This window comes from Protomyctophum bolini (genome assembly GCF_963924005.1).
Source record: "Protomyctophum bolini genome assembly, chromosome: 12".
Lineage (NCBI taxonomy): Eukaryota > Metazoa > Chordata > Actinopteri > Myctophiformes > Myctophidae > Protomyctophum > Protomyctophum bolini.
In genome coordinates this window covers 25,004,880-25,149,058 of record NC_137873.1, presented here as the reverse complement: position 1 = coordinate 25,149,058, position 144,179 = coordinate 25,004,880, and the positions used below count along the sequence as shown (strand labels likewise).

The 144,179-nt window shown below is 43.1% G+C and overlaps 5 protein-coding genes across 6 annotated transcripts in view; 3 read left to right on the top strand and 2 right to left on the bottom strand.

Moving 5' to 3' along the window:
- slc1a7a (solute carrier family 1 member 7a) overlaps positions 1 to 4,840 on the top strand; it is a gene marked incomplete at both ends in the record, with an annotated part of 45,076 nt that extends 40,236 nt beyond the window's left edge. Inside the window, 4 exons of the mRNA XM_080778676.1 lie at positions 1,097 to 1,291; positions 2,739 to 2,873; positions 3,718 to 3,817; positions 4,580 to 4,840. Of these exons, the coding sequence (XP_080634802.1) occupies positions 1,097 to 1,291; positions 2,739 to 2,873; positions 3,718 to 3,817; positions 4,580 to 4,840 (691 nt within the window). The remainder of the gene's footprint in view (positions 1 to 1,096; positions 1,292 to 2,738; positions 2,874 to 3,717; positions 3,818 to 4,579) is intronic.
- A 3,078-nt stretch (positions 4,841 to 7,918) lies between these two features.
- scp2a (sterol carrier protein 2a) lies at positions 7,919 to 31,874 on the bottom strand. Its single transcript, XM_080778817.1, has 16 exons — positions 31,727 to 31,874; positions 30,035 to 30,092; positions 29,781 to 29,852; positions 29,260 to 29,391; positions 28,751 to 28,815; positions 25,218 to 25,344; positions 24,983 to 25,046; positions 24,534 to 24,620; positions 23,792 to 23,942; positions 23,193 to 23,340; positions 22,586 to 22,693; positions 18,294 to 18,447; positions 12,989 to 13,085; positions 12,733 to 12,862; positions 9,390 to 9,469; positions 7,919 to 8,958 (listed from the first exon to the last, which is right to left on the bottom strand). The coding sequence occupies exons 1-16, from the start codon at positions 31,787 to 31,789 to the stop codon at positions 8,863 to 8,865; spliced, it is 1,632 nt and encodes a 543-aa protein (XP_080634943.1). The 5' UTR covers positions 31,790 to 31,874; the 3' UTR covers positions 7,919 to 8,862.
- Positions 31,875 to 32,406: 532 nt separating this feature from the next.
- Positions 32,407 to 33,543, top strand: LOC308325574 (endothelial differentiation-related factor 1 homolog). Its single transcript, XM_080778105.1, has 2 exons — positions 32,407 to 32,501; positions 32,592 to 33,543. Exon 2 carries the CDS (start codon positions 32,630 to 32,632, stop codon positions 33,092 to 33,094), a length of 465 nt encoding a protein of 154 aa, XP_080634231.1. The 5' UTR covers positions 32,407 to 32,501; positions 32,592 to 32,629; the 3' UTR covers positions 33,095 to 33,543.
- A 1,135-nt stretch (positions 33,544 to 34,678) lies between these two features.
- On the bottom strand, positions 34,679 to 39,873 carry czib (CXXC motif containing zinc binding protein). Of its 2 annotated transcripts, XM_080777707.1 has the most exons (9): positions 39,857 to 39,873; positions 39,682 to 39,765; positions 39,077 to 39,115; positions 38,693 to 38,749; positions 38,511 to 38,592; positions 37,691 to 37,722; positions 37,160 to 37,237; positions 36,302 to 36,367; positions 34,679 to 34,960 (listed from the first exon to the last, which is right to left on the bottom strand). In XM_080777707.1, the coding sequence occupies exons 3-9, from the start codon at positions 39,080 to 39,082 to the stop codon at positions 34,883 to 34,885; spliced, it is 399 nt and encodes a 132-aa protein (XP_080633833.1). In that variant the 5' UTR covers positions 39,083 to 39,115; positions 39,682 to 39,765; positions 39,857 to 39,873; the 3' UTR covers positions 34,679 to 34,882. The 2 variants fall into 2 exon arrangements, with proteins under 2 accessions (XP_080633833.1, XP_080633832.1); XM_080777706.1 differs by lacking the exon at positions 39,077 to 39,115 and having other exon boundaries at positions 39,857 to 39,871.
- An 11,538-nt stretch (positions 39,874 to 51,411) lies between these two features.
- Positions 51,412 to 143,659, top strand: LOC308325209 (low-density lipoprotein receptor-related protein 8-like; the record flags this gene model as incomplete). Its single annotated transcript, XM_080777651.1, has 18 exons — positions 51,412 to 51,505; positions 52,242 to 52,364; positions 84,092 to 84,214; positions 99,209 to 99,337; positions 111,678 to 112,067; positions 114,773 to 114,895; positions 115,338 to 115,460; positions 118,421 to 118,540; positions 119,442 to 119,567; positions 125,312 to 125,483; positions 127,222 to 127,449; positions 128,942 to 129,060; positions 130,128 to 130,267; positions 132,382 to 132,523; positions 134,962 to 135,114; positions 135,833 to 136,111; positions 140,630 to 140,698; positions 142,278 to 143,659. The coding sequence occupies 18 exons, from the start codon at positions 51,412 to 51,414 to the stop codon at positions 142,634 to 142,636; spliced, it is 3,012 nt and encodes a 1,003-aa protein (XP_080633777.1). The 3' UTR covers positions 142,637 to 143,659.
- Between the last annotated feature and the right edge of the window lie 520 nt (positions 143,660 to 144,179).

The following is a 144,179-nucleotide window of genomic DNA, read 5'->3' as shown; positions in this document are numbered from 1 at the left end:
ACAGGGCAACATGAGCTTCATTCGCCAAATAACAGATCTACAAATGAAAAATACCTATCAACACGTCCAAAAGATATGCGTATGGTTACCGTTCTGTTCACCACATTCCCTCCAGGACTCAGTTGTAGGAGTAGTGCCTGTGTAGCCCCCAGCCAAGACCCAGCCTGCAACAGCCCTGCCAATCGGGCTCAGCCCTATAGAGCATCTCAGTCCCTCCTTTTAAGCGTCGTACGAAGCCAACTCTTGACGTGACAAATCATGACAACACACAATATTTTGGACCAAACAAATAATTACAAAGAAGAAAAACAACAACAAAAAGTGTTGTAACCTGCCGTTTTTTCCTACTTTCTAATTCTTTGTTTGGCCCGAAAAATTGTGCTTGTTGTCGTGATTGGTCACGACAAGAGTTGGCTTTGTCCGCGGCGTAAACGTCTTTAAATAAATACTTTCTGAAAAGTCTATGGGGAAAATGAACGGGGATTTCTTTTCCGGGTCTCTCGAGGGGGCGGGACTGCGACGCTCTATTGGCACGACAGGTTGCGTGTTTGGTCTGGTGAGTGGGAGGCCCGGGTTCAATCCCCGCTTTCTGCACATTGCTACAATCTGGTAAAGGCCACTTTATGTAGTTTGTAATTTCAAAAAAATGAACTTTTACTAAATATTCTAATTACTTGGGATGTTACAAGGCCACTTATTCCAGCAGATGACTGAAGAACGTTCAGCATGTTGAATAGCGTTGTTACAGTATAGGGCTGACCAAAGGGCTGACCATGCTCCATTCCCCCACACAGCGGTGGAAAGTAACTTTTTTATACTTGGGATATAAAAAAATAGCAGATCTACAAGCACACGTGCCATATTTAACCACTGTATACACATTTGAGTACTTCTACTTTGGCACATTAATTAAGTATTTCTTTAATGCCAATACCTTTGTACTTTTACTCAAGTACATTTTTGAATACAGGACTTTTTCAGTGTGTGGATCGAGTATCTTTTACATTTTGTGGGATCACTACTTTTACTTGAAAGCATGCATGTCAGCTCTGAGAGTATACCACCACAGCACTGACTGTGCCCCCTCCGCCCACAGCTCTGCTACTCTGCCTATAACCTTCAAGTGCCTCCTGGAGAACAACCACATTGACCGACGCATCATCCGCTTCGTGCTGCCTGTGGGGGCCACCATCAACATGGACGGCACCGCGCTTTACGAGGCCGTGGCAGCCATCTTCATAGCCCAGGTCAACAACTACGAGCTGGACTTTGGCCAGATCATCACCATAAGGTGAGCCGAAGGATTTTTTACTGATCTCGTTGGGGCGGCCCACTGGGCCGAGTCTACTATGGGGTTCTGTGTGTGTGTGGCTGTGCCTTTAACATGTCCATTGCAGCGCTGGATTGGAGGGCGGAGCCAGAGATGATTAGTTGAAGGGGAGACACCTGGCCATTGTCTCTCCAAACACTATTTAAGAGACCTGCTCTCACAGCACCACAGATCTGCTTTTGTCCACAGGCTGCAGGGGCGGCCGCAGGAGAGAAGTCTTGTTAATTTCTTTGTTTTGCTTTGAAGTTTTGGGCAGCATGTTTCCCTGCCAATTTCATTTGGAAACTTCAATTCTTTAATTACTATTATTCAACTATGTAAAAAAAGAAAATCTTCGTTATGGCCCCAGAGCCAGCCATAACATCGTGGACACAGAAAACCCTTCCTCCCATCCGTAAACATAGGAAAGAAGACATAGTTGTAAATGTAGAAAAAGGAGAGAAGAAAGAGGGAAAGGAGTGCATGTCTGTTTGGCTGGAGGTTAAAATCCCCAACAAGGTGCTATTTGGTACAAATGTATTTGCAAAAAAGAGTTGAATCCTCAAATATAGGCCTACTGTAGAACATGGGTTTTGTAAGGAAAACCTGAAAGGTAATTCTAAGCTTTCAAACATATATAATATAATACAAGTATAATATTTGCCTCTGAGATGCACTGTAGTGGAGTAGAAGTGAAAAGGTATTTCGAAAAATGGAAATACTCCAAAACGGTTACATTTCAGGATTCAAATTGCAAAAGTAGAAGATCTATACACAAGCTCAAAATGCGTCGCTTCACGCTGTGTTTCCAGCTTGTGGATCTGCTACTTTTGATGTCCGAACGCAACATTATATCTGACAACAACTCTCCATCCCTCCCTGTGATGTGATGTTTGTGTAATAACATTAAGCAGTCCTCATGGTCTGCAGTCTGCCGTACAGTGGCTTATAATCCCTCCTGATGGTAAAACCCATATGACCTGTATTACTCATTTCCCTTATCACGCCAGGATCATAATCATTTCCCTTCCATTGCCGTTCTGGTGCCGTCTGACTGGGAGGAAAAACTCCATCTGTGCTTTAGAAAAAGATTCAGGGTGGGGTTATGGTTAGGATACTGACACCAGGACACTGACAATGACACAGGGATACTGACCATGAAACTGACAGCAGGATACTGACCATGAAACTGACAGCAGGATACTGACCATGAAACTGACACTAGGATACTGATGAGAGTGTAGAAATGGAACCAAATGGACCCATATTTGTTTGAGAATCTCTAGTAATCTATACTAAACAAATATTATACAGCCAGTGCATAGAGCCTATTGCCATGCTGATGCTGGTATGATGATCGCATATTGACTATACTGTAAGTGCCCTGTCTGAACTAACGTTATGCTCCATGTCACTTGATCTCTGCCAGTATCACTGCCACCGCAGCCAGCATCGGTGCTGCTGGGATCCCTCAGGCGGGTCTAGTCACCATGGTGATAGTGCTGACCTCTGTGGGCCTGCCCACCGATGACATCACTCTGATCATTGCGGTCGACTGGGCGCTGTAAGTACTGTAAATCCATCCCACTGATGGAACATTCAATCAAGCAATGGAAATACATTGTTATGCATAGCATGCCTTCAGTGCAGGACATGGCTGTCATGTTGTTGCTGTTGCCAATGCTTATGTATTGCATGATTAATAGTCCACACAAAAATAAGCTGCCCTTGAGGTTATTGGAATGTGTGTGCCAATACTTTTTGTATTTGAGTTCTATGACAGTTATTGTGCTGCATTTAAAGCTGCAATCCATAATCCATCCATGTCTAATGATGAATAGAGCTATTTGGAATGATGTCTGACTCTGAACTACAATTAAAATATCAGCACACCGCCCCGTTTCCACCAGGGTTGAAGTGGTTCAGTATTTCTTCCAGCCATATTGAACCAGTGCAGAGCGTTTCCACTGAAAATGAATTGGTTCAGAACCAGAAAAGAAAAAAATGGCCGCCGGTGCCCGGTTCTATGAAAGCACCAAGGTTCCAAGAATCTAGAACGGAACCAGTTCTAGACCAAAGTTATTTTGGTGGAAAACGGGCCCTAGTGTCCAAACTGGTGCACTGTCTGCTTCAAATAACTTTACTGACATTGTCAACCAGTCAGTGTCGTACCTAACCTACTAAACTGTCTCAATGAAAAATTGGGGAAACCACTTCCAGCCACCATACAGATTGTTTAAAATGAAGTTGTATTTATTAAAATAGGTCTTGAATTGTGGCTTCAAAGGAAACTGGACATTGCAATAATTCAATGAATGCATAATCAATTGCTAAAGGGGCATGGCTGTAATTATATTTATATTTTCATTATTTTGATACAACCAATAACCATAATTTTTTTATTCCAGGGATCGATTCAGAACCATGGTGAATGTGATGGGTGATGCCTTGGCCACAGGGATCATGGCTCATATTTGTAGAAAAGACTTTATCAAGGAAGGAGAACAGGTGAGAGGTGTTGTAAAAATGTGACATCAAGTAGCTGAATGTTGTCTTTTGCACCGTTGAATCCAAATTAACCAGAGGTCATTCCCATGCTGGCTTTTTGTCAAAATTAATTTTTTGCCACAGACATACAAAATGAGTATTACCAGAAACAGAGTTAATTTTGTTTCGTTTTTACACTCTCAGAGTTATGTGGGTCCTTGCAAATAAAACATTTGAGAACCAGTGACCACTAATACTAGTAGTGGACTCATAATGTGCCATAGTGTCGTAGTAAAATCACTGTCATACATATTCTAAAAAGTCAGCTTGTTGACATTCAGTATTTGGGTATTGTGATCAAATTAAGAACATTATAATGGTGAGTGAAACAGAAAATAAAACATTTGCCACAGAGAAGACAAAGTCCTTGACTCCGACACATTTAGTCTGTGTACAGACATATTGATGACCGCTGAAACTAACTCTGATGTACTGTTTGTCTGTGTAAAGACATATTGATGACCGCTGAAACTAACTCTGATGTACTGTTTGTCTGTGTACAGACATATTGATGACCGCTGAAACTAACTCTGATGTACTGTTTGTCTGTGTACAGACATATTGATGACCGCTGAAACTAACTCTGATGTACTGTTTGTCTGTGTACAGACATATTGACGACTGCTGAAACTAACTCTGATGTACTGTTTGTCTGTGTACAGACATATTGATGACCGCTGAAACTAACTCTGATGTACTGTTTGCGTTGCGTCCGCCGTGCAGGTGCCACTTATCTGTGAGACCAAGCCAATGATCAGCATCCAGCAGATGATGAGCTACCAGAACCAGACCAACGGCTGCTATCAGCCGCCTCAACACGGGCTCCACCAGGTGTCCCCGGAAGTGGCTCGCCTGATGCAGCTGGAGGAAGGCGTGCGGCCCGCAGCAAAGAAAAAGCACCACGGGGCCCAGCACAAGAGAGAGCACCGAGAGAACAAGGACCAGTGCAACGTTGACATGAACGGACTGGAGACAAATGTATGAAGTATAAAAGGGTTGGCACATCTGTAGTGGCCGGGCAGGGAGACACAGTGGAGCGTTGCTGTGGTGGAACTGGAAGGTATTAAAACGTGCACACAGACTCACACACAAGCAAGCCTTTTCCTTCAAGATGTACCACCTGCCGGGATGGATAGACAATCCTGGAATGAAACCAACTGAGAAAGACAATTTTCTACAGAATCTAAACAATGACCCACAGTTGTCGTGTGTGTGTGTGTGTGTGTGTGTGTGTGTGTGTGTGTGTGTGTGTGTGTGTGTTTGTGTGTGTGATCCCTGATCGATGGCGTGCCGTAGAGCCAGAGGGAGGGCGCAAATAAGCGCTGGAGCCCTCAGGAAATACGTTTTCCAACAGAGGGTTTACCCAGTGCAGCTGTGAGCCGAAATGGACAATAGGTAATATCAGATGTAATGTCCCTTATTGGACCGTGCGAGAAGAAAGAACATGCTCAATGGCCTGTTATTATATAATTTGTTGTCATAATGTGTGTTGGGGTGTGGGGCTTTCTTCTGGTTTTTTGTTTTATTTTGTTTTGTTTTAAACTTTTGTATAGGCCTATTCTTTATTTATTTTTTATTCACGCATTATCTGCTGAAAGAAAAAGACACTATCAAATGCAAAGTTGCCTCAAACCCCCATAGACTGGGCTTTTCGACACATTTACGCACTTTCTTATGGTTCATTCACTCTTTTTCAGTTGTGCCGCATTTTGGCCAATCTGCACGTTTAATCAATCAATTCTTTCTTTGCCCAAGATCATCATGTCCACCCAGTTTTTGCAAATCCATTGAATAGCTGTTTGACAACAGCCGTTGGTAATTTGCATAGGTAATTAATCGATAATGGGAAGATTAAACAAATGCTCAACTTGTCAGGTGTTCCTTTGGTCAACATTTTAACACACACAGGTTGAAGATATTATTTTTTCAACTGAGATTAAATCACTGGTTCGCAACGTCGGATTCAGGCACCACCAGGGGGTTCAAATGGACTATTATGGGCCTGTGTACAAATGGAATTAACCAAATGGTCCCAAAGGTATAAAGAATAGGTGGGCCCCGGACCCGACTTGAGAAACGGTGTATAATTAAACAGTCTGCGTTACCTTTCCTTGCACTTTTGTGTCTGCCTTGTAATCCCTGAGTCTAAACTGCATGGATACTGTGCTCTGCTTCATATCCCATGTATTCCCTCTTTGCCTTAAACGACCAAAGGAGAAGCATTTGGGACCAGTGTTCTACAGATTTGGAGTGTTCACTCAAGTTGTTCAAACAAGCAACGACAAAGACAATGGGAGACGGAGCCAATGACAGGCCACACTCCATCTTTGTGTATATGATGTATGCTGTACATATATTTACTTTAAAAGTGAAAAGATATAGTTTCTATTACCATGACAGTTTATCATGGCCTGTTTCAAAAGTTGCCATTTCTGTCTACGTAAGAAGAAAATAACTTTTCACTGTAGTCCAATTCTATGAAAATGTAACCCAGCCCCACTCTGTAAAAAGGAAAAAAAATCTAACTATGGATAAAAAATATATATATTGTACAGAAGGGGAAAAATGAGGATAGTTTGCATAGACTTTTTTTTTTTATTATTTATGATTCAGTGCTGTATTCATGTACTGAGATTTTGTTTATTCACTCTCACATAAAGTAGCCTCTTATGTCATGTCAGCCAGAACTACATGCAGTATATCCTAATAATGAGCATAGAATTACTGCCCATACATTTCTGCACATGTTCACAATCACAACCACTCACTCCACCTCACCATCCAAAGGATAAAGTAATACGGAGCCCCGGAGTGGCCATGGTAATAAAAATAATTTATCTCGTCCAGGCGAGATATAACATAACTGGACAAGGTCGACTTAATATCTCATCTGGATATTGGATATTGCAACAAAACACAATAAACTCTTAACCACTTAAGCCCTACACTATACACTTTGTTGTACGATGGATAGCAACGTTGTGAGCTTGTACATCTGCTTTTTAAAATGCCTTCAGGTGGCAAATATATTCAAGTATCTCTGTGAAACTGCACCTGAACTAAATTATTTCCCTTTTTTTTCTCCACTCTTTTTTTTGTCTTTGTCATGTTCACGGTTATTCTTTTTTTGAACCATGGCCCAAAAAATAAATTGTTTGAAAATGTAATTATGTATCAGCTTTATTCTTTGCAGTGCTGCTTTCTCCACAGTGCAATTAAAGGTCACACTCCCAATCTTCCACCTTAGTCTGAAAACCCATCTCTTCAGACTTGAAGGTAACGGGAATAACAAGAATTTATCAGAGCAGCCTTCATTACCAAGGCAACAGCATGAAATTGCTATATGCCCAATTGCCCACCATCTAGAGATAAGGAGAGGGCAGTGCCTTCATCTCCATTAGACGAAGAGTCCAATTTAATTACTTGAGGAAAACCTTGTATTTTACCTCAAGAGATAACCTCTCTGTCCTATTCACAGGCCATTTAATTTATATACATTTACCCTTCACTCTACTTCTCTTTCCACCTATGTATTAATATTATTGCGGAAATTGCGGAAATTGAGGAAATTGCGGAATTGCGGAATTGGAAATTCCGAAATTGCGGAAATTGCGGAAATTATAATTGCGGAAATTGCGGAATTGCCAAAATTGCCGAAATGGTAATTGCGGAAATTGCGGAAATGGTAATTGCCGAAATTGCGGAATTGCGGAAATGGTAATTGCGGAAATTGCGGAAATGGAAATGGTGGAAATGGCGGAAATTGAGGAAATTGAGGAAATTGCGAAAAAACACTCCGCCAATTTTTCCGCAACACTCCGCAATTTGCTAATGTTTCTCATCCTCCGTAACACTCAATTTTTCCGGTAAATACAACACATTGAGCAGGGCACTGCAGGGAGTTGAACCCCGTTCCAGTGTGAGTGCATCTCTGTAATGATGTATTGGAGGGTGACACCATTCACGTCATATTGCGCCAATAGCACACAAGCCTGTCATTCAACAGGCATGCACACAAAATATAAATCTGTTTTTGAATTCTCACAAAGGTTTCCTGGTCAATAGAGGTATTTATTATATTATTTAATCAAAATCAACAAGCATGTTCCATCATTCAGATACATTTTATACAAAATCAGTCATTAATAGGCAAATTACACACCGTCCTTAGACAGAAATATTGTCTAAATGTGACAATAGTTATCATTACAGCAAGGGCTCCACACTTACAGGAATTATGTTACACAATTATTATGGCTCTGAATGGCACAAAAGTCAGTCTACTGTACCACAGCAGCAAAACACGCCCAGGTTCACTGGAAGTACAGTATTAGCAGTAGTCACACCAGATTAGTCCAGATTACAGATGATGTCCCTACTGTAGCTCCAAAGACACGTACCTACAGTCTAAATATTGTGCTCAGAAGCGCCTGGAATGGAAACATCCATGACCCACAGTGTTGTTACGGTACATGTTATATGGTATTCATGAGGATACTGTAACTGTGAGTTACTTAGCATTGTCCTCACAGTGGTTGGATTTGAAAAGAAAAAAATGAAAAAAAACAGACCTGTCTGAACTGAGTGGTGCTGTGTGTACTACACTACAGTACTGTACGAGCCCTCTTCCCTGGCCTTTGTGTGTTTGTGTGTGTGTGTGTGTGTGTGTGTGTGTGTGTGTGTCGCTGCCCAACAGTGCCATCCAGCGGTATTGTCGTGATACTTCTATGCTCATACACAGACAGACAGACAGACATACACACATAGTCACGTATAGGAGTGGCTAGCGCCACAAAATAATAATGAAATGGGTGTAAAAGTGCATGAGAAGTATTCATGTGAGAGGAAGATGTGTGAAGAAAGCTATAGATGAAAAGGAGAAGTCAGACAAAAAGGAAGGTATGATCATAGAGGATTCAGACTCAAAAAAATCCTGAAACACTGAAAGAGGAGATAAGCATCCTAGACACTTCTGGTGGAGGTTGGGTCCAGCCGGGCTCTGAGTTTCACAGCTTGGCCTTGCCTGGTGTCATCTGGAGGCTCTGTAGTTTCATGGCCATGCCCATGTTCCCCGTGATTTTAAGCTTCCCCTGGAAGAACGCCTGAGAGGACAGAGAGAAAGATTGTACAGGTGAGTAATAGTCAAGAACCAAACTAAGAAGAATTCAAATTAAAACATACCCGGTAAGAATGTATAAAGACAGTGAGAAGTATTGGAGTCGTGCAGGCTTTCTTGCTTCAAAGACAGAAATATTGTCTCATTAAACATGTGGCAATAGTTATTACAGCAAGGGCTCCACACTTACAGGAATTATGTTACACAATTATTATGGCTCTGAATGGCACAAAAGTCAGTCTACTGTCTTTATAATGTGTACATAGTGTCTCTCCTCCCTAGTGTTCAACGGAACGGAACGGAGACAATGTGGAGGCCTTGAATTTCACTCTTCTGAGAGATTCATGTGAAAAGGCAACATCTCACGTATCAATGTTATATCATTTATTTTGCAGATAAAGAAAGAAAAAAATGTACCGTCTGTGGATTCATCTTCCCCGTCATCAAAGCCAGAAGGTTCTCGTCGCCCATTGCAATGGTGCAGTCCGCCTTCTTATCTAAAGGATACAGAAGTTAACTTTTGTGAGAATATGCGGTATTGTGCCGATATTGTTTCTGTTCCTTGGTTTCAAACAGAATGGGACAAAACTAAAGTGTGTGGCGCTCCGCGCCTTTAACGCTCTCCTACGCACATGCACGCACGCACATGCCCACGCACGCACGTCACGGCCTACGAAAATGGATGAATGGCACGGGAGCGAGCTAGAGGAAGTGAGCTGGCGACTCTGACAGCTGTCACCTCGGACGCCCGCGGATAGTGTCGGTGTGCAGCCTACCTCTGGCTGGTGAGAGACAAACAGGGCATCGTATGTAGCCAACACACAGTGGGATTAATCAACACCGCACCTGAAGGAAGGATAGTGATTTCCCCGACGGAGCGTGGCTGGTCGTCCGCCGCCCTGTTTGTGCTGGCGTCGCTGATAGCACGGTGTTTCCTGGAACGTATGATGAGGAAACGCTGAACGCGTCATCACCTGTCAGTAAGCGATCTCACACACAGCGCTCTGACCGTGACTCTTTGACGTCGGACTGACTTTGTTTCGTTCCTTTATTTTGTTTGGGGGAGGGAACATTCTCAAACTGTGATACTGATGCTGCGTGCTGGAACATTGAACATTTATTATTTGATTTGGGGTTTGGGTTCACTGTCTACAATACACTGCTCACTTGAATGAAGTCCTCTGTGTGTGCGTCTTTCCTTTATGCTTGTGTATGGTATTCTTGTGTGTCTACTGTTTGTTCAGGGGTTGATATATTATTATTATTATTATTTATCTATCCCTTGTACGGTTGTTGGGGCTGTTATTATTTAACCTTTTTTGTCAGACTGGGTCTCTGACTGGCACCCCAACGCGAGCTCGCCCCAACAAACCGCTACAAGGTATAATCCTGTGCATCACGCCAGCACTCACCGTCACCACCTTTTGTTACAGGTTTTGTTATTGTGACACTGCCACATAAATAAAATGTAAAATGTATTTCCTGTTCTGGTATGAACGTTGAATGAAAATGAAACATAACATGCTGGGTGTTAACAAGGGAATATATTGGTTAAAATATGGTTGAATACCGTATTTAACCCCGAAATGTAGTGTACTCAAAATATGTTTTGTGTAGTTAAACCATGGTCATTAATTTTCTTTTCAAGGTTTAATCATAGGGGGAGCTGTGGGGAAAAAGCATGTGAGCAATAGTTCCAGGAAGTGAGGTACCAGGAACAGCTATAGTACAGGGAGCTCCAGATGAAATGTAATAATTTAGTTAAGTCTATCCCCATCGAGATACATACATGAATTGAATATACAGTACACCGCCATCACCAATGAATGGATATGTACTGTACACTACATAGTATCAAAAATGAATATGAAACTGAATATGTACAGGGGATTCAACAGTGAGTGCCTGGATAATATATAATACAGTATGTGCATTGTCTATCAATAATGAATTTAATGAGTGATTACAGTAAGCAAGTCTTGGGTGTAATGGGTGTCAGTATCTGAATACTTCTTGATTATGTTTTCTTTTTTTATATAAAGTGATTGTGTCTATAGATTAAAAAAATCTATATGGATCAGTCAGAACACAGTTTTTACTACTTCCTGAAAAGGAATGGTTTCTGCCCGATAGCAACAATATGCTTCACAGTTAATTCAGTTTTGCTTCCCATTCCTTGTCGCTGCCAGCGGGGACTTTTTTATTTTATTTTAAATATCTGCAGCCATTCACGCAACTCACACTAGCAACGATCTCCCCCTGGAGAGCCATCTGAATTCAGATTCCTCTACTGTATCCATTTCACAAAGCTGTTCACACAGACACGAGTTGAGCATGGTAATTTGATGCTGTTGATATATTCTGGATTTGTACAATAAAGGCTCTAGGCTCGTCTCGTGTGTCACGTATGTGAGTCGGCAGGACAATTACGCATGGCTATGAATACTTATAGCTCTAATGAAACGCTGAGTGAAGACTATTTATGAATCTCACGTTTCAAGCGGTATGTTTGGTTATCGTACCACCAATTCAATAAGCGACACGCACAGACGGAAAATATGCTTGGCTGAACATTAATGCTTCAATATACCTATTTAAAGATGTTTTGTAGTATTCTGTATCAGGTTTGCTGAGGTCCTATATATGCAAATATTAACATTTGACACCTCGTTGAGATGCTGTACAGACTGGGAGGGGTTGAGGAGGTGCGCACCATGGATTTCAATGAGTTGCCAAAGGTCGACAAAGTGTGAACCCTGTCCTCCAGAAGCTGAGTTACTAAGCACACAGCCCAGGTCATTGAGTGCACCACAACTCTACCAAAGTGTTGTCTATATACTATTACTGGCACACATAGTAACACCGGAATTAAACATATTGGGCTAAATTAATTAATAGTATTGCCTTTAGCTGTGTTTACCAGCTATGACATGTCGACTATGGAAGGGTCCATTTTTCTCCACTAATCAGAATGAAATAAATGGTGTCCAAAATAATTAGTGATTAGTTACACACACACACACTGTGGCAAACCAGGAGAAACAGCCAGGCCTATTCCCCACAGAATGAGGCTGGGGGAGGTGATAGAGGGAGTATATCACCCTGTACAGGTATTGCAGCCAATGGGAGCCTGGACATGGACGCACCTGCAGCCGGTAAGGCTGCAGAAGCTTTTAAAGAGCCGACGCCCAAGCTGTCTGGTGAGTCAGTTTGAACTAATGGAGGAGTGAGGAAGGAGGAATCACTTTGTTCATGAGGAGGCTGGTATGAGGGAGATCTCTCAAGTGAGTACAAGACTTAACTCAAACCTTTGGACCCACTTGGATGTGCTGTGCGTGTATTGTGGCTCACCTGGTCTCGTTCTCTCTCCCTCCCTCCTAGGCCGACTGAACTCCACAAGGGAGAGCCTACAGCACTCTCCCCCAACTAAAGTAGTCACTAGCTCTCTCTCTCTGCTCTACCCACAGGACTGCATGTGAATAGAAGCCCAAGCCCCTGACAAGAGGAACCCTATGTTGACGTTTTGCCCCGTTTTCCCCTTTCCCTAACACTTTAATAAAAGACAACTTAAATTTATGTTGAATCTGACTGAGCCTCTTATTTTGTTGTGAATCTGTGCCTATTCTCCCCTGGGTTGCCACAATACACACACACACACACACACACACACACACACACACACACAGACACAGACACAGACACAGACACAGACACAGACACACACACACACACACACACACACACACACAAAAGAACGCACCTGTGTCATTGGTGACGGAGCCCTTGCCATTTTTGACATCCACTACCCAAACTCCCTCTTTCCCATCAGGTCCATCTTTGACCTTGAACGCAAACACTCCCCCAATCTTCTTGACAAGCTCCTCTCCTTCCTGGAGGGGGAGAGAAAGAGATAAGCATACCCCTTCTTTCTTTGAAGATATGAATTATGTTCATAAGGACAGGTCAAGGCCAGAGCTAAAAGCTTTTGAGCTAATTGTTATAGGATGCCGTTTTACCTCTTGGAGTTTTTTCTCAATCTCCTGGAAAACGCTGTAGGCTTTAAAGTCCTCCAGACCGCTGGCTGCAGCGGTAGCAACAGCAGCGACATGGGGCCTGTGGACAACAGGGTTAATGGACCATTACATAAGGATGTTCCACAGTGTGACCTTGAAATCCATGTTGGTGCCCTGTGTGTGTGTTTTGCCATGGTTTGCGTTGGTAATCGTTTGCTGCAGTCTCTTGAATTGGCAAGAACAATGTTGCTTGTTGAAATTTGAATTATCCGTTTCTCTCCGACTCACTCACTTACCAACACAAACCATGGCAAAACAAGAAATGATCACATAGTGCTATTTGTCAGGTGAAAGAAGCGCTATCTCCGTTGTGTTGTCTCCGTTGTTCTCCCCCCCCATATTGGTATGATTATTTCTTTAGTAACGTGTATGTTTGTGATTGTGTCAACCTCGCAGCCTTTGTTTACGTTCGTTTCCGACATTCTGCACGTGGTTCAATGACTGTTTTGTTGTGCAGCTGTTGTTGCTTCGAGGCTGCGGTCGTAAAGCTTGCTCGCTATGGTGCGGAAATCAGCCCTTTGGCGGTGCGTGTGGCATAGCTTAGGAGGTAGGCAATTACACTACACTCCCATTGGCTTAGGCAGCGTGTGTGGCAGCCAATCAGGCTAGGCCGTCAGTATGACTAGTATGTCGTCTACATTTCATGAGCGATCATTAGTCAGGTTTCACCTGATAAAAACACACTTGAGATAAATATACCCAAAATGCATTCATTCATTTGATAATTTCAATGTATTAAAACCTCCATCACTCCATAACCCACAGGTAGGGTAAAGTGATAGTATTTGGATAAAACAAAAGGTATTTTGTTAAACATTTGAAGCTCTGTATTGTTTTTCATGTAGGTGACAAAATCTCAGCCAAACAGGAGAGTGTACCAGTTATCAGCTTAATTCTTATAGTGTTCTAGTTAAACATTTCTCTGCTCATTTCTTTCCACTTTCATCACTTCCAATTTCACTTGTTTTATGATTTTTAATCAGTATCCTGTTTGAGTTCTGTATCCTGATTGGATAAAATTGGTATCCCGATCTGAAAATGCATTTTTTAATAAAGTGCTGGAGATACATGAAAACACCGGTTAACGGAACAAACACTCTATAGCAATGAGACAATAGAATCAATCAGAATAGAGATATTTTACACTTATTTTAACCAAAGAGAAATGTACATACCCTACATTTAACCACTTAAACCAATACAGTGACTAGGCAATGGTTTGGATTTCATCATTTGAAGATACAATAGGTTTATTGTTAATATGCACAGTAAAACCACAGGTGTCACGCAATTAAATGCTTACTTTTCCTTCACACCTACTGTAATGATATAAGATATCACTAACTATATAACACCTACTGTAATGATATAAGATATCACTAACTATATAACACCTACTGTAATGATATACAGTATAAGATATCACTAACTATATAACAAGCTAAAAAGATTAAATCAGTCAGAAGAATGCACAATACAAAAATTGTTAAGCAGCAGTTCTTGAGTGGCCTATGTACAGTCAATAATTAAAAGTGTGTGTGTGTGTGTGTGTGTGTGTGTGTGTGTGTGTGTGTGCGTGCGAGTCTGAATGTCCATTAAAGCGCAGCTCACAATTCAGTGATGGAGATGGGGGAGGAAGAGGGGTGTTTTGGTGTTTCTGAGAGACATTTGATCATGAGCCTGATGGCCTGTGGGCAGAAATGTTCTTTCAGGCTAGTTGTCCAAAGCTCCTGAAGCGTTTTATCTTTGTTGTGAAAAAGGGACGAATCTTGCAATGTCCCGCACCAAATTTGCATACTGGGCTCTGGTTGGTTATGGCCTGGCTCCAGACGAATCTGGTTGGTCCTTCGGGTCCGCAAAGTCCCCCCACAATTGAGAGGGGCCAGACTTGATTGCAAAGGCAGATCAAGGCGGAGTCAAGACATGGCGACACACTGGACATGTGGCAGACCTTTGGAGCCACGTGGCGATGCACTCTCTGTGGAAAGCGTGCTTACAAGGCAGAGTGGTGTACACCTGCCCTGGGATGTATTCACTACAACACACTGAACAGCAGTCCTCCACACTGTCATGGATGGTGATATGGGGCAGGCAGTTTATGAGATTCTCATTGGCTGGTGGTTGGTCAAACTCAACAACCGGGTTGCTATCCAGATCAGCGTAAGATGATTCTGATTCTGCCTCCACACCCTCGACGGCATGTATGAGTGCCAGCCTCTCCTCCTGTGCCAGCCTCAGCTGCTGTGTCAGCCACATCGCTTGTGCAAGCCTCTCCTCGAACAGCCTCTCCTCCTGTACCCACCTCTCCTCCTGTACCCACCTCTCGTGTACCAGTCTCTCTTCCTGTGCCAGCCTCTCCTCGTGTGCCAACCACTCATCATGTGCCAGTCTCTCCTCCTGTGCCAGGCTCCTCTCCCATGCCCGTCTCTCCTGTACCAGCCTCTCCTCCTGCGCCAGCCTCATCTCCTGTGCCAGTCTCATCACCTTTGCCAGTCTCCTCTCCCATGCCCACCACTCCTGTACCATCCTCTGCTCCTGTGCCAGCCTCTCCTGTGCCAGCCTCATCTCCACTGCCAGCCTCATAACCTGTGCCAGTCTCCTATCCCATGCCCACCTCTCCTGTACCAGCCTCTCCTCCTGTTCCAGCCTCATCTCCTGTACCAGCCTCATCTCCTGTGGCAGCATCTCCCGTACCAGCCTCTCCTCCCGTGCCAGCCTCCTCATCCATGCCCGTCTCTCCAGTGTCTGCCTCTCCTCCCCATCCATGGTCTGTGAAACTATACACTCTGGCTGTCGCTGACGTCACGGAAGTGAAATAAAAATGGAGGTTGATTTGCCTTTTGTGCTGGTGTCATCACGATGATGTCAGTCATGTCAGTCATATCCATATAAGGAGATCTGATGTGTGATGTCAGGCTTTGGCCCTGACCTCTGATGTCACGCTCATGTACCATGACTCAGCCATAACCATTCTAAGGAGTTCTCAATGCAGCTATGCCCAAATATGGAGTCTAACCTCAACTTGTCGTCATGGCACCAGGCGCAAACCAATTGCTCAGCTCCATATATGGGCACAAAAGAGGCATGCCCATATATGGCCATATACTGATGACATCAGTATATCCTGATGACATCAGTATATGACAAGGAATGACAGATACAGAGATCTCCATATATAGGTAGGAGCTTGACAAAGTATTCCACTACATTCCAAAAGGTTTCCATTGACATTGTCGGACCTTTTTGACTTTTGGCACAAACATTGATACTATAAAACAATGATTCAGTTCCTAACAGGGATCTTCTCACGAGACATTTCCTGATGGTATCAGTGTGAAGAGGTGGTGTTGTGTTCCATACCAAAGACAACGCACAGAACACAAAATGTTCTTTAAGATATGCCGATCAAAGTAGGGATGCTCCGATCAGGCTTTTTGGGACCGATCCCGATCACAGATAGTTTTCCTCATGATCGGCCGATACCGATAGGTCCGATACCGATCTTGTGCGTAAGGGGAACATATGAATATTTCCAAAAGTATTATATAAAACCCATGTCAAAACTGTTCCTGTGTGTGGGGAGGAAGGGGAGAATGTTTAGGCCTGTCACAAAAAATGCAAAATGATAATATACTCAGGGCTTAAAGCCAAAAGAAATCCCAAGACTGAAAATGATGTTTTGCAATAGATATCGGAGCATCTCTAGATCAAAGCATTGCCATGAATATAGTTATAAGGGCCCTTATGGAGGGCCCTAAACGGCATGGCCAGTGTATGGAACTCCAACCTCCCCTGTCAAACCAAACTCAGCTTCTTCTACGCAACGGTAGAGTCTGTTCTCCTATACGGCAGTGAATGCTGGACCTTGAAGCCAACCCTGCAGAAGTCTCTCGATGGGTGCTACACCAGAATGTTGCGGGCAGTACTCAACATCAATAAGAGCACACATGTTACCAACACAAATCTGTATGATGGAATGCCAAGGGTGAGCCAGAAAGTAGCAGCCAGGAGAATGAGACTAGCAGGACACTGCCAAAGACACCAAGAGCTGTCAGCCAGCAAACTAGTGCTGTGGGAACCAACACACGGGCACCGGTCACGAGGACGTCCCACGCTAACATACGTGGATGTACTCAAGAACGACGCAGGAGCGCAAAGTACCAACGAACTGGCCAGATGTATGGAGAACCGGGATGACTGGAAACGACGATGGAGGGCTCGTCTGAGGACGACCTAGAGAGCTGGGCCACTGCGTCTCACTAGGATGTAATCAATCAAGTGGCAGTGATTGAAGTGGGGATGCATCTAATTTGTTCTTGTGCTGGAACAACATTCCCTGCTCCCTTATGGTCGCGCTAAGCGGTTATTCCAGTTAATAACCCATACTATTTAGATTTCCCCCTCTTTCCTTCAATATTTCAGTAGCGCAACCAAGGATGCACAATTGGTAGTTACAAGTTATATTCCATTAAACATATATTCCAACAGGAGCTTGAAATGGAACCCGGCAACATTATTAGATTAGAAAAATAGCAAACAAAACGATACATACTGTACGTGGCTTTATATTTCTGGGTTGTTATGAGCTGCTTGTCATGCTGATGAGAATATTGATTTGGAGAGTTAGATTGTGTTCACACTAGAAGCAACAAAGCAACAGGAAGATATAATATATCGACACATGAAGATACAAAATTATGCATAAAACAGAATACTCTAGTTACTAGTATGAACTCTAGCATGGTTGCCTCCACCGTGTGTGTGTGTGTGTGTGTGTGTGTGTGTGTGTGTGTGTGTGTGTGTGTGTGTGTGTGTATGGTTAAGCCCTTTGGATAATTGCGCTAAAGGAATAGAGGCGAGTCATTAAATCCCTGATAAGTAATGGTTTTGAAAATATATATTTTCTACCAGACAGTGAGGATAATAAGCTGCTGTCGTAATAAATCAGACTTATTACAGCAATAATTGCACTTAAATCACAGAGAAATTGCACTTAATCACAGAGCAATTTGTGATGCACTGACTTGTACGTGACTCAGGCCGCACGAGAGAACAAGGTCATGCGTAATCGCACTCATAATTTATCTGACATACTGTAAACGTCTTGGGGAAGAATCCCACACCAAGCTAAAAATGTGACCAGTGTTTGAGAAGAACCAATTAAACAACAGCACCAACATATATCAATTGAGAAATGTCTATTGGCGTCCGCTAACTTGTAATGAGTTGTCATTTAGACCTTGCTCACCTGGCGTCCTGTGGGAATCCCATCTTGTATAAGGCGACGACCACCGCACCTCCTAAGCCAATGTTGTGTTGCAGAGCGACCTTTGCACCCGGGACCTGCCTTCTGTCAGCCAACCCCCGTAGCTGCCAACACAACTCTGCACACTGGGCTAGACCTGAGCAATGACAATGACGCACACAACCTTTTAGGATGGTGATTTTATTAATGCCATTTGGAAGGATTTTTTCTTTTTTTTTTGCCTAATTTAAAGTCAATTTACAAGGTAATAGCCTACAATAATCTACAAGGTCACAACATAATGTGAGCTTGTAGACTCACTATTTCCGACTAAGCAAATCAACCATAACTCAAACCATAACCCCTAAATCTATTTTGTCTAACCCTAACACTAGCCCAAACATGAATCTTTTCCCAATTGTAAGCCCAAGTTTGAAAATACTTTTAAGTTAATTTTAACCATAAAACCACAACTTCTCTAGTGAGGACCAAGGAGATGGTGCTCGGTGCTCACAGTCAATGGTCTATTTCTCAAATTCTACTATGCTTGAGGAGACATACACCACACAGCACCACACAAGTACTGCACATGACCTTCTGTACTGTACACGTCTACAACATGTCCTCCACTACAACATACAGTAAATGAAGCATTTATATAATGCCTTTAAGAATCTACAAGATCTACAGGCTATTTTCATATAGCTGATGTATACAGGGGTTAAAGTGGTTTAAACTGATTTGCTGGAGAACCCCCTCAAGGACCCTAATGAGAACCACTGAATTATGGAACCAGTGGTGTGTATGCCTGAGCATCAGACAGCTATATGTTGTGTCCTACAGCACAGTTTATACACACACACACACACACACACACACGCCCTTTGCCCCACACTCCCTCAGGGTCATTAAACTCATTTCCTCATCAGCACTTGTTGTAAAACTATCCAGTTAAGAACTGACACAGAGAACTAACAGATCATTTAAAGGTTTGACTCAAAATGTTGTAAGGCAGCGGTTCCCATTTTCCCACCCTGTGAGCCGGGGCCCACGTGGGCCTTGATGATATTGCAAGTGCGCCCCCAACTGATTGGCAAAACACTAAACATGTTATAGATCATATAGTATTAATATAAAAATGTTATGTAAAAAAAAAAAAAAAAGAAGAAGAAAAAAAAGAAATCATGGTATTTTTTCTTTAAAAGCTTGAAAATGTTGTTTTCACAGTGATACTGATAAATATGAACTTTTAACACTGCTTTGATGTTATGTGGCCTGAAGCCATTGTAGCACTTTATTATTGCCATGGTAACAAAACATTTACTTTGTCTATTTAATCCATCTGAAATGCATGCAGCCCTGCACCTATCTTCTTCTTTTTTATGATTTATTTCGGCTTTATTGATAGGTTGAAAGTAGTCCGACAGGAAATGGGGAGAGAGATGGGGGGGGGAGACACACTGCAAAGGCTGTCGGGATCGGGAGTCGAACCTGTGGCACACCGTCAGGCTGGCTCAGCAGCCTAGGTTGAGCTAACCATCCGGGCCAGCCCACCTATCTTAAACATGGCAGATGGTTAGGCTGCGAACGCTTTTGAGCTGTTCAAGTGGACCCTGATCCAGAAAATGTTGGGATTTGGGAACCACTATTGCAATGTGTCGTGCACTGATGAAACTTTCTCCAATATCTTTCTTAAACAGAGACGGGCAACCACTTGACAGACTGATGCGACACCTCCCTACCTAATCTTACGAGGGTCCACACAGGGTCAGGGTCCTGTGTTGGCGTTAAAGCTAAGCGTTTCATCTCATTAGGCTTTTACATTACACCATTATCCAAATGAGCTAAAGCACTTAAGGGTAAAGACTTCTGCACAGCACCAATCTGCTCCCACACGGCTTGTGTGTGTGAATGCAGTTTACAGGGCGTAAAGGTCAGTGGGGATAACGGCATCTATGGCTATGTGATCTGATTTTTGTCTGGGATCAGATTGGTTAAATCAAATCTGAACAGTAAAAAGAAATGTATGGAAAGTGATTTTTGATAATCACATTTGAACCGCATTCCTACATGAAATTTATATCTGTATATATGTCTGGACGCTTGGACACAGAAGCCTGATTTATACGTTATCGTATGATGGTGTCCACCACGGAAAATAGACAATGTACAAGTCACAATGGGTTGAATCCGTGACGAGTTGCGAACTTGTAGCTCTGTAATTTTCAGAGACTGACATCAGCGTACTGTATGACAGAGCATTACTCACGCCTACGGCATGTTGGAGATAATAATAATAATAATCACTTGCAAATAAGTGTAGAAAGTCAGTCCTAAAGGTCACATTTGAGGTCGTATTTGCCTGCATTCTCAACAAAGTCTGTGAGACAATTGGAATCAAAGTCAGCACAGAATGCATCTAAAAATGGACAGTGAGAGGCAAGATCAGTAATTAAGCGTATTTTAAAAACTAGACCAGTTAATTATTAACAAACATGCCTGTTGCCCTCCTTCCCCTCCCTCCTGTGCATTACGTGCCACCACTGGTGTGTCAAAGACAGCAGGTCATCAGCATTTCACCACCGGGCAATGACCTGCTGACCATGCTGCCCCTACTGGCCCACTGGGGGCAGTGGCACGGGTCTAGCGAGCATCTATGGGAAATCCCTCCTCACACCATGACCGAGGAGTTAAGGGTCAGAGCATTAGAGTTAAGATTAGGAGCAAGACAGGGGATCAGCAGAATGTCGCACAGAGAGACGCCGTGGCTTAGCAGACCGGGGCACCTGGAGTCCGAGCGAGGATGACCCAGAGAAATCCCAAACCGAGATGGGATGGGAGGAGGGACAGGGACGGGAGAATGATAAAAAGACACACACACGGTATCCGTGGACCCAGTGAGGTTAGTGGATGAGGTGGGGTAAGAGTAATATCCGTGGACCCAGTGAGGTTAGTGGATGAGGTGGGGTAAGAGTAAGGGTTCATAAAATTAAAATAAAACACACACTATATATTATACTGTATCTCTGCTGTCGGGGAAAAAACACACAGCAAATGAAAAAAATCCAGCTGAGCTCAAGTGGAGTTAGGAGGTTTTTGTAGAAGCGCTTTTTAATAGTTTTCATTGGTTAAATATATTTTTTAACCAACACACAGACGTAAATAGCACTGATTTGTGAAAAGAAAGAAGATACTGTCACAGCCCTGTTGGCGACACATTTTTCACCTCGTCCTCCCATGCATCGTCTGTGCATCTATAACTTCTGTGTGTGTGCATGGCATGTGTGCGCATGTGTGTCTGTTGTGTATGTGTGCGTGCGCATGATGGACGAATTAACCTTTAGACACTTATGGACAAGCAAGTAGTGTATACATTCCTGCAGTCAGAGTCATCTCAACGCTCCATGGTTTAATATCCAGAGGGATTAGCCACAGAGAAGCCTCAAAACCGACTGGCCTCTCACATGCAAGCTTATATGGTAGGTCACTTTTACCCAGTTACAATCCTGGAGCCGGCCCTGTGAGAGCACTGCCACCAGGTGGCCGCACATAGCGCTAACACTGTTTATGAAAGGTTCTGTCATTTCCAGATACTGACCAGAGTCCCCAAGGAGCGCTCTATAATTGGTGGCTTCATGCCATGTTGTGAGCTTGTAGATCAGCCATTTTCACTACAATTTATTTTCTAATTTATGGAATTTCTTATATTTTTATTTTTATTTGTTTTTGGAAAATGTTTTGAAATAATAATTAAAAACAAAATGTAGGAAACCAAAAATAAAGAGACCCATAAAATTGTGTCCGCGACACACAAATGGGTCCCGACCCAGTGTTTGGGAACCAGTCCTTCAGAGATGAGCCCTACCTGTGGCACCTGTCCTAGAGGATGTCCTTTAGAGATGAGCCCTACCTGTAGCACCCAGAGGATGTCCTTTAGAGATGAGCCCTACCTGTGGCACCTAGAGGATGTCCTTTAGAGATGAGCCCTACCTGTGGCACCTAGAGGATGTCCTTTAGAGATGAGCCCTACCTGTGGCACCTAGATGATGTCCTTTAGAGATGAGCCCTACCTGTAGCACCTGTCCTAGAGGATGTCCTTTAGAGATGAGCCCTACCTGTAGCACCTGTCCTAGAGGATGACCTTTAGAGATGAGCCCTACCTGTGGCACCTGTCCTAGAGGATGACCTTTAGAGATGAGCCCTACCTGTAGCACCTGTCCTAGAGGATGACCTTTAGAGATGAGCCCTACCTGTAGCACCTGTCCTAGAGGATGACCTTTAGAGATGAGCCCTACCTGTAGCACCCAGAGGATGTCCTTTAGAGATGAGCCCTCCGCTGGGGTTCACCACGAATTTTCCCCCATAGGTGTTGTCCCCTCTGTCAATCAACTCTCCTGCTGTACCTGAAATGATCACATAGATTAAAACAGTGGTTCTTGAACATTTTCACATCAAGGGACCCACAAAGTTATACTGTATGCTTTTGGCCGCGGACAGATACACCTATTCATTACCAGTGGTAACTTTGGTTACTATTTACTTTGTAGATTTTTATTATTATTACGAAACCACTTTACCACCTATATATAAATATATATACTTTGGCCATTTGAAAATAGCCGATCTACAAGCTGTTGTGAGCTTGTTAGATCTGCTATTTTCAAAGGATTTGAGGACCTCCTGCATAATGAGTACTTTTACTTTTAGTACTTTTAAAGAATATTTTCTTGTAAATACTTTTGTACATTTACTCAAGTAAACTTTGAATACCAGACATATACTTGTAACAGAGTATTCCTACAATAGGGTATTGATACTTTTACTTAAGTAAAACATGTGAGTACTTCCTCCATCACTGTTCATTACCACCCAGTACGCCAGAGGTACTGCGGTGAGACTCACCCTCTGGGCACAGCCCCAACGCCTCGTACGTGATCAGCTCATTGGCTGAGAAGCAGTCGTGCAGCTCGACCACGTTGACATCGCTGGGCTGCAAGCCTGCCGCCTCGAAACACCTCTTAGCCGCCAGCTGAGTCATGTCATACCCCACCTGGAAGGAGGCAGAGACGGAAAGAAATGCCATACCGTTGATGTCGGACGGAAACCTCCCATCTCCACAATCTGACTTTTTGCTTAAATGAACGCCCTGCTTGATCTAAACTATACTACGTACAGCGTCACACAAAAGCATCAAAGATAGCAGATCCACAAGCTCGAAACTTCTGAATTTGAATACTGAAATGTAACTGTTTTGGACACTTTCCACCTGACTGAGACGATATATCAAGGGCTTGTATATTGTCACTGTCGGGCAAGAACCATGCATTTCCATATTCTATTAACATAACTTTGTATGTCTTACTCTTTTCATAGAGTAATGCCCTATTTTGTCTTATAAGAGTGTCACGCAAGAGTAGCAAAAATAGCCGATCTACAAGCTCGCTACACGCTGTGAGCTCCGGGCAGAGAGATGGGAAGACAGGACAACCCCTGACTCTCACCATCTTTATGCAGCTGTTTTCTTCAAACGTGGAGGCGAGGTCTGTTACCATCTCCTGGGCCACGATCTCCACAGCCTGGCCCTCCAGACCGTGGCTCCTCACAAAGGCCTCACTGGCCAAGACTGCTGCACCTGCGCCGTCTGAGGTAGGGCTGACAGCAGAGATACAGGGTTAGATCAATGTGGTCCTGGTGGAGCTAAGAGTTAACACAGTAACTAGGACGTGGCTACTGGCTGGCTACACGTCCTACTGCCTCTGATTGGCCGACCTCATCATACATGCTTTAGAATGGAATGCGGTGGATGTTTTTAATGCCGTCATGTCATGGGTCTATTTAATAACTCCTGTTATGGCCCAATCTTTATCTTTGTTAATTTCAAAATAAGAAGAGGGCATTCAAAACATGTGTTTCTAAAATGTCTGAGCCCAGATACAGCAACGTGCAGCTAGCCAATCACAGTGCGGGAGGTGGGACACCGGAAGTCAAGGAAGAGAGAATTTGAGAGAAGCTAAATTTCAAAAATAGATTACAAATACTCAACGGCAATGCAGATTAGCGCCGATTCACACAAGTTTCTGCAGCAGCCTACTGCAACTTTATGCATGTTTGAAAAGTTTCACCTGACCAACACTCAAGCGACTATTACCACTGTCTGTGACCAGACAGTGGTACCGCTACTGCAACCAAGAAACACACTAACCATCATTAGTAGCCTGTGGCTTTGATTTGCGAGGCTCTTACCAGCACTGCAGGAGTGTGAGGAACTCAAACACTTTCTTGGAATTAGAGACCTGCTCCAGACTGTACTCATTCTGGAACTGAGAATACCTGCGCACGCACACACACACACACACACACACACACACACACACGTGTATTAATGGACAACTGTACAAAGCCAAATTATTGTAGTACACAGCATGCTTTTGAATTGCATTCACTGCTTTGAAGAGCAGCAGTGGCTCAGGTGGTAGAGTAGAACATTATTGTAATGGAAATGGTAGATATTTTGATGCAATGTGGTGTGGTGCTAAAGCTGTAGTCGAAATCCAGCTTAGTGTCCAAGTGTCCTTGAGCAATGATTTCATCCATCATCGGGGTGTGTGTGTGCACACACACACGTGAGTGTGTGCAACATGCCTCAGATGCAAGAAAAGCAGGAAAACGCTTAATAACAAACTATGCCTTACGGGTTGTTGGTGGAATGCTTGTGGTTCTTCCACCCGATTTTGGCAAAGTGTTCCGGTTTAGTACCTGGAAGACACAGTAACCGCAGACACAATGCGTTGTACATGAACAAACTGCATACTCGAGATGGTACAAAACACATTAAACAGCCAGTAAGCAGTAAGCAATTCAATCAAAAACATCAGGACATGTGACATGTTTCGTGTGAATGAATGTGGATTCCTTTCTTAAACTTACCATATTTCTCCATATGTTCCTTGCCAGCATTGCCAAACATCTGTGCGGCTGCTGGTGCAGCAACCATGCCATGGCGGTTGATCATCACCTCCATGTGCTTGTCCATGGGGTTGGTCCTATCCATGAACTAACAGGCAGGCATTGAAATTATAGATAGGGTATATGAATTAACCAGTTAAGCACAATTGTATACTTTGTTGTACAATGCTGTCGCGCAAAAATAGCTGTTTTAGCTTTTTCTTTTTATTATCTTTTGAAAAATGTTGAACACTTTCCTCATAATGGCATGCCCAAAATAGGGATACCAAGTTGAAAGTGGTTAAGCCTTAAAGGTATATTCTCGCTCACTTAAAGGGACACTTCATGTTAGTGACGTTTAGAAGATTTAGAACACTTTCTTGGGGGTCTTTATGTGTGTAATACCGGTATGTGGTTTTACATATTTTAGATTTTAGCAGTGAGCCCTGCAGTGTCTCTGATGTGTAACCCAGGTTTATAATTGTATGTCTGTATTTGTATCTATTTGTATGGTCACTGTACCATCTGCATCAGTTCACAGCTCATCACACCGATCACTCACTCACTCACTCACTCAGTCACACCAGTTTCAATCAGCAATCAGCAATCATCACCACACCCTAGTATAAAGCACAGCACTTTTGCCTCAGTCAGTGAGGTGCACAGCACATCACTGGCAGGTCTGTATCCCTTTCCTCTACAAACATTTTACCATTTTTACTCTGCCTTACAATTCATGATATTAACACTGATACTGATGATTGGTTTTAGACCTCCAAATACATACTGATGAACCGAACTGATGAGCTGGATGAGCTGTAGCACTTGAACTGAATTGGTGAGTTTATTGTTTGAATTGTTTAGTTTGGTTTTGGTTATTTTTATTTGAAGTTTGAAACGTAAAAGATTATTTGACTTGACATTTGTAAATGATTGTTTTATTTGTATGCTGTATCAGCTACTTTAATTATTATTTTGGTAAGATATTTAATTTGGCCTTTTTGTGTTCAGGCCAGGTTTTTCCCTTTTAGTTCATGAAACCCTGAACGATGATGAACACAATGGCGAGCTAAGTCCCAGAGCGATCACCTGTTTTCTGTCCTACCTGGACGGTAGGACCTGATCCCCCCCCCCCCCCCCCCCCCCACACACACACTTTGAACAATTGACTTTGACTTTGGACAAACCATGAACAATTGACTGAGGCTGCGTCCGAATTGCTAGGGTTGTTCCCTACTCCCTATCCCCCATACGGGGATCCAGACTCTAGTGGACTCTATAGTGATGATTTCGGACAATACTCCCTGTATGGGGAGCACCGACTCTGACGTCAATATCGATAGAGGGCGCTGTAGTTCCGCGGGTTCATGTACTTTTTATTTGCATGAAATCCCCATTAGATTTTTTCAGATCGCCTCATAAAGAACTGTTTGAAAAATAAACAAATCATCCCGGCAGTTTCACTCATTTGGATATGAAGAATCAACTGACTACAAGAAACCAATCAAAACGCTGCTGCTGAATTTCTGCTAGGAACAGACTGTATCAAATAAGTGACTGCAGGCTGTCACCTCCCTGCAAGGACAGTTTGTAAAGTTATTTTTAAATTCATGAATGAATAAAGAAAAAATAGGTTAATGAAAATATGTTTGCAGGCATTTAGGCCTATATATCTATGATAAAAAGGTTATTTTAAAATCATAGGCCCATAACAATGGGCCTATGATTATTATCAATAAATTAATATTAGGCTATATCCATTATCCAGCAATATGAAAACAGTGCACAACCTTGACAATATATGAAAATATCAGCAGCATGATTGATTAACCACATGAACCCCCGCGGTTAGGGGGGATAGGCCTACCAAAAATAGCCGATCTATAAGCGACGCGCGACGTCCATGTTGTGAGCTTGTATACTTTTACTTGGGTACTTTTGGTAAAGAATTACCAAAAGTAGCCGATCTACAAGCTCTGCTCACAATACGGACGTTTGGTGTTAACAGAAACAGCAGTCCAATAAATGACTGCCTACACAATGAAGTTTTAATGCATTTATCATTTGTGATAAAGAATCTCACAAATATATTCTACAGCAAGCAACTGATTCCTCTCCTAACGTCATGCGCTGGGCCTGGGTGATACAATGAATCAGATTAGTAATACTATTGCAAATGAGTAGATTTATTATAAATAAAATAAAACAATTTCAAATAAATGCACAGATAATTTGTCTCGAGATCTGTAGCTTCGAGATCCGCCAGGGAAGAAAAGAGGGGAAAACGAAAGTTTAAAAAGTACATTTGTGTTGATTTCTTTCGCTGGTTCAACTTCTGCCTCTTCTGAGTTGGAGCGCAATGAGCGCATGCATGCAGAAGCAGCGCACGTGCGCAAACGCGTGCATGTGCGCTCAAGAGCGAGCTTGCACAATGCATTATGGGGCAGATTTGCTTCGCTGTGTTTTTGTAGTGACCATCGGATGCTCCCTACAATTCCCGGTGCATTATGGGATACTTCAGTCCACTACGTTAGGGTGCAAAAATGCTCACTACATATTCGGACACTATAACAAAATGGCGGAACCTCAAAGTAGTGCACTATATGGGGCATAGGGAATGATTTCGGACGCAGCCTGAGTCTATACTTTTGGGTTGAATTACTTTGTTTTATCTGAATTGATTGATGTTTTTTTATTTTACTTTTGTTTCTTCAATAATAATATCATTAAGCATAATTTTCAGTCTCTTGGTTCTTTGTTTTTCAATGCAAACTCCTTTCTACCACACGCCTACTTCTGACAGCAGTACTGGTCCAATCATATTCCTATATCACTAAGTATATGCTACACATGCACACTGGGCTCACTTCCTTCCTGGACTACAATTCCCATAATGCTTTGGTACACTGCTCCTCCTTGTGGATAGGGGGAGGGCTGTCTTACTGAGACAACATGTAGTCCAGGAAGTAAGTGAGCCCAGTGTCCATGACATCAGACACTGGGCTCACTGCTAAAATCTCTAAAATTACATGCATAAAAACCCCCAGGAAAGTGTTCTAAATCTTCTAAACTTCATCAAATATTTTTTTTTTTGCAGTGTCCCTTTAATTCAAATATCACTTATTTTTTTTGTTTTGTTGTGATAATCCTCCCTACTATAGTGTGCCCTCTGCTGAACATATAAGGAGTTCCTCCTTGTCCTCAGTTAACCCCTGGCCCTGGGTGTCAGAAAACCATAGGTTTCGTTTTTGGCTAGGTGGCCCAGCCTTCATCCAATCAGGATGGAGCGGGGGCGGGCCTTGGTGTGTGTGTGTGCTGTTGGCCTGGTCCCTCCACTGTAGTGCGTTCAATCCGTGCATGAGCACATCTTGTTACGGGGCACATGACACCATCATGCGATGGGTTAATAAACTAAGCTTTAGAAGCAATAAGCCTGTCAAAATAACAAAGCAAGGTTGCAGTGTAACATATTGATTTTTTGCGCACACACACACACACAATAGATGGTTCTTTACCTTTGCCGTCAAAGAGCCTCTCTCCATCTTCTCAAATCCAAGGGCAAGAGCACAATCAGTGAGACCTGCAATAAGAGGTGAGGTGTGAGAAATGGGAGGACGGGGGGTGTCAGATCACACACAGATTAGTGCGTGTGTAATCGATAAAGTGTAGGATACAGTTGAATTGCTCTTCACTTGACGTCAGCTTTTCGATGAAAAAACACCTACATACTGTAGTATAATGGGACAGTCACATTGAGCAACCCTGTCCACCAAATAAATTAGCCACTCAATGAGAGATGATTGCACAGATTATATGTTCCTCACGGGTGGGAGAGAGACAGTGAGTCGGTCAGTGCGTGAGCAGTGAGAGTGGGTGTGAGTGGAAGAGCTGCCGTTTTAAAAGATTTAAAACGTTTTTAACTCATGTAATCATGACATGACATGTTGCAGCCATGAATCATTTGACCATTACAACCCTCTTGCCCAAGTCATCTTCTCCCTGGACCAGACGCCTACTAACTCACCTCCCTGGACCAGCTGTCGGGCCATGAAGAGGGCAGTGGAGCCCGTGGAGCAGTTATTGTTGACGTTGATGATGGGGATCCCAGACAGGCCCAGGCCGTGGTAAATGGCCCTCTGACCACAGGTGGAGTCACCTGAGGGACAACAGCACAGCCTCAGTTTCATATGTTTGCCTTTGTTTGTTATTTGGTAGTGCAGGTCAGGACGGACGATATGACATAAAAGCTATCGCACCAAACCATGGACCAAACGTTAAAAGTTGATGTCAGATGTCTCATTATCGGCACGTTTTGTCTTAACTTTCTTAGACAATTCAACAATGAACTTACATGTTTTCAGAAGGACAAATAAAGACAACACAGCAGACATAGACAGACATTTGGGTATTTTATTTGCCATTACATTATATTGTTTAACCACATACATTACAAATATGTTTTCACATTGTTCATAAAATATCGTTATGACATATCAAAGAACTCCACTTATAACAGTATTATATAGTCAATATCAGCACCCTTACCATATACATATCCTACACATGCTTGTTCAATGGCAGAATATGGGATTCCTGCATCTGCTAAAGCCTTTTGACCTGAATCAGAGAGGAGGTATTAGATAGTTAATCGTGACTAAAAACACCCATTTCACATTAAAGTAATTTGTCTTAACAATGATACATGTAACATGACCACACTATGTCTATAGGCTCTCAAGATAGTATAGTATAGACAGTCTATATATATTGAATATACTACACATAGTGGGGATATGCACCTGCTTCCTTAGCCATATCAGGATAGTCAAAGTCCTCCCGGGCTCCAGGCTTCTCAAACTGGAAGACAAATTCAACGTACAGTATTTTAATATTAACTCGATCTGGACCTATTGCACACCTGTACACCCCTGAGGGCCTCCCTTGAAAGAATGGTTTATTTTGGTCTTAATTTCTCTTAAATCATATTGTAGAGGGTTCATTTCAACAAACCTTACAAAGAATATTTGGACCAAAAAGGTGTAGGCTGAAGCCATAGATTTAGATTATAGTGCCTACCCTTTTTTATCTTAAATTATACTAATACAAGTAATAACAAAACAAACAATAAAACTTTGATACAACAGGCAAAACAAAGGAGGACATTTAGTCGAATCACATGGTGGAGATAAAACATTTTATAGGTTTATAATGTTTTATATCAACTATATTATCTTTAAACATTTTCTTACATGTATAGATTGAATTGCACACTTTTTGGTCATTGTCACAACTATTCCATATTTCTGCTGCCATAACCATCTTTTTTAAATGTTGGTTCTTGCTGTTGTGATTTCAAACATCAGCATACCCCTCAGCTCATAATAGTATTCTTTCATTTGGAGTTTCTGAATGCATGCAGCTTGGAAACAATTTCTGTTGTGCTTTGAGGCCAACAAAAATGTTTACGGAGTATAATATTACTTTCTGTGAGATGCAAGCTGCAATTGTAAAAACAAAAGGCCACAAAAGACCAATTGGACTGTATTTGTAGTTCATGTGAGATGACTTTGTGCTGGATTACGCACATAGCTCATGTTGATGTTATATTCATGTGATTTGAATCCACACAAAAAATAATTCTCCATTTCACTGTTAATGGGCACTACAACACACCAAGATGGTAGTTCTGCCGCACTTGGAGAATGCCCTTTTTGGAATGGGCCTCTGCTCTGGACCCAATCCCACCAGATCAAGTAGTTACCTCACACTCAAGGTGCCCAAGGTTCACTCTGAACTTGGTAAATCTGCATTTAACTTCTATGGCCCTAATAGTACCACATGGAATGCCCTGCAGTGCAAAATACATTGAGATTAACCCTGGAGTACCCTGGAGTCATTTTAGAACCCTGGTGACCGACCAAACGAGTCACGCCACAATGCAATCGGTTTTAGAAATTTGTTTTAAATTTGTCTTGGTCTCAAATTGATGGCGATTGGACTATAATATGGTGAATACAACAACAACAAAAGACACTACTATTTATATAGGCAATATAGCCCAAAGTTGTACTGGCTCTCAAGCTGCAACAAGACAAGTCGACACCTGTTGTGTATGTGTCAACAGTGTCAATGCCTCCCACTGACCATGAATCATGACATGGACTTTGATAAATCATGCAACCAACAACAGATAACACTAAACCAAATTACACTAAACCAGCTAATAACAGCTCTATTTCAATAGTCTGTTTGGATCAGCTTGCAGAGCTGTCAAACCATATGTAGCTAAATAAACTCAACAGTCTGATGTCACAATAATGTTATTTTTTTCCATCAACAAACAGGCTTAAATGCGAGGGGAGTGATTGTGCAAGTCAAGAGAGCGTATAGCTAAATAAGTTATAGCGTCTTCTCTTCTAAATCCAAGTTCAGTTCAGTAAAGCCAAGCTGCTGGCAGTCAGTCAACCTATGTGGCATTTAATTAGTATTACCTTTGTCATTCCAACGCCTATGACAAAGACTCTGTTGCTGTGCCTTAGAGGTGCCATGGTCATGGTGGTGGTTCTTCTATCCAGTGGGGCAGAGGGCAGCAGGCAGCTCAGCAGATCACACAGCAAAAGAAAATAATACACAACCTGAACTGAACCAGCGTCAAATGATACCACCAAATGAAAACAGGGCTTCCTGTTGTTGACTTCAAAGTAAATCCATGTTATATTTTTTATTTGTTAAATATTTATTTAATGTTTTAATAAGCGGGGGGGGGGGGGGCAACACATGTAGATCAAAATAAGAGGGAAGATAATGTTGAAAACAAAATAATAATATAATGGGGTAAATCGGGTGCAATCATAGACTGTAAAAGGGAGCAATGCGGTATGCTGGGTAAAAAAGGGGGGGCTGATCTACAAGCAAAGCAGCGCGTCGCACTGCGACCAACGCGACGCATCGTTTAGCTTGTAGATCGAGAGATCAGTTCTTAACTTCTTTCTGGCGAGCGACACTCTCGCGAGATGATTTGTGGCCCGCCGTACGACGGGGTCGTGCACTGAACAATAGCCGATCTACAAGCTCACAACGCATCGCATCCGCCGCGCGTGATGAACTTATGTATCGGCCATTTATTTGGTGCGCTTCTCGCGCGATCAAACCCCAACGTCATACGTCACCACGCAGATTCTGAATCAGCATGACACTACTACTACAGCACGAGCAGTGACAGACAGTTCGAGAAGAAGCAAGCAGAATTTGTTGTTGTTGTGTTAGGTAAGCGAAGAAATCCCTGCGTTCCTCAAAATAATAACCGATTTAATACTCGCATTTGTACTTAATCATACGTGTATTTCTTGTACACAGTATCTACGGGTATCGAACAACATAACCTGGACAGAAAGATGGCAGAGAGCGACTGGGATACCGTGACCGTGTTGAGGAAGAAGGGGCCGACCGCCGCTCAGTCAAAATCCAAGCAGGCCATTACTGCCGCACAGCGCCGTGGCGAGCAGCTGGAGACCAGCAAGAAATGGTCGGCGGGGCAGAACAAGCAGCATCTGGTGACCAAAAACACGGCCAACCTGGACCGCGAGACGGAAGAGCTGCACCACCAGAGGGTCCCGCTGGAGGTGGGGAAGGTGATCCAGCAGGGCCGACAGGAGCAGGGCCTGACGCAGAAGGACCTGGCCACTAAAATCAATGAGAAGCCGCAGGTCATTTCTGACTATGAGTGTGGGAAAGCGATTCCCAACAACGTGGTCATGGGTAAGATCGAGAGAGTGATCGGGAGGAAACTGCGTGGGAGAGAGATTGGACAACCACTAGAACCCAAAACGACGACGACAACGACAACCAAAAAGAAATGAACACTAAACGATTGATGCTACTCCTCGATCCGCCACCCTCCTCCACCTGCTTGTTTTGATTCTGAACCCAACCACCCAGGTGTTTGCTGCACACTGCACAGTTTGGGCAATATGCTGTTTGCCTTTACATAGAATGTTGTGGTTCTCTGAAGTACCATGATGATACATTTTTGATATGCTGTGCAACCGGATATGGCTACAGTACAGTGTATATATATATGTTATGTTAAAATAAATCAACAATTTTGGCAATATATTGCTTGCCTCTACATTTAATTTGGCAATATATTTCTTTGCCTCTGCATTTAAGTTTGGCAATACTGTTTGCCTCTACATTTAATGTTGTGATTCCAAGTACCTTCAGTTTTGATATGCTGTACCCACCAATTTCTTTCTGTTGCATAAAAAAATAAATCAACTGCAACAATTTTGGCAATATGTTTGCCTTTACATTTAATGTTGTGGTTTCCTAAGTACCCAATACATGTTTTTATATGCTGTACATCAGTGGTTGTAGTTCTCAAAGAGGTCATTGAGGTGGGGTGGCCGAACGGTTTGCGGAGCGGTCTTAATATCGGAAGGTCGCTAGTTCGTATCCCTGGACCGGCACGTTAAAATTACCACCGCTGAAGTGCCCTTGAGCAAGGCATTGAACCCCTACCATGAAATGTTCTATAAGCAGGGCATGGCTGTAAACAAGTTCTTGAGCTTAGTCCAGTTACCCTGGGTAAACGTAACTTTGCTTTGCTTCCAGAGCACCCCTAAATTAGTTAAATTTCACTACCTAGAGAAAAGTGATCATAGGTTTAATTGTCCACGGTCATCTCCCCACCTAAATTAGACAGGAAATTCTGTATTTAAATCTAATCGAACAAATCCTCTTATGAGGGACCCTGTATTTCAAATGGGGTCCACTAATCAGTTTAGGGGCCCTTGACCAGTGTTGTTGTGGTACTTTTAGAAGTGGAGGGACGACATTTGCGTGCATGTGGGCAACGCGTGCAGACACTATTAAAACATGCAGATGTGTATATAGCCAATTTAGAAATGGGTTTTACAATGCTTAAACCATATCCATAAAAGTAAACAAGTCAAATATTTTAGACGAGAGAAGGGGGGATGGAGCTCCACTGTGTCCTCCCCACTACACCACTGCCCTTGACATTAAAATAAACGTTTCAGAACTACTGCTGTACACACCCCAATCATGCTTTTATAGGTAATTGGTAAATCAATCTACTTCTGGTTGTTACAAGGGCAGATGTGGTTGACTTGATACATCTCAGTTCCAACCATATTCTGAGAATTGAGCCCCTATTTCCCTTTTACATCAAAAGGTTTTCTTGCCAGGTTAAATCCAAATTAAAATATCTTCAATGATAGATGAGCAATACGAACTTGTTTTAGCTAAAGTATTTTTCCGCCCTGAATTGGATAATTATTTTACAGCATGAAATGCACAAATGTTTTCTTAATTAAGAGCCCCTCATTGTGTACTTTGTTTTTGTTGCAACAAATACAAAAATATACAAATTCTAAGCAAACTTAACTTCTCAGACAGGGAAAAAACTGAAATCACAAACAGCCGTTTTAACTCTTTATTCACAAATCACTAATAAGCACTGGTGGTACATTTTAGCATGACACGATTATTGATATCCAATCCTGTTGGCTGACGCCACTTAAGAGTTCAGTTGAACCACACTGCCTTACGGCCAGTGAGCAAGTCCATGGATGTTTGGTCACTGACTGAAGGTCCTTGTCCAGTAACTGCATTGTAGGAGGCCTTCAGCACTTGATGAACTTGTGTGTAACCTCATATATCCCCACAGACTCTTTGACCTTCTCATCATAATCGTTCCAGTCCTGAAAATGTTGTAAACACAGAAATTGAAAAAACACTGAGTCATACCAGTGTTCTGCAGTGAAAATACAACAAGCACAACATGCCACAATGTGATAACTGAACTTGTAGATTGGCTATTTTGTGTCAATGCACAATTTGATTAGCTGCTGTCAGTGCTGTGTTGCTTACATCAGTGATTTATAAGGTCTGTTTTGCAGCCTGCCTTGTTTTTACCCTGCTGTAGTTTTTAACTTGAAATGGAAAACTACAAAATCAGCATTAGCCCATAAATTTAATATATGGGCTACAGCAGAGAAAACTAAAGCCAAAAAACCTAGACCTACTGGTGCGGAGCAAAAAGAGATCCCCAGCCCTGCCCCCTGCATCATTCATAGGAGACAGTGGGGTTGAGTTCCAGGGCATACTGAACAACAAGCCGAACTGGACTGATAACACGGACGGAGGTCTTCTACAAGAAGAGCCGGGAAAACAGGTTCTTCCTGAGGAGCTCAGGTCCGTTGGCTTGTGTAATAGGATGCTACAGAAAGATGTTCTACCTATCTGTTGTGGCAAGTGTCATCTTGGTGTGGTGGTGAATGTGAGCACAATGAAGAAGCTGTTGGCTATCACGTCTAAACCCTTCCATCAACCTTTCAAACTGATGGACTGGGTCAGTCCTGTGCCAGCAGCCATGAAATAGAACAATGACTAATGCTCAACCCAACATCAGGTCTCCCACCTTGTCCGTGGCCACGGTCGAATGACCAATGTGATTGTTCTTGCAAGCCTTATATCCCGTGGCGTGGACTAATGACTAATGACAAATATAACAATTGTGGAGAAAAAAAAGCGGGTGTATCTGTATCTTCCATTCCTGCTGTGTTCTCATCTGATCTATTTGCCTTTTGTATGACTGCTTTAACTGTCATGGTGACTACATTTCTCTTATGGGATCAATAAATGTCTATCTACTTGAAACACCTGGCAGCGTGACCTGGATGCAGATGTGTCTGGGTATTTTGGGGAGAGCTGTTGAAACGAACACAGGACACAGGACTTGAGCCTATGCTCAAAAGTGGGCATAGGCATAGGCCTGAAACCATCCCAATATGAAGGGCCCTAAATGATTTGCATTAGATCTGTAATGCTGTTATTTTGGTGGAAAGGGAAACTAATTATTTCCACCCAGTTTAAGGCTATTCATTGAGTCACCAGATGTATCGGTAGGCAGAGATCTCTGACCGTCTGGCTGTGCAAGATTATGTAATAGGATGTCGATAAAAACTACTGTATGCAATGATCCAAACGTTAATTTAGGAACGATTGTCCTCTAGTGTCATTCCTGCGGCAGTGGCACTCACTTTCTCCAGCAAGGTGATCTCAGGAAACGACGTCCCAGAATCTGTTCCTTGTGCAGCAAAGCCAGCCTGGTGGATATTTTAAACAATACAAAGTAATCATTACAACGTCGACCATAGCAACATCCTACAGTCAAGTTTACAGAATGTATCACACACAATGTGTCCATGAATGAATGAATGCACTTTGAGCTTTTTCATGATCACCATTCACCACATTTCAGTGTGTGTAGTGAGGGTATACGTGTAGTTTTTTAATGGATAACACTGACCAATTATGCATTATACAGAATCTCTTCATTTCATTCAGTCTCTGCCATAGTTCAAAATGCAGGTGAAGTATTACGGCATGAATGAGTGGTTCTGGCTCCCAAACTGTGGAATGAACTCCCTATTGTAATTAGAACTTTACTTGTGCTAAATGCACGGGCCCACCTGCTGTTCCAGCTTTGACCAGTAGGGCTTCTACTGGGGCCAGCCGTTCTGGGGGCTTGGTGGGACCCGGAAGGTTCCAGGCTCAATCCCCTGAGAAATACACTGAATCCCTAACTGCAGATTGGTGCCTTGCATCATGGTTGCCTCCACAGTCGTTGTGTGAATGTGTGTGAGAATGGGTGAATATAATGCACATTTTATCCAAAGTCCTTTGGACAAAAGATGTTTAGAAATCATTTATGTGATTTAAACAACCTAAATTCTCCCAAATCATCAAACACTACAGCGCAGAGCAGCTCATTTTTAAGCCAAATTATTGACAGTGCACCCTGCTGTGCTGACGTTTCAGCGATATTACTTAATGTTGTACTACTGTATGTAACACTACGCTACACATTCTGTATACATCCTAGTGACAGCTTTCACCTGAGGCTGGAAGTCAACCGGCTCCAGACCTCGACACTCAAACTGCACCATTGTCTTGAACCTCTCGTTGTCCTCCGCCTTCAGGACAGCACACACACAGCACCGAGAGAAATACAGACAACGGTGTAAGTAGCTGAAACAAAGAAGCATTGTGACTCAACATCCCATCATTGTTCGTGAAGCACTGATGATGTTGGAGTCTGTCCTAAAGAGTTTTGAATTGCTCCACTTCACCAAGTGGAGCAATTCAAAACTCTCAGACAAGTTTGGAGTAGTTTGGGTTGTTAATCATGTTAATAGACAATTTAAACATGATATGTTTTATACATAAATGTGTGCACGTGTTGCACACTGAAAATAGCAGATCTACAATCTCACAACGCAATAAATGCCACAAAACCATCAGCTACAGCATTTTTGGTGCGCAACACGATGTGCAACAAAGTATAACTCTGGTTCCAGGTTCCTCAGGTTAAATGTGCCTATGACATATGCAAGAGCAGACCTATTGTAATATGTACTTTTACTTACATTGTAAGGCGTGATAGTATTTCCCAGGATATCTATAAACAAAACAAACAATATAGAGGCCATTATTCTCTATCTATTACAGATTTCACTTCAGACCGTGACAACTTAACTCTGCAGAGTTTGTAGCCCCTTTCGGAACCCTCGGTTACCTTTTCTGAATTTTGGACGGCGGTACCCTAGGGTCCCTTGTAGGTTTTTCCACCCTCCATAGGACGCAGATTTACCCACTGTCTGTTCACGGAGACCTGCTCGGTCGCTTGAGTGTTGGTGTGATGTTTCAAATTGCATACAACAGCTTTAGGAGACCGCAAAACGGCATTATTCGCCGTTGCCGTTAAGTATTTTTTTGAAGTTTTGCTTCGTTGAAATTCTCTCTTCCTCACTTACCATGTCCCGCCTACCAAGACACAACAGCATTTTAAACATCCTGCATGTACGCGGTCAGCCAATCAGAGGCAGAAACTAGGACGTGCAGCTAGCCAGTCGCCGCTCGGGAGGTGTTACAATGGGAAGTCAACAAGGAAGAGAAGTTCGGCGAAGCAAAACTTCAAAAAAATACTTAACGGCAACGGCGAATAATGCCGTTTCGCACCCGTTTCCGCGGTCTCCTAAAGCTGTACAGTATGCATCTTTGAAACATCTCACTAACACTCAAGCGACCGAGCAGGTCTCCGTGAACAGGCAGTGGGTAAATATGCGGGAAAAACCTACGAGGGACCCTAGGGTACCGCCGTCCAAAATTCAGAAAAGGTAACCGAGGGGGGCTACAGATTCTGCACAGTTATGAAGATGCAGACAGAGATACGTTGTGGGCTCTTACCAATAGAATTCTCCCTCGCACAAAGTTTACACTTCTGCACCATGCTGGCACTGCTTCTGCCTCCTTTTAGAGGTGTGCTTTCCTGGGGAAACAAATACATTCAATTCATTTTGGGCATGTGTAGAGTACCATTGTTGCGTTTGCTAGCAACCCATATGGACATAAGATAATCAGGCCCTTACCGCAAGGGTTACATATTGCCATTTTTCTGGAACTTCCCCACAGTTTCCGCATTTTAGCTGAATCAAGAGAAGGAGCCATGATGTTTTGTTAGTTCATACAAAAGCCAACTTGTGCTCTGTGTGAGAGAAAGAGGGACAGTGAGTCATCACAGCAAAACATTACTTTCCCCTTCCTTTGCAATCAATAGGGTTTAGGGAAAATCAGGTGTTATATACTATACTGTCAGAAAAGCTGCATAGGCAGCTGCAAGAAATTTAGATGCTAGCTGCAAAAAAATTTAATGGGTTTTTTAAATCTAGAGTTGCAATACCTTCCATTGACAGCCCATTCATCCAAATAGAAAGGTCTGATCTGCTTGTATTATTAAACAAAGTTAAACTCACCAACATTGCAGCTGTAAGGCAAGCTTATCCTCTTTCAATCTGCAAAGAAAAAATCCCCCGTAGACATGTTATGTGCTACTTTCTGCTAAGAAATTATGTGCTGTGATCAGTTTTTCTAAAGTGGAGTTTGGAAGCACTCGTTTTCATTAACGCATCGTGCTGCTGTGCATGTGCAAATTTGAAAGAGGTGGTACGCAGGGCCATACAGTGACTTCCGACGAGCGCTCCCAAACTTCAAAATAACCAATGTCTTGACAGAAAGTAACATGTGACATGTCTACGGTGGATTTTTATGGGGGGGGGGGGGGGATTTTAGATTGAAAGAGGATAATTCAAGTTTACAGCTGCAATGTCGGTGAGTTTAATGTAATGTAATACAAGCGAATCTGACTTTTCTATTTGGATGAATGGGCTGTCAATGGAAGGTACGTGTCGCAACTCTAGATTCAAGTTTTCAACCCTTAATCCTTATGTTGTGAATTATGATGTGTATATAATATCTATTCGGTTTCATAGATTTCAATGGAACGAGGGGTACATAGCCGGCCTATATCATATTGTTTTGACTGACAGGCTGACAGCAATGACATGACAGGTATCCTTACTTTTAGAAACCAGCGGAAATCCTCGCCCACGGGTCGTACATTTGTGATATTCTCCAGGGTGGCTTTGAACTGCAGCCCGAATTTCTGTTATGGGGGAGAGAAAAACCAGATGTGTGCCGTATAGTTACACAAACTCATTGTTAAAACCTACCATGCAGTTGTTATCAATACATACCACCATTTTGAAGTCTTCCTGTACTGTTAACGAACGTGCGTGCGTGCAAACGTAAAACTAAAACGTACGCTTTCGTCAACGTAGACACAAGAGGTCACTGTTCTGCAAGATTGGAAGTTGTGACATGTTTTCCAAATTCCAATGGTTCAGTTGCAAAAGACTGAGAATGCATTTCTATTGCCTTTTGATGATGGGTGCATATTTTGAAATGTTCCTCAGTCAGAATTAATCAGATAATAAAATCTTGAGAATATGACATGGTACCATGCAGTTTACCCTGAGGCTTGTTTATCCCCAACAATAATTAGAAGCTCACATTCATTATCACCATGACCAAACAACCCCACTATCACTATAAAAATGTCAGACATGTAGGTTTTAGTCTACATATACAGTTACAGTATAGTATGATTCAGGCTGCTCAGGCATATTTCTTCACATTGACACAAGTGTTGTGTGTCAACTCCACCCTCACACCACACAACCCATCCTTGTCGATGAGGAACCACTAAGATTTCACTTATCTGGGAGCCTCATCAGTAAGTAAGTTTGTTAAGTAAGCACTGTTTGTCATTGTTCTCAAAAGTTTTTATTTAAAGGACCCAGATATTCACAATGGCTCTCAACCTTTTTTATGCCAAGGACAATTTGGGTGTCCTGGACACCCACATTTTATTGAACCCCAACTGAAAATGTTGAGTGCCAGCCAGGGAGAATGCCAGAAGAATGGTTAAAAACATTACACAATTATTCTAAATCAAATATTTTCCAGATGTAAGCTGTATATCAGCTGTAGATCTGCTGTTTTTTATAGCCAACGTATACATTGATAAAGTGGTTAAAATGATTGTTATGCTATATTAACCACCGTTAACCCTGGGCCCCACTTCCCCAATTACACTAATACAGAGATTTCACTGTGGAAACAGTAAACACACACTTTCAAATGCAATTGTCAAGATGACTGATGGATATAAAAATAGGATCCATCTTTTATCATGATAACTTTGAAAGGACTGTATAATTAAGAAAACATTGTATAAATATCTACAACTTCAATAGCTCAGCAGGGAGACCAATTAAATACCGTGCTGTATTTACCTTAAAATGAGTGAATAGCCCTTTAAATGACCATCACTGTACCAAAAATAGAAACATACCTTAAAAAGGATTTGGAGGCAGATGAAATAGAGATCGGAGAGAGTTTAAGGTTTAACCATTATTTTAGTAGGCAAATTTACATAGAGAATGTGCTACATGGTTCAGATAATAGTATTTACATCAATATAATTTAGAATAATCAATTGTTGATTCCAAAAGAACCCGAAGCTGAACTGAACTTCCGAACTGAACTCCGGACCTGAACTCCTCTTCACAGTATTTGTTCCAGGCTAAATACTGCAGATCACGTCAGATTTGTTGATATAATGTTCATTGGCTGTAGATGTTTCATGTCCGCCATGTCAGATGACAAGACCAGTGTTGGCGCTCTTTCATTAGTGCAACGCCTAGATGATGAGGATGGCGTAGCGACGCAGAGTTCATCTTCCTTGGTTCAGTCATTGATGCCCATTGAAGCCTGGAGAGCGCCTAGGCAGGCGTTGCCAGGCAACCTGTAGATAACTTTCCCTGCACTAAACTTTCGGCAGAGAAAGAACGCTCCCTGACTCGGTGAGCAGCTATCTCACTCGGCCAAGGTCATATGCATGTAGACTCAAAACCATAATAGACACTTCATTATTGCACGTTTGTGGCTGGTGGCAGACAACATTGAGACTGAATAAGGAGTCAACAAGATATTAAATGGGACAGATGAAAACATATTTTGGCCATAAACCTGAATGACATGACATTTAGGATGATAAGGAACAACGCTGCACAAACAGGCCGTAGGCTAAGAGTAAAATGATGATATGGAGCATAAGGTGACAATATGAATGATCCGGCCTGGGTCAAAGTTCAGGAGAATATGAGAATATGAGACATTGACCACTGGACATTAGTTTGTAAACAGATAAGACCCATTTTATCTATCAATGACCACTGCTTGATTTCTACATATTTGTATAGGCCTACATATTTATTAGTTATTAGTGTGGTTGCCCTAAAAGGGCAACCAGACTCTTGTACTTGTGACACTTTTTATGTATTAGTTGTGTTAACCTGATTCCCTGTTGTAGAAGTTCTATGCATTATTAAGTAACTGAGCGTCTTTGCAAATCATCTGTAATTTATCATCCTTTTATCACACGATTTCATGCTGCAGTTTGCAGTTTACAGGAAACCAAAGATGGTTGAGGAAACCAATATGCCTTGCAATGTCTTAAAATAACCACCTGGTGGCAACAAACAGCTATGATATGTTTACTGAAACTTAACTAAAAATGAAATAACATAATTATAGTACTACTTATTATAATAATAATAATGTATTTAACATGTCTTTATAACAAGCAAATTCATTCATTTCCAATGAATCTGAGGCTAATAATGTGTGCTGCTTTGTTGTACAACATGAAAATGTATCATTAAAGATTCTATTTTGAACAAACAGCTGTTGTTGGACAACCGTGTGAAGTGAGGGGCGCTCTTATCATCATACATAATCATACTGTACATCTTCTCATTCAGGCTAATCACAATTTGCATCTTCAATTTTATGCCCTCACTTAAATCCTCAATGCTCAGCCAATCAAATCATCGCTATGGGGTGATCAGCCAATCAAATCATCGCTGACGCTAAAATTCATACAAACACACAAAGCTGGGCATAGGAGGGGCTCAAAAATGACAAAATAGGCTACTTAAACTTACAAAACTTTAATACTCTCAAGAAAGCATGCAGAAAACAACATTAATAACTCAAAGAACACAAGAAAATAACTTGAGTCCTCCTGCAGTGGCGTTTAGAATTGATCCTGAGAAGAAAAGGAGACCTTACTCTCCAGGGAGGGAGTGTCCAACCAGAACGCTCCTGTTCAGAGAGAGAGAGGGAGAGGAAGAGGGAGAGAGAGGGAGACAACTCAGATATGCCTTTAAGCTACAATGTGGGACTTATTACATGCTTGGGGTTGCCGGGGTGGACTGGTGGTATTCTAACTGTTCCATTGAAAAACATTAGACCCGGCTTAACTTTGGGTATAGACAGTGGCTCTCAAAGTGGGCTCTGGGAAATGTAGATAATATATAAAAATCCCTTTAGCCCTATACACAGTACATTGGCCATTTGAAAATACAAACAAAACTTGTAGATTCTCACTGCTATTTAAAAATAAAGAAAGAAAAAGGTGTCAATATCACAGGATGCAAAATAAATGCACTCATCCTCTGCTCAGTCAAACCTACCTACCTACTGACTTTGCAAATGGTCAGAGGGGTGGTAGGGCGCTGGGTAGGCTGCAGATGGTTGAGTTGAAAAGAACAATCCACTGCCATCCTGAGAGGTAAAACAAAGAGTGAAATAGAGTTCAATAGAGTGAAATGTATACTTGCCATTTAGGGCAATTGTAAGACGTTATTCATTCCAGAGCCATATAAATATCACACAATTTTGTATTTACCAAGGTTTAAAAGTCCTTGGGGAATAGTGCATCAGGTAATATCTGATTTATGATCATGCCGGAAATAGATCTATATAGGCCTGCAGATCTGGATATTTTTGGCATATAACATGAGTATCAATTTGCCTAAACTGACTAACTCTGTCTGTGTAGGTGTATGATATTATACAACTTACAGGGGAAGCAGGTGTGTAGATGTAGAACGGTCCATGTGGGCAAGGGTGGGGCGGCAACCGCGGCATGTTGACCAGGATGCCCGGGCAAGGAGTGCAGCCATTGGGGCATCTGCCCCAAACAACCATGGCCATGGGCATTGCAACAGGACGGAAGGCAACTTCCCTCTGCCCTAACTCACGGAAGTAATTAGGAACCTGTAGGGCTGGAGGGAAATACATTATCTAAATGAATTAATGGATTAATGAAAAAATACTTCTGTATAGCCTACCCGTAAAATATATTGAGGTAGGCTACATGTCTAGTAGTAGGCCTACATGTCTAGTCTAAATTATATTCGCCTGCATATTAAAGCCTGGTCATATATATTAAACTGTCATTATGGGACCCACAGTGCAGTTATTATGCCCCCGCCCCGCCTCCTCCAAGCACGCAACTTTAGTATGAACTTGACACAGAAGTTAGAACAGAAGGAATGACCATAGGCTAATGGGGCAATCTTGCTCAAAAGTGCACACGTGGTGGATGATTTCACAAAACACGTATGATAATTAACTCGTAGCCTATTACTGTGTGAGCTTGAGTTATATTTAAAGCCATATACGCTCGGTAAAGCATACGGTAAAGCCGGTTATCGGGTTATGTACCTTCCACACAGGCCTTGATGATGGCAAATAATTGGCTACTAATGTTTTATTTAAAGAATATAACATTTTCTTAAAATGAAACTGTGCTAAAACATGAATAAGTTGCAACACTCACTCACTTTAAACCGGTAAAGCACAAAGCACGTGGCGTGGCAGTGGCACCCCACCATATAGTATGCTGCAAGAATCGACTAATTAAGTGAATGGTGATCAATAGAATGGCCAATTATTAAAAGAAAACTAAATAAAACGTACCTGTTCTATTCATCATCTCCACAAGACTGTCTTGCTGTTGGGTCCTGATGACACTATATCTTGCTTCCTGATGGTCTCGGTAAGGGTCAGGGTTAGGGCTGACCACATGTGGTGGATTCGGGCTGGCTCCTCTCTGAAGAAAATTAATTCGGCTGCGTCCAGAGAACGTCACCTCTTCGGATGGATCCATCATCATCTCGGGAGGTGGAACGGTGCGGAGCTGTGCATAGGTTTTTTTATCTGCCGTCTCCTCGTCCTCCACCTCCAGGACCTTGATCGTTGCCGAGCTGGACTGGGTCTGGCTGGAGGTGCCCGGGGGATCACCCTCTCCCATCGGTGTCTGTGGGTCGGTCCCACCGGCTCCAGAGTTGATCTTCTCGGAGTTCCTCACCTTCCGTTGAAGGGCCCCGATCTTTGACCTTTCCGTCACCAGTGAACATTTCCAGCACGTACAGTCCAGCAACGGGCATGACCTCATGTGCCCCTTCTGCGGGACGACGTAGCCGTGATGTCTGCATCTGGCACACTTGGGCGTCTTGTCCGCTACGCCGCGCACTTGATGTTTAGAACATGACATCTCAATTGGTTGATTATTATTATTACCGTAACTTGTAATGATACGTAGATAGCTGTTTTGTTTCATAAAACATATGATGTAGTGTAGTGCGTGCGTGGCGCGTCCTTTCCAAATGATGCCTGGTCAAGAAGTGGACCATCGGTCCAAAAAGGCCAACATTTTAAACCACCTCACTCGCAACATTGTATCAATTAGGCGTGAGAAAGTTGATAAACAAGGGTTCCCAGGAGGAGCACCCCTGCCTGTCACCTGCTTAATGGGCGCGTGGCACGTACTGTGCGGTATGTGTGTGCGGTCGTGCATGCGTACGCGTGTGTGCGCGACTGCACGCGCATAAATTTAGGGACTTTCCACTGCAGAGATCAAATGGGGTCAGTGGGGGTGGTGATTGGTGGTGACTGGTGACACACAGGTGAGGTTGGTTTGGACAATTGCTTTAGCCATATATATTTTTAGATGCTTTAAAATGATCATTATTTCCACGTTTACATAAACAGGTTTCTATATTATTTATGTTGGCACATAATAAATAATAAAAACATAAAAAACAAACAAACACCTCATTGGGCTACTTGTGAAGACGGCTATGGCCGTTTTTCGTGCAAAACTCAATTGACTAACTAAATTCTGCTTTCACTAAAACAGCCATTTAAATCACTACTGGAAACTATTATTTGGGAAAATATGGCAAACCTGTGAGCTAAAAATGAAAGATAATTGGATATGTTATTAATATTGAAACACCTTTTTACCCATAATTCTGATGAAAATCCTTTCAATTATCTCACCATCCATAATAAACATTTTATGAACAGCTGCTATAAGTAGGCCTAACGAAATTCAAGTTTCTATATTTTCCCCTGGCCGGAGCACAAAATGGAGCTCATTACCAAGGTTGGCAGTGATTCTATGCCAATGACTCATGTAATTAAATAAGCAAGAAGATCACAGGTGCCCTTGTGTGCTGTGTTTGTGTATGAGTGCATGTGCAAGTCTGTTGTGTAGGGAGAGAGGAAGAGAGGAAGATTTATCATTGTGTCTGTCAGATGTCATTTGCCCATCTGCTTGACTACGCATAAGTGTGCATAAGCTCCTGTGTGTGTGTGTGTGTGTGTGTGTGTGTGTGGGTGTGGGTGTCTGTGCGAGCGAGCGACCGTGCGCATGTGTGCATGTGTGTGTGTGTGTGTGTGTGTGTGTGTTTTCTGTAGGCCTGTTGCTGCGTTCACATGCAGGGCAGATGGAAAAGATGGAAAGCTACACAGAGTATTTGTAGCTGTTGTAGCTTTTGCAGCAGCTACAAGCGTTGGATTTGCTTCGTAGCTTCACGTCACTGACTTTCATTGACAATGAATGGTAGACTGCGTATTTGGGTCTGCCCGTGTGAAAAACCAAAGCCATTTTACTGTTGTTATAGCCTGGCATGGCGATGCTTAACCACTTTCAATGTGGCATCCCTGATTTGGGCATATCCATTATAGGCGGAAATGGTCAAACGCACAACGTGTCGAATGCGACCAGAAACACCCTGATACCACTACAGTGTCAACAGTGTAACCAGTACAAAGTTGATCCAACAGTGTTACTAAGAAAGAAACACCGGTGACATTATGATGCAGCCACCGTTCTAGAATGTCAGAGATGACTGGATAAGTGGACAGTAGTGTAGACACTGCTGAATATTCTTGGCTTCCTCACAAGTTCCAACACCCTGAACCTTAATTCCATTTTGGGAGCACTCCCAAATCCTTATTGATCCAGATGTTTTAGAGCTGTTCCCAGCAGGAGGTGTCCTAAATCCTTGCCACTTTTCCCCCTTACTCATTGGTGACCTCTCCCCACCCCGATATTCTCTGACTCTTATGCTGTATGAAATTGTCAAGGACAGTAATACAGAGATTCTCAACCTTTTTTAATTCAAGGACTCCCAGTTTGACATGCATTATAGTACACCACAGACCCCCATTTTATATAATTTCATCTCTGAAACCCAATCTACACTGAAAAATACTCAGTGTTACTATTTTAAGTCTGAGAGTATACACTCCATATGGCCCAGATTCATTAAAAACAAATAAACATTGCCTCTGAGTTTCCAAAAAATAAAACACATAAATCTAAACATAAAATTCCTCAATACACTCATTTCACTTGCACTTATCTTGGGAGTTTCAGGAAAATTCTAAAAGCATCATTATGCCACCTGAAGGTATTTCATTTTTGCACTTCTATAACAGCATCATAAGTGAGCTGTATAGTGGAGTGCTATACGTTTTAAAAAGTGACATATGTGATATGTGAAAGCACAGAATTACAATCACATTTAGCTGCTTGTACCTGTGTAGTGTGTAGTGACAAATAAACCTCCTTGATTCTTGATAAACACTATAACTGCATTTCCATTAGCATTCAGTGTATCTGTGCTGAAATCACACGCATGGATTTGAACTTTTAATGAAAGTCTCTTCAAAGCTCTCTTTGAATTAAGCTTTCGCTGCTGTATACAGTGCAATTTATATAAATTCTGTTGAACCATTTTGCAGAATCTGCCCTTAAGGAATTCTGCATTTTCTCTCTCTCTCTCTCTCTCTCTCTCTCTCTCTCTCTCTCTCTCTCTCTCTCTCTCTCTCTCTCTCTGTCTATGCCTCTCTCTCTGTGCAGATGTGCTTTTCCTACTGCTTAATCCTTGGTGTGCTAAAAGCGTTTACATTTTGTCATGATTCACTCTTCACAGCAAATTGACTGCAAACTCAATTTAGCTTGTGTTATCTCCCAGATTGATGAGATTCAAATTTTATCCAGTTAATTTCTTTCATTATGTACAGCTCCAAAGGGATTTGAATGCATGCCATGCACAACGTTGCAAATTGCTATCTATTTGAAGTGATTTTTTTTTACTTGGAATTCCCAGTACAAACATGGGGGGTATTTTTCTGTACACTGCACGGGTATCCTCCACCTGATGTTAATTTAACTGTGATCCCTTTTTAGAATCTAAATGTTAAATGACTCTCTGGATTTTACTGTGTATCACTACAATTATAACTATTTATGTTATGCAATGAGCATGTTGTGGGAAGGGGCTGGTGTCTCCCATATGTGCGGTTAACAGGACACATATCTTTTAGATAGAAGACCATTTAATTTGCCATTAGTCCAGGATTGAGGTGCACATGAGTGGAGCATATATATCTTCACCAGGCCGTCACATAAACAACTCCAGAGATCCAGAGATGTATACTCGTACAGTATACCTAAATGTGTGATGATTATGATGTGACACGTTGTGTGAGATGTTGCATGAAAACAGCCAATCTACAGATTGGCTGTTTTCATGCAACACTGCCGCACAATGAAGTATAAATCACGAATAAATTGAGGTCAGAGGGGATTAACTTCAGCATCAGTTTATCCATTACAATGACTGATTAGACTGTCAGCGATGGTATGGCCTATTTGACTGACAGCATTGTTGGGTCTGGCAGAAAGCCACCGTGTCCTGTAAATACCATTGTTGCACTGTTCCCTGCTCTGAGGACTGTAACCCCATTGTGTTAAGCAAGAGCAATAACAGCAGCACCGTGTGGTTAATGATAGAGATGCGAGGGCCACACAGCCACAGAGAAACTATATAGTGTCCACTTCACTTTAACTATTTGCATATGGACATGTGTAACTTTTCATAATTGTAGCAGTTCATATATACAGTACTGTGTGTGTGTGTGTGTGTGTGTGTGTGTGTGTGTGTGGGGAGGGTGGAGGTTGGGGGGCCTCATGGTGCTACAGCCTGGGGCCCAAAGCTACAGTGGACCAGAGCCAACCAACTATACTTTCGGGGGGAAAGTATAGTTGGTTGGCTCTGGTCCGCTGCATCGCGGCATAGAAAGCAATATTCTCTCGTGCCTCGATCTGGGTTTCCAAGGCTACTCGGTACCTGACTCACCTGCTGGTGTGTTCATGCGTCTGCAGCTAAATCTGCATTAATTATCATACATAACACTCCATAGAGGACGATACGCAAGGTAATAGGCTTCAGTGCTCTGTGTCATATGCCACGTATAGGGACGGCAATTGTGAGTATACTTTGGAGCTATGTGCTACAGCAGTTTAAAAATGTCAGCAGGCATTGTTTCTTTGTGGACATCTCATTCCAAAAAGGTAGAAAGAATCAGTAGGTTATCATTGCTGCCTATGTTGTATTGTAGTTTAAATAGACTGGACTGTTAAACGTTAAGACGTTCTGTGCTGAGATATTGTTATTTCCTTCTGAGAGCTGGGGTGTGGAGGACCCGAAGCATGGTCCAAGCCCGGGGCCCCGGAAAGTCTCAACCTGGCCCTGTGTGCATTACTGTGTGTGTGTTTTATGATAAATGTTTCAAAATAGTAAATGTTAACAGTCATGCTGCTAGCTGCACTGTACATACACTGTAGCTTTTTGTAACGGTGTTCGGTTTAATTTGTGTTTCTTGTTCTGTGGCTAAAAAACAGATACATGTCTCAATAGATTGTGCTAAATAAATTTGCTTTCCTCTGTGTGGTGAGGCTGGAGAGTAAAGAATTGGTCCATTGGAGTGAACAGATTTGTCATCGTCCCACCCACATAAGGCCTGCATGTGTGGCAGCCTCCAGTCCAGTGTCATCTTAATTTCTCTGAAGCATACTCTTCAATAACTTATTTTATTTGTGTCTCTCTCACTTTCTTCCTTCCTTCAGCCGTCCAAACCAAATGTGTCCCCACACGCAGGAACCCACAGTTGCACAAAATTGCCTGACCTCCTGATCCCCCTTTTCTATTTGCTGCTGCCAGGCTTTGGCTCTATTAACTGTCTGTGAAGTCAAATTGATCCATGGCCGCCTGGGTGGGTGTGATATAGCTACCAGTGCTGTTTTAATGGCCCCTGTCTTCTTCTCAACATTCCGTCTCTCTCTCTCTCTCTCTCTCTCTCTCTCATCTAGAAAATGATCAACCATTTATTCAATGTCATAACTCATTTAATTGTAGTGGATTGTAGATGGTTTTATTTAATGACCTTATTAATGGGGGGGGGCTTGGGGAGCAGCTAGGGGCTATATCTTGGTCAGGGACACTTTGACATAGACTGGTGTTGGGAGGGGAACAGATAGCCTATCTGTAGGCTACTTTACTTGAGTAATAGTGTTTGGGGGAAACAAATATTCCACTTTTGACTCCACTAATTTCTAGGAAGGGGAAAACAATACATTATGAATTAATAAGCAAGCAGTAGTCTACTGCAGTACTTAAATGTAATTGAGTTGAGTATTATTTGGCCAGGAGTAGTTCCTATCTACATACTCTTTGTCAAATAACCTATGACAGTGAGTCCCCGGGTGAACCCGGACATGTTGAATGAGTACACCAAGGTTTTATGTTAGAAATGTAGAGTATGGGTCCCCAGCATGTAGAAACTGTCGGATGCTAACCTGCATATGTTGAGAAATTTTCATAATTGGCATAATATGTGACCATACATACCATTAAAATTAACAACCTGAAGGCAAGAAATCCACAATTTCATCAAGCTTTATGTAGCATGTGACGTGTCAAACTAGGGTTTTTTATGATGCTGAATCCACTCCAAGCATTAATTTTGCAACAACAAAACACTCCATGAGCTAAAAACGGCCATAGCTTACTTCTTAGCCCAAGGAGTGTTTTTGTGCAAAGAGAGAGAGAGAGAGAGAGAGAGAGAGAGAGAGAGAGAGAGAGAGAGAGAGAGAGAGAGAGAGAGAGAGAGAGAGAGAGAGGCAGGGCAGGAGGGGAGTTGCAACACTCAGTTCACACAGGTGTGATTTTTTTCTTATAGGTTAAGGTATGGTCACATATTATGCCAATTATGAAAATTGCTCAACATGTGCAGGTTAGCATCCGGCAGTTTCTACATGCTACATACTCAACATTTATAACAAAAAGATTTGGTGTACTCAACATGTTCACATTTTGGCAAGTGGACTATATTTATATAGTTCATACCACTGGATAAAATGCTATGGTTGTGTGCTCCTCCAATATTTCATCCAAGTGCATGTGTACACTGACGAAATGAAAATCCTTTTGGCACATAAGCTTGAAATTGAGCTGCTACAACTGAGTAGAATAGGACAGCAGGACATTGGAACATAATATGAAAATATAGACTTTCTTATAGTATAGGCTAATCGTCATCTTGGCACAATCCCCGCCCTCACGGCGTCATCGCCATCACCGGTTCATTTGGCTGCTGAGGCAGAGGGTCTTGTTGGAGGCAGCAGCCAGCAGTACCACCGTCGCATCGCTAGAGGAAAGGCTGCGTGGGTCTCTGACTGCCTTTTGTTTGTGGATGTTGGATGAACACAGCATCACCTCCTCCAGAAATGTGGACGGATATAAGGAAATTACTACTTTTTAATTTGTTAGTCCTGAAGCTCCATTCGTCGGACGGTGAGTTCGGTTTATTTTGTGTTTCTTAATTGTTCTGTGGCTAAAAAACAGATACATGTATCAATAGCTATTAAATAAATTCGCTTTCCTCTGTGCGGTGAGGCTGGAGAGTAGCCCGACTGAACTGACTGCCTGCCTGGAAGCGTTCCTGCTGGCACACACACATGCTAGGATATAATCTTCTACTGAGAGGGAGTCTCTCAGTCTCACACACATTTTAAACCTATTCATAATTTACAGCGATGCATTTTTAATGGCCAGTAGTATAGTTTAGTAAGAGTATTATGATTCAGTCAGTGACAGTGTAAGGTCCATTAAGGGGGAATGCCATCGTCTCATCATGGTACATGTGGCTGACTGTACGAGCATCCATGCTGCAACAGAGGAGGCAGTTGTTGCCTATATGTGGTAAATAGTGCCTATAGTCTGCCTACATTAAATCGAATTTATGCCGGACATTGTTGACAGATAAGATAAGTAGCCTACGCAGCCCACGTTGATTCTAGGAACAAGAAGGAAAAGCATGACAGAATCATTGTAATTGCCCAGAAAAAGTAGACTATTATGTGTAGCACGAAACCAAACGAGCCATGCAGTGAGGCAGCCAGGCTCTCAGTCTCAACGCCCCCGCCTTAATTGACTGCTGAATATCAATTAGGCATTCATTTGCAAATGCAAATGACAGCTGGACGCGTTTGTTGTGGCTGAACCGTTTTGTTTTCCTTTTCTTCGGCAGCAGCAACGACAGAGGAGTGCGAGGATGGACAGTTTCAATGCAATAACACGAGGTGTATACCGACCATCTGGAGGTGTGACGACGATGACGACTGTTCGGACAACAGCGACGAGGAAAACTGTCGTAAGTGTAAAGGAAACAAATCACTAATTTCCTCAATAACGCCTATCTGGAATTCTGGACGAATGAACCACACTGGGTTACTCCACGTTGTGTAAAAAAAATAAATATATAATCTTTTGAATTCCATTGACATGCCATTGACAATGAATGGCCACCTTTGAGTGTTTAAACATTGTGTTTACACAAACCCTCAACGCTGGACATAGGAGGGGCTAGCGCCCCTCAAAAACAGAAAGCTAATCATAACATTCCCATGTTATTTATGTGAGCACTATAGTCATAGGAAACTATTTAAAAATGTAGGAGCATAAAAAGCCAATTCTGAAATGTTATCAACAGACAGACATGACCCATGCACCGACCTGAAATTGCTCCATTTACAGTAAGCTGTATATACACACTGTGTGGGCGTAGAATTTTTTTATTAGAGCTTCCATGCAGACGCGAATGAGTTTAATTTCACTGTGCCTTTAACTCTTATGAGCCAGAAAATGTATGCATTTCCCCGGAAAAAGGCCCTAGGATACACAAATCACCTATTCGCTGTGTCCCTTTTAGCAGTGTTGTGCTTGTATTGTTTTTGTCCTCACTGCACATTTGATATGCAGAAGCATCATTTTGTTTTGACAAACGCAGGCAGGGTTTTCAAGGCAAGTTAACACATAGACTGCTACAGGTTCTAGCGGACCCTGGCTTACTGGTGCTGAAGGCTTAACATGGGCTTTTTGAACTTTTTGGGGGGCCCACAGCGAGGGGCCTCTTATAGCGAGAATCACAATCGCATAAATAAAAAGAAAGCCCAACTTGTCCACTTCAATTTAAAAAAAAAATTATGATTCTACCATCTTCCATTCTGGAGATATTGACCTTTTTCTAACACCTGCTTTTGCCTGCACGCTGCTTGTGAAAAAAAACAACAGAGATATGGAGGCCTGAAGTTGACAGACATTTCAGTTCAGTTTTTTTAGTTCAAAAGACCGATATAAAATTGAGCACAAATAATATCCTATACAAACCATATACCGAATGAAAGCCCTGAATGTCTACTTTTAGGAGGAAAACAGTACACATTGTACACATATACAGTTTGTCACTAATTGGCTATTGAATGCAGCTTGCGCCCACCAGAGAACTTTAGAGAAGGCATGGACCCGAAGAACTATTATTCACAAAATAAGGCCTATAGCGACATGTACATACTATATACCGTATGAAACAGTAGACTCTCTGCTTTCATAAGAAAAATACCACCCAGAAAAATCACACCCCTGTGAAGTGAGCAGTGCAATTGCACTGCTCACTTCACAGGGGTGTGATTTTTATTATTATTACAGTATTAGTATTTTTCTTATGAAAGCAGAGAGTCGACTGTTTCATACGGTATATAGTATGTACATGTCGCTATAGGCCTTATTTTGTGAATAATAGTTATTCAGGCCCATGCCATCTCTAAAGTTCTCTGAAAAAGATAATTTTAGAGAGCATGGACCTAACAACTAAATATTCACAAAATAAGGCCTATAGCGACATGTACATACTATATACCGTATGAAACAGAATACTCTCTGCTTTCATAAGAAAAATACTAATACTGTAATAATAATAGAAATCACACCCCAGTGAAGTGAGCAGTGCAATGTTGCACTGCTCACTTCACAACATTGCACTGCTCACTTCACAGGGGTGTGATTTTTATTATTACGAGTAAGACGCGCGAACGCGGAAGGCGAACGCAGATCGTAAATTGCAATAACAATTAGAATAAATTACAGACATGATCTGCAGGGTGTCATAGTTAGTGCTTGGACCACGCCAGCTCCATATATGGTCACAAAAGACGCCATCACACTCATGTCACCATGACTCAGCCATAACCATATAAGGAGTCCCCAAAGCAGGACCACGCCATCACACTCATGTCACCATGACTCACAAATCACTCAGCTCCATATATGGGCACAAAAGGGCCAGGTCCACATATACAGTAAGCGGGACAGACAGACACACACACACACACACACACACACACACACACACAGACAGACAGACAGACAGACAGACAGACAGACGTGATCTGCTAGGTCTCATAGTAAGTGCTCATTGCATTCGCAATTACAGTATTAGTTTTTTTCTTATGAAAGCAGAGAGTCTTGATGCACATTATCTGATCATAAAACGGACTTGGAAACTTTCTTCAATCGTAGCCCCATATGTGCCCTCTCCCTACGCTCATTGAACTCATTCTGTGATTCGAGCTACAAACAATCGCAGTAACGGGGGGGGGGGGGGGGGCAACTAGGCTTTGAGGAAATGATCTTGCATAATCAACATTATTGTCGATTGTCGTGTGCCGCTCCAAACATGTCCAGACATACCACTAACCTCATCGATCCAGTCTCGCGTATCTATAAGGTGAGACGCGAGACTGGATCGGATTGTGTCTGGACATGTTTGGAAAAAAAAACAACGACGATCGTGGATGGATCACATCCATGATGGATGCGGCAGAAGCAGAAGCAGCACGCAACGTTATTGTCGATTGTCGTGTGCCGCTCCAAACATGTCCAGACATACCACTAACCTCATCGATCCAGTCTCGCGTATCTATAAGGTGAGACGCGAGACTGGATCGGATTGTGTCTGGACATGTTTGGAAAAAAAAACAACGACGATCGTGGATGGATCACATCCATGATGGATGCGGCAGAAGCAGAAGCAGCACGCAACGTGTTTGGAAGAAAAAATACGAGAAAGCACCACCTGTCGTTGCAAGACAAACACCCGTATGTTGCTGATAGACAGATAATAATCGATCCGATTTTGTCCTGCCGTTCATTTTATCACATTAGGTGCAGGGCAGGCTGCTCGACGGTGAGTTTATAATAGCCTGTTGTAACGAGAAAGGGGGGTGGATGGATGGATGCCTTATGATGGATGCGAGCAAAGCAACAGCAGCAGCAGTACGGCTTGCGATCAGCGACCAACGTATCATGGCGGGCCCTCGATAATGATGTGCAATCTGTCCATGACTAACTCCACATGTTATTGGCAAACGTTACGTTATGAAATCAAATGCCGATCGTTGCAGGTTTATATACGGGCAGAGAGCAAATCGCGTTGTATCTTGTTCCGAGAATGAGAGTGAGTGCAAGCCTTGCAGTTGAAAGCAGTGGGGACTCGGGAGTGGGGGGGGAACTGCCAATGCGATCCAAGAGGAAGAGACCCCCCCCCCCACCATTCTCCCTCGGGAGAAACCATGTAGAAACAGGAGGGGAGGGGGAATCGAGTGTATTCACACAAACAAGAGCATTGTCCCATCCATTTTAGATCCCCTGACATCTGCGTTGGTCTATGCCGGACGGCCGTCTCCAATACGTCGTACGTCCTCGCATAGACCAACCAATAGGCGGTGCCAGACGCTTCTCAGACCAACACCTCTTTTCAGCAGGGGGGGGTTTTAACTCTTTTTAGAGCCGATCGGTGTTACATTATGAGTTGTCCGGGCGCAAATATAGTTGAACCATAGTAATCAATAAAAAAACGTTTTTTGGACCATAAAACGTATAAAAACGTCTTGCGCTTCTTGCGCTCGGCTATAATAAAACGTTTAAAAACGCTTTGCGCATTCGATGAGTTAAGGAGCACAGGTGCAAATCCACCTCACTGCCTGCCTGAGAGAGTAAACTTGTAGGTTGGGTTGGCTGCTTTGGGCCACACCATGGGCTGGTGATTCAATGCCATGTGTGTTCATCTTGTTGCTTCTTGTGCTATTTTGGGACTGTATGGGACAGCAGGGTAATCAATGCACTTCACGTATGGTATTGGACGTCGCACACACAGCAACACACGTGACGCACACATGAATATTCTATGTTAGGGTGTAACAACAATCAATAAAGTGAGAACCGAATGACCTTAAATTAAAACAACAGTATAACGTAGTACAGCTAGAGATTACTCGCCTGTGAAAAAAGCCACCATGCATGCCAGTGTGATTGTCAAATTAAATTCCTCCACATATTGAGAACCACACACAGCAGTTTCATAGGAATGTGTGCTTGACTGGTTCTGGTTGTGCACACAGATCTCTCGGTGAGAACCAGTAGCTTGTATTCCAGAAGAATGCTCTGACTGAAACCAATGAGGTTAAGCCAGTACTGAACAAGCTTTGTTCATTTGCCATGTTGGCTATATTCTTTTGTCTTGGTTAATTGTGTCACAGGAGGAATTCCCGTAGCACCAGTAGGCCCATTTCTTCAGGCCTTTTGGGGAAAACGGGTCATTTGGAGCATCTTTCTTCCTGAAACATTCATGTGGGACCAGAAAGACACGCACAATCCGATGTTCCGAACTCTTGTTTGGTTGTCATTGTTTTGTGAGACGTTTCTCTCTCTCTCACTCACACACACACACACACACACACACACACACACACACACACACACACACGCACAGTCTGAGGGTGTTTTTATTTCCATCTGCCAGAGTCTCTTCTGATTGCATTTAAGATCCGAGTGAAAGCATATTTGCGCTGAAAGGCTTTAAAGCTGAGACTGCCATTTGTAGATTACAACAGGACCATGTTGTATACGTATCATTCTATTAAAGGGTCAGCCAGTGCCCCGTGTCCATTTCTTCCAGGTGCAAGCGTGCATGTAACTGCAAGCAGGTGGATATTTAATTTGCTCCATCTCAAGCAGGCACCCTCTTAACAGCTAGACCAATATCACCTGAGCCTCAGCCGTGATTGTCTACTTTTGGACATGACACTGACTCTTTCCCCGTGTTGGGTAATCATGTGTTTCTATTCAAATTATTTCTTAGCGTTTTGTTCACTGAGTTGTTAAGCTGATGAAGGGACGATAAGACACAAGGAGAGGCAGTCTTGGGTAGTGGGCTGTAGGCCGCTGTACTTTTCCTAGATTTTCCTAGATCACATTTTGTTAGTTCAGAGGTTGTTGTTTACTTGTGTTTTCATCACATCAGGCTGTTCTGTTAGTACAGAGTGCTGCCTCTCAAATCGGTAATGAAATCCACACAATATCCTGACAAGTAGGGCTCCACAAAAATGATATTGAAAAATGCAAATGTTGAATTACTTTATATTATGATTTAAACTTGTGGTTGTCCAGCCTGATGTGTGTACCAAATAAGAGTAGCTCTATAATGTGACTGAATGTTAATTTGATATATTGTTCTGCCCTTGATCGGTCAGAACCCACCTGATCTTTGAGATGACAGGTTCTTGTAATTGAGAGGTTTTAATGTCCATAATCTAGTTATTGTGTTATGTACACCAATGTTTATGTTGTTATGCACCCAGATCATCTCCCCTCCCCCTCAATGTCCTCCTCCTGTCACCCCATCCCCCATTAGACACCCCCCCCCCCGAGCGCCCCGCTATCCTTCTATGCGATATGTTCTACCATCCCCCAACATCACATCTAGATTCCCTACTGACCCTGTTCACTTTATTCACACTCATACATGCATAATGACACTTGTAAGCATGCGTGGTCACTACATATTATGGCCAAGACAGTCTCACACACACACACACACACACACACACACACACACACACACACACACACACAGTATATGACATGCACATGTGCGTGCACACATTTCATTGACTACAATCATACACTGGCTTATACACAAAGATGCAAACAGATGCCAAGTCTGCAATGACTCACACGGTTACTCTTCCCAGCTGAATTAAAATGTAAATTCTTGTAGTTATGGTAGATTCCACTCTGTACATTTGCAGCTTCCCAGCTGCAAAAGATATCCAACTAGGATTTTTAATAAGTGGCCATCTTGTCTTTTGGATAGAACAGTAGGAGAAGCAACAAAGGAGATTTTTTTTGTGTTGTGAAGTCAGATGTTGTGCCATCTCTTGACATGGAGATGCCTTCTCTGGTGGTTAGGGAAATATCTCTCTGGATGTCTGTCTGTCGAGTCCTACATTATTATCAGGACCTTTTCCTCCTGTCTTCTTGTCCAGATTTGGATTTGAATCTTTCACATTTGCAAGTAAAAGACTCTACGTTGCCTACTAGTGTAGGCTAGGGTATCCAAAAAGAACGTACCTACAGTAAAGTACATGTTTGCCGTGTGACACTGTCAAACTGGAGTATCAATTAAGCAGTATACAGTATGCACGCCATCCTCACCCCCTGAGCAGCTAGGGTTCCAAAGTCTATGATTAATTGTGCCTTCCTCTGCATTGTCATAAACTCAATCCTGGTTGTCGTCAGATTCTTTATGCATCAGGAAATGTGTGAGATAGAGCAGAGACACCCACAGCCTGTGGTAACTGGAGTTTTTATTAACCCAATCTGGTTTTAACTAAGCATTATGTTATGCTTTAGCTATTGAAAAATAGCAGATCTACAAGCTCATAGCGTGCCACCGAGCGGCACAAATCTTTGAATATATATTCTTTCAGAGCGAACGTCTTTTTTTATTTCGACGTCGGGCCTAAATGGGTTAAGCATATCCTGTCCTTAAACGGCATGTCCTTAAATGGCAGCCACATGAGATATTGGTTGATCCTAATCCTACGTTTAAGATGTGGTTTTGGGGTTTCTGCAGCCACTAGTGCTACCTGTACCTGCTTGCCCAAATGTGGAATAATACTTCATAGTCAGAAACACATGGGAACCACCATGGCATCTTGCTTATGCTGTGAGCCCCGCAACAGCATTCTGGTTGTGTATTTCTAACCCCATTTAGGTTGTTTTGCACCACTACTGGCTTGTTCATACATAGTCACCTTAAACAGCCCCTGTCAGCCCCTGTCCGCGTCAGTGGGCGCCCCTCACTTCACGAGTGATTTTTGTATTGTGAGGACAAAAGGACAAAATTAGATATAACTAGTCCTTACCCGTTCTGAATATATGAACAGCAAATTATGTTCAGTGTGGGTAATGCGATATAATAGATCACATTACTGATAGGGGGGGGGGGGGAATTGATTACAGATGGTCTTGGGAAGTTGGGTTGGGCACAAAAGTAGGCTAATTAAACGTTTCTTGTGCAAGTAAATGCTGTAGTGCAATCATAAGTACACCATTGATGTGTGATGTACATTTTGTGGTGATATTCTGCCTATAAATGGAAGTTATTGAATATTTTCACGTTCGGTGTTGCACTTTGTAGACCGTCCCTAACCGCTCACCGTCTGCTGCCCATGGAGATATAAGCTATGAAGCGGGAGGTTGGCTTTTTGGGCTGCAAAGCAAGTTGTAGTTTGTTCTTTATATAATCAGGTTAAGAATGAGATGTTTTGTGTGATTTAGGGATGTGTCGTTCCTGAGTTTTTGAGCCAGCGTTGGTCATTGCATCTGTTTTGTTGCCAAGGCAATTCCCCGTCCGGGCGGATTTAAACCCTGTTGTTGTTGCGTGCTAACGGTAGGCGGTTAAGAAAAGGTCAAATTAATTTAATTAAGATGATTGTTAGAAGGTTTGGCGTGTGTAATGCAGGGCAGATTGAGGTTGGAGGACAGGGCTGCGCGGCGCTGGGTGCCGTGAGGCTGTTCGTGCGTCGTGGCGACCAAGCAAAATAGACAGCGACCGAGCGGCCGGTAAATGTATAGATAGATAACACTTCCTAAAGCATTGCCACCAGCCTACGCAAAACATAGCGAAACATGCCGTTTTTTATGTGGGCTGGCTGGGCAAGCCGCCGACACAGAGAATGCATTGGGAAGTGTTGTGTCTATTCTCTATTGGCAAGGTTCCGCATAAAAGACTATGGGTATGGGGTCATTAAGCATGAATAAGACAAACATAAAAAACCATATAGACTTGGCTGCCACATGAAGTGAGGGGCACCTTTAATCATAATGTATATGAGGATGAAGAGTTGGCCACACATGACGTCACAGGTGGAACACAGAAAGACAGGCGTTGGAGGGGCTTGCGTGCCCCTAAAAAGTAGCATTCATGTAAAATGCAGGGACAAAGTGAGCTTAATATTATGGGATATTTGGATATTTATTGTTCACCTGTTGCTAGCTTATCCCCTGCATCCAATCTTCCAGCCTCCTTCTCATGTTTCAGAAGCAGGATAAGAGATATTCCTGTTGGAGACACCATTCAGACCTTTTAATGGATATTTAGATCCAGAGCCTATTCTAATTATTCTCTTCTCTTCTCTTCTCTTCTCTTCTCTTCTCTTCTCTTCTCTTCTCTTCTCTTCTCTTCTCTTCTCTTCTCTCCCCCCCTCCTTCCCACCACATCAGTTTGTGTTTTCTTCTGTGCTGCTGTCAGTGCACATCACAACAAGTGTCTTTTGGGCAGTCAGCTGCAAAATGCAGGGATTGCAGATGTGTGTTTGTGTGCAGGGCTATCAGCCACTCCCTAGCCCTTTCCTTTGTGTATAAATGATTCCAGTTCCCCTCTGTATTATCCAGCCCCCCTCTCTATTCTCAGTGTATGTCCACGTCCGACTAGGTGATGTTTTTGACAGTAGGAGCTGTCAAAAAGCTGTTAAGCGTGGAAAAATAAAGACATAGGAGAGACAGTGAAGCTGAATAGAGACAGGGAAATACAACAGCCAGGGGCACAGTTTGTTCACCATTTTTGTTCATAAGTATTGCCATATTTTCGTCCACTATTGAAAGTGGACGTTTAGTTTTCATGTATTATTCGTAAACTGTTTTGAGACCTGTGCTGACAGTTTTGAGACCCAGTGAGGTACTTCAAGCAGCCAATTCATTTCAGACACTCACTGGTTTGGGCAATTCCTCCCAGTGTGTGTCAGATCAACTTCCATTTTTTTGGTGCATTTCTTCTAACATCAAGTGTAGAAAACACCCACAAGCCATTGCTTTGATCCAACCTATGTTCATTATCAAGCGCATCTGTGCGAACCCCTCAGAAGTGTGTTATTGCGACCGCAGGTCATTTTGGTCCGTCAGTCAGTGTATCACGCAAAATCCCCATACATGGGAAAGCCAATATATGGAGATCAATATTGGCCAGCAACTCTACATGAAACTCTGACCTCAAACCCTTAGATCTCCATTAATGGATATATGTGCGAACCTGTCCTGACATTCCATGTTGATCCTTCCCCATCCATCCTTCCTCTTTGATGTCTCCATTTTGACTGATACCTGTCCATGTAAACTCTAGACGGGCCTGCCCCAATGTTATTAAAGGACCACTTCACCACTTTTCAACCTATCTTCATATAATAGGTCCTCACTGGCGGGAGTTGCCAGACATCTTTCAGGGACATGGTTCATTTTGCTAAGCGGGAATGAAAGCATACATGCTCCTCTGCTTTCGATATCCATCTCTGCTTCTGGTCAGACTGTCACTGCATTAAATATGTGCATTTCCTGTTGAGAACTGTAAACTACCTGATATGTTTGATATTTGTTTGATAACAATATCACAATTCTACAAACTAGAACAGTGCCCGTGGGGCCTCTACAGCGGTGCCCGTTGGGCATTCACCTACTTGGAACGATGCAAGTTGGAAATGCATGCCCCACCCAGATATTATGTGTTGGAGCCTCTACAGTGGTGCCTTTTGGGCACTGGCCTACTTGGAACGATGCAAGTTGGAAATGAATGCCCCACCCAGATATTATGTCTGTTTCCCTTTTATGCCCATATATGGAGTGCTGTGAGGTTAGAACAGGCCAGCTCCATATATGGACGATGGGCAGGGGCCTGGTCAGGAGCCCAGGCAGAGGTCATTTTGCGGCGGTTCTGGACAACCAAGGGTCCGACCGACTCGACACTGGGCACTGCACCCCCTGCTGTGGTGTGGAACACGTGTGTCGAATTTGAAGTCGGTGGGGCTAACGGTTCTCGAGTTACGTGGACTACACACACACAGACATACATTCAGACAGAAACTTGGTGCATTGATAGATAGATGGATAGATAGATAGATAGATGTTTCTCAAAAAGCTCTACAAGCTCACAACATGTCGGGATACGTTGCACTTGTTTGTATAGGTTGAAGTGGTTAAATGTGCCCTCTGCAGTTTTTTCACAAATGGAACCATGCTCACGGTCACGGATGCAGGCATGCGCCTCCTGACCCACCTAACTTGCATCATTTACTCCTTGATAGAATTTAATGTCATCATCGCCTTCAGACATCACGTTCACTTTTCATTTTGAGAAGACAAATTAAATAATGTCTCTGGAAACTGCATTAATATGCAGTCATGCCTTATGACAAATACGGCATATTACTTTGGTTATTAGTAATTAATTTGGTTAACCACTTAATAAGCCATGCACTCAGATCTAAGCAGATAAGGGTCACATACTGACGATTTATATTTTCAGATTCCCCCTCCCGCAATTTTGTATAATTGGGTAAATAGTAATTTGATAAAAAGTCTTGGTAAAATGATTATAGACTGCGGTAGTTACTCTCAAATAGGTCTCTATGTAAGGGCATGTTTTGGGGTTTCAGGATCCATGGTCATGCATACAGCATTACAAAACAGAGGCTACTGTGTCATATCAATGGATATTCAGAGACTGTTATCTCTGAGATTGCTATCATTTTGGAAAAATAAATAAATAAAATGTGTCCCCTTCATTTCATTTAATCAAATGACTAACATCAGCATGCAAGGACTCAAATCGACTCCCAGTCTGGGTGCACCCAAGCGGAGAAACTGTGCCTACTGTTGTTCTTTTGAATGAGTTTCAGAAGTGAATTGTTTTCAAAAGAATGGTGGTGGTGTAGTTGTTTTCATTCAATCAGTGCAGCACTTCTACTAGTGATGTGTTAACACCCTGAGCGACAAGGACGGAGTTCTCCGTTCAATCAATTAGTAACGCCCAGTGCTCAGGAAGGAGATTGATAAAAAGGACAGAGATTATTGATATCAAAACCGAATGCATTGCTCCACAGGCTGAGAGCGTCTGACTTGGCTACTTCAGCTACATCCGGGATAGCACCTGGTCCGTCACTAAATGTGCTCCGCTGCTGCTATAAATTGCTGGGCGCAAATTGAGGGAATTTGAAGGGCATGGGGGCTGGAATTCGGAAAGGCACCGTTATTTTTCCCAACCAGTCTGCCCTGTAGCCCAAATTACTGGTTATCAAAGTAAAATGAGCAGTTGCTTGCTTTGCTGTTATTAATATTAAGGATCGCATAATCGCATTCCTGTCAGTCAGAAAGTTTGTGTGGTCGAAAATTGTGAAATGACACTGGACTACTGTATGAAAAACCCAGCGCAGGTCGCTAGAGAGAGAGGTGACGCCGTCCCTCTTTCCTGTGAGTCGTAACAAATTATTTGAATGAACAGTATAACACTTACACACATGTGACATGACATACTATCTGTCTTGGGACGGTTCACTTCACTTGTTTGCCAACCAGAAAAGGCTGTGAAAAATGCAAACTTGTTGCATGTTTTATTTACTACACAGACCATGCTCCTCACCCCACACGTCACGTTATTCTGTGAATAAACGGGTATTCTTCCGAATCTTCGATGGCCACCCTGGGGATGTTACACTTGGCTACACTTGGCTTTTTTTGCTTCACAGAATGATCCATGCGTTCATAATAGGGGAACATTGGCAACGATAGGCGAACATTCAGAAAAAATAGAAGATCTACAAGCTCACAATGCGTCACAAGTCACAACGCTTGTACAGTCTGTTTATTACGGCTCTCACCATTTCTCACATAAACCCAGCCATTATGGGTGCCTGTCCACCAGTGTTGGGGAAGTTACTTTTAAAAAGTAAGGCGTTATAGTTATCGTTACTTATCTAAAAAAGTAATTTGTTACTTTACTTTACATGAAATTATGAAAGTAACTACTTTACTTTACTTTACTTTATTTTAGAAAATAATAATATAAAAAACGGCCGAAACCGAATACCGAATATAGGGATTTTTTTTTTTAAGCTAGATCTTTAAAGAATAGGGTTGGGAGACTTGGGACTTCTAACTTCTAAAAACATCTAATTAATTGGAGGCTTTGTGATGAATTCATCTCAATTAATCACATTTTAATCGCATATCAATAGGCATATTTGACCTGAGCAGTGAGCTTTTTTTCTACATAAGCATAGGCAATAAAACAAGTAGTAATAATTATAGTGATAATATTATTTATATAAAGCTTCTCTAAGTACTTAAAGACACTTTTCAAGGAGAACATGAGAAAACAAATAAAAACAACTTTATTAGAGAAAAACTAAGACTATGGAATAAAATAAATTAAAGTGGAATGAGATAGCAATATTCCAGATGTGGGTTTGAATTTATAGGTGGTGGCATGTCTGTGATTTTTGGGAAGTGCATCGTTTTGACAGGTCTGCTTGCTGTGGACAGTGAAACCCTTAAACACGGGCAGACGCAACGATACAGTCTATCATTCATTGTTAAAGCTCCAAATGATATTCCCATTCGTCTTTGTGTCTGCCCGTGTAACGCAGCAGCGAGTGTGAGGGGTTGGGGAACGGATGCAAAGTACATATAGTGAAACTAACGTTAGCTCCCATGCTAGCTAGTAGCTTCCCTCGTCAACACAACAACACCACAGATCGGGTGGAAGCTGCTGATATCACGTTGCTTGTGCCCGTGGATGGGAAATAAGATTGAAAAGGCTATGGAAGCGTGGATGAAAGGCAAAGCACAGATGTGTGCAAAGTTTTGTCGGATCTGCCTGTGCATTCCGTCTGCTGCAGTGCGTGTGTGTTCTGTCAACTTCTGTGTTACTCTTGTGAGTCTGTCACTGGCTGAGCGTCATAAGCATGCGCCCTTCCTGCGCTGGAAGTAGCAGATCTACAAGTTATCTACCCGTCGCAATGCACAGCACGTTGGGCTTGTACATCTGTGTTTCTCCCGCAGGTTAGTTGAATTGTATCGATTCACAACTTTATTTGCCCCTTCACTTCAGCAGCACAGAGACGCCTGTATGATAGACTCACGGAGCTGCATGGCCAGACTTTTTTCACTGATCACATAACGCCATAACGCGGGCAACGCTCGCAACAATAACTATAGCGCCGTTATGGAATGGGGAAATGTAAAGCGTTAGGTTACAAGTTACTGCAAATAGTAGTTACGTTATGTAACGTAACGCATGTAAGGGCGTTAGTCACAACACTGCTGTCCACATGGGACAATGTGACAGTACAATCCCGACAAATGTTACCTTTTTATTAAAAAAATTGCAATGTCAAGAGAATGAGAAAAAACAACCAGCCAACCTTTTCTAGCTGTGAAGTTGCATTTAATTGGTAAATGGACAGAGCAACAAAAATGGAGACTGAAACACGGACGCCTGATTTATTCATTGGGCTAAACATTTCAAAACTATTAGTATTAAAATAAAATAAATCATAGAAACCTTAAACACGCTTTTCTTTCCCCCCAGTTCGAGAGGCTATTTCTTTTATCAACCCACAACCACATGAATCCCATTCTGCGGAACATAATAATACAATGAAGTGTGGCCAATCCTAACATCCTTGGGGTTGTCAACAAGGATTTGAAAGAATGCCTGTTGATTCAAAGAAACTGGCATTTCTGCATTTTGTTTTTCGTTGATTCACAGAAACAGAAATGTGTTTTCTGTGAATCAACAGAAGGGCTCAAACATGTATGCTATAGAAGGCTATTGTTTGTAGCAGTTTTACTGGTAAGCTGTAATAAAGACAGAAAGCAGAGCAGCAGTATGAAATCCTAACTGGCAGATGGGTTGTCTCACTCTTGTGTCTCTAGTTGTGTCTGACCTCTGTGTACTCAAGGGAAGCATATTGCGATAAAAGCTCAGCAGCTGAGCCCTGCCTAGAGGTAGATGTGTTTTTTAAATGTCTAAATCCAGCCCACGCAAGTATTATGCACACACACACACAAACAGAATCATAACAGACCTTCGTTCTATTATACACACAGAGTAAACACATGCATACACATAGACACTAAAGGTCGGAAACACACAAAGGCAGAGTGATGGCATGTTTTATCGATTGCATTACTCTCTCGGAGTCTCGAACATGTCCGGGCCATCACTGCTGCTGACACTGATCAGACGAGATGGAGGGAGGAGGAGCCTGGCAACAAGAAAATAGAAAAAGGAGTGGAGGAAGTAGAGAGAGAGAGAGAGATCTTCTGGAGTGGAGTGTGTGTGGTAGAGGTAGAGAGCGGTTAAAAAGCCTGCTGCAATGTCATTGATTTTAGAGTGGTTGTTTTTCAGTGTTTCGATGTGATGTGATCGCATGTGTCGGAGAGACGCTACATGGACAGATGGAGATGATCAAACTCATTGTAGAGGGAGAAACATCAAGTAATTTATAGCCTGATTCTAGCCCTGGTCCAATGCTTACAGCGACTGTCTCTCTCTGACGCCTTGTGGAAGTACCTTCCACAGCCCACTGGTCATATTTCCACTCCCGTGCGCTGTTTTTTTAATACCAGCAAATAAACAAAACGACGTAACCACTTACCGAAATAAAGCCTGCTAGACCTTGGTAAAAGTCTATTCTCGAACCTGGGAAGCGTCTCAGGTGCCCAGTTTCTCTCTAAAATGCACTATTTTAAACATTAAATAAAATTAATCCAGCCAGATCGGCGCAGGTAAAACCCGGAAATGCCATAGTAGAAGAAATGACTCTGCCCGGTAAATTCAGGGTACATTGCGTTATTAAAATGACACAAAGTGCATTTTAGAGAGAAACTGGGGACCTGAGACACTTCCCAGGTTCGAGAATAGACTTTTACCAAGGTCTAGCAGGCTTTATTTCGGTAAGTGGTTACGTCGTTATGTTTATTTTCTGGTATTAAAAAAACAGCGCACGGGAGTGGAAATATGACCAGTGGGCTGTGGAAGGTACTTCCACAAGGCGTCAGAGAGAGACACTCGCTGTAAGCATTGGACCAGGGCTAGCCTGATTCATACTTCCTTGTACAACGATATTGCGTGCCAAAAATACTAGACCATCTACAAGCTCACAATGAGTTGCAATTGGTTCGGTTCTAATTGTAGCCTAGTACAGAACTGTTTCTAATTCAGACAGGCCGGAGCATATTTACTTAGGGGAGGATCTATCTTACTGTAGTACATCTGCTTGTCACCGTTGGGAGAACCACACACACACACGCACACGAGTGCGTGCGTGCATACACACACACACACACACACACACACACGCTTGCTGCTCCACTGCTGGTGTTTGAAGGACCCTGTACTGTCCTTTATTGTCAATCAAGACTATGGCTGCAAATTGTGCTTTCAGACTACTTTTCATTGGTGCTTGTATAGGCTGCTAGCATTTATTAGATTTATTTTTTTGCTTTATTTCTTTTTTTCTATTACTGTGAAGTGTGAAGAACTTCAGAAGCCACTCAGAGAGGCACAGTATAAATAAAGATTACCTTTATTTATATAGCAATTTTGGGTCATGCAATTTTGAAAAAGTAGGCCGTCAGAAAAATGGGTTGAAATTTGACTCCGTGGGATAGAATAAAAAACAAGCAGTTGCATAACCTGCATTAGCATACCAAACACAATCTCTCATTTGCCCTACAGTCCAGTCCACCCTTATAATAGCCCATCAAATGGCATATAAAGTCCATAGTTAAACACACAAGCAAACATAAACTCTTACAGCCTTCGGGAAGTTCATTGAGAATGCACACTCAAAAGGCGTAGAAAGTGGGCTGTACTTGGCGATATATGAATCTGTTATCTGAGAAGTGCTTGTGGCTATAGGTTCAAGCTAACACAGGGCTTTCCAAACCTTTTCCATAACGACCCTCAACTAGCCACATCGATTTGCATTGGGCCCTCATTGCAAAATGGCTTTAAAAAAAAAAAAGAAGAAAATAGAACTAGTCAGCACAAGCTCAGAATGCAATGTGATGCATTGTGATGCTATTTTTGTTGACAATGACATGCCCTATATATGTTTCTCGGTGTATATATAATAATGTCATTTATATATGTTTTTTATATATAATATCTATATTGTCCTTTCCAATTAGCCCCCTTGGTGGCCCACCGAGGCACCGTGGCCCGCACTTTAAAACAAGTGTGCTATGACTGTCCTCTCACACTAGTCTTGGTTCCACCCCAACCACGGTGTCTGGTGGTGTTACTTGGATGGCCTTGTTATGTCTACACTCTCTCATCTTTACAGGGTGACCCACACCCCTTGCTAGTAGCTTTGATCAGTGATCCTGTACAGAGCTGTACGTTCCAAAGATCCTTGGTGAAGGCCCAAAATGCTTTAATCCCTTGATATACGTTGTTGTATGATGAATCGTGAAAATTCCCGATCCACAAGGTCTACATGAAAACTATAAGAAATGTCTTTGAAATAGGATTTTGCGCCAGTACATTAGAATAAAACTTCAAGGTATAGTATACGTAGATATTAATTTATGCCTGTCTGGCAGTTTCCTCACAGCAGAACAACTAAGCTTCATATTGGCAGCCAAGAGAGAGTTGCTGCAATGTAACGATAAGCTGCGTAAAATGCTACAAGCTTATAGAAAAATGGTTTGAAATTTGAAAATCACTACTGTAGTATTCCCAAGGTCCATTAAGCTCGTAGTGAGTGCTAGTGCCAACAGGTTCTGAATTACTTCTGTTCGGTGTTCCAGGTCTCAGATGTAAAAAACATGGCAAACTAGTATGCTTTTAACCAAATCACTGTGTAAATAATTGGAAGAAAAACGCACATTGTTTTTTGTTTTAAATCACTCTTGTGTGAAGTCATACATCATCATACATCAATCATCATACATCACATACATCCATGCTCAGCCAATCAAATCATCACAATGGGGTACACACAGACGCACAAAACTGGGCATAGATATGCTCAATCTACAAGCTCACATGTTGCATCGTGAGCTTGAAGATCTGCTATTTCTAAATTGTATGAACATTTCAACATTGTTCAACATAAACACGATTATGACAACTATGCAAATTGCAAACATTATTGCGATTATTTCAAATGATTGCGATTAGGCGATTATGTAACAATTGTGTGGCTAACTGTTTGGAGCAGTGGCTAACTGTTTGGAGCAGTGGCTAACTGTTTGGAGCAGTGGCTAACTGTTTGGAGCAGTGGCTAACTGTTTGGAGCAGTGGCTAACTGTTTGGAGCAGTGGCTGCCATTAAGGGTGCGTTCGGAAATGCACACCGGGAATGTGGCCAGTTTGTTGAGTGTGGTGGGCGGTGACGTCACAGAGTGCGTTCACACCGGACGACCCCAGCTTCAGGGTAGGGTCGCTCAGTGCAGGCACTCGGCACACCCGTGCGCAGCGCACTGGATTTTCGACCGACAACGCACCGAGTGCACTGAATAAACGAACGACAAGAGAGCACACCAGTGCGCTCAGGGCGCATTTCCGAACGCACCCCAAGACAGCACCCAGGGGAGCAGTTAGGGGTCAAGTGTCTTGCTCAGGCACTATTCCACACACAGAATAATGGGCAGACTGGGGAATGAAAAAGTCACCTTCCGATTCCCAGATGGCCTCTCTACCCACTCAGCTAGGGCTGCATGCCTCCGCCAACCTGTCTCAGCTAATTTAATACACTGGTTCCCAAACATTTTCATGTCACGGGCCCCCCAAATTTATTTCAAGATTATTTTGAAAATGGCAGATACACAAACTCACAACCTGTAAGCCGATGTAACTGTGAATAGCTTGTGCTTTTGTGCCTCGTGTCTGACAGCCTGAGCCAGATAAACGTCTGAGGACATGATTGAGGCTTAATCAGATTGAGACAAATTTGAGTCACTCTTTCAATTTCACAAAGCCATAACTCAAACAAATGTGTAAATGAGAGTGAGAAGGACAGTGAGAAAGAAAGAGAAGTAGTGTGTGCCAGCGAACGGTCATGTGAATGTGTGTTTAAGTGTGCTGTGTGTTTACAGTAAAGCCTGTGTTTCACACCGAAAATCGCAGATCTAAAGCTCACAGTGCGACGTATTGTTGTATTGTATGTATCAGGCATAACTGTCTACAGGTGAACAAGCCTAAATTAAAAAAGAAACAGCAGCTGGTTCTAAAAAATCAAAAGTGACTTAATTACGCTGCCTTGTTGCTAGCGCCAGAATTTCTGTTGGAACGTCAAATTTTCCCTGGGGCAGTATCACGGTGAATCAGTGCTGCGGTAAATGTAAAAACATTTTTTTCGATTCCTTGTCACAGTAATCGGGCTTGCCTCAGTCTTCAGGGCAGCGAAGGTCCTTTTGCCCTGCAAAACTCAGTTTGCACAATGCTATTGTTTCTGACCAGTTACTGGAAGAAGCACTTATAGTGAAAGAGAGAGAGCTCTCCAAATGGAACTAAAGGCTGAACTCTCATTTCCCATTGCGGACCTTCAGCTAGTCGACAGATGCTGTAATCCAATGTGGCACACATTACCGAATACAACAGTGAAGGTACTGTCAACCCTGCTAATATGATCTGATGTCTCGACTTGTCTTGACTTAAAGTGGCGAGGTGTGTTTTTAGCATTCGCTCTAAAATCTCAGCCTACACGAACAAGAACTCAGCAGGCATAACGGAACACTAGTGAGTAGTCAAAAGGAACAAGAACAGACGGCCATCTGCATTCCTCTAGCATCTAGCCACTTAACAATCTGTCTCCGTTTGTCTGCGTTTTACTTAGCAATTGGTATGCACTGCAATGTGTACTGTACACACACACACACACACACACACACACACACACACACACACACACACACACACATGTGCTCGCACACACGCGTGCATGCTCGCATGCACGCACACGCACGCTGTGTCTAATGTAGTATCGTACAATATAGCCTTCCACTCTCTTCATCCACAGAAGTAGATGCAACCACCAAAAATGCAGAGCTGTGTTAGAGAGATCTTCATATCAGATCTACAGCATAACCTCATAACACTTTAGATCAGGTATTTTTGCTACTTTCGCCTGACACATGACAAATATTATGCCATAAGACGACATATAAAATAGACGGCATTCATTTGAGATACATATAGGGAGATTGGGCAATTTACAATTTAGGCATTTAGCAGACGCACTTAATCCAGAGCGATTTACAGTAAGTAAGGACAAAAACATGGTAATACATAAAATTAGTCATCATGAATTATACGTAAGCTAAGAACCTAAATTTCTATATAATGAAACTATATGCATATATTAGTGCTGCCAGAATTGGCCATAAATGGCAAAAAAACATGTGGGTTGGGAATGATTCGAACGGCTCGAATGTCGAATTTATATAATTTTAATATAAAATATTGCAGCCTAATAATTTATGCAATAAAACGTTCTCTTTTCTTTCACTATATGCGCCGGTCCTGAATCGGCTGCAGTTGGTGCTGAGAAATGCGCTCTCTTGTGAATGATTCATAATTATCTTAATAGCCTAATTTCTGTATAATGGTTTACTTTAGATACAATTTGGAGAACAGAGACGCATCGCTGATGTGCACATCGTGCGGTGCACTGCTGTGATAGAAGAAGTTCTTACCTCGACATGAAAGGGGAAATAATCAAAGCAATAGCAATGCATTTGTTTTTGGTTTAAATCAAATTAAGGTAGGCTATAAGATAAATGTGTTACAGTCACAGAGGGAGCTTCAGGGAGCTTCATGACCAGATGAATCACCGTTTCAGCTTGACCTGTTAACATTGTGTGATTAAACATGTGTGCTTTATACGGAGCAAGTTAAAGTCAAAACTGCCTAGTGACTAATCCAAGGCTGTGTCACTGTGCCCCATGGTGTTAACAACAGGCAGGCAGAGCGGAGCGGTGCGAGGCAGCTTATTTATTCTTCATTGTATGCCGGTGTCGGCTGTCGCGTGGCAAATATAACTAATCTACAAGCTCACAACGCATTGCATTAACAACGCATTTTAACTTTTAACTCTGGTCTCGTTTACCCACGGCACCGTCGTATGATTAAAAAGCTTAGGGGAGACCTGCTGCAGCTGGGTGCCCCTCTCTGCCTCTGACTGAGGGTTCTGTGATCTCACGAGACAAGCCGCCAATTAACGTTACGTGGCCCAGAGTTTCGTGAGAATTAAAAAACATTCAAACCTTAATTTTATATACAGTATTCAGTTATTAATTAATTTATTTTATTCGAATATGGAATATTCGTTGGCAGCACTAGCATATATACTATATAGTGCTATGTCTACATAAAAATGCTATCCATGTTACATAAGTTGAGCCTTTGCATACGCCTGTAAGGTCGTCAGGGCTAGGAAAAGTGCTACGGCAAGTGCTACGGGCTAAAATGGAGCCTGAAGAGGTGGGTTTTCAGACTATGGCAGAAGATTGGGAGTGAGTCTGCAGTTCTGATTGCAATGGGAAGTGCATTCCATAGTTTTGGAGCCAGAAGGGAGAAGAGTTTGGGATGTGTGGAGCGTTGTCCCAGCGTTTTTAGTGAAGGTACTTCCAGCTTCCCTGCATTGGCTGATCTGATCGATCTGAGGGTTTGTAGGGTTCGATCAGACTTGCAAGATATGGGGGGGCCATACCTTTGGTTGCTTTGAATGCCAGCATCAGAGTTTTGTACTCTGTGCGGGCAGCGACCGGGAGCCAATGGAGGGAGCGAAGACAATACAAGGTTTCTGCCCAACAGCAACAACCTATCCTGATAAGTGGTAACAAATGGGTCCTGTGAATGATGCTATATGAAGTAACGTATTGTATAGTTCCAGTATGCCAGCCTCTCTGTCAGTCTGCAGACAGATAAGCCCATACGAATGCTTCTTCCTAGCCAACTTATTTTTATTTAGTGCAACCACAAGCAGAGCCCGACTGATTTTTGGGTCTAATGCCAATCCCGAATCCGGATTTTGGAGAGTTCTTAGCCATCGATTACTGTCGTTTTGACAGATCTTTGTGAAAAGGCGCAGAATTTTCGAATCAATTAAAAAAACTTGAATTTGATTAATGTTTCAGAACATTAAAGCTATTATGGTTATGCCATTCAGTGAGTGATGATATTTTTGGTCCTGTTATTGCTCACGTGCATGACAAATAGGTAATAATAGTCAACTGTTGTATATATGGAACATAGGCTTTACCTAACTAACTTTGCTACTACAGGAAAAACATGCACATATGTTACTCTTTTTTACTCGTTGTTTGCTCTTTCTTGCACTCTTTATTCTATCCCGTTGTTTGCTGTGCTTGATGTTGATTGATTGATTGATTGAATACTTTATTGTAATCAGTACAGGGTACAGACAAACACACTTCCAAAGGGATCACCAAAATTCAGGTCCTGGGTATTCAATTCATAATCATGACATGAAAAATAACAAAATTCAACAAAGAAGGGGTTTATGAGGAGGTGGGGGTAGTCACTAGACTAAGGGGGGGGGGGGGTAATCATTTCATCTCCCTTTGGCATGCTGAAATTGTGGATTTTCAGGCCTCCCAACACATTCAGACCGTAGGGCGTGTGGGGGCACGGTGGCACAGTCGGTAGTGCTGTCGCCTCACAGCTAGAAGGTCCTAGGTTCGATTCCCGCTGGGGATGCTGGCGGCGTGTTCTCTCCTCCGCGTCATCAGTGCCCATACCCAAGGCGGGGTTGGTGAAAGGGCCTTTCTGTGTGTTTGCATGTTCTCCCTAGGGTAGGTACTCTCACAAAAAACATGCAGTAATCCTGGTCTCTAAACTGCCTCCCCCTGGCCAGCCGGGGCTTTTAAAAAAAAAAAAAACGTCATTTCTAATCCAACCGTAGGTCCCCTTGGACGTGTATACACGTCTTAGAGGCTTTTTATTGATTTTAGATTTTAGATTTATTGATAATTAGTTTTGGCCTCTCCTTCTTCACTATACTCCTTGCTGTTTCGCGCATGTGTGCTGCCGCTCACTTCCTTGTTTTTGGCTTAGAAAGAATGCCTCGTATCTCCTAATCTAGAGAACTCTCCATGGTTTTGACCAGAAGGCAAATGGGTCTTCATTTCTGACTTCAACAAGCCTCTCGTTTGGAATATTAATGCTTCTAGAGACTTTAGCGTGACCAGCGTGAGGTAAGAATGGAACATTATGCCTACCGGTTTTGGTGGTGAACAGAAGGGGGACCTTTCAGAGTATCCCATATCTGCTGGCAATCCCAACACTCGTTCTGTTAAAGGACGCCAGGGATTTGCATTTTTCGAGGGAGGGTGTCGGGGCATTCCACACTTGGGTGGCAGTGCTGTAGAAGGAAAATTTGCCCATGTTTGTTTTGAAAGTGGGTAGGGTACCAGATTGTTGTTCTCGCTTCCTCTTGTATTGTGGCTGTGGGAGTTTTTTTGTTGTTTTTATTTTATATTTTTTATGGAGGAACAGACTGGAGTAGGCTGACAGGAAATCGGGAGAGAGATGGGGGAGTGACATGCAGTAAAGGCCGTCGGGATCGGGAGTTGAACCCGCGGCACACTGCCAGACTGGATTGCTAGCCAAGGTGCCAGGACCGCTGAGCCACGGCCCAGGCCGTCGCTGGTGATGTCCCAATTTCAATTGCTTAACTCTGTTTTCTACCCGGAGCCACCCTACACTATCAAAATGGGCCCCAGACCAAGGAGTAGTCGAATTAGTTTGTTTTGGGAGGTTTGTAGCTTTTTCTTTAACAGTCTTTAGTGACATAGAGATGTTTGAGAACCAATAGGTGCAAGCATAGTCAAAATAGGGCTGAATTAGGGCTCCAGCTAGAGTCTTGAGAGCACTCTTGTTGACAAACGAGGAAATTCTGCCCACAAATCTTGTTCTTTGGTTTACTTTTTTGATTACCCTTGTTGCCATGCTTTCCCTATCAGTTTGTTGTCAAGAATACAGCCAAGATATGTATTCTCTTCTTTGCTGGAGATTACTATGTTGTCAACTCTGACCTTGAAATCATTTACATTTACTTTACTGAGTGCATGTATGCTCCCAAAAAGAATGGATTCTGTTTTTCCAAGATGTAGTGAGAGTTTATCAGTAAGCCAAGTTTAGATTTTGGTGGGTTCTGAACTGAGAGCCTCCTCATCCTGCATTTTGTCCTCCCCCGAGATCAGGAGTGCTGAGTCATCAGCAAACAGAAAACAATTTGCACTTACAGGCAGCATTCATGTCGTTAATGTAAAGTAGGAAAACAGTAACAGCCCTAGAATGCTTCCTTGGGGAACCCCACAGTTCTGTCATGTGATGCTGCTGCATTGTCTGAAGGAAGGCAAACAAAAATAAGTTTTACTCTTGTGTACCTGCACACAAGATGTAACAATAAAGTACAACCTTGAACGTTATGTAGATGATTAATTCATGTGATAACTCGGCAGTGTAGATCAGTGCTTCTCAAACGGTTTCATGTCAAGGACCCCCTAAATGTATTTGGTTCCATATGTTGGAGTTCCAGAGACTCCCAGAAGGGGATTTGTGTTGAATTCAAAATGATTTAAAAGTGTCCAAGCATTTTCTATATATTTTCTTTAAAAATGGAAAAAATAATCTATAATATCCTGTCATGCATAATGTATTTAAAGACTATTTTTGGCCAAACGACATTGACCTGTTTTATTTTTCTGCAATATCAGACTTTAAAATAAGCCTTAGACTCAGGCTCATTTTTCCCCCTGCCTCAGCAAATGCTGGCCTTGTTGTGCAGAGAACTGAGTCAACTGACATTAACCACATTATTATAACCCTGGTGTACCTATTTTGGTTATTATTTTCATAAATAGCCTAGGCCTACATGCTTAATTTTAGACACATAATACACTGGTGTTGTGGAGTGAAAATAGCTGATCTACAAGCTCACTTAATATGCGTTGCGAGCTTGTAGATCAGCAATTTTCATCCGTAGACGGGGTCAGGCTTAAGTAGTTAATAACGATTATTAACTGGTGAATTAAAGTCTTGTGTGGCGCTTGCCTTGTGCTGACTGACACATGCTTTAGTGTGGATTAGCCTACATATTTACCAGGACATCTGGACTCTATCACTCGTCCACATCGTCGAGTCGTCGTGCCAGTCGAGGGTTTCACACTTCCATGTGAAACATGTAGGTTGTATTTACCAGGTATGTAGCCAGGTCTGTGGCTGTGTTGACTTCCATGTGAAAATGTAGGTTGTATTTACCAGGTATGTAGCCAGGTCTGTGGCTGTGTTGACTTCCATGTGAAACATGTAGGTTGTATTTACCAGGTATGTAGCCAGGTCTGTGGCTGTGTTGACTTCCATGTGAAACATGTAGGTTGTATTTACCAGGTATGTAGCCAGGTCTGTGGCTGTGTTGACTTGTGTGTGTCAGCCAGCAGGAATTGTAGCATCTGGATGCTACTTCGAACTGGGTCGATTTTGGTCCCAGTTCCACTGATGTGTGGAGGACAGACTCTGGAGAGGAGAGGAACGGCAGCCGTAGCAGCAACGCTGGCAGCTGTTTGGCTGATGGAGCCACAATTGAAACGTGTGTGTGTGTGTGTGTGTGTGTGTGTGTTGTATAGTATTGTATTGGAGGGGAGCTCCAATATTGTGTGGAGCAGGTGACAGACAGCAGCGACCAGTCTCCTTTCATTTGGAAGGCACCTCAGCTGGAAGGTTCCACACTGCAGCAGATACACACTGTATTGCACTTATTTGACAATGTGCATCCATCACTGCCCCTGTGCCAGTCTGTCAGCTGTGAAGGCTTGTTATTTGTACCACACCTGCTGGTGGAAACATCCCGCACATTTACCTCTTATGGTTTGAGTTGAAGAAAGCAATCCTGACAAAGACCTTCACATAACCTTAATGCTTATTCTTTTTATATATTGTGTGAACTTAATTGCAATGCAGAATCAAACATGTTCTGAACACCACATGAACTATAGCTTCCCTTTTCTGGTCATGTCAGAAAAGCTAAATATTCAGCAAAAATAGGCAAACAAATAGCCGGTCTACAAGCTAGTATATCCGCTTGTTTAGCTTTTTAATCGGGTTTATGTGGTTAAAACTGTCTTAGCTGCATTAGAATTGGGGGGGGGGGGGGGGGGGGGTTGTACAGATTGCTGCAAGCTCCCACAGTCAAACTACACTCTGCCAAAGCACCATCTTCAATTCCAACTGCAGTAGCTTTCCAAATTCCAATCCCATGCAATGCTATATCTCTCAGCCCTTCACCTCTAAGCCCTTCACCTTGATTGTTTGCGCATGTTCACGGGAGACCACGAATCTCACCGAAGAATAATCTAGGTTAGATGCTCCCTCCCTCAAAAATGCTAATTAAATAGGAAGGGATGACAGCGATGTTGCACCTCTGCTGTCTTTTTTTATATACAAGTTAACAAAAGAGATAGAGGATGGCATTGATATGCGTGGCATTATGAATCAGCTGTTTGTCCTTGTCTCTACGAGTTGAACTGCTCTCCAGTATTACCACGCTGCTGGCCACTGCGGTGCCATGGCGATAACCGTAGCCGGGTTCATGAACAATACAATCTCCCTTGGGCCCTCCAGCGTTGTGCCATTGTAGAGCGCACACGCGCACACAGACGGACTACAATAAATGTTTCAACCTCTTCTTGGCTTTTCCAAACTAAGGAGGCCTTAGTGATCGTCATCATATTCACTTCCGTCTTTCACATAATTATGTGGTATGATGGATGGTTGAAGATGCCAGAGGGTAAGCTCAAAATAGCAGAGTATGCCTCTGTGTACCAGTCAGATTTCCACATGAGGTTCAGAATGCAGCAGAAGGTCAGGCACATGCAGGCCGCAGGCGGGGGAAGTGTGTGTGTGTGTGTGTGTGTGTGTGTGTGTGTGTGTGTGTGTGTGTGTGTGTGTGTGTGTGTGTGTGTGTGTGTGTGTGTGTGTGTGTGTGTGTGTGTGTGTGTGTGTGTGTGTGTGTGTGTGTGTGTGTGTGTGTGTGTGTGTGTGTGTGTGTGTGTGTGTGTGTGTGTGTGCGCGCATACGTGTATGTGCCTGTGTGTGTGTGTGTGTGTGGCATGGATGAGGAATGCAATCTTCTTGTAATCGGATGTCAAATTGGTATCCTTCTGAATAATCTCGGAATTATCTGCGTTGGCTGATTTTAGTGTGTCTGTCTAACGGCGGGGCTCCACCGGGCGCGTTGCGTCTCCGTCGCGTGCGTCAAAAAAAAGAACCGGGGCAATTTTAATGCAGTCACGCAACGCAACGCGGGCAGTGGAGCCACCCTTCATTGATTAAAAGGGAACATTCCCTGATGGAGACGGAGACGAGACGCTGACGCACCCGGTGGAGCCCCGGTGTAAGTGTTTGGTCACAAGGGTACCGCTTTCCCTGTACTCTGTGTGTAAGCGTGTGGATAGAGAGGATGAGAGTCTCACTTGACCATAGATTGAAAATGTCAGTTGAAGCTCAAAAGGAGCTCAATGAATCAAATCGTTGTCCTGAATGCCAGTGGTGCTCAGCAGAGTTGTGGGATTTCACCACAGATCTGATCTAGTGTCCAGCGGGCCGTACCACTCTGTGATATTGGCCTGTCATGCTCTATGCATCGTGCTCTCTCTCTCTCTCTCTCTCTCTCTCTCTCTCTCTCTCTCTCAGGGATTCTATTTTAGCAGAGCTGAGCCAGCATCGCCACAAATCAGTTTCAGATTGCCTCATGGGGAGTTTGTAGCTTTGCAGTCGAGTACAGACTACAGAGAGAGAGGTCTTAAGTTTCTGCAAAATTGTGTGAATTCAATAAGAAATATGTCCTTGCACAAAAAGCTTAAAACAGTGTTGAGTTTTTACCTCTTTTGTGCAGACTAAAAATTATATTGAAATGAGCATGCTAACGGCTTCCCTGACCTGACCATGTCCTGATGTGACCCAATCTCTGATTTGCTCAAGCTTTACTTTCCAGTTGATAAAGTGATGCAGCAGTCAGGAGGGAGGGAGGGAGGGGAAGGGAGAGAGAGAGAGAGAGAGAGAGAGAGAGAGAGAGACTGCTCTGCTTGTGTTTCTTAATCAATACTCCATCAGAGTTAAAGCCTCACATAACTGTTTGTCTGTCTCCTGGGGTTCAACACCTTTTGACTGACATCAGACAATAGGGACTGGCCAGCATAACGATCTGGAAGCAAACACCATTAACATTAAACTGTTTCCGTATTGTTTCAATTGGATAAACGTGCAATGGCTTTACAAGGATATTTTGTCCTTGAATGTGGGGAAATCAGCTGACATTTACTCAGAATAGGAAACACCTTCATGTGGTTCAGTCTCTCTCTGCAGGTCTAGAAAATATTATGGTACCCTCAAAGTTGGCCTAATTAAGTGATGCACTCAGTACTAATTGTCCAAGACAAATTTAAGACCAGCCGGAGCTAACCCTCGTTAATGATGTGCTGCGTTTTGTATGTCAACATGACATGCCATTAATGTTTGGATGGGTTCACTCATTTACATGCCGGCATCATACCAGTGGGATGCATTATGTTTCCTGCATCAACAACATTGCCCAACAACTTCACTCTCCACTAATGAGGCCATTTGTCTCCTAATGCCCTGGAGAATGTGCTTATCACTGCATTACCTATTAAGCTTCTTATGGCCCCCGATGAAATGAGCTGTCATTAATATCCGTCATGGCAGGGAACAACTTTCTGTGAGGGGTTAGTTAGGGAAGCGAGTTTCTGAGGGGCGCTGTGTGAAACGTGTCTGTACTTTGGATGTGCTGTAGTGCTGTCGACTTATCCCAGTAGCTGACCATATTCATTTCCTATTGTTATCCTTGTCAGAACATCAGAGTTTTGCACAGATAGCAGTACAAACACGCACACACGGACTACATACGTATACACGCCACACAGTCGATCTACCTACACAGTAATCCTCAGTGTTAATTCCATTTGTACACTCTTAGATTTCAATAAACAAGGATTTTACTAAGATGACACAAAACACTATTGATAGTCCCCCTCCTCCCCAACACACACACACTGTAGACTGGAAGGTCTAAGACTCCAGGTGGGGTAGACAGACCGTGGAGCGTTGTTCCTTCTTCAGGGGACGTGACGTGATGTGGTTGGCTGGGGGAACCGCCGAGGGGCCCTCATTCAGTCTGTGTCACATCTCATCTGTAACTGCTTGGGATAAATGTAGATGGGCTCTCAAGGGCAAGAGAGCGAGAGAGAGAGAGAAAACTCACTTGGCGCCCAGGTGTGTGTGTGTGTGTGTGTGTGTGTGTGTGTGCAACAACAACGTTGCTGTTTCAAATGTTTTCCAAATGGGAGAGGTACGCGTTTGTCTGTGTGACACTGCTGTGCTGTGCCACTGCCTGTCAGTGCCGCTCGTCACATGCAAGTTAACTTTGAGCAGAGCACTGTGGACCCCATCGTCCAAGGGTGTGTGTGTGTGTGTGTGTGTGTGTGTGTGTGTGTGTGTGTGTGTGTGTGTGTGTGTGTGTGTGTGTGTGTGTGTGTGTGTGTGTGTGTGTGTGTGTGTGTGTGTGTGTGTGTGTGTGTGTGTGTGTGTGTGTGTGTGTGTGTGTGTGTGTGTGTGTGTGTGTGTGTGTGTGTGTGTGTGTGTGTGTGTGTGTGTGTGTGTGTGCGCGCGTGTGTTTGCGCACGCTTGCTTGCTTGCTTGCGGAGACTGTCATCTGCTGTAACGTGGCCTCATATTTCATTCCATTCAGTGTCTTGTTTGGCAGCGGTATTCCATGAGTAATATCACTGCTCACGTCACTCTCCATTTCCACGCCTATTGCTCACTTTTCTTGGTTTTCATCCATCCTTCTGTCTGTATATGTCATCTCCTTTGTCTTGCCTCCTTTGCTGTATCTTTCTCTTTTCATCTCACTCGCTCTCTCCCTCCCATTGCTCTCTGTCTCTCTCCACATCCCTCTATTATGCCCCCCCTCTTCATACTGTATGTGCATTAAGATTTAAAACCTCCTCTAATTACGAAAAGAGAAAGTCAGTCCAAACAGATGGTGCAAGGATACCCATGGTAACAGTTAATTATCTCTGAGCGAACCATGATCAGAGGATTGTACATTTCAATGAAACTCTTTGAGGTTTGAACTAAAACTTGAGGAGTAGGAGAAGACAACCAGATGTTTATACTGTATGTGTACGTTTGGCCTACAGAGGCCATATGCTGAGTTACAGCAGACCTGGAGCGTGATGAATGGGATGGTGGAAAGCCCTATAGCCTAGCTCTATCTATGTATGGGACACTTTGATTGGGACGTCACATGCAATGTAATCAAGCTGAGAATTAAACAGCGTTTCCCAAATTCGTACTGTAGTAGCAATGAATCAATAGAGGTGCTCCGATCAGGTGTTTGGGGACAGATCCCGGATCATCGATTGTTTTTCTCACAATCGGCCGATACCGATATTCTGCGCTCTTGCACGGATTATGCATGTATACGATTATAAGATTTGCTCAAGAAGGTCAAATGTTCGACTTGGTCTTTGATAGAGTATTTATTACTGCTACTACCTGTAGTGACAAACAAACCCTCTTTATTAAATTTCTTCTTGAGATGTTTGATACAGTATGCTGTATCAAACCTCTGGGTAACTCTCACTCTCTATCTTTCATCCATTGTCTCACCGTCTCACGCTGGTAGAAATCTGTGTCTGCACACGAGCATGTTGTTCAGAATTCACGGGACTGTGAACACACCACTAATGAGTTTACACACTTAAGGGGAGGTGTGAGACTGTGAGTTAAAAGCATATCACAGTCTTTGTTTCCTCCATAATCGTCTGTCCTCACCTTTAAACAAAAAACTTCTCATAATGTAAACCCAAGCAACATTGCAAGAACAATAATCTGAACCTTGTTTATTATTGCTGGGATGTCAACCTTTTTAACAATATGGTGGAAGAAGCAGAGGTACTGTAGAGAGAAACAGGCCTACGCTTGGAAGGGTGGAGTGAGAGAGAGCGAGAGAGAAAGTATTTGTCTGACAATGTAGTGTAATGGGGTCAATTCATTATGTTTTGAAGCAGAGCACTGCTAATGTGGCTTTATGAAGTGCAATGAAGTAAGAGTTGCTGGTCTCGCCTCTCGCATATCGGCAGCTAACACAATTACAGCTGAACTGCATGCCTGAGCTATTAGAGGCACGGTAATAGACATTCCGTGATTGCTTTTGATAGCGCCAGCCGCCCTGACGACCTGTTATTGGCTTGACATTGAGGTTTCCGTGGGAGGAAACGACTGGAAGCGGGGCAATTAAAAAATCCTGCAGACTGCAGTGTGTCTCTCTCAAGAACCTCAGAGGTTTCATAGTGTGGCAGCAATGTTGGATTCACTCAATCACAGAATAAACTGCACCCATGGATTAAAGTTATCTGTCTTAAAGTTCTCTTAGCTAACTCTTAGCTTTCTCTAAAGGATGATTTATACTTGGTTTGTGTGCTGAAAATGGCTGATCTACAAGCTCACATTTTGTCGCACTCACTGCATTGTGCGCTTATAAAGGTCCTATTTTAAATTTGTTAATTTAAGAGTCAAGTCAAGTCAATTTTATTTAAATTGCACATTTAAAAACAACAGTAGTTGACCCAAAGTGCTTTCTCGATGACCTTGGGATACATCACTGAAGATACGTCCCAGTTGCATCCAGGCGATGTTATTTTCGTTCTGAATTGTTAAAAGTAGCAATAGAACGTTTTCAGAAACATCTTCCATAAACCCTAATGTCGCAGATATTTCATGAAAGCAAAGGTTTAAAGCCACAATCTGGTTGGCTGTATGTAGATCAGCACAAAATCAGGTTTTAGGTTATAATATGGAAATATTATGCAAATAGTTTACGAAAACGTGTGGAGGGCTCCTTTCTAACGGTTTTACAAATTGCAGATTGGGACAAAAGTGTTCAGTGTTTTTTTTTGCTTTAATCCCTGTACACCTGAATGCCTCATGATGATATGCCTGCCTGTGTTGATTTTGAGTGTTATGTCAGCTATTTTGTCCCTAACCATTCACTGCCCAGCTTCACCCAAGTCTTACTTCCATTTGCAAGTAAGAGAGTTGGGCTGGAGTGAGTGCTGAACAGCAGCGCGGTTACTGATTACGCTAAATGTAACATGCAGTATTAGCAGCCAGGGCTGAGACAGCATGGGAACGTACTGTTACTGTTTAACATCGCTGGACAGTTCAGCTGAAAGGCTTTTGAGCAGGAGATTTATTAGACTACTGTACTGCTTGTCCTGTTTGGCGTTAATGCTCTGAGGGAACTGAACGACTCTGACCTCTGTGTGTTTACGTCTCTGTTGCCAAGCTAGCAGACGCGTCACTTAAGGGGGGTGTGTGTGTGTGTGTGTGTGTGTTCAAAAGTGTATAGTGGAGGGGTTACTCAAATAGGCCAGCAAGTTAAAACATCAATGAATGTAGAGTACATCCCAAATGTACGTAAACATTTATTTATGGGAGGGTGCAAAACATATACTGTATATAAAAGACCACTCAAACATAATACAACAACAAATGGCTAGAGCGCTGGCACACACACACACACACACACACAATCTGATAAAGTTGCTGATAGTGAGAAGATAACAGACGGAGAGACTGCTTCATCAGGACAATAGGGGAAGAGAGACTGAATACTTCTAAGGGATGCCGAGGTAGAGAGCTTGAGAACGTTGCAGAGGAATCACGAAGAGCTTGATCTCTCCCCGACGAACAGGATGATACAGCTGGCCTTCAGATAATGTGACCTGTTGCACTACCGATTAGACCCGATTTAGCAATTGACCATGTGCTTATCTCTCTCTCTCTCTCTCTCTCTCTCTCTCTGAGCAGCCAGGAAAACCTGCGCACCAGCAGAGTTTGCCTGCTTAAACGGGCAGTGTGTCCCTGGCCGTTGGCGTTGTGACGGGGAACCAGAATGTCCAGACGGCTCCGACGAGGCAGAGGCCACCTGCAGTAAGTACCCCCAAACCACACCACTCATGCACGTGTGTGACGTCTCATGCACGTCACACAAACACACACACACACACACACACACACACACAATTTCATACGCATCACAATTTCATCTGATCGCGTCACTTATTACTCATTGTCATTATTACTGCATGTTTTAATTCAGTGACCCTGTGACCTCTCATTGCCAATGCAGTTTCTTAATTAATTCTGTCAGATAATAGGACAGTGGATGTAGTTGTAGTTGCCTTTGAATATCACTCTGTATTCAGTTACAGCCTCAGCACTGTCAGGATGAAAGCCATGCTGGCTAATAATCTCTGCCGGTTTCATGCCGTAGGTGAATACGCAGCGCCATGCTCCTCTCAGTCGAGCTAGATAGGGTGTAATTTGTCTCCTCGGGAAGCCCGGTACACAAGTCAGGTCTGTAATTTGACTTGCTGCCTCCACTCAGGCAACGCGGTTCAGCCAGCCGCCTCGCCTCTCCATCCCTCCCCACTGGTACTCTGCTCGCACACCCCACTACCTCCATTGTGTTTGATGGCGTAGACTGAAGGAAGGAAGGATTGTGATTACTGCTGCCGAGCTGTAAGGCATAAGGCAGGCAGGCCTGCCTGCACTGCCTGCCTCTTCTAGCCCGTGTCACTCTTTTTGACCCACACACACAATCCCTGGTGTGGGCTTAAGGCAGGTTGGCATTTTCACCATGGACTAAGGTCCAGGGAGGCCGTTATTGGTTTTCCTCCCCCCCTGGAGTCCCTGCCATGCTTGCTTGTAGCTTTCTCCTTCCCTTGTGTGAAGGAGGCCACACAACACACATTTACTGTCATGATTACGGTGTGGCCAGGCGATACCAGTAGTGCAACCTAGTGACTTTTAGAGAGTTGAAGGTGATTTATACTTTTTTGCAGACCAAAAATCAATCAATTTACAATCTCAATGCTTGTAGATCGGTAGAACGGCATGCTGCTACACGTTGTGAGCTTGTAGAACTTGTAGATCTGCATTTTTTTCCATAAATCAGGCATTCAGGTGCATCTACTCCTTTGGGTAGGCTAAAATACCCCGTCATAATGTCAGACGTAGGACAGGATGATGTCGGTGAGATTACCTAGCAATTCTTGAAATGTTACTTGATCCCATGCGCCAATTTCAGCTTTTGATCTTTAAAGCCATTGTTGAAGCAAGTGTGGGACGGAAATAAGTCGTGCGAAACGGAGCAGAAAATGAATTGGGGAAAGCCAGCTGAGTCTTTGTAAGCCTGTTCGTTGGAGTTTTGGAGCTCTTTATTTGGTTTTGTGGGCCATACAGCTAGACCCTGATGAATAATGTAATAGCCGCTAATGTCACCCCCGGAAAGTCTGGTGTGAGGACGGGAGAGGCACAAAGAGACCTCTGGAGGGTAACAGGTTTGCATTGGAAATCCAATTAAACATAAATGAACGAGGGATTCATTCACTTGGCCGCCGAATGCAAAGATTGGGGCTGAGAAGAAAGTCATTTATATGGAAATCCCTAATGTATTCAGGAGGTGTTTTTAAATGTGATATGTTTCTGAATGGCAACAGCAAAAAATAAAAGTTGGGATTTGTCCTAATCCTTTGGGGTGTCAAAGGCATATCTGTGTATTTTGACTTATGGAGCCTTGCACACTGTTCATTTATCCATTTGTAACTCAGAGAGTGCAGTAACCAAAAGGACCCGTTGTAGGTCCATTTGGTTACATTTGCACACTCTGAGGGCTATATCTTGCGCCACTCCTTAACCCTTATCCCTAAACTAATTTGCCATTTTTTACTATTAAAAAAAAAAAACTTTTAAAATAGTTCAAATAGCCGATCTACAAGCTCACAATGTCTCAATGTATACAGTAGATCGGCTAGTTGAACTATTTTAAAATGTTTTTCAAAAAAGTAAAAAATGGCAAATACGTTTAGGGATAAGTATAAGGGTGGCACAAGATGGAGCCCAGCTAAATGAACACAGAGGATTTTACTGTGTAAGTAAACCTGAGCCTTCTGAATATTTCACCCCTCCTAAGCATCTTTCAGCTGACAACAGATATTCCACTTGGCAGGGGGTAAAAAAAAGTCCCTGTTTTACATATCCACCATGATGGGGCACAGATTTTCAAATGGAGGTCCCAAGGGGGGCCTACAGGAGGGCCAATTGGAAAGGAGAAAACAAAAAGAATATATCATCATCATCAGGTCTCTTGCTCGGTGGTGGGGGTGACGCCACCAATCAGCTTCACCAATCTTCTCCATTTGGGTCGGTCCAGAACTAGAGCCTCAGGCTTTAGCCAGCAATAAGCCCATCACGTGTTCTCTCCTCCACGTCATCAGTGCCCATACCCTAGGTGGGTTTTTGGCACCGGGTGAAAATGGGTTACAAAAATCGTGGGATAAAAATGAAAGAAATAAATTCATAAGATTATTGTGCCAGTTTCCACTGACTTAGTTTCAACCTGCACCTCTGTGCAAATAAAGCGCCCCTTTCCACCATTCATACACTAAAATGACGACGAGGTTCCAGGCATTATCATTGAGATACGGGCCTGTTGTTGTCACTGTGCCGCGCGAGAGCCGGGACCCAAGTGTGTCCCAGCCAGTCAAATGGAAATGATGGAGAAAGTGAGTGGAGGATGCAGATAATTGCACTGTGTTCTCCAGGTGGTACCGTACGTTGCTCAGCGGAAGCCGCTCTGCTCTCTCCACCATGTTGAGCGATCATGCTTCTTAATTACTTTGCATTCTGTTTGTGAGTGACTGAGTGAGTGAGTGAGTGGTGGCCCAGTGCCTGTGTTGTGCCAGCTGCCTGCCTGCTAAATGAGGCAGGGTGAGATTGCAGGCTGCACCGTCACGAGTCTCTGCAAGATGTCAATTACACCGTGTGTTTCATGAGCTGCTTTAACCCAATTTGCGTGGGAACCCCTTTTGGTGTTAGCATTATGCTATGCTTTGGCTATTGAAAAAAAAATAGCAGATCTACAAGCTACGAGCTTGTAGGTCTGCTATTTTTGAAAAACATTTTTAGAATCTGATCTCAGGTCAAAATGGGTTAAGATGTGGACATTAACCTTTTGATCTTTTAATTGAGAAAATTAAACCCTGAAATGCTAACTGTATCTCTATTATAATAATTATAAGTATAACCCTTAACAAAGGCACACATGCAATCACATCTAGCGCTTCACTGAAATGAGTGCTGGTTTTCGGCTGCCATGACAACGCTGCAGGAGGGAATCATCACAAGTCATCAGCAGCACGGCTGTGACTGCGATGCCATTGTCAAAATTGTTATTCGTGTTGTTGCCAATCACCCAAGTTCTATGTTGGAAAATAGTGTAAACTTTACTGTAAAGTGAATATTACTAGCGTTCTATAAAGTTTTTGTTGGGACATAAGGCTACTGATCAGTATGTGCATGCATGCCATGCACGGTGTGTGTTCCCCTTCCTTTTTGAGGCAAATTGGCAAAAGCAGACCAACTCTAAGCTCCTCCTAAGACCTGAGGCTTCCCTCCGACTCCATGAGTTGCTCACAAATCCGTTGAAACACCTTGGCATCTATCCTCACTGTTTACCTGCCTCTCCTGTACCCATGCTTACCACAGTGATGGTTATTCACTTTATTCTGGTTATTCTTGTTGTTGCTAAAAATGGTCTCTTCACTGCCACAATGTGTTTGGCATATGGGAAGAGTGAAGAGGAGAGCTGGCTGGTTATGAGTATGACACACTGCAAAGGGCATTTCCTCTAGTTTACAGCCATATTTACACTTCTTGTACGATAGTGTCTCTCACCAAAATTAGCCAATATACATCGCAGTGTGTCACGTTGTGAGCTTGTCGATCGGCTGCTTTTGGCACGGGACCGCAATGCATTATGGAGTTAACATAGGGCACAGCATACATCTTATTACATCTGTCAATGCATTATGGAGCGTTAACATAGGGCACAGCATACATCTTATTACATCTGTCAATGCATTATGGAGCGTTAACATAGGGCACAGCATACATCTTATTACATCTGTCAATGCATTATGGAGCGTTAACATAGGGCACAGCATACATCTTATTACATCTGTCAATGCATTATGGAGCGTTAACATAGGGCACAGCATACCTCTTATTACATCTGTCAATGCATTATGGAGCGTTAACATAGGGCACAGCATACCTCTTATTACATCTGTCAATGCATTATGGAGCGTTAACATAGGGCACAGCATACCTCTTATTACATCTGTCAATGCATTATGGAGCGTTAACATAGGGCACAGCATACATCTTATTACATCTGTCAATGCATTATGGAGCGTTAACATAGGGCACAGCATACATCTTATTACATCTGTCAATGCATTATGGAGCGTTAACATAGGGCACAGCATACCTCTTATTACATCTGTCAATGCATTATGGAGCGTTAACATAGGGCACAGCATACCTCTTATTACATCTGTCAATGCATTATGGAGCGTTAACATAGGGCACAGCATACCTCTTATTACATCTGTCAATGCATTATGGAGCGTTAACATAGGGCACAGCATACCTCTTATTACATCTGTCAATGCATTATGGAGCGTTAACATAGGGCACAGCATACCTCTTATTACATCTGTCAATGCATTATGGAGCGTTAACATAGGGCACAGCATACCTCTTATTACATCTGTCAATGCATTATGGAGCGTTAACATAGGGCACAGCATACCTCTTATTACATCTGTCAATGCATTATGGAGCGTTAACATAGGGCACAGCATACATCTTATTACATCTGTCAATGCATTATGGAGCGTTAACATAGGGCACAGCATACATCTTATTACATCTGTCAAGGGACACTGAGTTTCTCTCTCGCGCACAAGCTACACATTCTGTTCATTTTATTTCACTGACATCTTTGGCTTTCTCGCACTGCTATTTGCCCTGTCCCATGCACATGCCTGCAAGAAACACTCAGATATTCTGGACCCAGCACAAATGAGACGTATGCCAGAATCATTATTGTTGAGCGAGCATGGTCCCAATTACATGCTGGAGTAGAGCTACACTGGCATATAAAAAAATTATAACTCATTTTGGCTACCGTTTTCTTGCAGATTCGCAGGCACTGAAAAATGAGCGACTCTTTGCGAAGAAACAGTGCTACACTAATGTGTAATCAGAGAGTCATTTGGCTAGCACAGCTTGCTGTACGGTGGCTCTCTGTATGGTTGTTGTGAGCAATGGCATTTTTTCTGTGCAGGAGCCATCAGCCAGTCGGTGCTGGGGCAGGAAATTGCTGAGTTCAGCTTACTTTTTTGCAAGGCATTTTTCTGCCTGTACTTTGAAATAGCTCCCTGGGATCCAGCAGATGGAAGAGAAGTCACTTCACTTCCTCTTCTTCCCCTGAAAAATGCTTATTCGCCTTAAAGCCCCGCTGTAGTTTTTAACCTGAAGTGGAAAAGGGTTTTTTCATGCCCTTTTTAAGTATAGGAACATGCCATCTCTTCAAAAGAAAAAGCCACAAACTGTTGTAACTGTTGTGACAAAGGACTTTATTATTTATCCACCTTTTCATATTGGCCAGAAAATGTCATCGGCATCACAATTGTGTTCTCTCTGTCCATGCACATACTGTAGGGTAGAGGTCACGTGCTCGCATCCACCCATGGGTGACTTCAGACGTCGGACTGCTGGGCGAGCGCTGCCACTTTGGCATGGGGGGTCAGATCAACAACATGGAATTAATTATGTACTGGCGTACTTAGAGTGTCTTGAGTGTACAGGGTTTGATCAACATAAATCAACATATGGAATGTCAGAACAAGTCAGCTCCATATATGGAGGTTTGAGCTCAGATGTAGAGTTGCTGGCCGGCTCCATATACTGTATGCATATCTAGGTGATGATTCAGACTTCTCCATATGGTTATTAAGAGTTAGATGAGGTCAGTGCCGTGATCTTCATATATGGAGATGGCCATAATCATGTCACGAGGCGTGATTTCACGAGTCGTGACCATATATGGAGGCATGATGTCAAGGCATGACCATATATGGAGTTTTTAGTTTATTTCTATTCTATTTATTTCTATTCATTTTTACTTGTGTTGGATTGTGGTGATATTTTATATATGCATACCTGTGCTCGGATATGGTCGACAAAGCTTACCATGCTTCCCTGAAGTTCCTTACAAAATGAAAAGCCTGACTCACTGCTGTTGGTTATATACTTGTGTTTTAGACATTTACATATTTTACACATTCACAAAGCAATTATTGGTATGCTCTCATCCTACCTTTGTGCTAATATCTCATGGAAAAGTACAGTACAGTATGTACTTTATGTATTATCTTTCAGCCTGCAATAGGTTGCAGAGTGTTGCAGAGTGATTTTACTAATTAATTTCATGAAAATCTAAATTGAAAGAATTGGAGGTAAAATCATTAAGCGGTCCTTGCTTTCAATTAGTTTTTTTTTAATTAACATTTTACTCTGCTATGATAAAAATCCTTAGTTGTGTTTTTGGGAAACTATTTGTTTTTATCTGTGTTGCTTATTATCTTGGCCTCCATTGACCAAGCACATAATTATTTCGTGCAAGGTGCCTTGATGAAAATCTGTAGACTTTCTTTTTTACCAGCTGCTAAGCTGGTAAAATAGTTTTTTTCCTCACAATTGCTTGGCTGGTTTTTGGAGGTTGGTTAGCTTATTTCTGTCATGACAGTTTGCAACACTGCCAATCATACTGACGAGTACTTCTGATTGCTGATTGGCTGCCTTGTCTCCAGCAACAACCTATAACATCTCATAGTCTGCACGCCATGAAGAAGAGTCACAACATAATACCGGTACTATCCATGTGGAAATTTGACGGCAGCAAGCAGGCATGTGGAAAATAAACCACACGCAACAACGTGAACGGCATGACGACACGCATTGCAGGCTACTGCGGACCCCCACGCCGACCTCTGCGGGGGTCCGCTGTATTCTGTGTGGGGGTCCGCAGAATTCTTGTTTCTATTCTATTTTGGAGAATGAGTAACGGGGCCTCACCTCCGATTTACTGGCTTAATAGCAGGGAATATTCGCTTTCTAAAGATGTTTGTACTGTACATTTCTCATCGCACTGCATGTTTGTGACTTTACTCTGTAATGTAGGCTGCTTTTCATGAATATAGATGTGTCTAGTGTCTACCCAGAGACTGTGAAATGTACTCTTTCATATTGCAGTCAATCTAGGTATCTAGGAAAAGAAATGTAGCTTATTTTATACTGCACAAACCCTGGTAGTACAGCACTGATGCTAATGTACTTTGCTGATAACGTTTTCCTGTCCCGTGTGTCTGCTGCACCTGATCCATAATTCAGGGAGAGGGACAGGGCCATGCTAGCCTGGCCTAATGAAGCCGTAAATCTGCTTGTGACTCATGTTAGCAGAGCGCTTTGTGTTGTTTCAGCTCGGGGGTAGAGAGTCCAGATTATCTAACCCCGCCGTTCAACATCAGACTAATATTCAAATGAACAAGCATGCACAGTACACCAACATTTTGGCACACACACAGATGCACAATTTGCACAAATGAGATCACTATACTGTAGATACACGATGAGTAGTGATCTAGGCTAGCGTATAGGCTAGTCTAGTAATGGCAGTCTCTTGAAGTGCTTGCAGACGATTTGGACGATTTTGGCCGTCTTATCCATCTTGTCAGACAAGTGCAAGTTTCAGTGTGCAATGGCCTGGCAGAAGAGGACTGCATGGGTTGGCAGTTCTCAAAATGTATATACTGTACTTTCACCAATTGATATCTCGATCCCCCCTTCTCCGCTCCCTCCATTGGCCCCCAGGTTGCTGCCCGCACAGAGTACAAAACGCTGATGCTGGCCTACAAAGCAACCAAAGGTATGGCACCCCCATATCTTGGAGGCTGGCAGAACCTTTAACACCCGGGACAACGCTCTACATGTGCCAGACTCTTCTCCCTTCCTATTGCAATCAGAACTGCAAACTCACTCCCAATCTTCTGCCGTAGTCTGAAAACTCTCCTCTTCAGACTCTATCTCTTAGCCCGTAGCACTTGCACTAGTCTTGACGACCTTACAGGCGTAGACAAAGGCTAAATTTATGTAACTTAGATTTTATGTAGACATAGCACTCTATAGCAGTGATACTCAACGTCCGGCCCGCGGGCCACATCAGGCCCGCGGGACCATTATGACTGGCCCACCAATGAAAATCTAAAAAAAAAAAAGAAAAAAAAATCTGGAAAATTAAATAAAAATAAATAAATCTGAATGAAGTTATCTTTAATTTAGGCCTGTCAAAGTTAACGCGTTATTAACTAGTTAATTTACAATCCTCTTAACGGCACTATTTTTTTTTTGACGCGCGATTAACGCACTGTGAAGTTTGACAGAATGGTTGAGAATGTGAATGCAGGCAGTCAGTGAGCCCCGCCTCTCTCCCCCCCTCTCTCTCTCTCTCTCTCTCTCTCTGTCTCTCTCTCCCGTCAGCCTGTGCGCACTGGGGGAGTTGAGCTGTGAGCAGTGCACTCGTCAGTCGTCAGCTAGGCTGAATGCCTCCTTTGGACTCGTTATTAATTAATTTGCTCCACAATGTGTTAGATCAGAATTGGGCAAAAGCAAAACTCTGGCCGTTTTGGTTGATAAATATAGCAGTCAGTTGTAAAAGCCTGATGCTACACAGACCATGCTAATGCTTAACAAGCTAATGTTGACTGTCAACATTAGCTTTAGCATTAGCATGGTCTGTGTGGCAAACTGACATAGCATGACTGCGTGCGTTCTTGCAGGAGAGAGAGAGAGGCAGGGAAGGGGGCCACTCGTCTGGAAGTGTGTGTGTGTGTGTGTGTGTGTGTGTGTGTGTGTGTGTGTGAGAGAGACTGTGTGTGTGTTGAGTTGAGTTTATGATTTCGTTTCTCTCTTCCATGGCATTTGCAATAAAGCAAGCATTCTCCCATATTGATAAGAGTATTTGAAAACTTGAAAAGCAGTGGTTCTGAACCAGTGGTGCGGGGACCACCAGTGGTCCCTGAGGGGGTTCCAGGTGGCCCCCAGCTAAATGATGAGAGTTGGTAACCAAATGAACCCTTGTAAATCTTTAACTCTTGAGAGTGTAAAATGAAGAGACAGGCAGGCAGTGCCTGTCTATGAGTAGCTGTCTGCCTGCCTGCCTGTCCAATTCTCCATGAGTAGCTGTCTGTCTGCCTGGCAGACAGTAAGACAGCTACTCATAGACAGGCACTGCCTAGCTGTCTGCCTGCCTGCCTGTCCAATTCTCCATGAGTAGCTGTCTGTCTGCCTGGCAGACAGTAAGACAGCTACTCATTGACAGACAGACAAATAACTACTCATGGACAGACAGACAGGCAGGCAGGCAGGCAAAGAGCTACTCATGTTATGTTATTATGTTATCACAGCTACTCATGTTATGTGCAATAATTTGTGCAGTTATGGAAACAGCTCTTTGTGTTTATGCAAGAAAATGTAACACATTTATTTATTTACATATTGTGTGCATGCACATTGTACTTTGATACATTTTGCGAAAATAAAGCAATTGAAAGAGAGAAGTTATCAAGTATCATTAATGTCGTAATTTTATCTACTGGCCCCTGGCCCCTTGCCATTTTTGTAATGCGGCCCACCGGTAAATCTACTTGAGTATCCCTGCTCTATAGTGTATACTCAAGTCATATAGTTTTATTGTACAGATATTCTACTCTTACTAGTCGGATATGTTAGCTCCTTAGCTTGCTTATGATCCTTGATGACTATCTTCATGTATTTCACTAGTACAGACCACACATTCAATCAAACATCGTTTAACATGGTTCAACATTTATTTAGAAGAGAAGTGGAACATGAGAAGGAATGATAGATGCATATGAATGGCATTAGACTGCATGAATGGTATGAGGGGAAGGGGATGAGGATGAAGGCACGGGGTGAGGATGAGTGGGAGGATCCGAGGGGCCGGATGAATGAGTGAGGAGGGGTAGGTGGGGTGGGGGGAGTGAGGATGAGACCTGGAGGGAGTGAGGGGGGAGGATGAAGGTGAAGACTAGGCCCCTGGGGGATAGGTGAAGGATGAAGGTCGAAGCCCTGGGGGGGGGGGGGGGGGGGTAGGATGAAGGGCAGGCTCCAGGGGGTAGGATACCCTGAGTGTTTGGCCTGGGGTCTGAGTAGCGGGGCGTCCTTCTGTTCGAATGAGGACGCGCCGCCAATCCGAGGCCCTTGTCTGGAACCTGAAACTGGAGAACGAGAGTTAGTATGAGAAATGGGAGGGAGGGAGGGGTACGAGATACGATGCACAAGTGGCAGGTGAAACAGACTGGCATATATACTCTTCCCTTGATGGAGCGAGGGCGGAGAGCTTGACAGTTGCCATGGCAGCGAGGCCTCGGCGAGTGGCGAGGGTGGAGCTGAGATCAGTAACCATGGCAGGTAAATGCATGGTGGAGTTAACTGTTGGAGTTGATTGATCTCGATACCTGAGGCAGGCCTAGGAATGGAATTAACATGGAATGTTCTTATCTTGAAAGCGTGGTCTTCCTCCTGAACATACGTTGTACAGTACCAACTCCATTTTATGTATTACCATGTGTTCTTCTTGCGTACTGTAAATCACTCTGGATTAAGCGCATCTGCTAAATGCCTAAATTGTACATGCCATTGTATTGCCAATCTGTATGCGTAGAAGATAGTGACTGACTTCCCATGCTTAAATACACAAAGCTGGTGCATTTTCCCAGTAAGGGGGGTATCAGTTTCTGTTAACACAAACCATGCTCCTTAACAGTCTGCCATTGATTTAGGTATGACCATCATGACCTAAACTAATCTAGTTGATGCTACATTATAGGCCTATGACAACAGCCGGTATCATACAGTGTGGGGTCACCTTTAGGGAAATGGGTCATTAAATCACCTTTTTCAGCTCTCACAAATGTTGGTCCCATTTATTTGTGCCTGTGTATCTACTTTTTAGTCTTTGTATAAATTAATAGATAAAAAGATCTTAACGTCATGATGCGTTGTCCTCATGCAATTTTTGCTAGTTCATAGCTTCATAGTTCATGGTTCATGGTTCATGCAATAAACCATGGGTGGCATTGTGGTGGGTGGCAGTGGCAGTGACAAAGTGCAACAGCATAAAAGAAAGCTACAGTGATGAGACCTTGTCAAGTTGAGGTGAGCACTGACTTGGCTGTTGTAACTGACGATGATGAATTCCAGAACAGGACTCCTGCCAAAGACAAGATAGACAAGACAAGATTGGTTTTTTAAACCCGCCTATATGACCAACACAGGCTCACTCCATCAGTTTGTCTAGACAAGTAATTGGCTTTTATTATATTGCCTTTGTCTTCAAGCTAAAACCCATTAGTCACTTATTCGTTCCAAATGAAAAGAATTAAAAGATGCTAGACGAGTCAATAAATGCCTAGTGGAGCTGTGAAGTAGGTTGGCACACGACTGATATTTGGATCTCTCGTTCGTGACGGCGAGGATGAGTGTGGATTAAGCGCATGCTTCATCAAAAAGCCATCCGATTAAAGGATGCGACAGCTCTCTTTTCCCTGCATGGTGGTTTGTAATTCTCCTCCAGTCTTCGTCCTCTGTTCTTTCTGCTTGGTATAGGCAGCTTTGTTTTGTCTTAAGCATTTGAGTCAAAAAGGTCATTCAGGAGATGCTTTTCATCTATCATTCGCTGTCTCTCTTGTCGACAAGAACTGATTTGAAGCTGATATGTTCAGTAGTTTTATGTAGGATTTTTATGTTGCTCTTAGCATTACTCCCTCGCACGCAGTTGCGCGCGCACACACACACACACACACACACTTTTATTTTTTCCATTTCATACAAAATATCTTTGGACCAATAAATCAGCTTAATTGCATTTGGCGAATGCGTTATTCTCTTTTTCATTGTGGAAAATTTCCATTTTCCTCACCACTTTCATCTTCTGCCTTCATGTCTCCCTGTTCTCTCTTGGTTTAGTGGCGTTTTTATGGTTGACTGTGCTGCCTCTGCCCATCTGCCTTTTTTACTCGCTTCATTTAATCTACTATACTTGTTTTGTCTCCAATTGTTGTCAACATTACCTTTTTATACAAATTGTGCTTTGACCAGAACTGTCATTCGTAAGCCTAATATCAGATGGGTAGATGTTTTCACTCGATAAGCAGAAATTCATCTTTGAATGTCAGCAAGCAGTACGTTGGTCCCAGAGTGGTAGAATCATCCATGCAGCGCTGCAATGCAGTGCTTTGTGGTATTCCGGTCTCAGGGTCAGGACCTGGCTGCATCGGCGCTCCTTGCAGCTCTGTCTTGGCTCTTTTCGACAACAAGAAGTAAGCAAATCATGCCATGTATCGTGTTTCGCAGGTTCAGGATTAATTTCAATACTCTTTGGCTCGGTTTCATATACGGTTCTCGAAACCTACTGTAATTTGGGACATGCTCAGGAGCTAGTAGAGTTCTGGGAACCCATGGGAAGATCAAGCGGTATTCTTGATCTGGATTGGTCAAACTGAGGTGATGACACTGGAACCTGACAGTTTTCAAATATTTTAAAGATAACACAAAAATAGCCGATCTACAGTACAAGCTCACAACACGCTGATTCACGACATATTGTGAGCTTGTACATCTTTGACAGAAAATAATTATTGCTTTTGACCTATTTTTCTCCTCCTTAGTTGTATCCTATTGATTCACCTACGAATGTCCTCCCGCCCAACACTCCATGCTGACTGGTGCCGCCCCAACCCGTAGGATTACGTGCAATGACAATCATCACCCGCCCGGCTTCCTTCCCCCAAACACAGGTCAATTGTGTTCGTGTAGACACTTGACAAAGCTGGATGCACCTCAGTAGATTCGAACACAGAGCGGTTCTTTGTGTGATGTACCTCCCCTTCAGGGGTGGTTCTGATTATAATGGAAACGTAAAAACAAACAAAAAAATCACAGAACTTAATGGGTTTTGGAATGCTTTAGGTTCTGGAAGGTTCTGGATTACCCTTCATAGTCGAAAAGAGCTGTCAGGCACTGGCTTGCCTTTTTCTCCACCCTTTCCTCCCTGCTCTCCTCCTCCCTCCTCCATCACACCTCTATCACACCTCCAGAACACCGAGACACTCAGACATGACGTCCGTGCATGCCTGGGGGCGAGGATTGAAGGTCGCACTGTCAAGCCGCTGTATGTTGATTCTTATTCATGGCTTTGTCTGAGGCCGCCATTTCATAAATGTGGCTATCTACTGTCTTGTGTTGCTGCCCCTGCAAGAAGTTACATTTCCCTAGCGAGATGATTGTAATTGTAGGTTTCTTTCTGCTGCACTATACACACTGCACTACACAGTTCCAGGGGACACGCTACAAAAACAACAACAATGTGTGACTAAATTGTTATACTAAAAGGGATACACATTTAATATAAGTACAGTTGTTTTTAATTATCTCTTTTTTTGGCATACATGCAGCTGTGTTTTTATTTACCCTGGACTAGATGTTTGAGCAGAACATCTCTCCTTCTGGTGCACAAAGCTAATTGCACCTAAAGTTGGCAGCGATTGTGCCAGAGATAAGAGCCCCTTAATGACGATAACCTCGTAAATGATATTCATCAGCAAGCTTTGCTGTCAGCCGTCGTGCCTCAAATTAGCCTCTGTTATTCCATCGCTTGTCAGAATGTAATCGTGTCAATCCAGAGTTCTCACCTGAACATGCAGTAGCACTAGCAGTTAGGGTTAGGGTTAAAACATTAACACAGAGACAAAGATGAATGACTTGTCCATCACACTGACCCATTGATTTAGTTACAGTTTTCTTTTTTACTGGCCTGTAAGCCGAGATGCATAATTATGGGCAGCATGTTCACCACTAAACCCAGACTAATCTGGATCAAACTTACCTTGTGCTAACTACAGCATATTGACCGGAGGAGGAGGAGCCTGGGTTGTTCTTTTGCTCTGTGATCTATTGTGGATTTTAATTGTTGGAAATGGGATATATAAAACCGGATAGCACCCCACTTTAACCCAAGGTTTAGTTGTCTGCTGGGATATATATAACCGAATAGCACCCCACTTTAACCCAGGGTTTAGTATGGGGGGTATATTTTGGGCTATACACCTGTGACAGCTGCCGGATTGATTGAGTAATGGAGTTGTTGTCTGCAGCTATTGGTTATTTTCTTAGGGATTATTCTATTGATTACTTCTATTTTTACATTAACAAATTCACTATTGACACGACTAAATCGATTAGTCCACTTGATCCTCTAAGGGGTGCAGAGGACAATTTTGATCTGATCAGATTTTCAGCTCATTTTGCTATATTACCAACTACAATTTTACAATTTACAATTTAGGCATTTAGCAGACACTCTTAATCCAGAGCGACTTACATTAAACAAGAACAACAAAAGCATGGGAATACATCACATAAAAACATTTATCATGAAACATGCGTAAGCTAAGAAAGTAACAGTTGCAGAGGTTCAGAGGTTGCAGAGGTTCAAAGAGAAAGCTCCAAAGTATGAGTTCTCGTTTACTTTGGGTTTGGACCGGTGGCTTGGTTCCAACCGAAATCGGATTTTTTCTAAAACGGGCCGAATTCAAAATAAGAGCGACTTGTGATTAGTCAACACTGGTTTTATTTTTTAAGTCTACTTACAGAACGTAGATGGAGATTTAGGAGTAGGTAACGTTCCATGACATCTGTGATTCTGGTCATCGGAATTTCGTATTTTTTCTTCTCAAAAGTAGATGGGGACATACCCCCTCCCCCATTTAACTGGGTACATCAGTACCCAGTTTCCTCATCCAAATGTAATTATTTTATTACATTATCGATTATCAATTATTTATAATCAGTGCAGCATTCTTAGGTTGGTTGATGCTGTGTTTATGAGGCCACCACAGAGATCATTATGTCCTCCTTCGTGTGTGCCCCCCACAGGCAAACAGACGTGTCCTCCGGAGAAATTCGACTGTGGGGGCGCCACCAACAAGTGTGTGTCGTTATCATGGAGATGTGATGGAGAGAAGGACTGCGAGAACGGGTCAGACGAGGAGGACTGCGCTGCCGGTGAGTGTGGTCCATTGTCCGTATGTGGTGGATCAGTCTTATTGGGGGAGAGGGGCATTCCTTCTTTTTACACTACTGATAAGAAAAAAATATATATACCGTATTCCAAAAGAGATGTGATTTCTTTTTTTTTATAGTTGTTGGTCTGTAACACATTGTCAAGAAGCAGTTCAGTCAGATAATTCACACATTGATTTAACCAAAATGTATTAGATTCAAGTGTGGATATAATATTTAATCTTGGCGTTCGGCTCTGCTACATTTTTCTCCCTGCTCAGCACAATTAGACAGTCATAATTAAGCATTAAGAGCAGGGAGATGGATAACAAACCCCCCCCCCCCCCCCCTCCCCCCATGGGGAACAGAACTAATAGCAGAGCCCACTGGTGGTGCTGGGGTGCTGCTCCCGTGCTTGCGGTTAGGGTTAGGTTAGGGTTTGAGGTATGTTGTCAGTCTAATGACAATAGTAGCGTCGGAACTAAAGCCTGCACCATCATCTCTCACTCGTGTTCCAGAGGCTAGCGGCTTGAAAGCTCAGCAGGAGGTATACTATCAAATGGAATAGAAAAAAGGGGACATATTAGTTAATGAGTACTTGCACCGGGGAAAACATTGCCTTGCTGTTCAATATTCATTGCAAAAAACGGTGTCAAAATAAAATAGGCCTCCCTCTGTCATCATCAATGACCTCATCTGAACGCTCGGTTCTCAGACGTTGTGCATGTTGACAACGAGCCCCCCCCCCATCCCTCCGTTTCCCCAGAGTGACTTCTCTTGGCCTACTTCTGAGCTGCTGTGAAGAATCGTCTTTTCCATTTCCTTTGCGCTCTCCTCCACGTTGAGGGAGAAATGATGGAGACGACAGGCCCATAGGGGCGTGTGTGTGTGTGTGTGTGTGTGTGTGTGTGTGTGTGTGTGTGTGTGTGTGTGTGTGTGTGTGTGTGTGTGTGTGTGTGTGTGTGTGTGTGTGTGTGTGTGTGTGTGTGTGTGTGTGTGTGTGTGTGTGTGTGTGTGTGTGTGTGTGTGTGTGTGTTTGGACTTTGAAGATTTTGCTCTGCAGCACGTGGCAGGAACGTGACAGGAGAGAAGAAAATATCCATTTCCATATCATATCCTCATGTAGATCATTTTGTATATTTTCTGTTGACATCTGCCCACAATAGGAGGTGTTCCGCCTGTGCTACATCTGTAGCACACATGCACGAGCTGTGCGCTCGTGCATGTGTGCGTGCGAGAGCAGCTCTGGGCAGAGAATATTTAACGAAAACGTTGTGAGGTGCACTTCATCTTGGCCAGACTGCTGCCTTAAATGTCCACGTTAGTGGCAACAAGACATTCCTAATGTGCCCACATCAGCCTGCGTACAAGGACGTCTTTTTTCTGTGTCCTCCGATCTCAGAGTGGCCTCACACAGTGGTTCACAGAAAGTGGGTAGTGATCCCATCGACTTAATACCCTCTTAGCTCGCGGGGCTTTTCACTGCGCCATCCATTGAGACCCACTCTAGCCTGGACTAATCCTTTTTACATTCTAATGTCTGTATTGACGCGGGGTCTAAGCCTTTCAATAGTGAATCAGGGAAGCCTGCCAGCCAGTCTGTTTGGCTGGCTGACCTCCTCCCCACCCCCAAGCTATGTGCTGATAGTATGTACCAGGAGGCAGACTGTGACCATACAGGGCTACAGATAGTTGTTAATTAGTGTTAATTAGTCCTGATCATGACACTTCATCAGACTATTGATTGGTCCTCTTCGTCTGAAAGATGATATCTGTGGGGGAAAAAGAGACGGAGCAAGTGACTTGAGGACAAACAGATGTTGTGGAAATGAAAGCTCTTTAAGGTTGTCTCACTGCTGGCCATTCTCAAGGCTGTGTGTGTGTGTGTGTGTGTGTGTGTGTGTGTGTGTGTGTGTGTGTGTGTGTGTGTGTGTGTGTGTGTGTGTGTGTGTGTGTGTGTGTGTGTGTGTGTGTGTGTGTGTGCGCAACAGAGTTGTTGTGGACGTGGAGACCTTGAGTAGAGGTCACACTTTACAGTATTTTAGCAGGGCTGGGAGGATGATAATTGATTTTCTGCCCTCTTGCAACTTAGAAACGTTAGCACATAGATAGCTCTTAATTACGAGCAGCCAAAGCCTTCACATGTTTAATTTGCAGAAGTCAAAAAGTGACGAGGGAGGATAGCTGGAATTTACTCATCGGAGCGAGCACGTCTCTCTGTATCTGCTACCATGGCTGGCTAGCAGTGGCAGAATTCACTTCAAAGGAGCCTTAACCTTGCTGTATGTTTGTATTTAGAGGCAGACGGTGAAGGAACAATGGTGGAAAGCATAATGTGTGTGTGCGTGCGCGGAATGAGAACACATTATTATGTTTGTAATGCATTGTCCCCACACTGATGTACACTACATGTTGGTGGCAGGTTAGACAGCTCGATGGGTTGCTATGGTTACTATGGTCACGTGGTGTTGGGTGGTACGTCAGACAGGTAGTAAAGTCAGCTGTTCACCGGTGGCATTTCATGAATGGAAGGAGAGCGGGTGAACGACGGGGAAGTCCAACTTTGCTGACCGCTTTACAAACGCTAAGACAACACCATGCTGCTATCTGTATACTATTTGCACTTTGCACAACGCACTTTGGTATGATGTCGCTAAATCAATTGTTTTAATACACCTTGCCTAATAAATGAACAAAACGCAATACACTGGAGAAGTGAGTTCTTGGCATGCAGCGTGTCTGGCAGTACATTTCCCCGCTTTTAGCCTCTCGGTGGCTTAATAAGTTTGTCGCCACACACACACGTTAATAAGCGATATATATATATATATATATATATATATATATATATATATATATATATACCATCTGTTTAACCATTTAAGCTGTATATACCTTGTTGTATATCAAAGTATATAAGGTTGTGATCTAGATGCTCACAACACATTGCAACGTGCCGCATCGTGACCTTGTACATATTTTTGCATAAATGTTAGCCTGTTTTTGCCAAATGTTATTTTCGCTTAGTTTTGCAGGAGGTTTTTGTTCAATGTACGCCTATTATGACATGCCTACAATAGGAATGCTATGGTTAATATGGTTGATGTCTCACAGCTTTGAAGGTGTATTGAGTGTAAATGCACAGAGAGCTATGATCCATAGTTTGTCTTAAACTTTAACCGTATAAACTAGGCTTTAATATTCCAGCCATTAAATATGAACGGAGCATTCCTGTTTAAACTCAGAATGTTTAAACTCAGAAGAAACCATGGCAGCGTTCATATACTATAGTAACTCTCATCATCTGTGTTTGATGGCTAACAGAAGTGTTTTACTCTCATTTGAGTCTATTTATTTCAACCTTTACAATGACAATGACACTTTTATATTAAGCTGCATACTTCTCAGTAGGCTAACGTCAGACACAAAGTAACATTCTGCGTGACATCCAGAGCCAGGTCAATAGGTACATTATGCAAATCTCCCCACCAGATGGGTGTGGATATATTGCACCAGGGTGAGGCATAATAATGTCCGCTCAAAGTTATCAGGCCAGTAGAAAGTACATTGAGGTTTTCAGTCGGCCTTCAAATACCTCCTGTGTGTTAATGGGTATACTATACCTCCTGTGTGTTAATGGGTCTACTATGAATTTAGGCATTTAGCAGACCCACTATACCTCCTGTGTGTTAATGGGTCTACTATACCTCCTGTGTGTTAATGGGTCTACTATACCTCCTGTGTGTTAATGGGTCTACTATACCTCCTGTGTGTTAATGGGTATACTATACCTCCTGTGTGTTAATGGGTCTGCTATACCTCCTGTGTGTTAATGGGTCTGCTATACCTCCTGTGTGTTAATGGGTCTACTATACCTCCTGTGTGTTAATGGGTCTACTATGAATTTAGGCATTTAGCAGACCCACTATACCTCCTGTGTGTTAATGGGTCTACTATACCTCCTGTGTGTTAATGGGTCTGCTATACCTCCTGTGTGTTAATGGGTCTACTATACCTCCTGTGTGTTAATGGGTCTGCTATACCTCCTGTGTGTTAATGGGTCTACTATACCTCCTGTGTGTTAATGGGTCTACTATACCTCCTGTGTGTTAATGGGTATACTATACCTCCTGTGTGTTAATGGGTCTACTATACCTCCTGTGTGTTAATGGGTCTACTATACCTCCTGTGTGTTAATGGGTCTACTATACCTCCTGTGTGTTAATGGGTCTACTATACCTCCTGTGTGTTAATGGGTCTACTTGGTGCAGCTCATTCCTCTAGCACTGTGGTTTCACAGTAAAGTACTTTACATTGTTTAAAGACCTCCTGGAACCTCTTCAAGGAGCCCTGGTGATCCCCTGACCCCACTTTGAGAACACACACGGCTATGTAATAAAAAACAACATTTGTATTCTTTGAGAGTTTTGTAATACATGCGCATGCCCTTCATAAACGCAGAACTTAAGTGCAAGTCACAACTGCAGCACTTAATATACAGTATAGTCTGAACCAGAGATAACGTGAGATCCCAACTCACTGATTTATTTTGTTATCCAATTTTGGGACCCCATGGGCACTGGACAGAGACCACTCCTGGTGAAAGAGAGGATGGGCTACACTCCCGACACTGACAGTCTAGTCACACCGAGCCATTAGCAGAAATTAGTACATTAGCCACCATGGACTTAGGAAAGTAAATCTTGCATAAAGCCATCGTGCTAATTGAGTCATCCTCGTGCTGAATTATGCATTAGGTGGAATCCAGCAAACTCCTCCTGATTTACATGAAGTTGTAGCTACTAGAGGCCCCTGAAGAAAGATTAGCTGGGCGTAGGAAGTCCCTAAGAGAGTAATGTGCATTTACTCATAGGCTAACTCTCTGGAGGATGTGTGTCTGCTGGGATCTGCTGCAAGGAAGACAAAGTGCCATGTTGTAGCATGATGTTGTGTCTTGTGTATTCTCATGTAAAGTAATGGGGCCAATCTACGCCGGGTTGCAGCCATTATGTGCCAGCATTCTGTGTACAATTGTATTTGTGTTTATGTATATTGCATGAAGAGGCTTCTCTTGAATGTCTACATACAGTACATATATCTTATATGTGCTATCTCGAAGATGCACCACAGAAACGTTGTTGTCTGCCATGCTAATGCAATGCATATTTAATGTTATGGTTGATCAAATCAGACATAAAAAGATTCCAGAGTGCTGTATTTTCTATTTTTGTTCTAAATGTTTATCCCACGATTTTCGTAACCCATTGTTTTTTTTTAAACCAGGGTCAATTCACCATTTGACAGCCTTCTGATTGGTCCCTGACTGACTAACCAGCAGGCTCTTGTTCCGCCCTGGTTCCACGTTGTTTATGGTGAAATTGCTAAAACATCATTTTTGGAAAAAACTAAAAACTAACATGATATGCCCAGTCACTATGCTGCACCTGTGATGTTTCTTTTTACTGACATCAAGTTTAAAATAAGAATTGAATGCACAGAATATCAAAATGAAGCAACTAAAAAACACCTTATTTCAATGGTAGTGGGTGGAGAGAAGGAATTTTTGTCCAACCACGAAACGGCAACCAATGGGTGCGAAGAGGGGCAGGACTTGACATAGGGTGAATTGTCTAATGTAATCCTGGGCACTACTCCTTCTGCCAACCTGGGGAGAGCAACGGAGTCCAAGCCGCTTCTCCGGTTTCCCCGGTTGGATGTGGAAGGAACACGTTATTCCAACCAGTTCATTTCCCCTCTATCAGGTGCCCCGGCTGGCCAGGGGGAGGCAGTTTAGAGACCAGGATTACTGCATGTTTTTTTAGGCTACCTACCCTAGGCTAGGGGACACGGGGAGAACACGCAAACTCCCCACAGAAGTGCTGTATTTTCTGTGTCTGTTGAAAACTTCTTTCCCTCCAGTGACACTGTGCTGGTAGATACCGCAACCTCCCCAAACAAGAAGGCCTTCGGAAGAAATATTTCGTCAAGAGCACATCTGCCCGCGGTGGCGTAATCCTTTCCCATTTCATTCTAATCAACATATTGGCATTGCAGCTTTCTATCATAGAAGCACACGCTGTTTCCTTTTAGCCTAATTATGTCTAATTTTTTATACACACCCGGCGCTCATGAACATTGAAAAAAGAAAGAAAAAAAACTATGCTGAACGTCGCATCGATTCAGCGTTCAGCATTCACTGTATCTCCTTCCTTCCCCTCTCCCCTGTGGCCCTGCTGTTCCTCTGTCAATAATGTCAGAGTTCAGGTGATAACTGCAAAACACGCTCATTCCTTCCTTGTCATACTGTACATTACCTGCTCTCTCCATTGTTATTTCACTCGATGGCAGAGAGAGAGGGAGAGAGAGTCGCTTGCTCTATTAAGTCTGTTTGCTTTGTTGAAAGGTCACTGCCACTGTCTAACCGTCTGACTCACGACTGTGTGTGTGTGTGTGTGTGTGTGTGTGTGTGTGTGTGTGTGTGTGTGTGTGTGTGTGTGTGTGTGTGTGTGTGTGTGTGTGTGTGTGTGTGTGTGTGTGTGTGTGTGTGTGTGTGTGTGTGTGTGTGTGTGTGTGTGTGTGTGTGTGGGGGGGGGGGGGGGGGGGGGGGTGTCTTTAGTGGGTCTTTCGCCATCTGTTTGTGGAGGCGGGGGTCTGTGGTGTGTGTACTGTATGTGTGCCCGTTTTGTCCAAAATTCTGCAAATAATTAACACACCGTCCAATTGTGGTGGAACTGTGCACGCATATTCCCACTAGGCTCAGGAAGAATTGCCACTTGATATTTTACCAAAAACGCTCCTATCCTGGTGGCTGCCTGTGGCCAGAGTCCCCGACGGCTACCTTTTCAGACAGACAAGTCGTGTACAAGTTGCAGTCAGTGTTTTACTGAGGCAGAAATCATGTACATATTTGCCAGTTTGTGACACAAAAAAATCTTTTGGAATAAATACATAATTCCAGATTTTTGCTTTTATGGTTAGGTTTCATTTTCAGTTACAGATATCGTGTTCTAACATTGATGACATCTCTTGCAATATATTGGATATGGCAATAACGCAATATATCAAATATCATGATGGGGCCTAATATTGCCACAGATATCGTATTGTGAGGTACCCATATCATTCCACCCATAATGTGTGTGCGTGCGTGTGTGCAAAAGGCTCTAAGAAATTACTCTCGGACATGCTCTCTCTGTTTCTCTCTTCTCTTCACTCTCTGCCTCTCAATCACACATTCTGTGGACCTCTACCTTTCTCTTATCTCTCTAGTCTTCGTGCATCCCTCTTTCTCTCATCTCCTCTCGACTTGCTTTTTCTCCTGCTCGCACTTTTATCTCATTTGTTCAGTCTGAGTCACCACTCTCACACACTCTCTCACACACTCTCTCTCACACACACACACACTCTCACACTCATGCCCGCGCAAAAGCATGCACCTGACCGTAGCAGTACATCTAATATAAGTAGAGAGACCAGTCCACTCTCCTCTCTGTGTGAAACAGTGGTTGCCGCGGGCAACCATCTACTATCATCAAAGTGACTTCTCTCCGGTCCAGATGGGGAGAGTCGGAGAGACAATTCAATTGGGTCACACAGCTAGCTCTTGACTGAATGACTGGACTGCAACTTCTCTATCATCTTTAACATATTTTGACCTGAGATCAGATTATAAAAATGTCTTCTAAATCCTGACAGTTTCCTGAAAAAGCTATGTTTCTATGTCAGTCGTTCTTCGATTTTTCAATAGCTAAAGCATAACATAATGCTAACACCAAAAGGGTTCCTGCCCAAAATGGGTTAACATATAAGTTGTCAAAGATCTTTTTCAGCAAAGAGAAGTATATAAGTGTAAGTGTGTGTGTGTGTGTGTGTGTGTGCGTGTGCGTGCCTGTTCTTTCTTGCATTTATCTATCGTCGATTGACTTTTTAACCATCTTTGGGTTCTGTTCCCAAAATTGGAATATTTTCCTGATATTCAATTATTCATATTCATTCAAATATATCTCATTGGAGTCTGAAATAATATAGTGATTTTGATGGTTCTCTGGGATGAGCGCCAGAAAACTAATTACGTCCTGCTCAATAGGGATGAACAATTTGGGAAAAATATCTCATTGTGATTTTTCAGACCAATATTTATTTGTTTGTTCAGTAACAGGAGTCTCCCCATATCTAGATGTTTTTATAAACAGAAAATACTTTTTCAAATTGGTTTAATGCAATCACGAGAGAGAACCCCACAAAGATAATGTGTGCGCTAGTGATCCAGTTCCAATTTTGTCTGCTAATTCTTTTGTTTGTTTGTTTCATAAGTTCCTGCTTAAAAATGTATTTTCTGTTTACTAAAGAGCTGAAGAGACGACTGTTACTGAACAAACTTTATAGAAGATTACTATGGGAATATATAGAGCTATTTAACAGTTATATGTTTTGCACCCCATCCGTCCGTCCGTGTGTGTGTCCGTCCGTCTGTGGACAGCTAATATCTGGCACCGTTTGCTCAATGGCAGCCAAACTCTGCACACACACTCCCTGGATGCCAGAGCTGAACCTCTGCTCCAAAGTTTTCACATTGGCCTGTTACAGTGCCACCAAGGGGGCACTTTTTGCAAAACATTTCTTGACTGCACAACTACAGATTTTGTCCAAACATCACGCAAATTGTCTTTCTATAACCATTCAACATAACAGGTCTTTACATTTTTTCAGACTACATCCTGATTGGCTAAGATTGGCTTCCAAAGTTCACAGTAGTGCTCTGTTTCAGACAAAATGCTGCAAATCATGAACACATTGTGTGATTTCCGTGAAATATAAATATTGCACATTCCCACTAGGCCGAGGAAGAAATGCCACTTGAACATTTTCATCTCAGCCTCATGGTGGCACTATAACTGGCCGATTCATGTTTTTACCTATAACTGCACTGATCTGTGTAAAACCTTGTATGCACACTCCCTAGAGGCCAAGGAAAAACCTTTGCCTGGAATTTTTCACGTCTGCTCTTTATAGCGCCACCAGGAGGCCGACATATGTAAAACACATTTTCTTATATTACACGCAAATCAGTACACATGATCTCCATAGTCATGTGATCAAGACGGGTTTGTTTGATTTCTCATTATTCCATCCTGATTGGCTAAGATTGGCTTTCAAAGTTTTTAGCCCGTTTTGTACCAGTTTTGTACAAAATGCCGCAACTCATCAACGCAGTGTCCAATTGTGGTGAAACTGTGCATGCATATTCCCACTAGGCTGAGGAAGAAATGCCACTTGACAGTTTTCAAATCATCCTCATGGTGGCGCTAGAACAGGCCAAGTCGTGTCTTCACATATAACTGCACCGATCTGCGTAAAACGTCGTATGCACACTCTCTACAGCGGCACCCCAAGGAAAATGATCTGGCCTGCCTTTTTCGAGCACCACCAGGAGGCCCATTTATGTGCAACATTTGTGTGTACCCCATAGCGATGGTTTGATTGGCTGAGCTCCCCATAGCGATTATTTGATTGGCTGAGCAATACACGTACTGAGGACAGAAAAGTGAGGACGCCAATCATGATTGGTCGCTGAGAAGTGAGGACACCAATTGTGATTGGCCGGAATGTGATGATGTTTGATGATAAGAGAGCCCCTCACTTTACATGGGTGTGATTTTTCTTTTTACTGGCTGCATGTTGCATTTTTTTCCTTTTCCCTTATAGTCTCCCTACTGCTACCGTGCTACCTTCTAACACTTACACTACAGGGTTAGAAGGAGTTCCAGGCAATTTCAGATATATAGGTAATCAGATATAGAGAAACTGTATTGCAGCCTTGCAGCTGCTGCACTGCAAAAAAGTTTGACTTTTCAATTCCATATGGGAATGCAAATTAAATGTTAAACTACAATATTGGCATGCATGTATGCATACTAACAGTAGGACTTGTCTTCCCTACACACTGCATGCCATATTGCATCATAAACAGGGATGGCGGTGGATCAGCGGTAGTGTGGCCGAAAGGGAACCGCAGGGTTTCCAGTTCGAACCTGGGCTCCCCCATACGCAATTACGCACCATGCACACTAACTATATCATTCAACTCGTGCCCCAAGAGCCTAGATGGAAAATGTTAAATTAAAGTTATTAAAGTTCGCTACGTAAAATGTTTATTCCCACAATTGAGCCGGCATCTCAACCGAATGTGTTTAACATGGTGCATATGCAGCCTTATCTGACCTTATTATCCCAAGTCTTTTTTAAATTAATTTACCTAGAACCGCGAATGACAGTCTTAGACTGAGCACTCTGTGTTTTACTAATGGCCTTCCCCTTGTGTGATAATATGCATACTGTACGCACGTTTGTTGGATCTCATTAATAATTTAGCACCTTATTAGTATAGAGTGAGGCTAGAAGCATCATGGCATGGAGTGGGATGTCATAATAAAACAGCATTTTCAGATGGAACTCAGTTAATAATATATTGATGATGATATTTTAGCCTTTAGCCGAGCTGAATGTTTGTTTTTTTGCGTTTCTCTTCTGCAATGTTAGAATAGTAAATAATGTGGTTGTGATAAGTCTTGTCTAGTGTCTACTCTATCCTAACCGGAATGAATTAATTCATTAAGCACTGCTGCGTGTAATGAAAAAAAAAAAGGTATAGCGAATTAAACATATGCTGCAATTAAGTAGAATGCTAATCACGACAATCTGTTCTGACATTCACTAGCTGGGGAAGTGTTCACCCAGTTAAGCTCAACGTGTGGTGATATTAATTAGATATTTTGCTGTGCTTCTGGATTCCCCTTTAGCATGCTCTTTGATACGCACGCACACACACACACACACACACACACACACACAGTACACACACATTCTTTTTCTTTTCTTTTTTCCTTTTTTGCTGTCATTGACACGCTACAGTACATTGTGTTCTATATATTATGCCAGGAAAGTATTTCATGAGCTCAGTACGCACTCAAACCACTCAACATTCATTATGAAACGTCGAAAGTACACCAGTTTCTCTTCTTGTTCCTGAGAAGTTGGCTTTGGGGAGATGCAAGGCTTTCGCAGATCATTGCTGATCCGCTTGCCCATTTATGCATGCTGATTCAGCGTGTAAACATCTAAAACGGCAACCACCCCCTTCCTGTAGCTAGCCCTGAGATGCTAAAGACAAGGGCAACGGCGTGCGGTTTGCATGAACTGTATGAATATCTAAGCACTGGTGTCTATCCCAGCTCTGACTTTTATGCTCAGTGAGGCCGGCTTCTTGCCGACTGGCTGATTTTTAAGTTGAGTAATAAACAAAATATATGTAGAGAAGGCTTGTAGAAAGATCCAAAAGCTTGCGAGTTTATACATTACAGATTGCGGGCTTTAGGGTTAGAGTTATACAGTTTTCTGTGCCCTAGTTTTATTATTTTCCTGCTTTTAACTTTGTTCTTGTACTGCTCTTAAACTGTACGGCGACCTTGAGTGCCTTGAAAGGCGCCTTATAAATAAAATGTATTATTATTATTATTATTATTATTATACAGTTTTCGACATTCACAAAATCGCCATCCTAAAATGTTGATTTCCTCACAAGTATGGTAATACAAAATAGTGTGTGGGTGTGACAGAAACTGGGATTTACATCTTGTTTACATCTGCTCAACCGCGAGTGTGGATCCCTTGAAAGGAGAGGATTAAATGGCGTGAAAGTGATGCAGTGCACTCAGTTCCCACCCAGATTAAATATTCATAAAGGTAAGGTGAACCATGTGGTCAAGAGCACATTGTATCATGCCCCTGAAGTGCACAGCGGTGGAAGTGCCACTTGATATGGATAGCCTGCCGGGTCTCCGAGGATCCTTCAAAAGACGTATTAAAAAGTCTTCAAATCATGCTTCAGTGGTTAGAATGCCAGAGACACAAATAAAATTAAGGATTTATTCCTCTTACATTGAATTTGTCCTTTTTTGTCATTGATAAATTGGTCTCACTTGTACTGCAGATAATTCTTTGCAGAGAGAAAAAGGAAAAGCCATTTATGAGAATAGACTGGCAGTCAACAATGCATGACAGCTACAATGAGGGGGCTTTACTGGCTCCTTCGATCTAAAAAAGTTCTGTTTATAAACTTTTTGGCAAACAAACAAACAAACAAACACTAGAACTCATTTTGTGATTTATCTGTGGATTAGTATAATTATTTCAGCTAGAGATTGAATCTTGGCATCAAAAAACCTCATTCATAATTATTCAGCATTGGGAAGATTGTTTAGATTTATTTTCTAGGTCACTGGAGTTATTCTGTTTGTTTCTCTCTCTGTGCTCCCTCCCTCCCTCCCTCATTCCCTCCCTCCAGATGACAAGGCGTGCCCCAGCGGGGAGTTCATGTGTGCCAACCGAAAGTGCCTCGGCTACGTCTACGTGTGCGATGGCGATAACGATTGCGGCGACGGCAGCGACGAGCTCAAGTGCTCCTCCACGGCAACCTGTGGGCCCAACCACTTCCGCTGCAACACCTCCGAGTGCGTGCCCCTCATGTGGAGCTGCGACGGGGACCCCGACTGCGCTGACGGCTCAGACGAGGGGCTGGACCGATGTGGCGGCGATGGAGTCCCGTACCCTCCCCCCCGCCGGGCTAACTGCACCTCGGAGGAGTTCCGCTGTGCCAACGGCGAATGCGTTCGACTGACCTGGAAGTGTGACGGCGACCCTGACTGCAAGGACAAATCGGACGAGGCTGACTGCCGTGAGTTTGACTGATGGCTGTAATATGCTCTTATACGTAGTTAAACAATACCTTGGCCACTGCCAAAACCACCGATCGCCGTTGGCAGGCGACCTTGTCTGCGTCGGTGCACTGCACAGACGCCTTAAGACAAGCGTCTGTTGATGGTTTCGGCTCTGAAAACAACAAAACCATGTGGTGTCTTGTCTCATACCTGTCAGAAGTTTATTTTTATTTATTTTTATCCCACGATTTTGTAACCCATTTTTCACCCCTGGCCTGTGTCAATTATCGAATGTGATCCTGTTCTCTACACACCCTCTGCCAACCTGGGGAGAGCAACAGACTTGAACTCATGCTTCCTTCATGCATGAGTGTCCAAGTTGCTCCTTGGACGTAGTGTGTGGAAGGAATACGTTATTCTAACCAGTTCCTTTCCCCTCCATCAGGCGCCCCGGCTGGCCAGGGGGAGGCAGTTTAGAGACCAGGATTACGGCATGTTTTTTGTGAGGGTACCTACCCTAGAAGTTGTTTTAAGCAAGACGGAGTGTCCTGTCATTGCCCTGACGTGACGAAAAAAGTGTCCATCTTTTTCGTAACAGTTTGACTGCGGAATTAATTCATCACAATGCTCTGTTGACTGCCTAGATTTCACTAACCTTTGAAGAACCACCACGCCGACGTCATCGTTCCTTTTCATGAAAATCCGCTTTAAAATGGTGTGATCCTTTGTCGTACTGTTGAAAAATAATCCAAAGTGGCGATCAACAACACGAGCGGAAGAGGAAGCGCAATTTCCCAGAACCCTTTGCATGCCATACGTCATCCGAACGCATCACCTATCCCTCTCTGTCCGATGGAAACCCCGTCTAAAAATGTGAATGAAACAATGAAAACGTAACTCGTGAATGGGAGGGAAAGTGTTTTACATCAACCCAGCTCTTCACCATGGAGATGACATCTGAGAGCTTGTCTGTTCAAAAGACGTCTCCTGACACTTTTCCACACACTTTTATTCTCTCTCCCCCACAGAAATAAATAGCAGATCTACATGGTCACAATGTGTTGCGATTTATTTAAATGAGGGCATTAAAATATTTATAAAGAAACATAAAAGACTGAGATAGACAAAGATCACACAAATGGCAAACACAGAAGTAATTACGTTGGAGATCAGTTTAATTTCAGAGTATGTCTATATGCACACTCTGACGATGTGTCTCCTCGACAGGGGACCAGATACAGAAACGGCAAACATCATCTACCTCCACCTCTGCTGGGCTGTGTCACTGTGTCACAGCATTTCAAACATCATCTTCCTCCACCTCTGCTGGGCTGTGTCACTGTGTCACAGCATTTCAAACATCATCTTCCTCCACCTCTGCTGGACTGTGCCATAGCATTTCCTCGCCGGAGTCGCCGGCAGACGTTGGGGTGGAAGTGAGAGGGGAATGTTGTTTCTGCTGATGGACAGTTTAGACACCCCTTTAGAAGACTGTGGATAAAACAGGCTTTCCTATTAGTCGGTGAAGGCGCAAGCCCTCTGGCGCATGTGGCTCACAAAAGCCCAGAGTGTGATAGTCCCTCTATTCATTATCGAGATGTGCAGCGCACACATCAAACCCACCCCGCTGCCTCTGCTGTGTCATAAACGCCAGTTACTGGTCGATTGATTGTTGCGATCCTCGGCCAATTCTCTGCCGGCCAAACAAGGGATTGTCGGCGACTCGAGGCGGCATTTGTCCAGAGGTTGCTCGGCAACCCTTTGCTTGTCCTTGAGAGTGCATTTAAAGGCCCTTGAATAATAGCTAATAATATTGGCTCTGACAGCGCGGGTGAGTGTAGGGTGTACAGTAGCTTATTTTTTTGTGGTCATTAGCGAAAAATTTGTTCAGACCTGACTATAAACTCACAACAACATTCATATTACTTTGCTAGATTCGGTCCATGTAACTGTCTCCCTGTACAGAGCTCTAGCTCATTGGCCTAATTACATCTGCAGCTCTCAGATTGATATCCAAGATGAAGGACAAGGCTCTGCTAAGGGAGATAGATAATCACTCTGTCTCTCTGTGTGTGTGTGTGTGTGTGTGTGTGTGTGTGTGTGTGTGTGTGTGTGTGTGTGTGTGTGTGTGTGTGTGTGTGTGTGTGTGTGTGTGTGTGTGTGTGTGTGCGCGCGCGCGTGCCCGTCCGTCCGTACGTACGTACTCGCGTCTGGAGCCCCATTCCCCATTCCTCTGTCCTGTTCGTCTCCTGATAACACTAAATCATATCTCCTCCGCTCCATATATATTGCTTTTTAGTGTGGTTTTTAAGGGGAGTTTCATAAGCATGTGGGGGCCCATTGATCAAAAGCTTGCCTGTGACTGGGATATAAATGCAAACGGAAGGGCGGATGGCTCCGTCCGGCCTCCATCTTGGGGTTAGGATATTGAAAATCATTCATCACAGACCCACAGGTTAACTGCCTATGCTCTAGACTGCCCCCGCTCCTGCGGTGGATTGATTGGTCTTATTATGTTGCCTGAATGTGTGCTGCACGGTGAACCGAAAATGTTGTCACAGCCTCGACCTCAAAAGTCTTCACAAGTCTTCTTGTTAAGGTGACTTATTTTCTTTTTTGTAAAGTCCATTTTGTGTGTGTGTGTGTGTGTGTGTGTGTGTGGGGGGGGGGTGTGGTGTGGTGTGGTGTGTGTGTGTGTGTGTGTGTGTGTGTACACACACAGCCCTAGTGACATGTCGTCCAGATGAGTTCCAGTGCGGTGACGGTTCATGTATTCACGGTACCAAGCAGTGCAACAAGGTGCATGACTGTGTTGACCACAGCGACGAGGCCGGCTGCGTCAACGGTGGGTTCACCTGTCCATCGGTCTGTCTCTGTACTGTACTGTATGCTCGGTTTGTCTTAAACCTGTACAGCTTGTGTTGTTTTTAACATGCTATATAAATAAAGTTTGATTTGATTTGTATGCCTGTAGCCTGGAATCCAGACTCATTCGTCTGTCTGTCTGAATTTGCCTTGACTGATAAAAGGAATAAACCCTAAATTAACTCTAAATTAACTCTTCATAATTAAGGCAGTTGTATTTGTGGCTTTACATTTCTTTTACTTTACATTGTCATGTAGTTTGATTATCGTAATATTGTGACATACTGTAGCTTAAATGCAGTCATTTCCTGGACTTAAAGGCTGCAAAATGCAGGGGTTTTGATTAGAAGTTCAACAATAAGAAACTAAAAGTAGTTTTAACACATCTATATTCAAATTTGTCCTTTTCATTTAAATGACAGCCACCAAATGTGAGGGACCCCTGAAGTTCTTGTGTAAGAATGGAGAGTGCATTGACAGTGCCAAAGTTTGTGACTCCAACAAAGACTGCAAGGACCGCTCGGATGAACCCAAGAAGGAGTGTGGTGAGAACACATGCACACATGCACGCATGCAAAACATACACACGCGCACGTGTGTGATTCATTCACTTGAAAATATTTTTTTGTTTGTGACACAAGGCAGATTTTTCAAATTACTAGTAGACTAGTCTGGACAACAATAGGTTGGGAGTCTTGGGACTAGTCTGGACAACAATAGGTTGGGAGTCTTGGGACTGTAGTCTGCAGGTTGAGAATGTGCTGCGGAAGCAGAAGAGTTAACGCCCACAGGTGCATACCCAGATGCTTAATTACATTCTTAATTTCAGTGGCGGTGGTTCCTGGAAATATAACAGTGGCATGAAGAGCTGCTGGGTGGCACGTCACAGAGTGCCAGCCCACGTCTAGCACCCGCAAGTGTTGGGTTGGACATGGGGCGTTTTGCTGCTCACCGGCACGTTAGTCTCAGCTGCGCTGTGCTGTGCCATTACTTAATGTATACGCAACAGCTACTAATCCTTTGCCACAGTCCTTTGTAGCGTTACGGGGAGAGCGATCATGTTGCGTACCGTAAGAAACATTTAAGCTCTCTGAAAGCAACGCGCTCATGTTCACAATAATCAAATGTGACTGCACCCTCCACCCCCTCTATTAATGTGCATTTCAAAGGGCTGGAGAGGCTGTCAGACATTAAAGGCGGCTTCTGTTGATCAGAGAAACGAAAGCCGCTGTTACTCATCAAAGGACAAGGCAGTGGCACGCTGCTGCATAATGCTTTCTCTCCATCTCTTCCTGATAACATCCTGATTGTTAACTCTGGGAGTACAGATGGAACCAAGTGGTTCTCTCTCTCCCTTTCTCTCTTCCTCTCTCTCTCTTTCTCTCCCCATCTCATTTTCAGCTCTTTAGTACCTCTCCCAGAGAGAGTGCATGCGGGGGGAGTGAGCGAGGAAAGGTTGTTAATACCTGTCTGGAGTATTAACAACCCGTTCAGGCCCATCTGGGTACTTTTTCTTTACACACTCTCTCTAGGTTGTCCTCGGGCAAGCCCTCCTGCAGCATCTCCAGTCATGTCAGGCCGCCAGGACATCTGTATGTGTAGCATGCTGTACGCTCTGAGTTTAATTAACGCTGAGCAGTCGAATACCCCCCCCCCCGCCCAGTGAGGTGGGCGTGCCGTTACACTGAGCCCCAGGCACTATTCACTTAACCTGGTTTTGACGTGGAGCTCTGAGTGTCGCACTTTAGTAACCGAGTTAAATCAAAGCCACAATCCATGACATTTTAATGACGTTTAATGCAATATACAGTAACTGGGCACATCTGAGGTGGACTCGCTTCTCTTTCATTGGGAAGTGTAGACATTGGTGACGGGTAGGACATATACTGGCTGGTAGCCCTGCCCAAAGCTCGTAATCCCATCACATGTCTCCTGGTAGCCCTGCCCAAAGCTCGTAATCCCATCACATGTCTCCTGGCCAAGGGGTGAATCCCTCTCATATATTTAGTTTCCCACCTAACACTTCCCTCTCACACACACTGTGTGTGTGTGTGTGTGTGTGTGTGTGTGTGTGTGTGTGTGTGAGAGAGAGAGAGGTGTTAGGTGGGGTGTCATGTGGGATGGGGGCTGGTGTCTGCTTGCGGTGTAGACTGACCTCGGCCTGACATGAAAATGAAGAGGGGAGCAGGAACCTCCAGGAAAGGCTCCCTTCCTCTCTTTCTCTCTCTCCCTCTCCCCTTTCTTTTCTCCTTGAACGCTGCTCTTCTGATCAGCGCAGAGGTTTTCAGCTCATTAAAAGTGTGTTGAAAGAAACCAGCTCATCGCCACACTCACTCAACCCTGCGCTCGCAAGATGCTCACCGAGCCGAGCAAGCACAGCAAAACACGCACACACGCACGCACACACACACACACACACACACACACACACACACACACACACACGCATATACTGTACTATTCATTTATATGTCCCTTCTCTGACTGTACACTAAAGCATCCTGGATTCAGGATAATGGGATTGCATTTACCGCCTCAGCCTTGCGTCAGGGAAAATCAAGGCACTGTACGCACTGTAGTTATCAGTGCTCTAAGTGTTGACCGAGCATTGCTGTGCTAGCGCGCCCAGCACACTAGCATTCATTTTTTAACAGGCTTCGCTACGGGTGAAAACAGGCGAAACAGGCGATGCGTTAACGGGTGGAAATGGGCGAGATGAACAGAGAGGGCATGAAGGGAACGAGTAGAGGGAAATGTCATGTTCATTTATTTACCCATGAGAGTCAAGACATCACCTCTAAATCATGTCTGCCCTTGGAAGCTGTCTGGAAAGATGTTGTGAGCTTCCACGCAACTGTCTTTCCAGGGGGCTCTCTGTCACCCAAATGACCACTTTGAGGAAATGGGAAGGAGACCTTAAACTAAACAATAGCCTTCCTTGGCCTGCAGTTAATTCTGCCAAAGGCCTTAATGGTGGATCCTGTGATGTTGCTAGCGTGCACGTCGCCTGGCCAGAGTGGAATGGTGGAAGCTAATACAGGGTTAGATATGTCTGGGGTATAGTGGGGAATCCGCCATTCGTTTATACTTCCCAAGGCTCTGGTTTTGTTCCCCTTCATTTTTGCCTCTACACCAAATCTCTTGGCCAAAATAGCTGATCTGAGGAGCTTGTAGATGTTCTATGTTTGCTTATTTTTGCGATTATTGTTATGACATACCCAGAATAGGGATACTAGAAGTAAATATAATAGGATGATTGTTTGATTCATAGATAAGTAAAATAAAATCCAAAACAACTAAAGGCAGGGAGGGGAGTGTTTCATTTAACCCTCTTCTCTCTCTCTCTCTCTCTCTCTCTCTCTCTCTCTCTCTCTCTCTCTCTCTCTGTGTCTCTGTCTGCCTCTCTCCGTCTGCCTCTCTCTCTCTCTCTCTCTCTCTCTCTCTCTCTCTCGCTCTCTCTCTCTCTCTCTCTCTCTCTCTCTCTCTCTCTCTCTCTCTCTGTCAGGGTTGAATGAATGCCTGATCAACAACGGCGGCTGTTCCCACATCTGCATCGACCGACCCATCGGCTTTGAGTGCCAGTGTCCCACCGGCTACCAGCTGCTGGATAAGAAAACATGTGGCGGTGAGTGAACCGATAAACTGTACACACCCATAGTGTTATGCATTTTGTGTGTGTGTGGAGGGGGGGGTGTCCTGCGTGCGTGTCACCAAACAGACAAGAAAGGACATCTTCTGTGTCCATTGTGTCCGCCTGGCACCATGGAGACTGTCGTTCGATTCCTACAAGGTGACATCGCTTACTGCCATTGGCAAACAATACCTCCACCAACCACACACACACACACACACACACACACACACACACAGACAGATTGCCTGACCTTCACAGTGTCTTGTAGAAGGATGCTGTTAAATACTTTAACAAAGAAACGCAAGCAGTGCCAAAGCCTGCTGGGGGGCCTGAGCCTTTTTATTTTTGTCACTCTGAACAGCAACTTTTTAATGACCATTTTGCGGACCAGACTTTTTAATGACCGGCACTGCAGTTGCGGCCCTGGTCATTAAAAATTATCCATATTTAATTCAACCATTATTCTCCTGACAAAATGTCTAAGTCATTTAAAGGTGAAACTGCTTTTGGCACAACTGCCCTGACGGTGAAAGGGTCGGTCGGTCGGTCTGTCTGTCGGAAGACGGACGGACGGAGGGATGGACACTCGGACAGACATTGTTTTTTAATGTATCCTCATTTGTGTGGAGAATATCTGTCCTTCCTTCTGACACACTCTTTTATGTACCGCACAGCGCACACTCTCTGAGTTAACTTAAAACTCTGAATTTACTGTGTGCTAATTGTAATTTGCAATAGCCTAGTGTGCAATTCTCATGTCTCACTCTCAGGGGTATTTTTTTGGTATTGAATGACAGCTAATTCCGTGAGATTATAGAGATTGTGTCTTATCTAGACGCCTTTCTCCTTTCCCCTGCTATATGATATGTGGTCTTCCCTCTGGTGTCTCCAGACATTGATGAGTGCCAGAACCCAGATGCTTGCAGCCAGATCTGCATCAACTACAAGGGAGACTTCAAGTGCGAGTGCTATGAAGGTTATGAAATGGATCCTGTATCCAAGACCTGCAAGGCAGAAGGCAAGTAGCACTATAAACCATCAACAAAATTACAATATCAGCTGATGATGATGATGTTGATCCAACTGTAGAGACACGATGAATATAGGTCACCATTTACTATGGGATGCGATCTAAAAATAGCCCATGTAGTTGTTCAATCTTGATTACAATGGCACATTTCCATAAGAGGAAACAGTAGCTACATGTTTACTACTCTGTGATTAGAATACATATTCATTGAAAATGTCATGTATAACACAAAGTTATGACATAATTACAAATTATAAATTTGGAAAAAAGCTATTCAGTGGATCACTGAATAGGATTTTCACACCAAACACGGTTTGCACTGTGTGTGTGTGTGTGTGTGTGTGTGTGTGTGTGTGTGTGTGTGTGTGTATAAAATATGTAATATTATGTTAATGTACACAGTGGCGCATATAATCAGCTCGCATACTGAGAACACTTCCCAGTTTCCCCGTCAGTCCTCATTTCGTAATCTCAAACAAACTTGTTGTTGTATCTTATCATTGCTTTGCTACTGTTTGTGGACCCAACAAAGTTGCATAATTACAGTACACTACACACCTCGAGAGGTTCACCATGGCAACCAGCACCACCATAACACCCAAGCTTGGTCTCTCATGCTAGGATCTACATCCCATACCCAGGAGGGGCAGTCATGTAGTGATTGGCTACCCCAATCACGGCATGGCTGAAATTAACCCCTGAAATTAATCTGTGAATCTGTTCAGATTCCGACCTGTTCCGAAAAGATTTTCACACAAGAAAACCAAACCCGAATGGACCCGTGACAATTTCTTCTGATTCCGACCTGTTCCAAGAAGGCGTGAAGAGCTCTAGTCCAGTGCAAGCGTACGGCATTTACAATCACATACAGTATGTACTGTATAGGGCTGGGCAATTAACCAAACATCTATCGAAATTCACAACCAATAACTGACCTTATCTGTAGGTTAATCATATAATAATTGAGAAGCTAGATTTTTGCTTGTACACGTAGCCTATATCAAAGGAATCCAAACGGTCGAATATATTTTTATAATCTTCTAAATGTACTGTTGTCTGATTTACCACTTACACTGTATTATACTCTGTTGTACAAAAAACATTTTAATTCCTTTTCTGGGCTTTCATTCGTTTCCACTGCTTGGCACTTGTGTTCCTTAGTAAGCAAATGCACATGCAGTACTTGGTCATTACTCACTCTAAACTGTTTTTTTGATACTTTTAGTTTGCCTTCTAGTTTCCTGCCAAATGTCTGTGTACAGTGCTTATTAGGGAATATCCGTTTCCTATGGGTACTTTTCTTTTTCCCAGTAATTACAATGGATTACCGTTTACTAATTAGGGGGCTGCAAAATAAAAGGTTACCAAATACCAATAAATCATATCTGTAGAATGTATGACGTGGGAAATAATCACCAGGGTTTAACCCATTAAGACCTGAGGCCGATTCTACAAATCAGTAGTCTTCACACTTTCAAGATTTTCATCTGTACAGTACATATACTTCTATGTCTGCTATTTTGAATAGCCAACGCAAATAATCTAAAATTACACAGATGCTTTTCAGGTTTTAATGAGTTAATGAGGAAACTCACTCAGTGTGACTGCCCTTTCGGGATATGGGATTTCGACTCTACCATCTGTCATGGGCGCGAGTGTGTCATGGCATGTGGCGCTCCGTAAACCTAATTTATGATCTGTCTGTAAGAAATAACAGACTTACAAACTCACAACATGTCGCGGATGAGCTTGTAGGTCTGCTCAGTGACTGATAGCGTGACGCACTTGGTCATCCTGAAGGGTGTCCTAATTAGGCCTGTAATTCCTCAGCGTGTACCTGGCTGGCTGGGTCGAGCTAATTGTGTCAATTAATTTTGAACGTCTGCTCGTTCACGACAGTCTACGAATCGGTTGGACAACAAAGTTCACTGCAAAAAGGTCAATTGATTTTCCATCAAATAGCCCTATCATGGAGAGCATTATTGGGAGAGAGGCCAGTTGTCATCTTTAGATTTAATTCTACCCCAGCAAGAAAGTTAATTTCATAATTGGCGCAAAGGCAAGTGTCACGCTTAATGTTTTGCCGGAGGCTGACGACTCACATTTCCCTCAATTAAACTCTGCTAATTTCATCCAACATGGATAATTGTGGATTTGTGTGTGGATGTGGGTGTGTATATAATTGCTGGCAGATAGAAACGTATCTCCATATTCTTTCTGTTTTATTTTATACTTCATCATACGATGCAAAAGTAGCAAAACATAGACGACCTACAAGCTGCTAAATGCCTAAATTGTAAATTGTAAATTGTAAGCTCACAACACATTGGGATATGGCGAGCTTATATAGCTCTTATTTTGGAAACAGAGAAAGAGTATAGTAATATCTTTCTTTTACATTTTGAAAGATTTAGAAAAAAGTTGTGTCAGTTTGAAAGTGGATCGGTCAGTTCTATTTGTACGAATTTAACCAATGGAAATATTAACAAGAGCTTGTGACTAAATAATAACTACATTGGATCTATTGGATCACATTGTTAATGTTATCCCATTTCCTGAAAAATAGCAGTTTTGGTCTGCCATACAGGTTTCTGTCCGACAGTGTCGGTAGCTAACTTGTGTGTCTCTATGTTTTGTGAGTGTGTTTTGGCATGTGTGTGTATCCATACAGTGTGTAATGTATTGCTTGTGTGAATCTTGTCGGTAAAGCTGCTGGCTGCCTCAGTCTCAAGCAGTGAAGCCAGACTCCATGGAGAATGCAGCAGACAAATGGCACTCTTCAGGCCAGATGAAAGCCTGCTGCGGCTGCAGTGACACCCCATAAAACCAGCAGTACAGACTCCGAGTCCTCCCCAGAAATATCATCACTGTGGCAGGCGCTCTCTGAATGCACTTAGTTCTGATAAGCATTGTCATTGTTCACAGGCTGGGCTTGGAGAGCACAGGACACAGGCAAGAGAGAGAGAGAGAGTGTGTGTGTGTGTGTGTGTGTGTGTGTGTGTGTGTGTGTGTGTGTGTGTGTGTGAGAGAGAGAGAGAGAGAAAGCATGAGCAAGTGCAAAACTATCATGAGACTGCAATCGAGGCTGTCTGTCAAAGCAAGGAAAGCGGAGAGGAGTTGAGCGAGGCATTATTAATGAGGGAATTTCATATCTGCTTCGAGCGATAACCGGCAGAGACCTTATTACTGTACCGTTGTGTTAGAGTGAGCTGAGCTCAATATAGATGTTACTGTACTGTACTGTACTGTACTGTACTGTACTGTACTGTACTGTACTGTACTGTACATCACACAACAGAGGGAAAACTGCAACTGCTAGCCAGGATAGGTAAAATAAATCATGTCAGCGGTAGGCAGTAGGCACAGACCGCTAAACCTGTTTATACTCTGTCAGTCACATGACGGGGTCGCCCCCCGAAAGGATGCCTGTCGCATTCTTTACAGTAGCTGTGCTTTTCACTTCATTGAGCGACACTGTCATACAACTACAGTACAATGAATTATGAATAGGCTTTAGTCTTATCTATTTCTGTATCTATCATGTTGTACGCATTTAGCCTTTCTGTCTGAGTCACATGGAAGTATACATGAGTCTGATTCTCATTTGTGTTCCATTAATTTATAGAAGGAGAGGTTGAGACAGAGATTTCAGTTGTTGTCGTAGCTCAGTGGGCATTCAGAGAATTGGGCCAATCTATCTGTTGATGCCGTTTGGCTTGCAGTTTGGCAGGAAAGTAATGGAAGAAGGTTGATGACTTGGCTGTTTTCTTTTTCTTTTTTCTTTCTCATCAACCCTCGGTGGAAATCACTGTAAAGTGATACTAGTGTTTTCTCTGTGATTGCAAATTGAGTCGTGTGTGTGTGTGTGTGTGTGTGTGTGTGTGTGTGTGTGTGTGTGTGAAATGTGGTGTGTAAAAGTGTTAACTGCAGATAGTTTGTATGGCCCTCATTTATCAATGGAGTGTAAAATCTGCCTCAAAATTGGTTTTGGAGTACGCTCACGTAGGCATAGCATTTATGAAGTGATCGCAAACAGCTGATCTTTGCTTAATTTCATTCCTACTATCAGCCGGGGTGATCAAGTCCCGACTTACGCCCCAGTAGCTACCCTCGATCAGTCCCAAGGCCACACAATCCGTTGCTCCGGAACTATTCTGCTAGGACTGGGAGAACCAGATTCTGGCGCGTGGAAGGACTAGGCTCTGTGGGTTGACTCCTGTCTGGGCCCCTCCTACGTCTCACCAGGTCCACTCCTGCTCTCACCAGGCCCAGGACCTGTGCGTTGCACCAGACTCCCAGTACCAGGCACTTCATTCCAGAATTGTGTTTTACAAAAATCCACCTGTTGGTGGCGCTATAACAGGCCAATGTGAAAAGGGTGGGATATATTCCTCAGCCTAGTAGGAAAGTGCGTGAAAGATTTCACGTAAATTGCACACGTTCATGATTTGACTCGTTTTGTTCAAAATGGGCCAATCCTGCAAACTTTGAAAGCCAATTATAGCCAATTAGGATGGAATATGAAATATAGGACAGATCCGTCTTAAGCACATGACTATAGAGATACTGTGTAATGAGTTGCGGGATCTTTGGACAGAATCTGGAGGAGTAAGGGCTCTACTGTACAAGCCCCTGGGCTTCATCGCTGCATCCTCGTAATGTGTCTGGTTGCCTGATTGACGCATGGATTACATGGATTGCCTTGGTGAATTCTAGGTAGCCAACGGCTCTCTGTCTGGCGATGTGATCTCAGATGCCGTTTCAGTGCTGTGTTGATTCCTCTGGCGGTTGTACTCGCTGAAATGGGATGGAGGAAAAAATAAAGTTGAGATGTTGAGACGGATATGTGGTCTTTCACAACAGCAGGAAAGAGTTACGGTAACAACACAAACACAATTAGAATGTATATCACCAGAGCAGAATGCTCTGATGTTGTTGTTGTCTTTCCAGGTATAGATATCCTTCCTCTGCAACCCAGGGATAAAGTTCTAAATGGTTTATTAGACAGAATAAGAAACATCTTTATTGTCACATCACAGATTCATTTTTGAGTGGTGCTGTCCTATAGACAGCAATGTGTGTCCCTGGCTGGGTCCCTGGGTCCGAGCACGGAAATAGCGTTATAGCGTTTGTTCACCACCAAGTGTCACTGTTGCGCAGCCTAACACACACACACAGGCCAGGGAGGAGGGCTTGTACAGTACAGTACAGTACAGTACAGTACAGTACAGTACAGTACAGTACAGTACAGTACAGTACAGTACAGCACCACTCACTTCAGACAGGCTTGATTTTGTTTGCGGCTTGGTTGGCGAGGAGAATCAAGGAATACTGTTCAGTGTTCATTTTCTAGTCTATGATTTATTGTTCACACCAATGTCTGTGGATAATTATGGAGTTTTTGCACACTTCTTACTGTATTACATATTACTATACTACTAGTAGTACCTTACTTGGCTAGTTTGATTACCTTAATTGTAATATATCATGTCAACATTAAGTACACGGTTGACACGACTGAGGAAATGATGTTGAGACGGCCTACTCATCAACATCAGTTTAACCACTATAGCTCTACAGTATATACATTGGCACTTAGAAAATAGCTGATTTACAAGCTCACAGCGTGTTGTGAAATGGACCCACATTTTCAGATGTGGTCAAATAAAGGGGGACCTTGACATGAATAAGTTTGAGAACCACTGCTCAACACCATCAATCTCTCCTCCCAGGGAAGGGCCCCTGCCTGTTCTTCACCAACCGCCATGAGATCCGTGGCATGGACCTGGTGAAGAAAGACTACAGTCAGCTGGTGTCCAACCAGAAGAACGCTGTGGCTCTGGACCTGGACGTGGCTAATAACCGCATCTTCTGGTGTGACCGCTTCCACCGAAAGATCTACAGGTATGATCTACAGAGCTGGATTTATTCCAGTCTAGAAACCTGTCTAAAATGTGTTTACTGTTTATGGGCCATAGGGGGGAGTGAGCTAACAAGTGTACACCTCCTGCCTTCCGTGCCTACCTGAATTATCGCTACACTGGATTTCTCAGTCAGTGGTTTATTTAGTTATTGGCAGTTGAATATGGCCTGTTTTCACCAGAGATAGAAGGATTTTTTTATACTTTATTGGCCTGAATATAAGACTACGTTTTTTCCAATGGAAATACGGGGTTGTATTATAATCGAGGACTAGACTATTTGCCTTTCAATGTTCTTCAATGTACTTTGTTGCTGTCCTCCACTGTGAATAACTGTATGACAGTGAGTGAAGATATGGGAGTCTGCAATATCTCCCCAGAGATATTCCTAATTGGAACGCTGCATTATTTTTATAAAATGGAAAATCTTCAGAGAGAACTGACCCTACCACCCATCCTGTACAGGCTGTGTCTGTGACACAATCAAATAGTTCACTATCACCTCCTAACAACTCTGCCAGGTTACAAGGTCCAGTTCATTAGCTAGTCGGTCAAGCCCTCTGGGCGAGGCCTTGTCTGTTATGACTAAGAGTGATGCTAACCCATGAATGAACCTGCCCTGAGGACGGCTCAAGGCTGCTGACGTCCTCCAGATTTAGCATTGGAATATAACTGCCAGATAATGAGGGTGATCGGATGTCCTGAAGAATTCAGGACAGTCCCAAATTAAGAGCAATTGTCCTCAATTCCGATTAGTTATCACCTACTAAAGCCTGTAGCCTACATGAATTATGTTATAGCTCACTCCCCCCTATGGCCCATAGTTATTTTTTTCTTTGTCGTGTACAGTCGTCCAGTGAATTGATGAACAAAGTTACTACTCACGAAGGTGATGCAGAGCTACAGTTAAACTAAAATGTCCCATCACTGCTGTCATCCAGCAGCCAAAAATGTGGAGGAGTGCGGAGGGAGATATTATTATAAATATTATAAGAGCCGTAACACGTGTGCCTGTTCCCTTTTCGTGTTTGTTCTAGTGTAGATGAAGATAGCGGAAGTTCATGTTGACAATGCTCTATAAATAAAGTGCTTGACTCGAGTCTAAACTATGGTCTTTGGCAAAAGGAACATCTCAGGTGCTGTATAATGACTGGGCAAGTTTAGCAAACTCAGCATAAACAACCACTGCTATGTGGAAGGATTCTGCTGGTTGGTAGACCAACCATTGCTACTGTAGAAGGCTGGCAATAGGTCAATTATTGATCAAATCACATACGTTTCTTTCCAATCATTCTCCTCAGAGCGCCTTTCCTTGAACCCATACTCCTTTTTCCCCACCCTTCTCCTTCATATGTTTATCGTCTTCTTCTAACCAGTTTAACCATTATTTTTTGCAACTTTTGCTGTTGAAAAATAATATAGTGTGACAAGCTTGTAGATCTGCTATTTTAGAAAAATTGAATATGTGGTGCAAATCTTGCAAATATTTGCTTCTGGGGGGTCCCTGGAACAACATATTTCCAGATGGGGGTCCGCAGCTAAATACAGATTATTCTGGATCTCCTTGAAATGAAATACTTTGAGAACCACTGATATAGAAACGTATAGGTTTTCCAGAAAGCTGTCGTGATTTAGAAGACATTTGTAGAATCGGATCCTCAGGTCTTAATGACCTGCCTCTTTCTCACTCCTTCCTTTCTCTTGTCTTTTTTGCCATGCAGTGCCTTCATTGACGAGGCCAGCGATCCATCTCTGCAGGTCCCCCTGGTGGAGAGCTCCCTATGGTCCCCTGAGGGCTTGGCGCTGGACTGGCTCCAACACAACCTGTACTGGACCGACTCTGGGGACAAGTCCATCTCTGTGGCGTCGGTTGACGGCTCTAAGAGACGTGTCCTCATCAGCACGGAGCTCAGCGAGCCCAGAGCCATAGTCCTGGACCCCCACCAAGGGTAAACCAGCATGGGATATATCTGTGTGTGTTGCTTAGTCCAGGCATGTAGGTTTGTTTGTATGTGCATGCCAGTTAGCTTACAGGTTATGTTAGGGGTCAATACATCGTACAATCACAGCTTCGGCAATAATGACTAGACTTTGTCTATGCAAGTACCATAATTATTCTATCAAATAATTGAGAAGCAATTTATTTCTTCTTCTTTTTTGGTTTGTTTTACACTCCTATATCCAACTTTTAGTGTATATTCACAAACTTTGTCCTACACATACTTTAAATTCCCATTGACAATGAATGGAGAATTTTACGTCATAGTGTCTGAGCAAATAGGCAAAGTGTCTATTTTACATCATGATGATGTACATAATTGATAGAATTTTTTTTGGGTGAACTACCGGTAAGTGTGCGTTAGTGGTTAACGGTGTCTTCAAAAATAGCCACATTGCGATGTCAACATATATATATTTTTTATATATTTTTACTATAATGACATGCCCAAAATAGGGCTATATGTATATATAATCGGTTAATTTTATTTTATTTTATAAACACTAGAAAGTGTTGAACTTGTCAGCTAAGACAGATAAAACATACTCCTCTGGGGCAGAGGCTAATAAAAAGCAACCAGAGCTGTAGGACACTTAAGAACTAGGCCTGTGTCCCATTTTGGGTCCATTCATAGTTTCTTAGCTATTATTTTAAGAAATGCTGGCCCAGATCACTGATTCTAAGCTTTATAAATCTGTGCCACAATATGCTGTTGCATGGCTGGACCAAGAGAAATAAACGGGTCTGTCTTGGATTTTGACATTTTTGTCTTGTGCCGAGACACCCAAGCACCCCTCCCTTAGTCCCTTCTATGGTGTGCACAGAACACCTGGTGTCCAGCATGAAATAATTATTTTATACTTTTCGAGACAAATTCAGTTGATTACTATTGATCGTAGCCTAAAGGCAATGCTACAAATACTGTTGGTTCAATACAGGAGAATCTATATCCCAAAGATTATGATGTGGTTAAAGGCACATTTATTTCCTCTTGCTGATCCTGGCTCCATATTTTTTTATTTCACTGTAGGTTTTGTACTTTTTTTATGCTTTTACACTGATTGTGAAGTGAGATGTCTACAAGTTGGTGCAGCAAAATGTCACTGTTTACCAGTGATAGAAGATGACCTTCTCACATGGTTTGAAATGAAAATGTGAACTGACCTACTGACGTATTTGTTTGGTGAAAGGTCAAAGTTCTGACAAATGTATTTGTTTATTATCATTACACTATTAATGTCATGCACCCCCTAGAGGAAGCTTGCACACCCCAGGGGGGTGCACGCGACACAGTTTTGGAATCCCTGCTATACAGTACTGTGTACTATATATATTCTTTCAGAATTTGACTGGTTTAGGTTTGTTTATTTTATGCCGTATATGTCAACTAATCAACGCAAAAAAGTCTGACTGATGTACATTTGTTAATCTGTTCCATCCAGGTTTATGTACTGGTCCGACTGGGGAACGAGGGCAAAGATAGAGAAGGCTGGGATGAACGGTGTGGACCGACAGGTTCTGGTCGCTGACAACATCCAGTGGCCCAATGGCATCACGCTGGGTGAGAAGAGAACTGCTTCATTTCACCTGCTTCCACTGGTGTAAAGTACAACAAATCTTTAAAAAAAGAAAGGGTGAACCCCTTTCTTTTTGTAAGCTTAGTTTTTTGGCTTTTCTGCCTTTATTGATAGTTTCAAGTGGAGATTGACAGGAAAGAGGGAGGGAGAGACATGCAGTAAAGGTCGTCATGAACGGGACTCAAACACGCAACGCGTCAGGCCAGAGCCTATATGTGGCACACGCCTGGACCGCTAGGCCAGCGGGCGCACCATCGTTCACCCTTTCTATTTGAAAGTAGACTTACTTTCTGTCCACACCCCATGAAGCCTTCAATCCATGGACATTGTTTTGGGTTTTGTTTCATTCCTGAGCCAATAATATGATGACCGGCGGAGTCTCAATAGAGACTCTTGGTAGGAGAGCAATTATTGGCTTAGGAATGTGACAAAAACAAAAACAGACGATGAGTAATGTGGATAGAAAATAAGTCATTGTGAAACTTGTGAATGCATGGGACCTTCTGAAAAATGAGTACTTTTACAGTACTTTCAGTACTTTTATTTGTAAGAGAGTATTTCTACATTGTGACATTGGTACTTTTACTTAAGTATAAAATGTCACAATTGCCTGTTTCCCAGACATTGTGTCAGACACGACATTATTGATATTTTTTATGTTTTTGCTTTTTTTTGTGCTTCAAGAATAATGTTGCATGTAATGGAATATGCCACTGGAAATAAAGCAATTGCACTGAGTCCCCTGCTCCTGCAGTATAAGTAAAGGTCAACGGAATCTGAAATGATATGAGCAAAATGTTTTATGGTAACAATGATTGATGAGATTTGTCAAAAAGCGAGTGTTTTTGGAAGCCGTTCTCAAGCATGCCTGTGTATGGCTGGTAATGAACATGATACTGACTTAATCACAGTATCTGACATTTTCAAATCTAATCGATATTACTTTAAAGGGATTAGCTGGACAGGATGCGAGAGTGGTTAATGTGTTCTTAATCAATTGCTACTAAGCCTGGGAAAAATCGTATCTGTACTCTGTGCATGTGCGTTTCAGATGTAGCCAACAGGCGGCTGTATTGGCTGGACTCTAAGCTCCACGTCATCTCTAGTGTGGACCTGAACGGAGCGCACCGCAGAACACACCTGTCCTCTGCAGAGCGGCTGGGGCACCCTTACGCACTGGCTGTTTTTGAGGTGCGTCTGCGTATATTTGTGTGTGGTTCTCAAACGTTTGAATATCAAGGAACCCCACTTTGGTATGCATTAGGCCACGGACTCCATAACTCTTGAGAGTGTACACATGGACAGTGCATTGGGTAAGGGTCCATTTTGTTCCATTTGTACACTTTGTGAATCAACTGAGATCTGGTATTTTCAGTGAAGAGATTTAGTGTAAACTGTAGTGTAGAGGGAAGTACTAGTGCAACTAGGCCAGGCGATTTTATTTGTATATCACATTTCAACAACAAGGCAATTCAATGTTCTTTACACAAAACATCAAGCAAAGGAAACACAATAATACAATTATAAAATGACATTAGGATATGCTTAGAACTAAATAAGTAGAAGACACAAAAAAAAGACACGGTAACAGTGCAGAGGAGAAGAGAAAAAATAATAACTCGATCAAAGGCAGCAGCAAACAAAAGTGTCTTTAGTTGGATTTTAAAATAAATAAGAGTGGCAGCTGTTCCAGATATGCTTCCCCACGTTTACTGTATGTCTGGTTTCAGGAACAGACAGCAGACCTTTCCCAGATGACCTGGTCAACTACGTTGGGTTGAAGTGGTTAACAGCTGATTTGAACTCAGTGTTGTCGTGACACACACTGAACAGAAATATCTAAACTTCACACACACTGAACAGGAATATCTATAATGTGAACAGTATTTAGAACCATGAATTGGATAGACAATGGATAAAGGATTAAGTGTTATTATTGCGCAAATTAGCCGTGAAGCAGTACTATGAAAGCATTAACCAAATGAGACCCCATGAAAAGAGGTAATGGTTCTTGCTGATCACTGTGTGCTGTGGCCATTCACACACATTGTATTATCTTCTAACCACACACAGCTGCTTATATCCTCATATCTCACATTAAATTACTCCAGGCTATAGCGTGCGTGGCAGGCTGCACACACTGGACAACCAGTAAGCAGAGAGTCACACAAAGACACACACACACACACACACACACACACACACACACACACACACACACACACACAGAACAACAGGCCTGCATGTGTGAGATATGGCAGAGCTACTGTAGCAGAGGAACTTTAATCTGGTTGTGTGCCTCAGAGTATGGCATATATACAGTACAGTATGTGTATGAATGACACATCTAGTGCTTTGACTTAGACCACAAAAATTCAATATGTGTGTGTGAGTGTGTGAGTGTGTGAGTGTGTGAAGCCTAAAATCTACCTTGGCCAGGGGAGATCCCCCTTTGAATGAGCGGTACATTTCCCATGCAGCAGACCTGGGTTTGCATCCAGGTGGTTCTTAGGGAGTGAATGTTGCAGAGTAACCCTGCCTGCGTCCCAGAAGCCTAATGTCTCCCTTGGCCAGGGGACATTCACCTTTTGCGTTTTATTTCCCATGCGGGAGCCCCAGCTTAGAATCCAAAACGTGTCAGTCTATACATCGAAATGTCAATTCTTAAGAATTAAACCGATTTAAACATTCCAGTCGTGGATAAGGAACAGCTTCCACACCCCTGAGCCAAAAGCCCTTTGTTAAACCCTTTTTTCTCCCTCGCAGTGCAAACCTTTTCAAATGGAAATGCAGAATACAAGAAAGTCTTTAGAAAGTGCAACCGTGACATTTTCCTTGGCTGTGCTCGCTCGCTGCATGTGCTGACACAATGACCAGAATGAGAATGATCTCACCTGCAGCTTTTGGTGTGGTAATGAACTGATCCAGAGCATTCACATTCACCTCATGTACTGTATCTAGACCTGATTAAGTTGGCGAAAAGCATGAAATCAAACATTTCATGAAGGTAATGCCTCTTTTTGTTGTTTTAGTGCATCAAATTCAGTGTATTATTGAAGAGCATTGCTGCAATAATCAAGTGTGCCTCTGTGTACAGACATGTGTGCACACATGTCCATGGCATAAAACTCCAAATGCCATAGGAAAAGCTGTTGATATTTTGTAGTTTATCTAATTCACTCCCATTCTCTCTCTATCTCTCTTTCTCTACTGTCAAATATTGGTAGAAGATTTGCAAGTGTCAAAGACATAATAGCAGAAATTAAATTGCAATAAAACACAAAAACCTCTTCCTCTCCTGTCAGGACCGTATTTACTGGACAGACAGGGAGAGGGGGACCGTCTACGCTGCCAACAGGCTGACTGGCCAGGATGTCCAAACGCTGGCCGAACACCTCAATGACCCTCTTGACATCGTCATCTTCCACCAGCTCCGCCAGCCCCAAGGTGACCGTGTGCGTGTGTGTGTGTGTGTGTGTGTGTGTGTGTGTGTGTGTGTGTGTGTGTGTGTGTGTGTGTGTGTGTGTGTGTGTGTGTGTGTGTGTGTGTGTGTGTGTGTGTGTGTGTGTGTGTGTGTGTGTGTGTGTGTGTGTGTGTGTGTGTGTGTGTGTGTGTGTGTGTGTGTGTGTGTGTGTGCGTGTGCGTGCGTGTTATCCTGCAACTGAGATGAGAGAGAGAGAGTGAGTGATGTGTTTTGTCATATTTTAATCATAATTCCATTTCTTTGAAAATAAGAAACAAAAGTGGGGTGTGATGATGGTACTAAACGTTCTTTTTGCATGGTATTCATAAGGAGCTGTGCAGGTGTAACATGAATAAATAAATGATGTGGTTCAGAGGCGGTATCAAAGCATTATTTGAGGCAGCCTGATGCGTGTCTGTGAGTGTGACTGATTCCCTCCAGAGAAACCCCTGGGTGCCTTTTTGCCTTTTCTAGCACATTTTTCAAAGCATTAAAAATTGATAAAAACATTTTTTAAAGTTTAACATTATTAAATATGTCAATCACTTTACTTATGAAGCCCACAAGCCATACATAAATCAAGTAAAATGTCATGATCCTGACAGCCATATCTTCTGTTGAAGATGATTCTGATTGGGTTTGGTCTTTGGATGAATCCGCTTACATGTTCTGGAGTAAAGGCTCCCAGCGAGGATGTGTGCTCTGTGAGCCATTTGCTTTGTTCTGTTTGTATAGTATTATATGTAGTAGTAGTAGTAGTAGTAGTAGTATTATATGTAGTAGTAGTAGTATTATATGTCTGTATAGTATTATGTTCTGTCTGTATAGTATTGTGCTCTGTGAGCCATTTGCTTTGTTCTGTCTGTATAGTATTACTTCAGTGGGAAATAAATCCATGGCAGGTGGCGATCGATAACTCAATAAGCTATTACTACTACTCCCTCCATCCCTCTCCCTCTCTTTTACTCTTCGCACTATGTTTGTGCGTGCTCACATTATACGTTTGTTCCTCTACTATTGCATTTACTGGCTTATTACTTATTGATTTATTATCGCCATCGGTGACTGCTGTTGCTACCCTACCAACAATGGGACCTTCTTGAGGCACAAATAATGGCTCATAAAAAACTATCGAATCATGCGGATTTCGGGGTCCACATGGGAACCGCGTGGCTCCTGTCAATACAGAATTACATTACTCGTGTGTGTTTATTTTTTGATACGGGCATTTAGCATAAAGATTTATTACAGTATATAATTTGTTGATGTGAACTGCTATTTTTTAAGGTTTTAGATTATCATTTTTTGCACAAATCAGTGCTATTGAACACCCTTTACGTCTGTGTGTTATTTAATGAAAAGTAGTAAAAAGCACTTGGGAGAAAACCTCTTAACTCCATTGGACCTCAAACTCCGTCTCCACCACCTCTCTCCCTCTCATGGAAGTAATTGACAATATATAAAGTCTCAACACCAACAGGGGGAACTATCGGCTTTAATAACCTGTATGTAGGTCGCCTACAGTAATCGGCACTACTCACTGATTCATCACATAGTATGCATAGGTACAGTATGTTTAGTTTAGTTGAATAGCACATTGTTATAAAAAATCACACCCGTGTGAACTGAGTGGTGCAACTCCCCCCCCCCCCCCCCCCCCACACCTCTCTCTCTCTCTCTCTCTCTCTCTCTCTCTCTCTCTATGTCTCTCATTAGCAGGCAACAGTGCAGCACTATCCCTCTCTCTGTTTCTGGCACAACAGCGCCCCTACTGGTACTCATAGTCATATACTGGTGCTCATTAACCAACACACAGGCACATAGGTGAACACAGGCATAGGTGAACACGGAGTCACAGACATTGCTGTTCCTTGGAGTGGTTGCACCACTCAAGTATATATAGAAACGATACATATACAGGAAACCACTTACTTTGCGAGGAAAGGAAGAAGCCGGCAGGCTTACTTGGAATTCTTTCCTTACTGGAAGAGGGTGTTAGAGGGTTAAATAACATAGATTAATAGTTCAATAAGAACAATACAAAATAATTCAACAATGTTCCTTCCTTCCATCAGCTGACCTAAACAACGTATATGGTCACTGTCCATGGTGCTGAAGTCTCTCCACTTTGCTGTTCCCATTAATGGCTGCACAGTCAAATCTCAATGTTAATTGATCTCCCAAGAGGACACATAACTGTTTGGAGGTACACCACAAAACACAGTACAAAATGGTTTAAGCACTTTCCAAACTGCACCACTAGTAGAGGATATTTACAGTACAAGATTAATCAAAATGCCAAATTTAGGCCCCATTATACCCCGGAAATAACGGATTCATAAGCTATTTTCAGAATACGCCGCTATCGTACGACAACGTATGAATGGCTTAATGATGTGTATGTCACTGTCTCTGCGTGCAGGCCCAGACAGCTGTAACCTGGCCAACGAGGCCAACGGAGGCTGTGACTACCTGTGTCTCAAGGCTCCACAGATCACGGAGCATTCCCCCAAATACACGTGTGCCTGCCCCGACGGCCAGGACCTGGGCCCTGATATGAGAGGCTGTGTACCAGGTGAATGAAGAGTCCATTACATTAGTCTACTAATCAATATCACCCGAAGGGCTCTGCTCGACAGAGTGTTTACTGGGTGGATAATCTCTCATAATTTCCGCTTTCCTCAGGGAAGGGCTTGACCTGTGTGTGTGTGTGTGTGTGTGTGTGTGTGTGTGTGTGTGTGTGTGTGTGTGTGTGTGTGTGTGTGTGTGTGTGTGTGTGTGTGTGTGTGTGTGTGTGTGTGTGTGTGTGTGTGTGTGTGTGTGTGTGTGTGTGTGTGTGTGTGTGTGTGTGTGTGTGTGTGTGTGTGTGGAAGCAATTGTGTAATTGATATACACTGCCTTCACTGTTGGTTAGGACCTAATTGTGGACCTAACCGTGTGATACTGAAAGGTGTTTAATTTAGCAGTTTTAATTCAATATTTCAGGTAAGTGTGTCATATGATGTACAGTAAGACATCGACGGAACTCACACTATAACTGTGTTCTTAGAGCTGTAAGTGAAGTATTATATATATATATATATAATATATATATATATATTTTTTATATATTTTTTTTTCTAAAAAAGCTCTATATTCCAAGTTATTATTGCAATAGAGGTATGACCTTCTCTCACAGTTACTAACTAATACAGAGCTATTAAACGTGTATTTTAACTACACAAGATCAATCAAACCCCCCGTTTAAGCTACTGTACATTGTGTTACACTATAAAGTTTATTATTACTTCCAGGGGTGCCAAGAATTGACTCTTTGATGCCTTCGTCTCCCACCGTCTCAGCAGCTGTTACCACAGTAGACGTCGCTGAGGGGTCCCAGCCGGCGTCGGGGGGATCAGTGTCCCAGGCGGATGCCGTCTCCGGCCCGACCACGGCTCCCCGCGATGGCCCTGCTGAGTCCCTCCCTCCGCTCAGCACCCCCAGGCCCGTGTCGGAGGAGTCTGAGGCGCTGGGTTCAAACCCCACGGTCAGATCCACCACGCCGGCAGGGGACAGCAGTGTCTCCCAGCACTGTAAGTGGCTTACAAACATTACTTTTTATTTGGTATGTTTTACACCAGGGGTCCCCAAACTACGGCCCGCGGGCCGTATACGGCCCGCCATGTCATTTTATGTGGCCCGCCTGCCTCAAGGTAAAAAAAAAACAAACAAAAAAAAAACGTTTATTTTTTTTTATATATTTTTTTAATAACCAAAATATAGGATTTTATTTTTATTTTTCATTAGCACTGGATGAGAGCAAATAATGAAAAATAAAAATAAAATCCTATATTTTGGTTATTAAAAAAAAAAAAAACTTTTTCTGTTACAAACTGACGCCGGCCCCCATCAGAGAAGGGAAAAGTTATGTGGCCCTCACAGGAAAAAGTTTGGGGACCCCTGTTTTACACGTTAACCACTTAACGAATAGTGAAAGCAGCTCATCTACATCTATGGTTTACTATCTTTGCTATTGTTGAACATTTAGAATTTCTTTGGAAGACAACAACAAGGGGTAAACGACAATGCCAGTTTGATAGTAGTTAATATGCCCAGTCCACAGCACACAGACTGCTCTTTCAAACGATCCGTGCATGTCAGTGGGTCCCGAGTCGAATAATGTCAGCATCACAACCAACCAACACTTTTGAAGTAATGATTTTTGTGCACAGATTTGAGTGTGTGGAGTCCACACACTCAAATCTGTGCACAATGCAAGCTTTCGGTCTATTGACCTTCAGGCATTGTATAGTTGATCCAAAAAATCTGACTGAATGTTTGTCTAGTGTTGGGAAATAGGACATTTTGTGTGGACCCACAAAATGTGATGAAAATATCCAGTTCTTTTTAAGAAGTCCATTTTAAAAAACTGTTTTATGGCCAAAGGCCAAATTGGAACCCAGTGAAGTGCATTAAGATGTCACTCAAGTGGTCAAATAACATACCTCTGCTAGTGCTAAGGCAAGCGCTTCAGCTTCCCAAGCTCCCAAGCTTTCCGCAGACCTGTATTTTTTTTGTGCTTTTGGTATCCCAATTTTCTTGACATTGACATTTTGCCAAGTTAATACTGTGCTACTGTCAACACACTGGAACCAATGTCTTAATCTTATTTTCTAACCTTGGTAAGTATCGTAAGCTAGCTACAGTATAGTGACTCAGGAGGATAGGGTTGTCAATCAATTTAATCTCTCTGACCTGTGATTTCTCTGAAGCACACAGCCACGCAACTCTGGGACACTCTCTGATACACTCAAACAGACAGAACACACACATCACGTACGTGTACGTAGTACAGTGCTACTAAGAGGTGTTGTAGTTGTATTAAACATAACTACTAGTGCCAACGACACGTAAGCAATGGCAGAGAATAAAGCAATGTACAAGTAACGTGATTCAACAGAAAAAGTAAAGACATTAAATAAAGACTTACTTTATTTGATGTAAACTGTGAAGAATGATGTTTTAAATGTTATAACCCTCACATACTGTATTAGGCCTGTACATGTATTGTATGAGCCTCAGTCACTATTTTGCGTCGCATCCACTAACACGTTCTCACTCTGAACTCATCAGAGTGTAAACAGTAATTACTAACGTAATGCGAGTCCAACCCGAACCTGATCAACGTAGAAGTCGTTGACCGTGGTCCCGGTCCCTCAGTGGGCTATACTTCCTTGTTGCATTGCGGTGTTTTTTTATTTAATTGTACTAATCTAAATCTACAAAGTTTCTAATACATTTTCAAATAATTGTAACAGATATATAGTGGAGTAGAAGCATAACTAATTGAAAAATTGACATAATCAAGTATTCATGTACCTCATAATTGTACTTACAGTAGGCACCGTATTTGAGTAATTGTTGCGAAACAGTGAGACATAATATGTAACCCAGGCAGAACTGTCTGTCTGTCTGTCTGTCTGTCTGTCTGTGTCACGCTGTGACACCACCCGCCCGCCACCCGAGGGTGCAGCTGTATCACACACAAAAAAAACACACAAGCACGCACATGCACACGCACACACACGCACACACACACACACACAGTAGAAATCGAATTCTAATTGTTGTTATTGCAATTTACGAGCTGCGTTCGCTTCCTGCGTTCGCGAGTCTTACTTGTACTAATTACTTTCCACCACTGTAGTAGAGTAACCTAGTAGCCCATCTGTATAGAAAGAGAGAAATGGTTCTGCGTTCCTCCGACAAATGTGTGATTTCACCTTGGCGTACAGTACTGTACGTTTGACTCGCCATGCTCCAGTCCCTGTCAACGACCCCATAAAGATAACATTAAGTTGAGATTACCACAAGCCACTGCTGGTCTCGCTTCACTGACTTTAATGAGATTGTTGGCCTCAAAAATTCACCATCATAAATGACGTGTTTGCACAGGTCTGTGTAGGCTGTGTAATTCTTGCAGTGTTTATATTGTTTGTCCATTAATATTTTGTAAGTGTTTGAGAGAGGGAGAGAGAGAGAGAGAGAGAGAGAGAGAGAGAGAGAGAGAGAGTAGTATAAAAAACAATTCATTATTAACCTCTTCGTCCCTATGTTTGTCGTACGACAAGTGGCAAAAATAGCTGATTCAACAAGCTCACAATGCGTTGCATCGTGAGCAGAGTTGGGGTCCGTTACTCATAAAAGTAAGGCACTACATATTACATATTACTTTTGAAAAAAGTAATGCCTTACATTACTTTATTACTCCCTGGAGAAAGTAACTAGTTACATTACTCGTTACATTACTTTTGCGTTACTCCATAAAATCGCCTGAGATGCATTGTCAAATAATTTGCACTGAACTGCCACACAACAATATAATATTTAGTTTGGGGTCTGTGAGGCCAAATCTCATCAAATGGTGGTCCATGGCTAAAATGCAGAATACATACTGGACCTTGATATGAAAATGGTTGAAAACCACTGTACCACGTGGTTCTAGGCAAATATTAACTTTCCCAACAATATATATTCAAATAAAATAATGAGACTGAGATAAATCAGTAGACTATAATTATGTTCACAGTGCTTTAGGATCCCTTTCTTTATGATGTGGAGTCCCCTGCTCCATTGCTCATTAAATGTAGTTTTTCATTTCGGCATATTTGGTTTATTTATCTCTACATTAACTAACTAGTGATTGTGAGAGCACACGTTCTACAACAAACAAACCCTCCCATTGGCAGTGTTGCCAGGTTTTAGAAGAGAAACAAGCAGCCATGTCTATGAAAACAGCCCAAAAGAAGCCTGACTGGGCTATCATAAAACAAGCCCAAAGTCGCTTGTAATAAGCTGACATGGCAACACCCCAACGCCTGCTCTGTCTCTGTGACAGTGGGGAGACTGGGAGCTTTCTGTGCAGCGGAAAAGTGCTACGGAGATTTTAATACAGAGACGACTTAAATGACAGTTATGACACAAGCACTGTAGGCTATATCACAAAAAAACGGACAATGATGTGTCCGGCCAGAGGTTGAGTTGGGAGGAGGAAAGGTGGGTCTAAAACCGGACGTCTGGCCACCCTACGAGTCCACGACAGTAACGAAAAATGCTGTGCTGCTGATGATCTGACACCGGTTTGACATGTTCTAGTCCGTACTGCGTACTGCGTTGCCAGCGCACCATTAGTGTTCATGTTCAACTCATCTCCGTTGTGTGCATTATTCTCTAAAGCAACACTGCTGAAAGCAGCCACATGATGCAAGTAGCGAGTAACGGCAGCGCTAAAGCGACCAGTAACTGTAGTGTGATTATCAATTTTGGAGGAGTAGTGTCGTTATATTACTCGCTACCGACCAAAGTAGTGTCGTTACAGTAACGATATTTTCCGTTACTCGTTACACCCAACTCTGATCGTGAGTCACGACTCGTTGTGCGGTTGTTAGAAGTTTTCTTCTTTTTTTGTAAAAAGAAAGAAACACAATATTTGAAAATGTGCCCAAATTCTGGAGGCCAGGGTTAATGTGATTACGGGGTGATGTGACATTATGCTAATGTATGTACATGGAGATTATGGGGGTCAGAGGGACTGCCAAGGTAGCTCAGTCTGTCGTCTGTACCGGGCCTTGGAGAGGCAGCCAGGTGCTAACCAATGCCAAACAGCTCATGTTCTCTCTCTCTCTGTCTGTCTGTCTGTCTGTGTCTCTCTCTTTCTCTCTCTCTCTCTCTCTCTCTCTCTCTCTCTCTCTCTCTCTCTCTCTCTCTCTCTCTCTCTCTCTCTCTCTCTCTCTCTCACATACTTATAATTCAAGCACACACATTAACACAGAATTGATGGGTTGTCACTCTCATGTTAATCACTTGTCTTTCATTCACCCTTCCACCCTCCCGCTCCTTTGTTCCTCCTTCTTACGTTCCACCCAACCACCGTACTAATGTACCTCCCATCATCCCTTGCCTATTCTAACTACCTCATTCATTCTTTATCAACCGCACTCTCACAATCGCTCCCTCGCTCTTTTACCAACTTTCCCATTCCGTCTGGCGTTATCTGTCTCCTCTCTCTATCTATATGTCTCTCCATTAATTCTCATTCTTTCTCGTCCTAGCGGGCAGTGAGAACTTCATCCTGGGTGAGAACCTGACCGTGGCTGTCCTGGGGGTGGTCATCCCCATAGGTGAGTCACCTGTTGAACAACCCCCCCTCCCCCACCCTTCCCTTCCTCTGTGCCTCTACGCCTCGTAGGCCACCAGCATTCCGTCTCCTGTCTTAACATCCACCCTCTGCCTACCGCAGTGGTTCTCAAACGCGTCAGGGCCACCGCATGCCCATAACTTGGTGAGCGTACAAACTGAAACAAAATGGACCCGTGCTAAGGGTCCATTTAGTTTGGTTTCGCTCCCCGGGTCACTCCCTTCGATAGTTGTTCCCAACTATCGATCATTTATCTGGGGGCCCTCTGGAATCCCTGGGGACCCTCTGGAATCCCTGGGGCCCCTCTGGAATCCCTGGGGGCCCTCTGGAATCCCTGGGGGCCCTCTGAAATTCCTTGGGGCCCTGGATAACACTTTGAGAACCACTGTCATATTGGACGATTCACAGCCATCCTGTCAGCATCAGGATGAGGACGCACAGGCCTGTCCCAGGGTCCCGTGTGTGTGTGTGTGTGTGTGTGTGTGTGTGTGTGTGTGTGTGTGTGTGTGTGTGTGTGTGTGTGTGTGTGTGTGTGCGTGTGTGTGTGTGTGTATATTTCTGCCTTGCTATGTCATTCTCCACCACTCTGTGTTGTTGTGTTGGGTATCTGGCTACGACCACAAGGAACCTGGCCTACGCCAGATCCTTGCCTGTGGCTTGTTTTGGGTATTACTGTACAGTACGACAAAGCAAATGCAACATTAATGGGCTCTATGCACAGCAGCCATACTGGCTGCTTCCTTACTGCCTTCACAGGTGTTACCAATACCAAACTGATGAAGGTTGAACCCTGCTACACTAAATGGAAGAGAGCCTTAATTAGTAAGGAAGTAAGGAATCAGCCAATTTTCTTTTTGCCAATTTGGCTGCTGTTGCATAGAACCTATTTATATCTGGTTCCCTTAGAAATATGACCAGTTCTTTCCTCTATCGATGCGCTATAGGGATAATAACTACATTGGATTCGTTGAAACACAATATTTTTTTACATTTCCTGTAATGCACCCGACTGAGACGATTATTGTACAGTGCATTATCACTAGAGCCACTTCACTGAGAGAGTCCAGTCATGTTTACAACTGCCAACATACAGCTATCCCACGCAGGTGACACTGTGTGCATACTTTATAAACAGTGTGGTAAGCACTGACCACAGCTGTTGTTGCCGTGCGACTGTGAAGCTAAATGTTAGAACGGAAGCTAAATGCGTGGATGGCAGAAACGGAGACCTGCTAGGCTCGCTACTATACAAGTGTGGTCGGGTATGTGCTACTGCGTTACTGTGTGATCAAAGTGCTAACGAAGCCAGAGTAGTAAAGAGAGGTCAGTCGCGATCGATTCTCCTCGACCTGTCCTGCCAAACACTACCCTCAACGTAAGCCCCGTGCTTAGCCCCTAGTGACCCAAACACACAACCCCCCCCCCCCATCAGCATGCCTGCTGATCTCCTATGTATGCCTGTCATTTCATGCCATGGACTTGTTCTGCATCGTTTAACGCTGACAACCCCCCATCCCCGCCCCTCCCTCCCTCCCCCCCTGCTGTGTGTTAAACGCATGCAGTTCCTATCGTTGCCACAGTGGTGTTCGGCCTCCTGTGCTCCGCCCTCTACATGGTGTGGCGGAACTGGCGGAGCCACTCCACCAAGAGCATGAACTTTGACAACCCGGTGTACCGCAAGACCACCGGCGAGGGCGAGGAGGACGAGATCCACATCGGCCGGACGGAGGGCGTGGCGGGCGCGGGCCACCACCACGCGCACCACCACGCGCACCACCACCCCTACCCGCCGGCCGTGGGCGTCGTGGGCGGCGGCGGGGGCACGTGCCCTCAGTTCATCACCCTGCCCCTGGGCGCCAGCATGCCCGACCCGGGAACTCACTGGTACACGGAGCAGCCCATGCTGTCCGCCGCAAAGTGACCTGACCACCCCACCCCCATGAGGGCAAAAAATAAAAAGATGGTAAAGGGAGGAGAGAAAAAGAAAGAAAGTGGGAGGGCACGGCTAGCCGCTCAGGCAAATCGCACATGCGAGGTCGTCAGGGATGGCTCTTGCTTGAGTTTGTTTTCAAGGGAAGAACAACATATCATCCTCACCCTCATCCAACATCCTGACATTCATGTCCGTATGCTGTTTGTAAATTACACTTTTTATAACGCCACAAATGGCAGCGCTGCTATTTTCGATCATTGCTATTTATCAAAATAGTTTGCCACTGTTGTATCCAAGCTGGATCTGTTTTCTACCCCTGTTAATACAGGACATTGATTAAAACTGGGCCTGTTATTCCAAAATTAACCTCAAAGCACTTGATTTAGATTTTTAATTAAGCGGCCATGTTTTAATGTTTCCCCGACATTGACTTGAACTTGAGTTAAAAAATAGGTTCTCTTTCTGTCCTCATATCAGAGTTCATCAGTCACACACGCCTCACCGTCACTGAAGATGACGTTTGTTCTTGTCAGTGTTATTCCGCATGGACTTTGATTTTACCATTATTGTTTTCCCAGGCTAAATTGAACTGAGATCATTTTACCCAGGAAATGTTAGCATGTGTGCTTTGGCTTTCTCTTATGGGCAAGACTTTAGGAGTGGGCCGAAGAAGCGTTTGCAGTGTAGTTTAATTTGTTTGACCTCAGTCACCCCAGAATGCTTGAAGAGTTGAGGGTTGCTGAAGATGGAAGCTTATTGAAGGTGTGCAGGAGGTATAGTTCTTCTATAGGCAGACAGGACTGTGTGAGAGATAAGTGTGCCAGGCGTTAAGGAGGGAGAGCGTTTATAAATTAAGATAAAATCAGCAATTGGAATCATCCTCAACATTCAGGGATTTGTTGTGACATGGTTTTGGGTTAGTGTGGCCGCTGGCTATGCGGTTGTTAAAGACTCAGTTGTGTTGCATATTTTTCTGTTCACCACACATAGCACTGCACTATTCTTTGGCAAACATGCAAAGTCCACCCTCCCACACACACACACACACACACACACACACACACACACATACACACACATACACACACATACACACACACACACACACACACACACACACACACACACACACACAACTCAACAGCCTCTTCTCAAAGGAACAGGCAGACAATTATGCGCTTGCGTTCAGACAACACAAACAGCATGAATAACGGCTCGCCCGTTGACACGTGTAATAAAATAAAACATAAAATCAAGCTCCGTTAGGATCCGTTAGCCCGCTGTCCTTCCTCCCGCGGCTTGCAGACGGCTTTGAGCAGACGTTTTTCGGACGCCGCCACTTTGGAGCAGAATGCAGGGTGGCGGGGGGGTTTGTCATGGTGATGTTAGTGGCAGCAGGGAGGTTGACAGGGAGGTTGACATCAGGCAGGATGTGGCTGTCAGTGAACATGATGCTTCTGCCCTGCACCATAAACACACACTGCTCTACTGTACTGCTATAGTACTGTAGCTGCTCCTCCTGCACATAGGC

What these genes read in the sequence shown, in the direction of transcription:
- scp2a (XM_080778817.1), bottom strand. Translation starts at nt 31,789, where the DNA reads ATGACCATGGCACCTCTAAGGCACAGCAACAGAGTCTTTGTCATAGGC. An exon ending in AAAACAGCTGCATAAAGATG is followed by an intron (nt 23,341 to 23,791) that starts GTGAGAGTCAGG and finishes GCCTCCTTCCAG; the next exon opens with GTGGGGTATGACATGACTCA. An exon ending in GGATTCCCACAGGACGCCAG is followed by an intron (nt 13,086 to 18,293) that starts GTGAGCAAGGTC and finishes TGTTGTCCACAG; the next exon opens with GCCCCATGTCGCTGCTGTTG.
- LOC308325574 (XM_080778105.1), top strand. Translation starts at nt 32,630, where the DNA reads ATGGCAGAGAGCGACTGGGATACCGTGACCGTGTTGAGGAAGAAGGGG.
- czib (XM_080777706.1), bottom strand. An exon ending in ATTTCCGCTGGTTTCTAAAA is followed by an intron (nt 38,750 to 39,681) that starts GTAAGGATACCT and finishes CTCTTGATTCAG; the next exon opens with CTAAAATGCGGAAACTGTGG. An exon ending in CGGTTGACTTCCAGCCTCAG is followed by an intron (nt 36,368 to 37,159) that starts GTGAAAGCTGTC and finishes AATATCCACCAG; the next exon opens with GCTGGCTTTGCTGCACAAGG.